This window comes from Thunnus thynnus, chromosome 10 (genome assembly GCF_963924715.1).
Source record: "Thunnus thynnus chromosome 10, fThuThy2.1, whole genome shotgun sequence".
NCBI lineage: Eukaryota > Metazoa > Chordata > Actinopteri > Scombriformes > Scombridae > Thunnus > Thunnus thynnus.
This window is the reverse complement of record NC_089526.1, coordinates 15,347,052-15,491,230: the sequence shown is the minus strand read 5'-3', so window position 1 is coordinate 15,491,230 and position 144,179 is coordinate 15,347,052. Positions and strand designations below refer to the sequence as shown.

Sequence of the window (144,179 nt, the reverse complement as noted above, 5' to 3'; positions counted from 1 at the left end):
CAGGTATTGTCAATCAAACAAGGGCAGCCTGTTCTGTGTTTGTGTTTGTGTGTGTGTGTGTGTGTGTGTGTGTATGTGTGTTGAGGAGAAGGGTCGGTGGGTTCATGTGTATGTTGTATGTATAGAGGGGGAAGGGCTTCCCCTTCATCCCTGAACCTTGCATGCAAGGCGCTTAGAGGCATGGACCACTCCTCACGCTTAAACCTGGTATTTCACATCTAAAAATACCAGTAAACCCAGCATAATGACTGACTTGTAATTAAAGTCTTATGAGGAGAGTAAATACCAATACATATGATGAGTATGGGACAGATGAGGTGTGTGTGTGTGTGTGTTCCATACATGTTGGTATACTGCACTACATGTTGCAAGAGAAGGTCATTGAGTTCATGCTATAGTAACCTATAGAAGAGGGGGAAGCTGCTACATGGTCATAAATCATGGAGCAGAAAAAAAGACTTGGGGCATTATCTTCCAATCCACGTCACTTAGCCTACATTTTGATGTATTGGTGATCTTAATTTAACGATACAGCAACATGACACAAAATGAGATAAATATCTCACTTTTTAAATGAAATAAAATATCTATTTTTAAACATTTTTGTCACTCATTAACTAGTATATTTAACCTTGTTTTCCAGTTGAGCAACCTGAACCACGATAAAAAGCCTAGGTGGTTTCTGTTGAACTTACAAGATAACTGAAAAAAATGACATCAAATTCAAACATTTTTAGTAACACTATAAGAGAAACAAAACTATACCCATATAACTAAGAAATGTTTTGAAGGACAGCTATATTAGACAAGATATCACCGACAGAAAGAAAGAATTGTGTTGGAATAAAAGGGTTGGACTATCTCTGGAAATGTTAGCATGATAGTCAAATTTCATAGGTTATGCATGATGGTTGTATTGTATCGTCAAGCAAAAGGCAAATGTCTTTTAATGACTGACTTTATCCTTGAAGAGCCTTAATAGAGAGGCTGGAAGAGGACGGGAGCCACGGAGGAGTATTTGGTGGTCAAAGTTGAATTGTGTCATTGAATCAAATAAGGGGTTATTGATGTTGCCTGGAGACTGACTATGTACTCTGTTCAAATTCACATAAGAGTGCTCCCTTCCATTATAATGTACCATGGTGATAATGACACGGTCTGTGTGATAAGGTGTGGTTGAACTATGCTGGTCAGTCATCAACTTAATGTTGGGTCTTTGCATGCTGGCCAATCGACATAATGAGCATCTTTGAATTATTATTTATTTCTCTGGACTCTGGTCACTGTCAAGTCTGTGATATCAATAGGTATGAACAGAACAGATGAGGAGTGATTTGTGCCTGGACTGATCTCACAAACGCACAATCAAGACTAATTTATTTCCCTCAAAATAAAATGCTTCTCTCCTCTGATTAGATATACAGAATTTTTCTGTTGACAGGTCGGAGTTAACAAGATGATCACCTACAAAAAAATCATGTATGCTTGTGATTGTGTTCGTTAGTTCTGCGCGAATATACTTCATTGCCTCCAATCAGTATGACCGGGGAGCGGGGTTGCATAAGGTTTCTTATTTGCGGGGCGTTCACGCGGTGCGCGTGAGATTTTATGTTTTGGGTGTGCGTGTGCTTGTGTGTGGGTGGGTGGGTTGGGCGGTGTGTATGTATGAGGGGGGGAGGGGGGGGTGCAACATTAAATACATAGATATATATTGTGCGCATCAGATACTCAGAACATATTGCATATATGTGCATCTCTAGGGGGTCGACGCCGTAATGCGTGCCTGTGTTTACACCCGCTCGCAGTAGTAGAGCAGTCCTGCCCGACACCATACACACGGGCGACACATGAGTGGGCAGGACCTTGAGTGCCCGGGCCGCCGTCCAATCAACGTCTAGTAAAGCAATCACTGGCTGGAAGGGTCAGCCAATGGCGTGAGCCGCCGCCGGGCCGGCAGCCAATAGAATGCGCGTAAAACGTGGGCACGTGGATCCGCGCACATGTTGACGCTCGTAAACTGCCGAGAGAAAGAGCCAGCAAAGACACAAACCGATGAACGGCCGGGCGGTGTGTGTGTGTGCGTGTGTGTGAGAGGACGAGAGAGAGAGCTGAGGCTGGGTGCCCCGATGCTGCTCCAGCTACGGAGTGTGTACTGACGGATCTGTCGTATCAAAGTAGGAGATAGAGACGTTAACGGCAGTTTGTGGCAGCTTCTGTTTTTATCACACAGCACTGACGGTGAGTATTTCCTCTAACGGTTTCTTTTTTTGTTTGTTTGGTGGGCTAAACGTTTCCCGAAGTTGGCAGGCTAGCCTGAAGGAATTTCCTGTCCCGCTACATCCTGTATGTGCCCCCGGCACAATTTATTATAACCAAAAGCTGATTTATTTCTAATATGGCTTAGTCCCAACTGATTTTATGTAGCTGATCCTTCCCATGTAATGGTGTGCTTTCATATCGCCAGACTAACTCGCTGCTAAATCATGTTTCCGCTTATATTTGCTCATGTTGTCATGCCACTCAGATAAATTTATGTTATTTTAAGTGCTTTGTTGTGAATGTACAATAGATTTTGTATGTATTATCGCTGTGTAATGTGTTGCTGTGGGCGTCGTGGTAGCGCAGAACGGCAGCCAACACCTGAGACGCAGCCGCATGGTCCTACCTGTGCAGACTATGCCAACACATGCACCTCTTCATCCCCATCCCCATCCCCATCCCATCTACTAAGGGGCTATGAACCAAATCAAAGAGGGCGTGGAAAAAAAATAGGAATAAGGACCAAATGGGATTATAGTGTTTTTCCACTATTTTAGTGGACTGAGGTGCCTGTAAAATTGGTATTATTTAGGTTTTAAGAGGAAATAACCAGACTGAAAGGAAGCCAGATACGAATGGCGAGAGATTTTGCTTGTTGTAAAAGCTGAACCGGTTTGTTGAAATCTTTATTCATTCCTGAAACTGAGGGTTTAATTCTTGCTTTTTGGCGTCTGTGTGGGCACAAATCTGTACCACTCTCCTTTTGTCTGTGTTGACTCTATTTGTGATATTGGTTAAAAAAAAAAATTTTTTAAAAGCTGTGTTTTTACAAGTTGTGTGTATTCCTGTGACCCTTCTTATTTCCCCCTCTGTGATAGTGGGATCAGAGAGCAGCAGCAACTCAGAGATTACACAGAGAGAAAGAGAAAGAAAGGGAAAGAGAGATGAGAGAAAGGCACATGGCCGGAGATACAAAATGTAAAATGTGAGTAAGAGAGGAAGAGGAGGAGGAGGAGGAGGAGGGTTGGTCTGTGGTAGAGGAAAGGAAGAGGAGCACCAGGCTTGTGTGCAGAACGAACAGGATGAGCTGAAGGGAGAGCAGAGAGAGATGAGAGGCATACAGAAATGCAGCCGGAGAGGAAAGAGAGAGGTTCGTGTGTGTGTGTGTGTGTGTGTGTGTGTGTGTGTCAAAGGGGGGGTGGTGTAGGGGGGCAAGCCAGAGACAGAGAGGAGGGGCTACAGAGAGCACCGGAGGCAGTGAAAGAGAGAGAGCGAGAGAGAGAGACTGCCTATTCTGATTCCACTACTCTACAAGCTCCCATCCCCCTCACATTTTACTCCTCTCCAGTCTCCAATCTCCTCAATGGGAGCCAGACATGCACTACCATTGTGTGCCTACTGCCTACCCCCAGTCCCACTCTGCACCATGTTAAACTAGGGCACTGGTATACCCACCATTTTGAGTAATTTGGGTTATTATTTTTGGGAGAGAGATAGGAAAAATTGCCAAATGGAAAAGCAGTTTTTTGCGATGAATCTGTCTCCGTTTGGCCCTGCCTCTCACTCGAGTAACAACTTAGATCACACTGCTTTTGAGTTGTCAGCCGAGCCTTTATTTTTTATGTCTAAAAATTGATCTAAGCGTCGGATAATTTAATATATTTCTGTTCTAATGCTGAATTTCTGCAACCCCCCCCCCCCCTCCCACAGCGATGCAGTCCCAGGGTAGCACTTCCTCCCAGCCCTCCTTCGACTCCCTGAGCTCCAGCGACAGCCTCCTGTTCAGCGACTCGGAGCAGGCGGAGGATGACACAGACGTCTTCTTGACAGACAGCTCCTCCTCCGTCAGCATCGGAGGAACGGGCGGGGTCGCGTCCAATGGGGACGGAGGATCGGAGAGCCCAGGGTCCCAGTGGGCATGCGACGGCTTCACTGACAAAGAGGAAGAGGAGTACAGTTCGAGGAGCGGCGGCAAGGCAGCTCACATCAGGTTGGACGAGACGGATCCCACCGGCCAGATCCCGAAGTCCCAGGGAGACCTGCTGTTTGCTCAAAAGGTAAGGGAAGTTTCGGATGGAGAGCGCAGAAAAAGAGTGATGAGAAAAGAGGTGACGGAGCGATTCTTAAGAAAAGTGGGTAGACGAAAACTCAGCAACTGATTCAGACAGGAAGGCCTAACTCAAACCCAATAGTAATCTATCTTCTCTCCCTCTTCCTCTTTCAGTGTGCTGAGCTACAGGGTTTTGTCCGGCCCCTGCTAGAGCTGCTGAATGGACTGAAGAGGGGCCGATTCGACCGTGGTAAGCATCCTTACATCACTGCCTACAGACGAGCATGTGTGCAGACTGGTGGCTAAAGTTGTAGATGCTGAACACTGGTTTATATGATCTGAGTGGCCTCAATCCTTTGGAAACAGAGAGTTTCCTTTGTGCCGCAGTCTGTATTGATGCAGCTCATTGATGTAGTCCAAAGTGCAGCATGTGTGAAGCGACAGTCTTGCAGCTGACTCATCAGCTCACCAGAGTTCATGGATACGTGTGAAAGTGAAAGTGGTGGGTGCACATGTGTGTCTGAGAGAGAGACTGTGTATGTCGACATGTGCATGCATCTACCGTGACTGGTGCAAATGCTGACTGGAGGATTATGTTCTTGATTGACAGGTTTGAGTAGTTTCCAGCAGAGCGTTGCCATGGACCGAATCCAGAGGATCGTGGGCATTTTACAGAGACCCAACAGCGGGTAAGATGTCATCTACGCTGCCCTTCTGTTATTCTCATCTTAACCCCTGCATTATTAGACACCACCTCCCTCTTTTTAAATTGTAGTTATAAGAAGACAGGACCAGGGAGATAGTTTTCCATTTCAAGCCTCATCTCCTGTTTCATGTTTTATTGAACAGGCCTTGGGCTAGGTAGAGTTACAGCATTCAGCGGTGCAGAGAAGCACTGAGCTTCAGGGGAAATTTTTTATCTACATCTACATGTAGGACCATAAACATCCAGATGTTTTCCTATGCTGTAGCATAATAGCATAGCCATATGCTCCTAACTTTAATGTGTCTCCCTATTTGCCCTTTTTATATTTTGTAGGGAGAAGTACTTGAACACTCTCCTCCAGGTGGAGATGATGCTGAAGCTTTGGTTTCCTCATATCCTGACTCAACCCGTCTCTGCAGCCTCCAGCGTCGCCACGTCCCCTGCACGCTCCCTCCAAGACAATACCAGCTCCACCCCGCCGCACAAGCACAGGGATCAGTTACATATTCCCGTCAAGGTGAGAATATACAAATTCCTGTGCGTGCAAGAGCTTACATGTGCGCACACAAACCCCCCCCCCCAACATCACCGGCACAGCAAATTGAGTTCTTTTATTCACTGGCAAATTACTCTCCTGCTCGTTTTCCAGAAACGCAGACTCAGCTGGACAGGTACGGACTCCCCTACACCTTCCCCTGTGCTTCTCAAGTGTCCTCGCATCAGTGCAGAAGAGAGGAGGGGTAAGCAAGATGATGATGAAAGGGACCACCCTCCTCCTCCGCCTCCTCCTCCTCCTCCATCACTGACATCTGATGCAAACCAAAATTCACCAGATGTGGCCGGTGACAGTCAGCGAAACGAGGACGCAAAGGGAAAGGACAGTGACGGCGAGGAACCGGGCAAGCTATCAAAGCCGTATAAAGCAGGTCAAAGCTCTGAGCCCAGCCTGACGTGGGTGCACGTCGCCCCCATCCTGTCCCCACGGAAGGCGTGCACCTCACACGAGGGCACAACAGCGGCAGGTACCAGCGAAAACCAGCTTGTCACCGCCGTCCTCCCACCCAGCAGGAGGGGCAGTCCGGCTACGCAAGACAGCTCCATCTCTTCTACCACACCTTACAAGCAACCCAGAAATCTAAAGAAGCCAATCCAGTGCCAAAGCCAGCCTGTTGCTGGACAACAGTGTGAGAGTGAGACCATCGTGACCTGCCAGGGTCAAAGCCAATCTCCTCATGTCACACTTAAGCCTTTGCCCAGGGTGTGCCCCACCCCCTTAGAGACCTGATGCATCCAAGAAGCAAAGAGCCGGCAGCCTCGCTTTGTTACACCACCAGGCTGAAAGCTGCAGTGAGAGCAAGAAGGGAAGAGGCTGATGATTATAAATGCATTAAAGAGAAGAAGGGAGGAAGGAATTATAGGTGCTTAGAGGCTGAAGACGAATGATAGATCGCACGCAACCACTCATCAAGAACACAGTTACAACAGTTATTTCAAACAGGATATAATGTGTTTGTATGAATTAAATATGTGTTGATAATCACAATTCTGTTATAATCTAAACGTGTATAAAAGTGGTAGTGGTTGAGGGAGTATATGAAAGAACACCTGAAACTTGAAGGCTATTTACAGGTTAATGACCAATAAGGAGAGATTTTCAAGAATGATAGGAGAAAATAATAATTTCTCCTCAGCATGAAAGCAATCAGAGATGTTTCAGCAGACATCTAACTTGAAGGTTGAATAGACGAATTCATGTCAATATTCAGAATGAAAGCTGTGATGAGGCAACTCTAGTTAGGGTTCAATCCAGAGTGCAGGGTGAGCTGAATTTGATTCTAGTCTTACAGCAGGAGACACGTTTGAGCTTACGTTCACTTGTAGATAGAATTGAAGCATCTGGCTTGAAGAGGAGAAGTGACAAAAAGTCATTGAAAATCTTGTAGCTAGTGATGTGTACAGAACGCAGCATTATACTGTACGTGTGGTGTGTTAGAGTCATTGGAGACTGTGGAAAAAGAAATGACGTCATCAACTCGCGAATGTAATCCAAGAACTGTTGGGGCACTTGGCTGGCAGATCTGTGGCAAAGCATTGAGAGGAGTGACATCACGGCGATCAGAGGTCACATAAGTTTTCTAGTCGCGCTGTTGGACACAGATGTTTCTGCCTGGTCCACACACGACAAACTGAAAAGGAATCATGAATAAATCCAAGAAAGACTTTTTTAAAGACCAGCCTGAGGAAAAACAAGGACCACTCAAAGACACATGACTCGAGTCCCACAGTTAATTTATTCATGTGTTGATCTGACACTGCATTTATTTATTGTTTGTATTTATTTATTGGGCAGCTGAGTATCGCCTGCTGTGCGCTTGCATAGTTTGGCCTACATTTTCTTTTTTGAGGCGATTGGGAAGATGCTATTGACATTTTGTTAGTGGTTTTTAATTGCTGTCATGAGGAGAGGAAAAAAAAAAACTGAAGGAAGTGAAATCTTATGATTGGACTAGTGGACTACTGTGCCTTTTTACCAAATAGGATGTGTTCAGAAAAGCATTTTGGTGCTTTCAGTGCATTCATACTGCGTTTTGATTGTTTTGCTCGCATCTCACAAAACCAGTACACTTTCAACCATGAAAGCCTACATGTAGTCATTTTCATCCTGAAGTTACACACAGCAACAACAACAACAACAACAACAACAGTATCACCAACTATCTACTGCTTAACAACCAGCATCCAACTCTACTATTCTGACACCTACAGTTAATCACATCTCTAACTTTTACACACACCAACAAGCAGCGGCTACTCTTTTGTGCTGAAGTATGAAAAGTGTAGCCCTCTCTGGAGGCTTTTCTCTTGGTTCTGATCAATAGAGGGACAGAATGAACTGCACTTATCGCTGGTGCTCTTGAAAAAACTTGAAAAAAATCAGAACATATAAATGTAAGGGAGGAAATCTTTATTTGCACCACCCTCTACTGCTGCTATTGTTATTCTGATTCTAATTTAGATGTTTTAATAGGAGGCTCTCTCTCTCTCTTTATTTGAAATCTGCTCACAATATTCTTATAAATGTAGGAGGGGTGTTAGCAATGTGATTGGATTTACCTATATTGCAAAAGTATTGTAAATATTTAGACTAAAATATTTTTAAATTGGTATGAGTAGATCATACATTATTTACATTAACAGAGAGGGGAGACACAGTATCTTCTGTTGAGTATATGTGTACCAGACTCCTCCAAAAAAAAAAAAGCACCACATGTGAACACAGAGCCGCTGGCAGCCTCCAGGTTACTGCCCATGTTTTTTGGAGCAGGGAGTGTACAAACCCTCGGTCACAGACGCTAGAGTCATGTCGTCCTGCCCCATCCCGTCTTCAAATGTGGCGGTACGATGTGCCAGACGCTGACTCTTCATCAGAGGCTGGGGGTGTCTTCCACATCACTCCTGTTTTTATACGGTTGTGGTATGACAGAGAAACCAATTGCACTTATTTTTCATTGTTTATGTCCTTTTTTTTTTTTTTCCATGTATGTTTTCTACTGCAGCGACCACTGCTGATTGGTCAGAGAGAATAATGTCTTGTTTATTTTAGCTGCCTTCTTTTTCTTCTTCTTCTTACATCGTAAAAGCTGACTGTAGTTCCCCCATGGACGTATCATAAGAGCTCTTATAATACAGCCATGAGTCCCCCCCCCCCCTACCCCCGCCCCCGCACCCGCACCCTTGCGTCCCCTCCCCCACTCCACTGCATTCGTCTGCCCTTGCCCTCTCTCTCCTTCATCTCCCTCAATCCCGTTAGTATGTTTTCTTTCTAAACTAAACTCTAAAGTCTTTCTCTCACATCCATCTTTACATGATATTACTCTTCTGGCTACTTTTTCAGTAATGATACAAAAAGGAAAAAAAAAAATCTTTTAATAAATGACACATTTTTGAAAGCTGAACTGTTGGCGTGTGTTTTGTCCTCATGTTTTTATTTTTTTTATTTTTTATTATTTGCATATTTTTGTTTTAGGTTTTCTTTTTAGTCGTAATGTGATGCGACCGATGTGTTTTTGGACAGAAGCTCTCACTAAACAGATGTGTGACTCGATGGGGTGCAGATTTAGAGACTGTACATTTTGAAGTGTGCGTGTGTGGGTGGTTGTCGGGGGGGGGTGGATGATGAAGGGAAGGAGGGGTGGCAGGCTGCGAGACTACAGCCACGATAATCTGACTGGCAGTAGTGGGGGGGCTGGCTGATCCTCCAACCAGCTGCTACTACAGAGTGCAAACACTTGTGTAGTCAGGGGCGGATTTACTTATTTTGGGGGCCCTAGGCAAACTCTGTCTTGCTGTATTTTCACTCTTTCTCTAACTGGGAGTGTTAGTATTTGCAGTGGTAGAAGAAGTAGTCAAAACCTATTTCTTTAAGTAAAACTATTAATACCGCACAGTAAAAATACTGTTAAAGTCCAATGTACTACAATATAATGCTAGAGAGTTTAATCAATATTAGAACATCATATTTTATTTTTTATATTTTGTGAGTAAAATCTGAATCTACAACGAAACCAGTGACATTTATCTGTCAGATAAATGTAGTGGTTCAATATTTTCCCCTAAATTAGAAGTAGTATACAGTTGCATATTTTTTAAGTGCATTGGGAGCCATTTGTTAGTTATTTTGGTGTACAATGAGTAAGAATAATGACGTAATTCAATATTTTCATATCTAAACATAATAATAAATCTATAGCTGTTTAGGGCCCTTTTAGTTGGGGGCTCCAGGCAGTTGCCTATCTTGCCTGATGGTAAAGTCCGCCCCTGCGTGACAGTCAAACAAGGGCTGGCAAGGTAATTTCAGTCCCTCTGAAAAAAAAAAAATCAGGGTGAAAATCAAAAGTTAATCTCGCACTGATCACTCACAACACCTTCTGTGAGAAAACTATTTTTTAAAAAAGGACTGTTGCCAGTGACATATTTTGTGTAGAAAATATAAAAAGTGACTTTATATCTTTGCAACATGATAAAAGAAAAACTAAAAATTGCTGATAACTTAAAACTCAAAAACACACTCTAGTTAATAATATTATGTAACTAATTAATGTTGTTTTTTACATCAAAATATGAATCATTTGTGAAACTCAGGTTGTGTAGTATTAGTAATAAAATATTTTCATATAGAGCTACAATTAAAAAGTTAAGAAAATCAGCAACTATTCTGATAATCAAAAATCTATTTTTTAAACAATAACTCCAAACATTTTCTGGTTCCAGCTTCTCCAATGTGAGGATTTGCTTTTCTTTGTTTTATATCATATAATATCAATCTGAATATCTTTGGATTTGGGAATGTTGCTCAGACAAAAGAGAATATTTGTAGACATTATCTTGAGTTTAGGTAAATTCACTAATTCTGACATTTTATAAACTAAACGATTAATCAATTAATCAAGAAAATAATTGTCAGACTAATCATTAAAATAATTTTTAGTTGCAGATGTAATTTCATATATTTACTCATAATTTAGCTCTTGTTCTTGACACAACAAGGCTGAAACCATTTTCTCTCCACTCCAGCATCACATCCATGGATAGATACTGCCTGCACATGGGCACGAGAGTGGCAAATTTTAAGAGGGTGTGGTTTGATTTCTCCCTGCTCAGACAGGATGAAATCAGCCATGGCGCACGTACACACACGGACACACACGCACACACACAAACACAAACTTACCCAGACTCATAAACAGAGATACACACACACACGTGTGCCACTCCCCCACCGCACGCTCTGACACACTGACTGGCTGATTTTGTGATGGGCCTGTCTCTGACACACTGACTGTGCTACATTACAACAACAGAGACCGCCCTCCCTCCCTCCTCCCCTTTGCCTCCCTGCCTCCCTCTTGGCCCCCCCTTGTATCCATGCAGTTTTTAGCAGAGAAGCCCTTGCCCTCCAACTCCCTCCCTCCTGCCACTACTCCCCCCTTTCTCCTCTGGAAGAAGGAAACTAGGGGCAAGAGGAAAAGGACGGGAAGAGGATGTATGGAGGGCACAGGGAGGAGACCTGACCTCACTTCAGACAATTTACAATTTGGTTTTAAAAAAGTTTAACCCCCACACTACAATACAGCCAATTTAGCATGCTGTATTTTGTAATAGTTTATATTATAACAAATACTCAGCAGATGGTTGAGGGAAAAACATCATTTATGTGTTCAGTTGTTTTCACTTCTCTCAGAATCCAAAAGCATGTGTTGGATTAATTGAGCATGTGTGTCCGTGCATCAATAGGATTGTACATAATGAACTTACTGCTCCTCTTATCCCTTGTTGTGTAGGTTTAAATTGTGGTCCCGCATCCCTTTATTGGTTTGAACAAGTTAATGATTTAAGGGTGTCTGTCCGCTTCTTCTGCATGTGAGACAGCGTAATGCGGAAGAATGGCACAATGAGGTGCTTATTCACTTATTCTAAAATCCCCTCCCCCATAATTCATCCGCTGCACTCCAGTAAAACTCACGTGAGGTGAAGCCACTCTTGTGACTTTACAACTGCACACACGGCCTCACATGCACACACAAACATAAAGAGATGGTAGGAGCACACTCACACACGCATACACATGCTCTTACTCACCCAAAGTCCTCAGGGGGTTTTAGTGCCGACTAGTCCCAAAACAGCCTTGATGCTCATTAAAATTGCACAGGGGCCAGCCCTGCAATGGAAATCAGAGCTACTTCGCAGTCATTTCTGCCTTGCTGGAGCTTACAGAGATGACGGGCCTTGGTGTGTGTGTGTGTGTGTGTGAGGTTGAAGAAGCTGCTATGCCAACCATCTGTGGTCCCCATCACCATGATGTCACCAATAGGGGACACAGTAAAGGCATAGATAGCAGGACTACATTTTCAAGGACGCACGTGTATCTCATGACATTGTGTGTGATATTTGGGGCACAGCCCAGCTACAGGCAAATAACATCCTCATCAGTTTCTTTGGCCTGGATGTGTTCTTGGGAGCCTTGCTCACGATGACGCAATCCTACACACCTTCTGAATTATTCAAGGTACATGTTAGGTTGGACTAATCAATCGCAAGTGCGCTAAGGGTCAGGGTTAGGGTTAGGGGTTAGGGTTAGGGGTTAGGGGTTAGGGTTATGGGCACACGAGGAAACACAAGACGTACAAATCTCACAAGAGTTTAACAAATCATCCCTCCAGCTAATCCAATCTAGCTCCAACCATTTTTCAAGTACAATGAGTGAAAGGGAAACACCGTGTAGATTATACTGAGGACAAAATAAAGAAAGGTGCGTAAAGAAGGCAGAGTTTGCAAACAAATAGGGGTTATGAATGAGAGAAAAAAAATTGAGCGATAAAAGCTTACACTCTCAGTAGACGACTTGGGATTTAGTACACGCACGTGCACCCGCGCTGAGGTCCGAGCAGCCCATGTGTGAAGTAAAGACAGCAGAGTCCCCTGAGATAGTGTCTTCCAAGATGATTTACGGCCCCTGTCAGATACAATGAAATAAAACTGGGTCAGCATGATGAAATATACCATAACCACACACTTGATGAATCAAAAAGCTGTGTGAAGGAACGTAAGGAAATATCTTTACTGAAGTAATAAATTATACACTTATGTAATATTTATAGCAAAGCAGTAATGCACATTAATAACAGCTGACATCATGTTATGTTTTATTATGTTAAGAAAATTGTGGGAAATGAAAGAAATACTTGTGAAAGTCTCAACAATGTGTGCATTGCCGATATTGGACGAGGATTAGCTGCAGACTAAATACTTGGCATTCCAGTAATATAATAGAATAATTCATACAGCTCTCTCTACACGACCCCATGATGCTGTATTACGCTTGTTTTATGCGCTGTGTTTGCCAGTGTGAGTAATAGCTTGTGTGTGTGTCCATGTGAGCGTGTGTGTGTGCGCGCGAGTGTCTGTTTGAGCTTGTGTGTGTGTTTTGTTTTGTTTTTCTGTGTGTAGCTGTATAGAAATATCTGTGGTATTGTCATATTATGTGCTGAGGTGTCATTACATAATAGAGTTGGCTAGTGAGTGAGGAGGGGTGGGAGGGGGGTGGGGGGAGCAGACAGCACATGTGAGGTGCCAACGAGGAATTCAGGTTGATCACGGGTGGTGGATGGGCAAATGTGAGTGAATGAGTGTGTGTGTGTGTGTTGTTTACTTGCACACTGATCATTTGATTAAAACCACATTAAAGAGGCACTCCTGTAAATGTTATATAGACATTTAACTAGGTTATTTGACCAAAATTGAGGTCAAAATCACAGTATGAATTAGCGGACAGACTAACCAGATTTATAGGTCAATCTTTTAATTACTGTTTCATATAGTGCTGAAGTGATTGGTCAATCAACTGAAAATGAATCTACACTAATTTCGATAATTGTTTTAATTTAAGACAGCAAAAATACCAAACACTCTGATTCAACCCTTGTAAATGTGAAAATTTGCTACTTTTTTTTCGTATCATTGTAAATTGTAAATATTTTTGTGCTCTGGACTGTCGATAGAACATACAAATCAATCTGAAGATATAACAAGGGCTGAGACTAACAATTATTTTCATTATTTATTAATCTATTGATTATTTTCTTGATTAAATGTTTAATTGTTTGCTCTATACAATTTCAGCAAATAGCAAAAAGATGCCCTTTACAAAAATGCCCATGGTGATGACTTAAAATGTCTCCAACCAACAGTCCAAATCCCAAATATATTCAGTTTACCATCATGTAGGACAAAGAGCAAAAGAAGAAAAAGAAATATTCCTATTTGAGAAGTTGGAACAAGTGATTGTTCTGTTTTTGCTTTAAAAAAATCACTTAAACAATAAATCAGTTATCAAAATCATTGCAAATTAATTTTCTGTCAATCAACAAATCAATTAAAGGACTAACTGCTTGTCACTATGACTGTCGTCTTGACTAATTGTCCCTTTGGGCTGTAGGAAACTGTGAAATTGTGAATTGACATTTTTCACTCTTTTCTCACATTATGAAAATAGATCATGTAGATGTGTACGTGTACAACTCTTAGTCTGTTTCCTTATGGTGTTTTGATTCTGCACTGCACCAGAAAGGTCACTGAGTGAACTTTATTCAAAGTACTGTTTCTACACACAAAGGGCCTTGTGGTGGTGGAAAAAGCTCACATTTCAGCATTGAAAAAACCCCAAAAACAAACATACAATGTAAGTCTCAAATTTCCTCCTATTATTTTGTGGTTTCAATGAGATGTTTTGTGTGAGCTTTCACACGTCTTTTTAGATACCAAACTCTCATCAAATAGTACTGATTGGGCTGTTGGGGGATATGTTTAGTACCACAAACGATGTAAAAGCTTTAATTGAGCTCTGATCTAATAGCACCCAGGATACCCTAATATCCTGTATACAGCATATACCAACACTGGATGATCATGGACAAAGTTAGCACTGTGAGTGAAACCATTGTAAAGAGAGGAGGAGATGTGGCAGACTGGTGTAGCCTCAGGCTCACTACTGCATTCATGCTCACACTACTACAAATGCACTCAGTTGACCCACATCATGCAAGGATAGAGAAAAAAATGAAGGGGTGGGACTACAGTGGAAGGAAATAGAGATCACCTGATAATGTATTTACCAGGGCAATGGGTTCATGACTAGTTTAAATGGTTAGTTGAGCAATAGTTAAGCAATGTTTGACTCTATACTGAGTACTGATAAAATGAGATAGGGGGTAAGTTGTAGTTTTAACATGTAAACCAAGACCTGAGCCATTACTTTTGGGGAGGCAACTGGAAAAAGAAAGTAATCAGACCTATCTTGTATCTTATCTTTCCATTTTCTATTTAATGGGCCATTGGGCTTTATAAACTGAACTGAAATTAATTCAATATATCATTATGTGATACAATCCAAACAAAGACTGTTTGCTGACAACTTTTAAAGAACACAAAAAGATTAGGGTGATTAATTTGACATTATCAATAATTAGAAGCAAATAAACAGAAATCATAATTATTGATTCACATCAGCTCCTTGTGCTGTACTATAGAGGCTTTGTAATGCCAAATTTAGTCATTCAGCATGAACAGCTTTGGCTGGCTGTGACAAAATTCAATGTCTTAATAAATTAATCAAAGCTGAGGAAAGAGTAGAAGGTCCAGGCCTCATGGCCATGAAAAATACAAAAAATGGAAATATGATGCATCAAATGTTTTCCTACTGAGATTTGATTATGGATAAATGTTGCCTCAGACCAACATGGTCATTTCTTTCAATTTCAATCAAAAACATATAAGACGTGCAATTTGAATCTTGCTTAAAAAGCATATTTTAACTGTATTTTTATTACATTTGAAATGACACAACTTATCTTTTAAGGAATATTATGTGTTATTGTTGTTTTTTTCACTCCCCTCCCTGTTTTTACACTTGAGCATGGAAGTTTATTCTTGACTTTGGACATTTCTGTATGTGTTTCAAGGACTTTTAATTATTTTCTTTAACTTTGTTGACATTTATAGCCCACTCCTCTGGTGCAGTTACAGTACAGTTGCTGTGTTAACACCTGCAGTGGCGGAAAGTAAACTTACTCAAGTGCTGTAATTAAATACAATTTAGAGGTACTTATACTTTATTTTAGTATTTTCTTTTTATGCTGCGTTATACTTTTATATTTCAGAAACGGAACAGTAAATTAGTTAGTTAGGTGGTGAAAGATCTGAATACTTAATGTGAATTCTTCCACCACTGGTTATCAAAGAGGGAAACAACTGATTGAGACTTGTTTTCTGGTTAGATTTAAGTTTTACAGTGTTTTAAAAAATACTCAATTAACTTTTTTGTCCCTCTTTTTTTACATGACAACATTTTGCACTAGCTTTATTTGGCGTTAGCATAAAAGGAAAGCACTGACTATTATACCCAATTCTACAATAAAGCTAAACAGTATACCACTGTAAAAACTATTTTTTAAATTATCAATGTTCTTATAATAATCTTTATTTGTATGGCACTTTCCAATTATTTACTTCACACACACCAAAAAAAGCACAAAGCAAAACAATACAAAGAAAATAGAGTAAATTTAAAGTTAATGCACAAAAGGAAAAATTAATTTTTAATAGTGATTTAAAGGAAGTCAGTGGGGTCACAAGAAGAATTTCAACAGGAAGACTGTTCCAGAGTTTTGGGGCCCTGACAGTAAAAGCATAGTCTCCTTTAGTTTTAAGTCTAGATCTTCGGGACTGTTAGCAGAGTTTTGTTGTAAGATCTGAGGTTGCATGCAAGTAAATAGGGGCACAAAAGGTCACAAATGTATGCTGGAGCCAGACCATGTAGTGCTTTAAAAGTAGTGAGGAAAACCTTAAAGTCAATTCTAAAATGAACTGGAAGCCAATGCAAAAAGGCTGAAACATGGGTTATGTGATCTATTTTGTTTGTTCCAGTTAACAGTCTGGCTGTAGCATTCTGTATAACTTGAGGGTGTGAGTGTGCTTTACCATTCAGGAAGGTTAAGAGTGAATTAAAGTAATCAATTATTGAGAAAACAAAAGCATGAATAACTTTTTCCACTTTCTTCGAAGTTGATAAAACTGGATTGAACTACCTTATTGACATGATCAAAAAATGTAACATCAAAATTTAAATTGGAATCTAAGATAATTCTTAAATTTCTGGCACTAGGCTTAACAGAGGGGGCAGGTTAACAACTGTATCATTAAAATCTGATGTGTTTAATGGCCTGAATAGGATTATTTCAGATTTTTCTTCATTGAGTTGGAGGAAGTTATTAGACATCCAACATTTGATATCCATTAGACAGTTCTTTAAGGAAGTCAGACTGCTGGTGGAACCTGGTTTTACAGACACATGAAGTTGTGTGTCATCTGCATAGCAATGAAAAGAAATCTTATGATTGTGTATTATTCTGCCAAGTGGAGGCATATAGATACAGAATAAAAGGGGACCTAGGACATAGCCTTGAGGTACTCCATAGTTCATAGGGGCAGAAGATGATGTGAAGAAGAGTAACTGTAAACTGTTTGAGATGTAAGAGATGAACCACTCAAGAGCAGTGTCTGCAACTCCTACAATGTCTCTTAGACGACAAATTAAGATACTATGATCTACTGTATAAAATGCAGAACTTAAGTCAAGTAAAATCAGGGAAGACCCTTCACCAGCCTTTCAAAAATATCATGCTCCAGGCAAAACAATACAAACTACTGGTAACAAATAATAAGAAATATACAGATGGGTGACAAATTAAATGAAAAAACGGTACAGGCCTGAATATTTGACCCCTACAGTGAGGGGATCCGGTGGCTCTGTTATGCTGTGGGGGGCACTTGCTGTTGTGTTTTGGGTCCACTTATCCCCTTTTTCCTATGATGAAACATTTCAACCCTGATGGGAATGGTCTCTTCCAGGATGACAATGCCCCAATTAACAGGGCACGAGGGGTCACTGAATGGTTTTATGAGTATGAAAATGATGCAAATTACATGCTATGGCCTTCGCAGTCACCAGATCTCAACTCAATTGAACTCCTATGTCCAACGTGTTGGCCAGCGCTCTCCACCACCATCATTGAAACACCAAAAGAGAGAATACCTTTTGTAACAATGGTGTTCTTCCCTCCAGTAGAGTTCAGAGACTTGTAGAATCAATGCCAAAGCATGTTGGAGCTGTTGTGGTGGCACATGGTGGCCCAAAACCTTACTAAGGTTACTAAGGACACTTGATGGGATGTATATATGGGATGAACAAATACTAACCTTAGTACAAATATTAACCTCTAAATATAGCTGACCTGTCTATAAACCTGACTTTTCATCATAGTTTTCAAAGACAAGCGTTACCTTGAGGGAGAGACAAACAGTGCAGTTCCTCTCATTGCAGCTAAGTGGAAACAAAGGGCAGAAACTGCGCAGTCTGACTGCAAAGAAGAAGCGAAGCGTTTACTTCCTCTTCCGGGTCTTGGTACAGAAACGTCGTGTGAACGGCGCGACTAAAACAGAAAAGTTTCACACAGGTAAGAGAAAACTAAGCGGTTAGAGTGTTTAACGCTTTTCTAACTTGGATTTTTTCGGTATGACTTCTGCACCGTAAGTGATCTGACATCGGATAAAAAGAGAATTTGCAGGTTTGTAAGTTTAACGACGCAGTTATTCGCTATTGTTGGTAGCTCGCTTACTAGATGTGTGCTAACGTTAGTTAGCATGCGACCCGGGAGTTTTGGCGGATGTGATTGGATTTTACCTCATACGTTACCTCTGGTTAGCAAATGTGTTAACCAGTGTAACAAAAAATCTGCCATTTTGACAAACACCGGCAGGTGTTGGACTGACTGTGTCTGTGTGACAGAGAGAGAGTAAGTAGCTGGTTTGTTTTTGTGCAGCTGAAGCTAACACGGCTTGAATGACTGACCGAGGCTGTTGTGATCATGAGCTATGTAGGTGATAGCAGTGATTCCTCTGTAATTTTAATACAGATGTGGTGCTCTGGGTAATAATTCTAGTTTTCTCCCATATCTGACTAAGTATTTGGGTCTAACTTATGTTTAAAGTTGTGGGTCTAGTGTTAAAAATGTTTTAAGCATTATATAATCACTACTTCTTTAGGATCTGAACTACACTTTAGTTTTAGATAACATTAAGGCTAAATTACAGTCTTATTGTTGATTTAACATTATCTCTTGCAGTGGTGGTAATGTTTTTGCTGTGATGGCACACCGCTGCTAAATGAATACAGAGGAAACACTGTGATAGTGATCATCTGGTTCAGTAGACAGACAGACAGATTTATTTGACAATAATGAAGGTACATACAAAACTGTAGTCACTCAACACAATAAAGATAAAATTTTATTGTGGTTCTCTAAGGGGAAAAGGGGTAAGATGGCAAGACTGGTTAAAACACATGCAATAACAGATCACACTCAATCAAACCAACAGACAAACAAGGACAAATAAAACCAGAATAATCATACAAAAAACAAATGTATGCATTGATGAATATGTAATAAATTGCTTGCTGTCCTGCAGATCAGAGGATGTCTCTTCCTAAGCGGGAGGTGGAGGAGTTGAGGCCATGGGTGGAGCGCACTGTGAAGAAGGTGCTGGGTTTCTCAGAGCCCACTGTGGTTACTGCAGCTTTGCACTGTGTTGGAAAAGGACTCGACAAAAGGAAGACCATAGGTAACTTTCCTTTGCACAGTTGAAACATAGTGTTTTGTATCATGATACATCAAGATTTAATATAAGACTGGATTGATTGTCTGACCTCCCTTGTAAGTTGCTTTGGATGAAAGCGTCTGTCAAATGAAAAAATGTAAATATAAGATTACATGGCTCATGTGGCCACTGGCAAATGTGTTCACTTCCTTCCCCATGTTTAATTTTATCAATAGGAACACTGCTAAACAGAAATTATACATGTTCTTCTCTTGGCTGTAGAGCCAAAGATAAAGATTGCAGTCACTATTTGGTATCTAAACTTTAGGTCCAACCTTTTAAAAGAAGTTGTTTAATTTGCTTGGGTAAATTATCACTTTTAGCAATGATTTTAATGCTGTAGGCACACCACAGACTTGATTAAATAGATCAGGGACACTTGTATGTGTTAACAAAATCTTTTATATGTGTTTTCACATTTACTTGATCCTCTTAACACAATTTTAGTTATTAGATCAGACATAATCGGGGGAAATAATGTCTGTGCACAAGAGCAAAGGGCTGTTCATGCTACATTTAATGCTGCAAGTAATAGAACTTGTTGACAGTGTGATTGCTTGTTGTCTATTGCACATCCCTCTGGACACAAACCCAAATGTCAGGCACTGACTTCCAAAATGACATTGCTCATGTTATTGCCAGAAGTCAGGTTGGTGTGAAACATGTAAATATCAGCTGAATCTGAATGACAGTGATCATATTATTTCTGTGCATGTAAAAGCACTCTGTAATGAGATTAAGAGATTATTTTATTGCGGCAATGATTAATGGAGTATTGGATTATTTGATGCTTGTTTCCCTTCAGACCAACTGCGTCCCTTCCTTGACGAGTCAGCTGGAGGTTTTGTGGAACGTCTTTTTGAAGCTCTGGAGGAGAGCCGCAGTGCTCGTGGCAACAAAGGAGCTGGAGAAAAGAATCGCAAGAGGGAACTGAAGGTAAACAGTTAGACAACTGGATCTTTGTTATTCATCATCATTTTAAAGCTTATCCATTTATTGACCATAGATTACAGTGACTAAATACACACACACACACACACACACACACACACAGCAATCAGCAGTCAGCAATACAATGTCTTTAATGCATGTATTTAATTAGTCAGATTACTACACAAAACTAGTGTGGAGATAATTGACAAATGCTGAAAATCATATTAGATAATCATTTAATTATATTATTATACTAAGTGCAAACACGCGTGTTTGGCATAGTAATGATGTGATATATTTTTTTCTGTTTTTGCTGGTTGGTCTCAGGATGTGTTCGGTGATGAGGCTGAAACAGTTGCAGTGCAAGAGAGTCTGGACTCAGGAGATGGGACAGCTGCAAAGCGGAAACGGGTCCCTCGTTTTGAGGAGGTGGAGGAGCCTGAGGTCATACCTGGACCTCCAGAGAGCCCTGGCATGCTCACCAAAATGCAGGTACAAGATAACTGCCTTCTCATGAGTGCAGTACATGTGTACTGTGTGCTTACTTTATCAATAAGAATTAAGGTTTTTATTATGCATTTACTAACCGGTTTTCTGTATTATTAGATCAAACAGATGATGGAAGCAGCCACAAGACAGATAGAAGAGAGGAAGAAACAGCTGAGCTTTGCCTCTTCAGTCCCTGCTGCACCAGTAATAAGATTATTTTTTTTTAATGTTTAGGATTGTTCATACTGAATACCAAATATCAATAATTTCAGACAGTCCATTCAAATGACACCGCTCTTATTTCTTCCTGACATTAGCGGTTACAACAGTCGCAGATGGACGCCCCTCCAGCGTCGCGGCTTCTTGGCACTCCCACTTCTGCAGCTGCAAGTGGTGGCTCATCTATCGCTCCCTCCCAGGCTGCTAGCTTCATGAATGATGCTATCGAGAAGGCTCGCAAGGCTGCTGAGCTACAGGCTCGCATCCAGTCCCAGTTGTCCATGAAACCTGGGATCCTCGGAGCCCTGGGGAACACTGGGCCTCACAACCTAGTGGCACTAGCTAACCTGCATGCCATGGGAATTGCTCCACCGTGAGTAATGTCTTTTTAAAATCTGAAGACATGAGATCAAAAATGAAATAATTGCGGCAGTGTGAAAATGTACTGCTTTTTATGTGTGTGCCTCTACAGGAAAGTGGAAGTCAAGGAGGTGAATAAGCCTACACCTCTTATTCTGGATGACAAAGGAAGAACTGTGGATGCCAGTGGCAAAGAGGTTGAACTCACACACCGCATGCCCACACTAAAAGGTAAATATTCAGTGATTTAATACGTGCACAGTACGTACACACACACAAACAATCTTATCTCCTTGTTTTTATGTTCACTGCTTTATTTTCCTCTCTCTCTGTGTAGCCAACATTCGAGCAGTAAAGAGAGAGCAGTTCCGACAGCAGCTGAAGGAGAAACCAGGGGAGGACTTGGAGTCCACTTCTTACTTTGACCAACGTCTGTCTTTAGCAGCATCTCAGCGCCCTCGCAAGAGCTTCAAATTCCACGAACAGGGGCGATTTGAGAAGATTGCTCAAAGAATTAGAACTAAGGTTGGATATAACTCATAAAAGTTTTGTGTCAGTGCTTGTCTCAACCTGGTTGTTGGATGATTCACAGCAAATTGTTTTTTTGTTCCTCCTGCATTGTTGTTTTTTTTTTTTTTTTTTTTGTCAATCAGGCCCAGTTGGATAGGTTACAGTGTGAGATTGCCCAGGCAGCTAAGAAGACAGGAATCCAGGCATCCACCAAACTGGCCCTGATTGCCCCTAAGAAGGAGATTGGAGAATTCGAGGTGCCCAGCATTGAGTGGTGGGATTCTTACATCCTGCCCACCAACGTAGAAATGTAAGAAACTACAGTTTTTCTGAATGGACTTTCATAAACTGATTGTAGTTATCTGACATGTTTTTTTTTTTTTTATCCTATGAAGAACCCCAGAAACAAAATTTGAAGATTTGGTGCTCTTTGGTGTGACCAACCTGGTAGAACATCCTGCTCAAATTAGCCCTCCAGGTAAGCGTATATAAGGTCTAACAAATTGTCTGCACGTTGTCAAAATTGCTTCAGAAGTAGGTTTGTTTTAAAAATATTTCTCTCCCAAAAGTATTTTCTTTAGGAGGTAGAAGTACGCTTACAAAAAGCTACCATCAGGCAGTGAAACAGTCTACAGAAATGAAATATAGCATTTACATATAGTGCACAGGTAGTCTCATTTCATGGCGTGTTGGATACCAGCTTTGCATGCTTAATAAATCAGAATCAGTTTTATTGGCAAAGTATATTAACGCACACAAGGAATTTGGTACCGGCCATTGCTGTCTCTCAAGCAAACCGAAAATATACAGTGAGTGTACATATTATTTACAGACAATACACAAGAAATATACAGATTATATAAAAAACAAACAATATACATACAGTGTTAGTGTATATGTGGTAGTGCAAATAACAATAATGTGCATCACATATAGGAATGAAATTGTGATTATGTATGAGTATTTGTACAATATGGTATTTGTAGATGTGAAGCAGGGTGTAATAACTGAAGAAATGGGTAGTTATGGCGTAGCAGATGATACTGGTCAGCTATTTATGAGGAAAGAAACTGCTCTTGTGTCTGGTAGTTATGGTATTCAGGGTTCTGTAGCGCCTGCTGGAGGGGAGGAGTTGAGAAACGTTGTGTCCAGGGTGTGAGGAATCTGTAATGATTTTCCCTGCCTGTTTCCTGAAGAGTACATGTCCTGGCGGGTGGACGCCAGTGATTTTTTTTTTTTCTGCTGTCCTTACTGTTCACTGCAGTCTGTTCCTGTCCTGTTTTTTGGCTGCTCTGAACCAGACTGTGATTGATGTGCACGTGTGTAGAGCCGGCTCAACAGCTCCTGCGGCAGTGCAATATATTTCCCCAGTTGCCGCAGAAAGTAGATTCTCTGCTGGGCCTTTTGGAGGATGGAGTTGATGTTGGTCTCCCACTTCTGGTCTTGGGAAATGGTAGTTCCCAGAAAAATGAAGGTCTCCACAGTTGACACAGGGCTGTTGGATATTGTGAGGGGGAGCAGTGCTGAGGGGTATCTCCTAAAGTCCACTGTCATCTCCACAGTCTTTAGCGTGTTCAGCTACAAGTTGTCCTGACTGCACCAGAGCACTAGCTGTTCAACCTCCAGCTGATATGCAGACTCGTCGCCATCTTTGATGAGTCCGATTACTGTAGTGTCGTCTGTAAACTGAAGGAGTTTAACAGCTGGAGAAGAGCAGTGGGGAGGGGACACATCCCTGGGGAGCACCAAAGCTGACTGTATACCAGAAGTGAATTCTCCCAGCCTCACCTGCCTGTCAGGAAGCTGGTGATCCACTGATCCACTGACAGATGGCATTAACACCCCCCCCCCCCCCAGTAGTTGTCGTTGTCTGTCTCTCCTTTGCTCCATTTTGTGTGTGTGTGTGTGTGGAGCCAGAGGGGCTAAGCCCTGCCCTCGAAGAAACACACACTCGAAGAGAAGAAACCTAGCTTGACCATAAATGACAGCAAAACGCAGTAGAGACTATGTTTATTTACCTAATTTATGTGCACTCATTTCATTTCAGCTCAGTTTGAGAGTCTCTACTGCACTGCAAAGTGAAATGAATGATGTACATGTTTATTTGCATATATAGTGAGAAAGTGAGGTCTGATCACAAGTGGTGACCCGAGATGAATGAGGGTACGCATTCTAATGTCAGGTGTGAACTGATGTACTTAGACTACGTTCACATTAAAACGTTTTCATTTTAAAACGAAAACGACCTCCGTTCAGAAATAATCTCGCATATCACATGACCATTCACGTACACTGGACATGCGTGTGCCGGTGTTAACAGGAAGCAGATTGTCTACTCTTTGGTTGGTTGCTTAGTTACAGAAAGTACTATGAGGAAGAACAGCACATGTAGCCTTAGAGGTGTCCACTTGTGATTGGATCACTGAAGATACATGTTAATGCGAGATGTGAATAGGGCCTAAGTCCTGAGCCAATTTGTTGACACAACAATCTCTAATCAGTAGCTTTTCCAGAGCTTTAAATTGTCTCACAGTCTTTCTTAGCAGATGGAGTTGTCCCTTTGTCATGGAATTGTAGATGTTCAAATTTCCATTGAAATCTGTTTTGGTCGTTCAAATCTGGTTATAATGTAACAATAATGGTATTTCTTTCATTACTACCATAATAATTTGCTGGAATGATTACCATATTTGTGTTTTTACCCCCTAGTTGACACAGATAAGCCAGTAACGCTGGGTGTATACCTGACAAAGAAAGAACAGAAGAAACTGAGAAGACAGACACGCCGGGAAGGCCAAAAAGAAATGCAAGAAAAGGTCCGTCTCGGACTGATGCCTCCACCAGAACCAAAAGGTAGCCATGCACACAAATAACTGTTATTCCAAATTACTGCAATGCAAGATCAAACAGAACATAGCTAATGTTTGCTTGAATTTTCTCAGTACGCATCTCCAACCTGATGAGAGTGTTGGGAACGGAGGCGGTTCAGGACCCTACAAAAGTAGAGGCCCACGTCAGAGCACAGATGGCCAAGAGACAGAAGTTAGTAACACATTTAACCTCTACACTGCTTGCACCATTCTGAATTTTCCCATAGAACATATTGAATGATTATCCATGGAAAACAAAAGCTTTCTTAACAGTCTTTCTAATTGTGTCCCCCTCCCTGCAGGGCTCATGAGGAGGCTAATGCAGCTCGCAAGCTCACAGCAGAGCAGAGGAAAGAGAAGAAGGTCAAGAAGTTAAAAGAAGACCTCACTAATGGTGTTTCTATCGCAGTGTACAGGTGTGTATTTGTAGGGAGAGAGCACATACTGTAGTTCAAATGTACTGTATTGTATGTGTGTGTAGCAACTTGGAATTGTGTCTAATTTAAGCACCGTACCATCCCCATACAGGATCCGTAACCTGCAAAATCCTGCTAAGAAGTTTAAAGTGGAGGCTAATGCCAACCAGCTGTACCTGACTGGCACAGTAGTTCTCCACAAAGATGTCAACCTCGTTGTGGTGGAGGGAGGTAAGGATAAAATGACATGTGTATAGGAAAATGATTCTCAAGCTTACTGTCGCATCCGCATTGTTGCTAATTCTAGCCTGTTAGTTCTTGCGATAAAATCAAATTTTAGCTTTCATATACCACAGTTGATACCTTTTTTTTTAATGACGTGAGTTGTAATAAACATTTGCTGTGAGGAGAAAAATATCTGTGGTCCAGGATATTGGAGAGCTAGCTTCTCTAACCTTTAAGCCACCACTGCCCCTTATATTTAAATATAGTAATGTAATTAATACTTAATATTTGCACCTTTACAAGTCTTTATATTAATTTTAAAGGACTAGTGTGTAAGATTTAACGGCATCTAGTGGTGAGGTTGCAGATCGCAACCAAAGGAATACACCTCCCCTCACACTTCCCTTCCAAGCATGTAGGAGAACCTACGGTGGTCATGAAACTGGCAAAAACCCTGAAAGGCCCTCTCTAGAGCCAGTGTTTGGTTTGTCAGTTCTGGGCTACTGTAGAAACATGGCTGTGCATCATGGCAGCCTCTGTGGAAGAGGACCCACTCCCTATGTAGATATAAAGGGCTCATTATAAAGTAACAAAAACACAAAGATTCTTATTTTTAGGTGATGATACACTAATTAAAACACACTTATGACTGTTATTTATTTCTGCCATGTCTGTTCCGCTAGATGCCACTAAATATTACACACTGGTCCTTTAAGGGAATTAAGTTCTACCATGTTTGGCTTCTTTATTAGCCCTTGATTAAAAAAAAAATGGTTGGACAATCAATGTCTTTCAAAAGTATGCTGTATCTGAATTTCTTCCTCTTATTTTAGGCCCCAAATCCCAGAAAAAGTTCAAGAGGCTGATGATGCACAGAGTCAAATGGGAGGAACATAACTCTAAAAGAGACGGTAAGAGTGACTTGACACTTGATTCTTTTTTGCTAGTTTATCTTGGTGCTTATTTCATGGATACTAAACTCCTTACTATTGATTTTCAATTAGATCCTGATGGTGATGATGATACAAAGAGGAACAACAAGTGTTGGTTGATTTGGGAGGTGAGTATCTGCAGTCATGTTGTTACTTAAATATATTAACATTTATTTGGATTATTTTTTTTTGTCTGTGACCTCATTCAAGTCTAATAATTCCTCTCGGTTCTCCAGGGCACAGCTAAAGAACGTAGTTTTGGAGAGATGAAGTTCAAGCAGTGCCCCACCGAGAGCATGGCCAGGGAACACTTCAAGAAACACGGCACAGAACACTACTGGGATCTTGCTCTCAGTCAGAGCGTGTTGGATAGCACAGATGACTGAAACCTGCCAGTTGAGCTCCTAGTTTCAGTCAGTCCCCTTCCCCACCCCACCCCTTCCTACAAGCCCCCAGACCCACAGCCTCACAGCCAGCCACACCTTCCTGCTGACTGGCTCGCTTCAGCTGGGGCTGAAACAGAGTTAATCAAGAGACTTGAACATAGAAAAAGAGGAACAATAAACCTGTGTGGACGTGTGTGTGCGTGAGAATGTGTGACAGATCAGAGTGTGTATGTGTTATGTGTAGGGCGGTATGTGTGTGTGTGCCTGCATCAGTGTTCATCTCTTTGGTGGAAGGGTATTCTGTCAGATATTTTGTTATCTATTATTGAATACAACCTGACAGATTGCACTGTGTGATGTAAATCACTTACCTGAGGCTTTATGTGATGATGAGAAATGGTGTCAGATTATGTTAGGATTGAAGTTTTGTGATGAAACCCCCCATGTACACTGATAATAACCCCTGTTTGAGTCAAGCAGATAATAAAAGCCCACCCCATCAGTGAAGAACGGCTGCACTTCTGTTGTGCTAACACATTTACAGTCAACCTGAAAAGATACCTGAGTAACGTTACAACATTATACGAGTTATTGTGTTCATATGGAGAGCTCCCAAATCCATATTTTTTGTTTTTGGAGGAAAGACAAATCTTTGACTCACTTGTAGCTATATTTCTCTGTAACATTTCAGTCACAGCCTTAAATAAAAAGAAGAAAATTTAACAGATTTGTGTCTGTCTTCTCTCTGTTGGGTTTAAAGTTCCTCTCCACCAAAAATCTGTTATATACAACTAAAGGTTTTCTTTATTGTCCTACAACATAGGTTTACAGAAATGAGCATGGTCTCCAAGTTAACACCAGTTTGTGGAAACTAAGAAGAATTATAAACATGTTTAGAGGGATTATTGTGTTGTAAGATGGTTGCTTTTAAAGCCTGGACTGAAGAATGGTTTAATAGATTTACAGATTTCATCAGGCTCTCAGCTGAGTGTGGGAGAACAGAGGAGAATCCCACATATTTTGTGCTTTGGTCATTTATGTTGGTGAGTGGAGGATTAAATGGTTGGTCTTGTGGTGCATAACATTTAAAAATACACACAATAATCAAGTAGTCATAAATAATATAAAAAATAAATTTACATTAAAAATATATAAAATATGTTATAGTATAGTTTATGTCTGGATTGATGGCCATGATCATGGCATGAATGAGTATCCTGCATATATTTGATGTAGAAGCCTGCAGTGCACAAACACTGAGAATCAAACTTTACCATGAAGTACATCTTGTGTCCAGCAGCTAAAACTTTTGAAATGAACAATATTTGCATATTTATAGATTCTGGATTTTTTTCTTTAAAGGAGGGAGAAACAGGAGATGACATTTAAATGATTTTAATGAGCTAAAACCGTATCAGACACACATTATTGTTCCAAATAGAGTATCTTTATACGTCTTAATACGAGTCTGGAGAGGATTTTTAACTTTCCCCTCAACCCCGTAGCTAAGTTCAGCTTCATACATGGGGGGCGTGTTTCCCTCCGGAGTCGTCCTCATTACGTTAGCTTCTTCATCTTCATCACCAGCCTGCGAAAAGACAACAGGGAAAGATGGCGGCCGGTTCTGGAGCCCGCAGCTCCAACGCTGCTCTGGAAGCGTCTTTGGACCGGCGGTTTCAAGGAATATCCAACACTATGGAGTCAATACAGGGACTTTCAGGCTGGTGCATTGAAAACAAAAAGCACCACGGCCTTATCGTTCGCTACTGGATGAAGTGGCTCAAGAAATGTGAGTAGCTTGCTAACTTACAGGAGCTAACGCGTAAGCTAGCTCACTTTTAGCTAATTCAAATGCAGTTGATCGCGATCGGCTTTCCGGTGAAGTGCACGGCAATGCAGTCCATTTTTAAACACTGTTGTTTTATTCCTAAACTGAATTTCAATCTTTAATCGGCTACATTTTTAAAAAAGTAATGCTGGCATTGCTGTCAGTAAGTTACTTAAAATTAGCCGCTAACGTCTTGCTGCTAGTGACTGTTTACACTCGGGCCTCCCTGTTACGTTACTCTTGATGGACTGATAGTGTTTTTTTTTAACGAAGAATTGCCATGCACGTCGCCATATATCTTAATCAATTAACTCCTTAAATCAAGGTGCTTCGCAACGTGTTTAGTTAGAGTTAGTTAAAGCTAAATTTAGGCTTTAGTCGCTTCTTTTTGTGTGCAAGTTCTGCTCTGCATATGGACTAGTCGCCTAACATGCATGGTTGTGTTTGTGATGCAGTGGTTAATATTTCTGTAGTGCACCTAGCTGAACAAGGTAAATGGAAAGTTTACCATAACAGAAATCATAGTTTATGTTATTTTAATTTATTCTTTAACTTTCAAGAGAGACCTGTGTGTAAGGATAAATATATATTTATACAGTTTAAGCATGGACAGATGCACAGATAATTCACATACACACACATTTTTAAGAAAAAAGCAGATTATAAAATGCATACGTACAGCCTTTTTAAAAATGTTTAAGTGAAATTAGATAGTGTAACTACACATTTTTTTGCAGCTCATCCCATTTATACACAGCACATTATTTGAACCCAATTTTTCCAAATTTAGTGTGAACAGGAGGTTCAACTAATGTTAAAACGTCCTGTGACCTGACATTAAGTATTGTATTTAAATGTAAGCAGAAAGCAGAGGGAATTAGGCAGTTTTTGCAGTACAGCCTTATAAATAAACAATCCTGCTCTCTTCTGTTTGTTATGGAGGACCGTCCCACCTTTTTGTATAAGACACAATAGTGAGTGAGGAATGTATCACTGGTGATGAAGAGCAGTGCACAGAAATACAGGTGGAGGGAGAAGCATGCATACTGTACATATATTATTATAATAATCAAACGTAGACAGAATTGTAGATTGTATGATGGTCTTTCAACTAGCAGAAGAGAAACATGATTTGTTTCTGTATAAAAATCCAATTTTGACCTTCAGTTTGCTTGACAGGTGTTTTTATTTTTTTTTCTATTCATCATGAGCATTAGTTCTTTCCGATTTAAGATTTATTTATGTATTTATTTGGACCACGTACAGTATTAAACATAAATGTTACCATTTTATGTACTGTACCAGAGTTAGCTTATAGCTAATTTTCATCTGCAGTTCCTTTAGCAGGTCACAATTAAAACATATAATACCACAATAACAAACAGTACAAAGCAAAAAAAAAAAAAACCCACACAGGACACATAATACAAAGCTACATATAGCACATCACTCACACCCACAATGTCAACTGGAAATTAATAATGTAAGCATGTCAAATTTAAAAGCAAGATTATTTGCGTTCATGAGAAGACTATGAGATGAAATTTAGAGTCAGTGGTTACAGAGCTGAGTAGTTTTTAGCAGATTTTTTAATTTGGTTAAAAAAAAAGTATTTGGAGAGATACTGAGGCGCAATTCAATGTCACAATGTAAATTATTGATGAACTTTACAGTAATGCTCTCAAAATATTTGCTTTTTGCTTCGCTAGTCAAATTGTCTTGAATTCACAAAGGTTTCTCCAAACTAGAGAGTATCAATATTTGTAAAATATCAAACTGGGTGCAGATAAACTTAAACTACGTAATTGTGATTTTAATGTTAGAATTGGATGTTTTGACCAAGCAGCTATGTACATTCAAATATTATGTCAAACCTTTTGAAGTCTCTTGTCAGTGAAGCATCACAAGCAGAGATAGTCACTAGTGTCACTTTAGTCTGACAGGTCTCAGGCTTGAATTTCTATTACAGAGCTTGTTTGAGAAATTTTTCAATTTTGAGTCAAACATATTCTCCTTTTTGTTGAAACTCATTGTTTTAGCAATTGAAATAAGACTTCTAGCATTTGGTAATATTAGTTATTTGTTGCAATGATAGTTGGCGATTAATTTAATAGTTGGCAACTAATCCATTAATTAACTAATCATTGAAGCTGTATTGCTGATAATCAAGGAACAAATTTGCAGTGGATGAAAAGTGTTCTTGTCTCAAAAAAACCCAACTCTTTATACTTTATGATGAGCATCTCTGAAAACTTGTTGTGCAACTACATTTGTACCAAGACATTTTAGATATTACAAAACTGCATATAGACCCAGCCAGTGTCAACAGAGTTCTTCCATATAGCTTTTTCTTATTTGAGAGGCCTGCATGAAATACTGCAAAATACTGCAAATGATGATTTAAAAGTCCACTGTTTGGACTAGACGTATCAGAGGTTGTAGTAATGTTGTCAATATTCGACAAAAGCCAAACTTGCTGGAGTCACTGTATAAATTATTGTAGTGGTGTATGATCATGATCTTAAAAAAGTGGCTTTGAATAGGTTTTGAACATTATTTTTGATATGTTCCCAACTATATACACATCTGTTCAGTTATCTAACCAATTAATTATTAATATGAAAGAACCCATTGTTGGGAGAGGTAATAAATTCAAGGTGGAAAAGTCACTGAACAGTACTTCCTCATGTAGTTCATGTAGTGTGAGCTCGTGCACGAAATGCAATATCATCAGTTTAGCGGACATACTTTATTTTCACTTGGTTGTTTTGTTAAGTCATAGTTCATCTCGTCTGTTGCTTCAGCGTCCATCCACTCCGAGAATACACCTTCTGACTCGTGAATAATATTTCTATGATGCTGCTGTTCTATTATATACAACTAAAGGATTCATTTAGAGTCCTACAACATAGGTTTATAGAAATGAGCATGGTCTCCAAGTTAACACCAGTTTGTGGAAACTAAGAAGAATTATTAACATGTTTAGAGGGATTATTGTGTTGTAAGATGGTTGCTTTTAAAGCCTGGACTGAAGAATGGTTCAATAGATTTACAGATCATCATCAGGCTCTCAGCTGAGTGTGGGAGAACGGAGGAGTATCCCACATATTTTGTGTTTTGGTCATTTATGTTGGCGAGTGGAGGATTAAATCAAATGGATGTTGATAGTGCTTGATGAAGACATAGTTTGTAATTTGAGCTTTTGTGTTGTTTTTGGTAAAGTGAGAAATTGGAAGCTTTCACAGACTAATAGTTGGAATATTTTTGTTTTTTGGTCGATGACTTTGTTCATCACTCCAGGAATTAGTTTTTTTATTAATCTGTGGAGAATAATTCTGTTTTCACTACTTAGTGGACTTGACTCATTTACATGGAAATATTTTTGTGTTTAGTTGTCACTGTGGCGGGTGTTGGAAAAGTTGAGTTTCTCATCGCTTTTTGGAAAGAAATTTGATTTCTTATCAGAAACAGAAACAGGTTTATTGCCAAGCGGCTTTACGCGTACAGGGAATTTCCCTCGGTGTTGTGGTGCATAACAATTAAAAATATATAAAATATATTATAGTTTAGTTTGTGTAAGGATTGATGGATTGATCATGAAGTAAATACTAGACTGATTGAAACTGCGTACATACCAGCTTAGATATGATATGAAGAAAGAATAGCCTGTTTATGATGAAGCTAATATAAATGCTAATAAATGGGGCGAAATATAGGAAAATATGAGTTAAATGTGTTTTGAAACAGGATTTCACAGATTTATTGGATTGTATTTGCTTGAATTTTTGTTAGAAGTTGCCAATTTGGATGTTAATATGTTTGTAAAACAATTTATGTACATTAATAAGATCAACTATTAGAACACTTTATAAGAAAATGTACATGAAAACTAAATAGTGACAATGATGCAAAGATTATCAGTTTAACAGCATTGATATGTTAATTCAGAAATCATTTACCAGTCTTACTCTAAGTTAAACAAAATGAGTAAAATATATTGAAAGCTGATGAAAAAAATCCACATTATGAAATCATCTCTGGAGGAAAATTGTAGTTTTCTTAAATGTGAAGTTTCCAGGACGGTGTCATGCAAATTTAGCAGCAGTGACAATAGTAGGAAAAACATGTATACCCTGAAAATTTCTGTCATGTAGATCTGCCAGATCTTTCAAAGGCATCACTGTTAAAATATGGCCGTTGTAATCAGGGATTCCCTACTTGACTCATCAGTGTCTCAGTCAGATCATCATGTAGGCATTTTTTTATCCCCACCGCATCACTGCCCAGTGCCCACAGATCAACGCACGATAATGCTTGTGCTGACAAAACACGACGGACTATAAAACTGCTGTGTGCTGGCTAAGCCGCTGTTGTCTGATAGCGAGCTGTGCCAACTAACCAAGAGGCAAGTCATCCATGCTGGTGGCTGTAGGCTGCAACACAGTTGGTCTTTTCTCCAAAACAATCTAAATGTCTAAAAAGGTCTAAAACATTTTGAGCATCTTAAAGATGATCCATACCAACCAGTTTTCAAAGAAGACAACAGTTTGTTTTGTTTTTCTTACTTTGCTTGTTTGTGTTCATTTCGGTACACGTCATCTTTTTATTTTAGTTCAAAGTTAGGCTTTGTTATTTGTGCACGATGGAGGAAAAAAAGCTCTTCAGGTGTGTGAGACGAGTGTCAGAAATGATCTATAAACTGCGGAGTGTCTCCGAACTTCACTGACAACACATCATTCCTGAGATATTTGTAGCAGAAGTTGTGTTTCTGTATTTTAGTCGCTCGGCAAGTGAGCTTGTCTAATCAATGCTTAAACAACGTACTGCGGTGACATCGGATAATAAACACGATCCAGTGTGAGTGTAAAAATATGACTCATGTGGAGACACTTTATTTTCAGTTAGGATGATACAAATGCAGCCTGATAGGATGCAGGATAGTTTTTTCTGTGTGTTTATGTTTTAGGAGGGGATGAACAGAAGTGACCTAAATATTAATTTACTACACATTTACTCACGTGTGAAAAAATGATCACTTGAATTAGTGCTCAAATTAATTCTTGGCATCAGAGAAGTGTTTACAATATTAGAGGATGCAAAACAGTTTTGTGGGGAAAATATTGTTCTTTGTTCATTTTACTGCTTCGATGATAAGTTTTGAATGTATGTTACACATTTGAAATTACATTGGACTGAATCATGTATCGATTAAGTATTATATATATTTTTATATTCAGAGAAATCACTTTTTTTTAAAAAAATATGCAACACAGAAAATGCACAATAAATGATTTTCAGTCATTAATATCTAAACCCCAAGAAGAACATAAATGTGTTATTTTTTTGTTACATCAATAGTGTAAACATACCTCAAAAATAATCTCACAATCTTTGTTATTTATATGTAATCTATATTAAACAAAGCGCTCCCTTGTTTTCATCTCAATGGCATTGCCCTGGTGTAACATTTTCAGTGACAAAACCAGATTTAAGAAAACATTTTCAAACTTGTATTTTTTCAGCAGAAGAAGCAATAAGTTTTATAATGTTAGAAAAAAAGGATCATATACAGACGTCACAAACCCGGTTGTAAACTTGATCTCAGTCTCAGCTAATGAGAGACAGAAGTTATGATTCTTTAAATATTTCATGTTTTTTTATGTATGTACATGTAAACATAGTTTCCTCAGCATATCTGTGGATATTTTCTAAACTAATTGGCTCATTCAAGTTACAAACATTTTTCATTCTTCCAGTGTTTTATATGCTTGTAATGTCATTTAGAAGTGAAGCTCTTTGCTTTTCAAGAGTCTTATTATTATTATTATTATTATTATTATTATTATTATTATTATTATTATTATTATTATTATTATTATTTAACTGTGTGTCAGTCTCGGAGGGTGAGATGAAATTATATTTAAGACGTAGTTTCTGTACAGATATATTGTTTTTCAGAAATCTTGAATTGCAGTTTGGGTATCATAACTGTATTTTTTTAGTGATTAATGCAGTTTGTTTTGTTTGTTTGTGCATGAGAGTCTCTGTGTTGACTTTGAATAGAGGACTGATAGTTGTTGTTGTTGTTATTTCTGGCTACTCAAGGTTGTATGCACAACTTGCGTCACACTCATTTTATTTCAAGCATGATTGTGAATCTCTTTTGTAAACAGTTTGGTAGAAGAAAACAACAGTCATCCAGGTACTACTGGATGCCGCTTATTGTAGGCTTAAATAAATGTTCAGAAACCTCCATGTTTTTTTTATGCTTGTTTACTTTAAAAGCCGGAATACTTACTTTAAGATGTTAATGCTAATACTGATATTTAAAGGTAAAAGAACTAAAGAAAAGAACAATTTTTAGCAAGGATCTGTTCATGTAAACAGTGGAGTGCCTGTTTGCATATTGTCAGTATATGCACAGATATACTGAATCTGTGATAACCGTGTGTTTGCCAATGATGTAAACTCCATTATCGGTAGGACTCTAGTTTTTACTTGACAAAATCTGAATATTTGCTTCACCTATTGCGTGTAATAGCACATCACCACAGATATAATTGTATTTTCACAGAGTTGCTTTTTTCCTTTTGTCTACTTCACCTTCTGGTAGTGGCTGGTAGATTTACTTCACTCACCAGCCAAAAAAAAAACCAATGGTAATCTATCGAATGGCTGGTAAAATACGAACCTTCACTAACCATTTGACCAGTGGACAAAAAAGTTAATTTTGCACCCTGCCGTCTTGCTTTTTGTCTCTTCTTTTTTTTTATCAGCTGAAACTAGAGGACATACATACAGTTCCTTTTACATAGACTATGGAAATGATTTGCTGTTGTTACTAAAGTATTAATCTGGTGTCTTTTAGACTAACTGAGATGGCAACACCTGCTGAAATCTAACAAAATGTGTCATAGTAGAGGGATTTAGATCTGAAAGTCACTGTAAGAAGAAACCATTCTGCTCGCTGGCTGTAATCGAACTGGTGAAATCAGGATACCGATTTAATCTATTTTAGGAAGCACTGCAGCAGAAATCATTGTGTTCTAGTCAATGTTGTATTAATTTTGGAAATGGATGCGTGACTATGGAAACAGACATCCGAATCTGTGAGTGAACTAAAGCCTGTCAGTAAAAGCTTCATCATTATCTGATATTTACCTATGACGGTTGTTTTTGTATCCATTTATATGATGACGCATAAACAAAACAAACACATTACATATTGCAAAGAGAAATGCAACTTGTAACTTAAAGGGCAACTATTTGAATATTAATGTTACTATTACATAGTTTCAGTAACATTACATATTGCCTGAGTTTGCAGAGCAGCATATTACAGCTGAGAGTGTTTATTGTAGTAAGTATGGAGGTGTGGCAGTCATTTGTCAGAATATATGCAGTATAATCCCCAAATATCTGCATTGCCGTCATGAATCCGGTTCTATTTAGACACATGTGTATTGTTTGTATGATCTTAAACAGCGTAACGTGAATTGTTTGTCTAGATTCTTGCATCCAAAACCGTTTCTTATCTTTGTGTACCTCGAGGAGTAATTTATACTCTTAATCTTATCTTTCCCTCTCCTTTTTTTTCCCCAGCTGACAACAATCATTGCTTGAATCTTTTCTACCTTGCCAATGATGTGATACAGAACTGCAAAAGAAAGAACGCCATTGCCTTTCGTTCATCCTTCGCAGAGGTCTTGCCGAACGCCGCTCAGCTCATCAAGTGAGTACAGAGTTTGTATACATCTGTAGTGTTGGTCTAACATCGCATCTGTATGTTGTTGTTTTTTTTTAATCTACATGGCTGAATTGAACCTTCTCTGTGTTGGTATTCAAATTTTAAAAAATGCTCTGTCATCCCTTTCTGCTGGTATTGAGATGTGTTGTTGTTATTTTGCATTGTCAGAGACGGAAAGGTCCGTAAGTCGGTAGAAAGGATCTTTACGATTTGGGAGGAGCGCAGTGTGTATCCCGAGGAGCTCATAGCCCAGTTTAAAACCAACCTGAACAAAAAGGAAAAAGAGCGAGAGAAGCAGAAGGAAAAGGAAAAGGAAAAAGAAAAGGAGAAAGAAAAAGACAAAGAGGCTCCACCTGCAAAAGGTCAGTTTGTTACTTCAGCGTTTTCCACTCTCCACCCTGAAGTAATCATGTGAATCTGAAAGTGCAGTCACTTCCTGAAGCTAATCATATACATCAGATTATTTTCAGATGCAGCTGTGAGTTTTTTGTTTTTTTTTAAAGTTCATGTTTCATTTGAAATCCGCAGCACCAGCCAACACGAAAGCTGCCCTCAAGTCCAAGATTGTAGCTGAGTTCACAGTAAGTCTTATTTAAAGATCTTGCCTTACATTGCATTTATGTTTAAAATGTGTCTAAAACATTACAATCTACTTACCTCTCTTCTTTGTTTCTAGCCCCACTCCCTCATTGAACAGTTGTCCAGATATAAGCGAGCAGTTGCAGAGGAAGAGTTGAGGGAGAAGCAGCTGGCAACTCTCAGAGTGGATGTCTGCAGCACAGAGGCCCTCAAGAGGCTCAAAGGTCAGACGTCATCACACACATTTATTATCCTATGATTTATGTTTTAAACTTAAACATAACAAGCACTTCAATATTTTTCTCCTTTTTTATATGATATCTTGAAACACAGGAAAGAACACATCATTAGTGGAGACGTCAGACTATTTCTTGGTCAGCTTTAGGGCTGAACGATTAGCCAATGAATATATTAGCTGATTGACAGAAAAATAATTGCAACTTTTTTGATTATTCAATAATTATTTCAGTAATTTTTCAAGCAAAAAATGCCAAACATTCCCAAGTTCCAGATATTTAATTGTGAGGATTTGCTGCTTTTCTTTGTCTAATGTGATCATGAAATGAATATCTTTAAGTTTCAGACTGTTGATCAGACAAAACAAGTAATTTGATGACTTCACCTTGTTGTTTTTCACTTTTCTGACATTTCATAGACCAAACAATTAATCGAGAAAGTAATTGGCAGTATAATTTATAATGGAAGTAATTGTTAGTTGCAGTCCTGTTCATCTTGCATGATATTTTATTTCTCCAACAGTTACTTTAGTTGAAAAATTTAGCTCCCCTTGTTTCTTTGTGGCTGAACTAAATTCTGATACATCAGCCAGACCCATCATGTGCACATTTTCACATTTGTGAATTTAGGTCTGTATTTCTTTCTGACATTGACGGTATTTAACTGCTGCCCTCTGTGTCCATCATCTCTTGTTCCAGACAAGGCAGGAGGGAACAAGTTTGCGAAGGACTTTGAAGATGGCAGTCTGAAGCTGCAGGAGTTCGTCAGCTTCCTGGAGAAAGAGTTAAAAACAGGGCCTCCTCTGCTGGAAGCGTTGGGAAACGCAGACATTTTCTACGAGATGCAGTACAAGGAGGTCAAGATCGTGGCCAATGTGAGTGTTGGATCAAACGATTTCATCATCTTCTTTCTGGGTCGTGCTTGGACGACGCTTTGGCAACATAAATATCAGTAGATTTAGTTTTGAGCAAAGAATTCGAAAAAGTTTTAGCAGTTATTTCTTAATTATGGATTCATGTAATTTTTTTGCTTCAATATTCAAAAATATTGTCTGTAAAATGATGATGCAGACATTTAAACCCATTGTTCCCATATTTCTTTGACAACTGGTAACAACATCATATTAACTTTTGTTTCTTCTGTTCTCTTTCTGCTTCTCAGGCGTACAACGCCTTCGCCAACCGTGTGGCCAGTCTTAAAAGAAAACTGGATTCCCTCAAGTCCACTCTACCTGGACCTGAAGATTCTCCTGTCCCCTCGCCCTCTGAAGACGCCCCCTCCCCCACAGGCTCTGACTCACCCTTTTTGGGACTAGGGGCCAGCAGAGCCCAGGTGGATCCAGAGCTGGATGGAAAGGCCATGGATGAAGGAGAAGTACCTTGTGACAACAGAGACATGGAAGACATGGACGTGTCTGATGAAGAAGACGCTGTCTCAGCAGGGGGTTAGTGGCTACAATAGTTGTGTTTAGTCTGATTTGAGGTCGCACTGTGGAGAAATGTACATATTCCAGCTTCAATATTGTGATTCATATCTGAAAATGTATGACCTCTTTGAATTGTCTTCACGAGCAGATGACAAGAAAGACAAGGCGTCCCTTGCTGTTGCCAAGACGACAAAGTTGGATGCCGTGTCGAAGCTTCCAACCACACCTACGAAAGCTTCTAAGACTAATGCTACTACTGCTGCTGCCACAAGCCCAGTGACTCCCACCTCGACCACTGCTCAGAATACTGCAGCCAACCCTCTGGGAGTCAATCTGGCGAAGGTGGACCTGGGAAAGATCAGCTCCATTCTCAGTTCACTCACTTCTGCCATGAAGAGTACAGGTGCGTTTGGAAATTGAGGGAACATGAAACAATGATCAGAACCTGTAGCTAAAAGTGGGGATTTAAAAATGTGTGTGGCATAGTTCAATTCCCAGTTCTGACTGAATGAATAAAATATCACAGATGATATTTTCACTTTGTGTGAGCCAGAATCAACTGTTGTTTTCTCATCAGTATAGCGTTAGCAAGTTTGGAAAGGCCCAAATGCACTGAAAGCGTTTTGAAGTACACCTCATCGTTTTAAATGGCTGAACACGTATCAAAAGCGTTAAGAGGCGCCCACCTCGTTTCAATTTTGGAGCGTCAAATGAGCACCCAGAAACCAAAGCTGTTTTTTCTGCAGCCGATAAAGAGACATGGTGAAAGCGAGAGAGAGACAGCGTGGCAGTGGCTGAGGAGAGCGAGCGGTGAATGAGAGAAATAAAGTGGTATTTTCTGATTATTTCACAGCGGGTACGTTCTAAAGCACAAATAAATAACCATAAAGCGCTCCACAGATGATTTACTGTGGAAACAGAAGCTCTTAGTATCGTTTTCCTCTTCTGCATTTCTCTTTTTCATTCATTCATTGCGTCCAACTAACGCAGCAGTAAACACAAAGAACAACAGGACGAATGTGTGTCGGTTCTGTGGTGTTGGCATTTCAAATCTGATGCCCGCAGTGCGCCACAGGAACATTAAATGACGCGCGTCAAATGAGGCGTCGGTTATCGCTCTCAGTGCGTTTTGGCCTAATTATGTGAAATTATAACTATTACTACTGGAATGACTCATCATAAACCAAACATGGAAGGCCTATCTTTTAATTATTCGACTCATTTTAGCTGTAAATTACTTATTAAAGAATTAATGTCATTATTTCCATCTATATTTATAACCTGGGCGACGTACAGTTTTGAGTGTTTTCTAATTGCCAATTCAGTGTGTTAAACATGAAACAAAAACTTGTAAAAGCCTGTTTTTATTCTTGTTATGAGAGGCAATTCTTACCATTTGGAGTTTTATAACCTGATTTTTTTTTTTTTTCTTCCTACCATTTTATACCGTTTATATGTCATTTTATACCATGTATCAATGTCTTGCTCTTAAAATGGCTGACATGGGTTATTTGGACAAAATCAAATGGATCAAAAGATACATTTCTGATTTGGGGTATTTCAAAAGTATTTGAGTTATTTTAGATCAGTTGGTCTTATAAAAATCAGATCTGTGACCTGCATGATGTCTACAGAACATAAAAAACGTAGCTTTGACTTTTAGATAAATTTTATGCATTTTAGTAATTTCTGGAATTTGTGCTATAGCTTTGATGCATCCCTTTATGTTCTTGTCTGCATCCCAGCAGCTAGTTCGTCACCTCGACCGTCTCCGGGAACACCCACCACCCCGTCTGGCCAATCAGCAGCCTCCAAAGCGACTCCTCCGAGCCCCGCCCTGGCCAGCATCCTGTCACGTGTTGACATCACACCTGAAGGCATACTCAATGCTTTGTCTAAAACAAACACACCAGGTAAGACATGAGCACACTTTTCTTGTATTTCACATGAAAAAATGATTACTAATCACCTTATTTAATCATCTCGTATGTTGTCATTTCTTCTTCTCTGCCCCCGTCTATTTCTGTCTCGTTGCAGGTTTGTCCTCTCTCCTGCAAAGTGTGACAAACACCACCCCCACTCCTCCCACCCGCACCTCCCCAGAATCATCAACAGTCAAAACCCCACTCACCCCAACCACCCCAAAAACAAAACCCGCACTGGGGAACAGCCTCAAACGAGACACACCTGAGAGAACCAGAGACTGGGAGAAAGAGAGACAGCTGTCCCCTCCTCCTCCCCCTCCTCGTCCCTCAGCTCTGTCTGCCTCTCCCCCCAGCCTAGAATCCAAAATCAACAGTTTCTTGCAGGGAAATCCAGGTTTTAGTCTGGCTCTAGGTGATGTCAGTCCAGACGGCGTGGATGGGACCCCAGTGAGAGATGAGGCTGCTGGCACCCCCACCCAGGATGAGATCATGGACACACCCGGGAGTGTGCCAGAGTCTCTAGGGTCATCCGGAGGTCATAATCTCTCACCCACGGCGTACCGCAGCGAACCCTGGGATGCTGTGATCACCCCGTCAGGAAGCAACAACGACGGAGACTTTGCGGGTTCCTCCTTCTCCCGGTACGGAGCTGGGAAAAGGAGCGGCACAAAGTTAAAGGACGATGAAGCGATGAGGAAGCAGGCTGCTGTCGCCTCTTCCCCTAGTAATGAGATGATGAAGGGTAAGAAAGATGGACAACACAGCCAGCTGAAGATGATGGGAAACACCAGAGTGATGGGAGAAAGGAGACCCTCCGCAGGCTCTCGTAAGGCGAGCACTGGCTCAGATGATGGCGGTCTGAGCGGAAAAAGAGAGGACAAGGGGAAAAGTCATGAGTCGCCAGGTGGGGATGGGAAGGACGGCCAGTATCATCGTATTGAGACACTAGTGTCGCCCTGCACCGAAGGGGCACCCATCCAAACTCTGGGCTACTCAAACCGGCCGCTTGCAGGAGAGCGCATCAAGACAGTAGAGAGCATCCGCGTGATTGGCCGAGGCTCTCGGCGAGGGGGAGGGGGCGGCAGTCGGCCAGGGGGCGCGATGTGGTATGAAGAGGAGGAATACATGGAACCTCAACCTCCCTCACCGCATTCTGTCCCCCCTCCTCTTAACACTGAGGACATGACCCCCTCCATGCCTCCACCTCCCCCCCATCTCCTCCTTCCACATCTTCACCCTCCTCCGTCCCATCCTCACTCGCATCCGCCTCCCCCCCAAGCGCCGTTCCAAATGCCTTACCACACAGAGAACATGCAGACTCCTCCTCCATCACACCTCCACCAGCATCCTCCTCCTACATCCCCTTTCTTCAGCACCCCTCCGCCAATCCCTCGACCCCCTCCGCCTCCCGTATCGCAGCGCCCTTCCCCTCCACCCACACTCTCCGCTGTGCCCTCAGCAGTCATGGTTGGGGGAGTATTGGTCCCCGTTGACCGTCCCCTATCTCTTCCTCCCCCAGTCAGACCTGAAGGTGCAGAGCGAGGGGGAATGGGGCCTAGAGGAAACAAAGTGACCCCTCCTCCCCTCATGTCGTCGTTGTTAGGCGAGCCTCCTAAGCTTCCCCGTCCCGGCACAGTTAAAGAGCCTTTTGTCCCCCGCCACGCACCCCCACTCCACCGCCCAGGCACCCCCGGTGTTCCTCCACCCTTACTGGGCAGAGTGAAGGAGCCTCTGAATCTACCTCTTCCATCCCCGTCTCCCACATCCTCCACACCCTCCCCCTCCACTCCCAACTCCCCCGCAGCCGACACCATGCCTGCTCGCCCTCTCGCTCAGTCCGGTGCCCCTTCTCTCCAGAAACCCCCCGCCAGTCCTCCAGCTCAGCCCCGCAACCAAACCTCTAACCCCGTTCCCCTCCTGAACCTACCTAGCCCTCGCCCCCCTATCCTCTCAGTCCCCATCCCGCAGAGACCTCTGCTGCGAGGCCGAACCCCCTCTCAGCAGTTTAACAAAGATCTCCCCGTAGGGGGGTTTCGCGGCGGCAAGCGACCCGGTCCTCCATTCACAGGCGGTCCCTTCCATGCGCAGAAGAGACCCTTCCTACCCCCGCGCTACTGAAGTGGTCATCTACGACATGCTGAATGAGAAGCGCAAGCCACACATCTAGCTAAACCCAGCGCAGTGTGTGTGTTAGCCCTGCTGGTATGAGCCTAGATATCTTTTACTCTGTTAATTAGCTTGAATTAAAACTACCTTCAGTTGTGTGTAAATAGCTGATTAAATCATGCTTCAAGCCAGCCAGTCATCTTACACTGTACAGTACAGTAAGAAGTTATCAGTTACATAGTGCAGAGTGTCATGTAACCCTAAATCTACCCTTATTTTTCCCCATCCTTCCATACACAGGAGATAAGTTTCATTAGGAGTCACATAACCATTGGTAGAAAACACAGATAGTAAACACAGAATAGAAACTACACATCTGGTCATCTTGTTTTAATCCCTTACAGTTTTCCTACTTGTGTGAATTCTTGGGTTACATTTCCTGAGAGAGAGAGAGAGAGAGAGAGAGAGCAAAAGAGAAGGTATGGGTCTCATGGGGGGTACAGAGGAAAGAAAATGGATGTGTGTGCTGTGTGTCTTAAAAAAAAAGGTATTTCTCATTTTGAAGTGATGAGATTTGTGTTGCAGCTGAGTTTAACACTTGTTCTTCTTTCCAGAGTACCTGTTGTAAATAATATTCCTCTCTTGCTAAGACCTTTTCTCTCACCCATCTGTCCCTCCCACTGTATATTTCTAAGCTTGTAAATATAAAGACTTGACTGACAGCTTTTTTCTTCTTCAAACTCTTCTTTCTGTAAAAAAAAAAAAAAAAAAAAAAAAAAAAAGAGGACAATGAAGGTCACTCACGCACCCCCCCGTCTTTACTGTGATTGAGGCCTTGGATAAGCTTTTTAGCTCCAGAAGAATATTCGCTACAGTATCTATTGCAACCTTTCTGTCCTCCTTTTCGAAAAACCACCAGACAGAAGAGGAGAGTGAAGATTAATTATGTATTTTTATTTCAAACATAAATGTCTGCCTGTGCGCGCTTCAAGTTAGACTGAGTCATGAAGACCCTCAGTAGTGGATAGCGGGCGGCGGTGTGAAGGGAGGGGGGGGAGTTTGAACCACACTCATGCTAGGCTTCAACATGTACTGACTTGAATAAAATCCAGAGTTTCAATTCAACTGGGGCGGGGGGGGTATTTTATTTGGTCAATATTTACCACTTGAATTGCGCTGTTTAGTTTATGTGCGCTAAACCACAGCTAAACCTTTTTCTTGCCATGTTTTCAGAGAAATTGTTGTCATTTACCTGCACAGCTGCTGCCATTTTCCATAATGCATTAACACCTCTTATGTTTTTTGCGCTGTATTTTTCTACTAGACAGAATTGGCGTATTTTTTTCCATTTGCAGCAGCACCCACAGATGGCATCAGAGGGTGAAAGGATTTGAGCTAATTAGGATTGTTTTTGAAAATGGTTCATTTAAAATACTCCAGTTGTTTTGGCCCCTTCCTCTCCTTTTGTTTCTTTTGCTAATTTTCATGCTTTTGCCCTCAAGCCCCTGTGCTTACCTTGTACTCACATGGTTTTGTCCGAAAACACTTCTGCACCTCTCAACAATCGTGGGGGTTACAAAAAGGTCAGCTCATCGGCAATAATCCTCCCTCCTCTGCAGGAATTGCAGAGGTCTTATACTCAGATGACGTGTACCCGCGTAGCGAGAGATGCATGTCAAGTGTTGCCGCTCAAAGCCTCGTGTGTCTCCTGTGTTTATCTGATCATGGAGTGTGTGTCGTCTTCTGTGTTCATTTACAAGTTGACTTGGGGGGGGGGAGAAAAAAAGCAGTTAAAAGACACAATGAGCACTTGCAAACGTTCCTGCATAACGTTAGTGAATAGATACTTACATTGTCAAAATGTAACAACAAATATCACATTTCTCACTTTCATCAGAGTCATGATGTGTTACTGAATGTTATACAAGCCTGTTACTGTCTGTAAATGGTGTCTGTCATCTCGGCAATCACTCACTGGATCACATTTGTTTGAAAGAGAAGAGCGAGAAAGCTAGAATCAATTGTTATAGACAGCTTTACTCATCACCTGCCGAGTTTAACATTAGAGTTGTTTTTATATATTGACCTCACGACAAGTTTGTTTGACAAATTGAGTTTGAAAATGACTGAAGATGTGACAAAGCTGATGGTCTGTGTGTATCTGACAAGTTTAACTGCTATTGCTGTTCTCATCAATGATGCTATATCACTGGTGTTTGAGTGTCCAATCCTTTCTGGTGTGATGAACATGCACACATTCTGCAGCAAGTATTTGTCACAGTGAATATATGCATACGTTAAGGGGTGGATACTTTTTTCTTTTCTTTTTTTCCCCCCACACAGAGTATATCACAGTAATGTGAGGAAGACTTTGCTTTTTCTTTCTTTCTTCTTTTTTTTTTTTAAAGACATCACTTGAGTCTCAGTGCTTTCATGGAAATACTTGTATCCAGTTTTCACACACATCCATTTGTGGTTGCACTGTTGACTGTAAGCAGCAGGTGCTCTGTCTTAGATTAACATCAGAGGTTATTTGCTGTTTTCTCTTAACATTTTTTCTATAACTTAACCTCCTCGAGAAGACAGATTTTTGTTTCTTTTTCTTTCTTTAAACACCTGAACACTACAATGCACACTGTTGTTGCAGAGCCACATACTAGACATGTCATGTAACACCAGTGATGTCAGCTTTAACACCTCGTGCACATTGTGACGTAGCGACTGGTTGATAACCCAGTTTAGCCATAATTCAGAACTTTTTACTGGAATACCACTTTTTGAAATTATCACAATAAGGATGCAAGAACTTGTTGCATTCATGTTGCGGCACAATCTTTCAGGGATAGTGAACATTCAAAGGGAAATGTTTAATTTTGGCCTGTATGCCATCATTCTGCCGGTAAATAATTAATATTTGATATTAGACAAACTGTTAATTCTTAATGCTGAGTTCATATCCCAGCTCTCCTTGTTCGGTAGTTATCTGAGAGACATCTTGCTAGTTAAACATGTAACTTGTTTACATATCAAACTTCTATCCACTAAATCCCACATTCAGTCTGTTCTTTTTAATCATTTTCACATGTGATGATATGTGACGACATACTGGACTCAGACACATGTTTTAAACCCCATAAAGGGTGCAGTAAATGCAGATAACCCAACTACAGTGAAATGGTCCTGATGTTGGAAGTTTGGAGTGATGTCACTAACTCAGTGAGATGAAAACTTCTCTATTTGAATGCACAAGTATTTATGTAGAAGTGCTGTGGCGCCCCCATGTGGTCAATCCGTGGTACTTCATCTTTTTTTATTTTTTTATTTTTTATTTTTCAGGCGTCACACATACCAGGCCAGTCCCTTTGAAAATGGTGAAAACCAAAACATCACGTCCCCTATTCCGTATTCACTGAGTTGTTCATTAACTTCAGAAGGCGTCCTGATGTTACAGTAGTCGACCTGAGAGTTAGTACTTGCTTAAAATATCCTGCAATGATCAATGCGCTCAGTTTTTAAGTTTTAACATTTTATAACTTTTTTCATTGCGTCTTTGTTGCAGTAGTTTCCACAAGGTAATATTTTCAATTTGAACAGTAGCTACAGTTAAACTAGTTTTTGTCGAGAGTGAGATATAACTTGCATTCATTTAGTTATTGATCTATTGATCTTGTGCTTCGGGCAGCAGACTTTAAATACAGATATAAATACAGTGGATGTCTCGTAAATATAAGTGCGCAGTTTTCCCGACATGGAGCTCATGATGCATCAGGTCGGTGGCGCTCAGTGTGACAAATACTCAGAGGATCGCAGTTTAGCTGATCTGCTATGAGTATGGATGGTTTGTGTTGTGCTTCACCTGTCGCTAACTTCCAAAGTGAAAACGAGTTGTACGTGAACGTTTCGGCATATTTTTAATCCAGTGAAATACCCGACTGTGCATGCCTTCAGGTGTTAAATCGGGTTATTATTCATCAGCCTTTTTTTCTTAAAGAAAAATTGCAGATGTCTCATCCTTTTATCCATGTGTGCAGCTGCTCTGCGGACGCGCGCTCCGGTGTATCCGCTCTGGAGCGCGCACGCAGCGTCGCAGGTTTCCGCTAACTACTACGTCACCGCCGCTGTCCTTAATCCGTGCTTCCGGCGTTATGGCCGCTTGCAGAGAAGGGTGGCAGTGAATGTGAGTGGTTGTGTTTTTTGAAATGAGCGCATGTGTGTTTAGGCAGGTGTGTTTGGGATGGCGGTGACACAGCTGCTCCGGCTGGTTGTCTGTCGGTCGACGGCTCGCGCGACAATCCGCGTGCACAGGAGGTACAGCAAGGTGCGAGGGTGTTATTACTGTGACACACTGTCTTGAGCTAACTAACATTAGCCTCAACTGCAGGATGTGTTGTGAGCTGCAGCTGCTGGTCAGCTTCTCCTGTCAAAGGCTGAAGTGAGAATACAGATGTGTTTTTGTCTGCTGGGTTAAACTTTTCTACTTTTATGTATAATTTCTGTCATTCTCAGGTTGTTAGTAAAGGCCTGACACTTGTGTTTTGCACAGACAGCTGTAATTTATGGGATGAATAGTATAAAGAGTGTATTAGAGAGTGTATTACAGTATATACAGTGTTTGATATGAGTGAGATGGACCCGACCATACCCTCCTCTTCCTCTCTCTGCTCTCTCATTTGTTTATGAGGTTCTCTAAAAAGTAGAAGTAATCAAACTAATTTTAATTTGTAATTTTCTGGCTATGACTTTTTTATATAGGCTATATATATATGACTCTAGAGCTGCAACAATTAGTTGATCAGAAAATTAATCTCCAACTATTTTGATAATTGATTAATCGCTTTGAGTAATTTATTTTACCAAAAATGTCAAAATTCTCTGGTTCCAGCTACTTAAATGTGATTATTTCTGCATGAATATTTGAATATTTTCTCCTCTATAGCAGTAAACTGAATGTCTTTGGGTTGTGGAATATTTGTTGAGACAACAAGACATTTAAGTTAGCATCTTGGGCTTTGTGAAACAGTGATCGACATTTTTCACCATTTTCTGACATTTCATAGACAAAACAACTAATCAAGGAAATAATCGAAAGATTAATCGATAATGAATATAATTGTTAGTTGCATCCCTCCTACTTTATGTAAACTACGTTAAGTGGGTGATATAGTTAGAAGAAAATCATAAGGCTAATATGGAGGAATTTGAGTTGTTTACTCATTAGTTAGTTCACACATTTAAGTAGAATAGTGGATTATCTTTAGGCATCATTTTGCTAGAAAGCAGCCATTAAGCTGAGTAATAGACAACGTTGAAGCTTTATTACATTGCTGATAACCAGATTAGATAGTTTCATCACAGTATTTGATTTTGATGTATCAATACACACCAGTTTATTAGGTACACCTAGTTTAAATTAATGCACAGTTTTTCTTTGAAACTGCTTTAAACAGGTGTTCACTCAACTTTATGGTCATTTTGAGGTCATAGTTTGTTGTGCTGTTGATTTGTTTTGTGTTGCACTGAGAGGTGTTTCTAATATTTTGTCTACCATTACTGATATAAGTGGGAAGGACAAATTATTATAAACGCTGCCTTTTATAACACAGTATAATTCAAGACCATTACAAATTGAAGCCTCCAAAATGACCATAAAGTTAAATCCACAATTTAAACAAAAACTGAAGATTATCATGTTCATGAAAGTCAGATTTTTAGTTCAAACTTGGTGCAACATTTATATATACTGAGAGATGATCTTCTAATATTTGGTCCACCCTATTTATATCAATAAGGTTATTATTCATTTTAAAGTAAGTGTGGGGATACAGTTACTGTACTTAGAAAAGATGTTAAAACTGGCCGAAACATTTATTTGTGAAGTCACTCAGCAAGAACAGAGAAATAAATAATAATATGGTGTGTTGGAGCCACAATTCAGAGTTTAAGCTGAGAAAAAGATTTAAATTTAAATTCTTTATGACATTGTTGTAACAAAAATTACAACCTGACAATAGGTAGTTTTTATTAGAGTATCTAGAATATAGTGTATACAGCTACAGTATCACAGTATATATCCCAGCTCTACTGTACAAAGTAGTTTTGTGAGCGACATCTTCCTCACATGTATTTTAAACTGCTTTTATGCTTCTTATATTCCCTCTCTCTCTCTTCTCTCTGCATCTACCTCCTAATTCACCTGCTCATCTTTTCATTACCTACGTTTTTTCCTGTCCGGCTGCAGGTGTCCTCTGCTTTATCAGAGCAACTGCGAGTCTTTGAGTCTCTCAGGGAGAAACAAAGCAACCAGAAGAGATTTGAAGCTACAGAGAAGAAGCCTCTCAGTATCCGACTGGCTGATGGCCGAACAGTAAAGGGAACAGCTGGTGTCACCACACCTGTTTCTGTCGCTCAGAGTGTCCGGTAAATACATGACACATACAGATATATATTCTACAGTTGTTTTTGTTCTGGCTCCAGTGATATAACAGTGTTATTGCGTGTGTTGTTGCAGTGTGAAGGGAGCGTTGGTTGGTAAGGTGAACGGGGAGCTGTGGGAGCTCGGACGGCCTCTAGAGGCAGACTGTGAACTGCAACTTCTTGGGTTTGATACACTTGAGGGAAGACAGGTAATCGCACTCCTTTAATGTTCCCTTTAGCTTGTTTTCACACATTACCTTTTAAGGTGGATCTTAATATTCTAAAATATTCTAAAAGTGTTTTTTTTTTCCCCATCACTCTTTCATGACTTGAGTGGAAAACATCTTAACAGTGAAGGAAGGATAACTGGGATGAAACATTAGAAGGCAATAAAAGATAACTAAAGTCACATCATTACATAGCTAAGAGTGGATGTTGTTCATTCTGTTTCAAATATAATAAGTAATTGTGGGATTATAGAGTCTTAAAACCTTCTGTAAAGGATGCTTGCTGTGTTTCAGAAGCCAGAGGAGGTAGTTAAAGAGGCACTGGAGAAACATTTTCTCTGCATTTAGAGACCAGCTGTCATTGATCTTTCCAGACCAGTTATCCCACATAGAAACCTTTCTAATTCAAAAAGACAACACAACATCTACTAGATTTCTGTATCTAAACGTCTCTGTACCACCCGCTTTCCTTTTTCCACAGGCAGCATGGAGGACAGGAGCGTGTGTCCTGGGCGGGGTATTGGAAGGCGTATTTGGTGCCGAGGTGTGCAGAGAAGGAGCGTCAGAGCTCGGGCTTTACTGTGACCATCTGCTGGAGAACAGGTGAGACGTCCATGTAATCACACTGATAAAGGAACACAGGTCGCTTTCAGGTCATCACTGAGTTCAGTGTCAGCTCTCGCATTGAATTTCAAGTCGATGATGATTTCAAGACACTCGAGCGAGTCAGAAATTTCTGTGTGGTTGCACTTGCGGAATTGAAATTTGCTTTCATCCCTGAAAATTGTTTCCAGTCATTCGGCCTCAGCTAAATGTCAAAATACTTAAACTTTAACATTTTAATAAGCAATGAGATGCCTCTTTTTATTAACACTAAACTAAATCGCCTTTTTGCTGTGGATTTGAAGGCTGTGAACAGTTTCCCATCTTTTCCTTCTTTATCTTTTAGGCTTTAGAGTTAACAACAGTTACTTGAGTCAAGAAAATATGATGTTATACTTATAGATGAGCCTTAATGTTTAGCAACTGAGAACTTCAACTGAAAAATGAATGGTAACGCTTAAACTTCAAGTCCCCCTATATAGTGTTTATACACATTTTACATACAGTAAATAAATTGTTTATAACACATTATAATGTAGTTGTAAGCAGACATAAGTGTTAATTAATGTGTTTGTCAACAGCTGTAACTCCTCCTGTGGGCACCCAATGTAGTAAAATACAGTTTATTATAAAATATGTCTTTTATAGGAGACGTTATATAATATGTCCATATATCTGCGTAAAACTTCATTATAGTTTGTTAAAAACAATTAATTAACTGCTTGATTACTGCTTATAAAAGCTAAATATAGGGACTTAAAGTTAAGTGTTACAAAAGTGATAATTTCATGATATTTGGTTCAGTTTCTAAGTTTCTGTTCTCTAAACTGGTGCTTCTACCACACAACCCCCCCCTCAAGCTCTGTCACAGATTTTTCAGCTCTTGATGTTTTTTTATTTGTCCTCACCCACAGCGGCCTGTCTCTGAGCGATGTGGAGGAGAGATGTAAAGCAGCTGCAGCCCTCAAACTTCCTCTGTCCAGACTGGATCTCAATGCAGAAGAGATCCAAGAGCTCTTCCAGGTCAGAAACACACTCTATGTCTGAGTTGAAACAGGGACGACAAATAGATCATTTTTTCCACTTTGACTTGTCATAGCAAGTAAAGCACAGGCGTAACTACTAACATTAAGAAATGCTCCTTTTCTTTTATAGTGTCCCAGCGTGAGCCAGCATGCACAATACCACATAAATGAGCTGCAGTCGTTACTGATGTCATTAATTACACCTTTGCTTCTCCGGCAGTGACGTGTCAAAATGTGTGACGCCTTGAAAAGGGTCTGTTTTAAGGATATAGTTTGTTGACTTAGTAGTGTTTTTTCTTTTCCCCTTAAATTTTTATTGACAACATATTTTCAGCATTACACAATGGAAATAACAAAAACATAACAAAACAAAAACACACACACAGAAAAAACAAACAAAAAAAACAACAGAAAAACATCTGTTTTGGATGTTAATTCACATTTTCCCATCATTCATTCAGTTGATCAGTGTTTTATGTTTTCACTTTGCTAATGCTGCCCTTCTGGTGTTTATTTGTTGCTGAACATATCTTCATGTAGGCCTGGTGAATGTCTTCTGCCCAAACATAATAGACCACAAAGCACATTAAGACAAAGAATTCATAGAACAATATAATAATGTTGGTAGTATATCAATGACCTGCTGTCATTCTGCCATATTGACTTACACTGTACCTGTTGCAGCTTGTGTAACTGAGCGTTTATATATGTTGCCTTTTGCTACTGTGCGAGTAGCAGTGATATTACTCACTGTGTAGGCGTGGCTCATGTTTATAAGTACAAATGATACTGTCTGCTGTCCCCGTGTTTGCTTATAAAGGTCAGACTCCTTCTTATTGTCCTGTTGTCCATATTGAACTGCAAATAAATATGAATTATCTGTGTGTTTTGTGTGTTTTGTTGTTACAGAACAGTAAGCTGAGACTGCAGCTTTTGGAAGAACAGATGAATGGCCCCACCGTCTCAGTATACAGGCATGTACAAATACGCACACCTGATGTTGACTCAGTGTCTCGTAAACGCTCACTAAAAGGCTCGTTTCATCCTTTCTGTGTGACGCAGGTGTGGAGACAGCATAGCAGTTTGTAATGGTCCCCTCCTCCCACACACAGGCCTCCTCAAGGTCTTCAAGATGCTCCAGGTGTGTGTGTGTGTGTGTCTGTGTAATCATCTGTCCTCTGCATGCATCTGTGCGGTTTTGTGTTCTGTTTCTGTTTTTTGTCCTTGAATTTTCATGCCACATCTGCTTCCTAAATGTCATTATTTCCTTTAGCTTTGTGCATTAGCAGTTTTATTAAATTGCAGCTTGCAGATTGATGGCCAGTCCCTTGAAAGCCAAACACTGTTTTATCTATTATAATTCTATTATTTTATTATAATTCGATACTTGAAACCTATTTTATAATAAAAGCAGCAAACAAACAATAACGTTTAGAATTTATGTGGCAGATGATGGTCGAAGATGCAGGATTAATCTCGTCCAATCGTTAAAAATATGTTTATTTTGGACCCGTTTGACCATCTGTCTTGTGGGACGCATGCTAGGTAAATGGAATTTTCCTCGTATTTATTGATCCAGGGAGAGTTTTCCATACTGGGCTGTCACTGGGTAGACTGGGATTCTATGGCAGCCATGCTGGAAATATCAGCAGCAGGATGTTGTGTTTGTCAGAGGCCAGTTTCCTGTTCTCGGCTGTAACAAACACACTGCCATCCATCACACATACTGTCACTGTCATCGGTTCAGCCTTCCGTCTTTTGGCTGACCCTCACTCTCCCTTTCTCTTTCCGTTATTTACTCATTATTTCCTCTCTGTGTTCTTACTTCCACCGCTCCACACTCTGCCTCCGTCTGCCCTCTCGCATCCCAGCTGTCCACCGTGACCCTGGTCAATCACACAGAGTCCGCAAGTTTGATGCGTCTGTTAGGTGTGGCCTTTCCAGGAGAGAAGGATAAGGAGGAATGGGAGAAGGAGCAAGAGGAGGCACGGCGGAGGGACCACAGACGCATCGGGACGGTAAAATCAAATTCATATTAGTAGAGATGAATAGATTGAAATCAACTAATGAGTAAAACTGAATGGTGAAAAAAGGGATTTGTGGTCATAAATGTCATGTATCTGTGTTTTTTGCAGGACCAGGAGCTGTTCTTCTTCAATGACGTCAGTCCAGGCAGTTGCTTCTTCCTCCCTAAAGGAGCCCACATCTACAACACCCTCACTGACTTTATTAAGGTGAACATACAGTTAGTAGCAGTTAGTAGCTGCTAGTAGCAGCTAATGTAGCCTCGAGCTGCAAACCTGAAGCAGAGATGAGGAGCGGGCTGCCGAGGTCTGGTGACCTCACTGACCTTTCTAACTTCACACTCCCAGATTTTTTTTTCATTTTCAAACTTGTAATTTTCAGCTCCAGCTGAGGCAGTTTATGAGGTTTTGTGCAGCTCCATCTGGAGCCACGAAAGGCTCTATACAACTTTTCTCACATACGCAGGTGTACTCCCTAAATATCAGGGTTTTTCCTGGTTTATGGAACTCTAATTCTAACTCTAAATATTCATATTCCTGTTTACATGCTACAGATTATAGCCTGATTAATGACCAAAACCTTCCCCTCCTCATTTCATTTCCCTATCTTACTATCATATTGCTGCTATTGTAAACCCCTTATGACTTTGTGTACAAATTTAGCGATTTTTACCAACGAAGGTGATTCAGGACATTTACCTTTACAGCTTTACAAAGTAGAAAATGATTGTAGAGCTAAAATATATATATCTATATGAAAACTGCTACAAAAACAACACTCAGTTGACCACACAGACACAAGCTTGTTTTCTAAACTGAACCCTTAGAAGAGATTATTTGTAAATGATGACACAGTGATAGAAATATGAAACCAAAGATACCCTAACCCCTGTAGTCTATATTTGGCTGTTTCAGACATAAATTCTACTCTTTTTTTGGTAGCAAAGATAGTAAAAGTTTTCATAAAATGATTAAAAATAAATGAATCCTACAGGGTTGCAACACTTCACCTCTGCCCTCTGCTATGTGTTGTACTGCTGCAACCACCTTAAATGAACTGAAACTTGATAACCGTGTTGAGTTTATGCCACTAAAAGTGAAAAACCCCACACGTCTTAATCGATTATGCAAACTTCAACTGTGACCATAATTCTGTCTGTGTAATCACAAAATGCAGCTGATTCAGTCTTTCCTTCATTTGGTTAATATTGGATGATTGTCCATGTAAACATTATGAGTCTCTCATACACACGTAGACACACACAAACATACAGGGTTTCCACCAGTGTATTGCAAGCCTGGCAGCCCGCCAGACCTAAGTTGACTCCCTGTCAGTCCTAAGCAACAGGCAATTTTTTAAAAAATTCATTTTTAAGATGTTTTTTAAACATGGAATAGCTCAGCGTGTAGGTTGTATGTATGGTCGAGAGAGAACGTGTGTGTGAAGGCGAGTATGAAGTCAGCAGTAATGTCATAGCTGCAAATGTATCAGTGCAGTGTGTGTGTACAGTTTAGGCTGTTTGCTGGTAGAAAAAAACGCTTCAACTCCTCAAGACCCGAGCCGTGTTCCCGTGTCTTGCTCGCCACCCGGATAAAGTGAAGGAGGTCAGCACCGACGTTTGCGACAACTTCAGCCCAGGCTCACTTAAAGTGGACTGACGTTTAAGGTGGACTGTTCTTCATTTTAGTGACAAGCCGCTCCGCCAAGTTTTGTTCAGCACCCAACCCCCCCAAACACACACACAGACACAAAAAGACATTCGGCTGCAACTTTTCTGGTGGAAACCCTGAACGCATATGTCTATACATTAACACAACAATAAATGAACTGCGCTGATTGCACCCTCGGGATATACGTCTTCATATTAGCTGTCAGGATATTGCTCTTGTTAGCCTTCAATTATTACAGTGTTGTGACAGTCTGACCGTGTCCTGCACTCATTGTCACACACATCCTTCCTTCCTGACCTCTTGCAGAGTGAATACCGAAGGCGAGGCTTCACCGAGGTTGTGACCCCGACTCTGTACAGCACTGCATTATGGGAGCGTTCGGGCCACTGGGAACACTACAGCGAGAACATGTTTACAGTGACATCAGAGGGCTCTCAGACCTACGCACTCAAACCCATGAACTGCCCCGCACACTGGTGAGAGCACACACACACACACACACACACACACACACACACACACATATATTCCTATACTCCAGCGCTCTGTTAGACACCTCCTGTCCTGTGTTCAGCCTTATGTTTGAGCAGCGTGTACGCTCATGGCGGGAGCTTCCTCTGCGATGGGCCGACTTCGGAGCGCTGCATCGTAATGAACTCTCTGGAGCTCTGGGAGGTCTCACTCGTGTTCGCAGGTTCTGCCAAGATGATGCTCACATCTTCTGCACACCTGAACAGGTACATCAAACACAAATAAATATTCAGATATTTATTTATTTTTTTGGCAAGTTCTCTTTTCTAGACCACAGCATACTTCTTAAAGGAGTTCACAATTTTCCAAGTCTCGTCAGGTGCCCATATGAACATTGAAACAGGTTTTGCTCGTTGTAATTTTTCCTCCTGTTCATACTGACCATTAGAAGATCCCTTCTAAAAGTGCTTACGATGTAAGTGATGAGGGACAAAATCCACAGTTGTTGTTTTAAAGGTGCAGTGTGTAGGATTTATTGGTGTTCAGCAGTGAGTTTGCAGATTGCAACTAGGTGAAACCCCCCTCCCCTCATCCTCTTCCAAGCGTGTAAGAGAACCTATGGTGACCGCAAAAAACACGAAAGGCCCTCTCTAGAGACAGTGTTTGGTTTGTCTGGCGGACATGGCAGGCTCTGTGGAAGAGGACCCGCTCCCTATGTAGATATAAAGGGCTCATTCTAAGGTAACAAAAACACAAAGATTCTTATTTTCAGTTGATTATACACTAATTAAAATAATGAATATTATATTCCGATGCCACTAAATTCTGTGCACTGCACCTTTAAGCAAAAGATTATTTGAAGATCATATGAGGCTTCAGCTGTCTTGAGTTAGCCTCTTTTTGAGTGAAGCTTCATATTATCTTCAAATACGCTTTTAAATACACATTTGCATGGAGTGAGGGTTGTGGATTTTGTCCGCCATCACTTACATTAAATGTGCATTATGAAGGAATCTCTTAACGGTCGGTATAAACAGGAGGAATGATTACAGCAAGAAAAAAGGGGCCAATGTTCGTTTGAGCACCTGAATATCGTTTTAGGACCGACTTGGAAAAATGATGAGCCTATTCTTTAAGTTGCTGTACCTGCTATAGAAACTGAAAATGGGACACATGTGGAACCATATTACAGTGATTAGATGGGTTGTACAAATAACTCCTGAGACATTCCAGGAGGCCGCAGCCTGGATGAATGAAGGTCTTTGTCCTCTTCAAACATTACACCTCCATATGTGCATCTCTGCGGCTGTACAGTCTGTGTAATCCCGATCCCCTATATAGTTCCCTGGAATGTTCCCATGATACTGATTGTGCTCCTCCAGCCTCTCTGTTGACATCCTGTCAAGTCACAGAGATCATAGTCATATGATAAGCATTGCTACGTTAGCCTCTGAAATACTAATTTAATCTCTGGAGCACTCAGGGCTTTACAGTAAATACACTGGAAGATTTTCTTTCTTTTTCCCACCTTGATTTGAATTTAACCCTTTAAACTTCATGCTAAACTGTTTGCATTGTTATGTCCTCTTGTTGCCCTTGTCTAATACTTGTTTCCTGATTTCTCTCCAGCTGGAAGAAGAGATTGTTGCTTGTTTGGACTTTGTGAGGAGTGTTTATCAAGTGTTTGGATTTTCCTTCCACTGCCTCCTGTCTACACGTCCTACTCCGTGCCTCGGAGAGCCTGAACAGTGGGACAATGCTGAACAGGTACACAAACATTTTGATAACGATGATAATGAAATATTTTGACTGATAAAGTAAAGAGCCACAAGCATACATAGTCGTCAACAGGGCCAGCTGTTCAAATACATATGACCTGTAAATCACAGCTCCAGAAAAAAATCTTTAAACAAAATGACACGGTGTAATGATATCCACTTAAGCAATCAGTTATGCGAGTGGTACTTTCCAGTCGAGGGCTGCTCCGTGGCGAGCTGCTGGTTAGATGTATATCTCTAAATCTCCCCATGGACGCCTTTTTAAATAGGCACAGCAGCAATTTAAGCTGATTCACTTGAGTGTAATTGAACATTATGGTTCCAAGGTCCCACAGCTCCTTTATACACACACACACATACACACAAATCATAATGCGCATTAATGTGCTCTTTACTATGCCTACTTACTCTGTGTGTGTGTGTGTGTGTGTGTGTGTGTGTGTGTTTGTGTGTGTGTGTGTGTGTGAGCAGCGGTTGGAGAGGAGTCTGCAGCAGTTTGGTGAGCGGTGGGAGTTGAACCCAGGAGACGGAGCCTTCTACGGACCAAAGGTCAGTGGGAAGGGCAACATGCAGTTTAGGAAACTGATTTCCACACACAAGTGCAAATATTGTTTGTCTTGGATTCTGCTGCAATTAGCAAAAAACACTTTGGGTCACTGGCAGAGTTCTCCTTCATGCTAAAGACTACTGCAAAAAGCTGCAACAATTAGTTGATTAATCGAACTTGATCTTGGGAATCAGCGTTTTCCCCAAAATGTTGCACCTTTCCTTGAAAAGTAACGTGTAGATAGCACACATCATAGTCTCACTTTCATGTCTAACTCAATCTTTTAGGATCTGTAATTGATGTTTCAAAGATTACAGAGTAACACAGATGTGTTTGTTTTCCTTCTGGCTCCGCAGAGAGAGGCATTTTGAGCCCCAAATTATACCAATCACACCATCCAAAGCCACAGAAACACAAATAAAAACAGAGAGATTTGATGTGTTGTTCAGTGTATTTATAGTTGCCCGTGTTTTTGCTTTGAAAATAGGAAAAAAGGCGTAACATGAGAATGACATTGGTTTTCTTTGAGGCGATTTCATATTTACAATACTTGTGCAAGAAGTCGGTAAACATCAAGAGGAAGTTGGCGACAGGCAGACGTTACATGATCGAGCTCATGTGGAGACACAGAGAGTTGAGGTAGGTCGAGTCAGGGTGGGGTTAGACACATGAACACACTCAATGAAACAAACAAACATTCCTCGTAGCCATCAAGCTAGGGTGTGTTAGCCACAATTAGCTAGTTAAGCTTATCTTGGCAAATCGTCGGTAATAATCGCTGTCCACAAAAATGCAGTTTGTCCCCAGCAGCGTCTCTGAGTTCAGAGCTCTGAATACAGATGTGTTGGTTTTGGCTTGAATAGAGCAGTGAAACCTGATAACAACACGCCTACATGTTTCATCATAGGTCGACATCCAGATCAAAGATGCCATTGGCAGACAACACCAGTGTGCCACAATCCAGTTGGACTTCCAGCTGCCAATCAGATTTGATCTCCAGTATGTCGGGTGAGTCCGTCACAGTGATTTGACCTTCTGTCCTTTTACATCTGTAGTGCACACTGGCACTTGTCTAGCATGTGTTTGTGTGCTTGATAAACCTACATGCTTGCTATATATGATGTCTAGTAATTGTCCTAAGAATTGCACAGATCTAACTTCATTGGGGCCTAATTTGATTATGAAAGGTTGCTCCTTTTATTGAATTTATCAGTTCAGGCGAGCACGCTCCCCGTTTCTGCCTTAAACCTCGTTATGCGTGTTATACGTCTGCCCTACTTCCTTCATGGTCTCTTTGTATCAAAGAGTTCTTCAACACTCCATGTACAGTAGGAGTGAACAAAAAGGATGAAATCCTTTATCACTGTATATGTGACTATATGTTGTGACATTGATTCGTCATGATACAGCACATTTTCTGTAAATGCAATTGAAACACATTTTGCTCGCTGTAATCATTCTTCCTGTTCTTACTGACCATTAGAGGATGCCCTCCAGATGAACTTACAATGTCAGTGAGGGGGGACAAAATCCACAGTCCTCGTTCTGAGAAAAAATGTATTTCAAGTAAATCTGAAGATAAGATGAGGCTTCAGCAATCTGAGTTAGTCAGATAAAGTGGATATCTTCCACAGTTACAGTCTTTTTAGTAATAATGTCCCTCTTTGTGTCTCTACGGACAGTGTTTTTCCTGTTCATTCATTTTCAATGTTCATTTGGACATTGACTATTAATTTAGGATAAATTGAAAAATGTTGAACCTATCCCTTAATGCATAAAATAACCAGACAGTGTTTGGTCAATCTAACTGATCAAATACTTTGCAGATCAAGTTACTTATTCAAATTGATCCAAAACAGTCCTGCTGATCAATTTGCAGCTTTGCACACAATGTCCTTAAAAACCCAGAGATATTATGGGGGAAAATGCTGCGGTATAAACATTCAAAAATCTCGGATTGTAGACAAATTAATATCTCCTGATGGTTTATATCGTCATATCACTCAACCCTCACTCTATTTATAACCCTCCTTTCCTTTCTCTCAGACAAGATGGGCAGTTACACAGACCGGTGATGATCCACAGAGCAGTGCTGGGATCACTGGAGAGAATGATCGCTATACTGGCTGAAAATTTTGGAGGGAAATGGTGAGAAGACAATAATACAAATGTGGAGTCAGATGGATTTTATTAGGATGTTATGACACTGTAGCTATACCCTCACTTCTCTGTCTTTTTTCTCTCAACAAGGCCACTGTGGTTGTCTCCGGCGCAGGTCATGGTTATTCCTGTGGGTGGCAACAGTGAGTCATACGCCAAGCAGGTCAGTCTATGATGAAGATTTCCTAGTGGTACAGCAGCAGACGACTTTCTCTCTGGCTGTCGTTATTAATTTGTTAATGTAAGAGGCACATGACAGATACAGTCTTAAGTGACGTACTTCTCTGTTCTCATAAGGTGGTCCGGCAGTTCCGTGAAGCTGGCTTCATGGTTGATTTGAATGAAGATCAGGGAGCGACCTTAAATAAGAAGATTCGTTCTGCTCAGCTGGCCCAGTACAACTACATATTTGGTAAAGATGAATAATAGGATGAAAACTGTAGCTACTTAAAATACCAAAGTCTGTCACTGATGTTCTTTTTTTTTTTTTTTTTGGCGTTTTTGCCTTTATTGGGTGGTGGGCAGTGAGGAGGCAGACAGGAAACAAGGGGAGAGAGATGGATATGACATGCAACAGGGGGTCCCTGGCTGGGAATGAGCTAGGGACGTTGCTGTTATGAGGCATGGGCAGTAACCATTTGGCTACTGGGGCGCTCCGACGTTCTTAAAGTCTACTACACTAAATCAGTCTCCTTGTTCATTGCAATTAACGTTTCTATACTTGAAATAATCAGGCGTTTTCTTAGTGTTTCTTTGTGTTTTTCTCCAGTTGTAGGAGATAAGGAGAGTGAGAGTGGAACGGTGAATGTGCGGAGCAGAGGGGGGAAACAGCTGGGGAGGAGGCCGACGGAGGAGGTGCTGACGTCTCTCACACAGCTACGAGACACCAGGAGCAACCAAGACGAGTTTTGACAAAAAGTCGTGGAAATAATGAGTCACTGATGTAAAAGTTGTTTGTTTTATGTTTCAAGCAGTACTTTAGGTCTGTCTGAAGAGGTGGCTGCTAAAATTTTTAATAAAAGTACATATAAAAAAAAAAATAGTTGTCCATGTTCTTCACTCTGTGTTGATTTGTCCATTAATGGCATTCACTGATAAATATGCGTGCTAAAAATCAGAGTAGAGATTAAATGTTATTTTAAGATAACTATCAGTCTCATATCAGCATTACTCAGCTACAGTTGCAATTTTGTTCACTAAAGGCCATTAAATATGCAAACCTCCTGCGTGCGTAAGCTTGTGTCATGATATCAGAATAGAAAAGTAGGCATACCTTTAAAAGACTGGAAGAAAGGGAGGATACGGAGGGGGATTTGACTAAAATAGGAGAGGGAGCAGCAGTGTCAGGGCTGTGTGTTTTCATGTGTGTTTAGTGGAAACACCCAAGTCAAGGTAAAGGTCAAAAGGATTGGAAGTTTTTCCTTTTTAATTGAGAGAGGGCAGCAGGATGGAAAAGACATCAGTCACAACAGTGACACAGAAGGCGAGGGAGAGAGGGAGGTGTTGGCTACGAGAGAATAAACTGAGTCAACCGGACAAAAGCAACTGCTTCAGCCGGTTGTGAAAAAGGTGGAGCGGATTGTGTGTTTTAGTTCTTCCGTAGCTTTTTTCGGTGGGATAGAGAGGAAAGGTGTGTCAGGTTCATGACAAAGCTGGTGCTGTTAGCTGGACACATCAGCAGATTTGACTACAAGTTAATCAGAGTCCCAGTTGAATACATACAAAATTTAAGTGTGTTTTGAGTACATATGAGTATTTTCACACGGGAAAAGTGTTAAAATGAAGTACCTGTGATAATCATATACTATGTTCCCACAATAGAAGGAAGTGGAGGGGTGTCACACGACTGCGAAATGATGAAGCAGCTTGTGGATGGACAGGAAAACAAAGATTGAATCAGTGGAAAAACATTTTGAAATCCATTTGTCAAGTTTAATTTTCGATGACAGTTTGATTGACACGTATCAGTGTATTGTATCATTTCCTGTTTTGTTAAACTTTTTTTGTACTCTAACTGCAAAAACAGGACACTAAGACGATTAGTATATACTGACGTATGGAGTTGTGACACACTAAGTCAGTTTCATCCATGTAGTTGAGCAGATATTAGCTGCCAATAAAGGTAAGAGGGGAATCAAAGCGTCAACAGACGATTAAAGGGTTGGTTCACTCAAATTAAACATTTTTTCTCATGTAGCTTCTATTTTATGTTGATATTTTTGTGTAGTCATAACCTTTTTTTCCACCTATGTTCATTTTAGTGTTTTTCTCCTATGTTCATTTCCATATTTTATATATGTTTTATTTATATATATATATGTTTTATTTACATATTTATTTATTTGTTTCATGATTTGTCTTTGATACTGTTGTTTAAAAGAGTGCTATACAAATAAGGTTATTATTTTTGGTATTATGTGTCATGGTTTTCAGATTTACATCTAAGATTTCTGCTTAAAAAATTCAATAGCAGCATCTATTTCCATGCTAGTCTGGAAAATCCAGACCTCACCGTGAACTGTTTTCAGTGAATAAGAAATAGTCCCTATGAAAACTGTTCACAGTGAAGTCTGTGTATTGCCCAGAGTGACATGGACAAGAAAGCATTTTTAAATTTCCCAATGCTATAAACACCGCAAACAAAATTCAAGTGTGTTTTGGCGGTGGCAGAAATCTGAGACTGATGACTAAAAACATGAACAAATAAAACCACAAGAGGCGAATGAAGGGATATGTTTTCTTGTTATTTGGGTAAACTGACCCTTTAATAAGTTTAGTCTGTTTTCAACTTGTTTTGTTCTTGATATCATACATGTTTGTATTAATAGTTCTCCTTGTTTTACGCCTGTGAACTCAGTCTGCTAAAGGCTTTGTGCAAAATGTGGAGGTGAAATAGGGCTCAGACATGAGAAGCCAGTATTGCGTAGTAGTGATGACATAGACCATTAGCTCCAGTAAACACTCCTGAAATCTTTACTTAAAAGATAACAATATCAGGTTCCCTTCACCCTACTCACTTCCCCACTGCTACCACCCTCAGTCCCTACTATCTTTTCACTGCGTACACACACACACATACAAATAGCACAAAGCAATCCTTCATCCAACTAGCAGAGTCGCACAGAGTTCATAGGAAATTATTTTTAGCTAAAGGGGTTTACCAAAAAAGATAAAGAGAATTAATTTAGGGAGGGATAGATGGATATCTACGACAGTGTAATATAAGGACAAAGCTCTCATGGGAAAACCATTAAGAACTGTCCATTTATTTAAAGTTAATCGTGTTCTCCAGTGACAAACAGAACAAACACGACAGCGGCAGCAGAATATTAGTTAAGGAAAGTATTTACTAATGAAGAAGCTCAACAGTTGTTGTTAAGTGACAGATTTTAGGATCACTGTTGTCCTGGAAGTCCTGTTTTCCTGGAGGGAGGCAGAGTGACTGTGACCCAGGCGGCGAGGCAGAGGAGGAGGAAGATAAACAGGCTGCGCTGTATTGTTCTCCTGGTATCACTGAGAACCTGTCAGCCTGACTGATTGAAGGCTCAACCTCCCAAAATAGACCTTGTGAAGCCAGGCTGCCTTTCCCTTCCATCCTGTTATAAATAACCCCTGTGTGTGTGTGTGTGTGTGTGTGTGTGTGTGTGTGTGTGTGTGCCCGCCCTGTGTTCATGCAACTGTTTGTGTGTGTGTTTTATAGTAGGGGCATAAAGAGATTGTGAGCAGAGGCAGAGAGAGAGAGAGAAATGTGATCATTGCCAAGGCAGTCTTAGAAAGAGAAACAATAACAGGAGGTCTGTGAGAGTCAGAGCCAAACAGTGACAGGGACCCAGTGGTCAAGACCCCCCAGTGACCTCTTCTAAACTCCCCCCGCACACACACACACACACACAAACCCACAGATTTAGAGTCTTTAACATGCTTGCAGTAATAGAACACTCCCTCTCCCTTCAGTATCCAAGGCTTAATTATTCCAAGTCATCTGTTCATGCCGCCTTGCCTTTGCTTTTGTGTTTGCGTGTGTGTTTAAGCGGTGATGTTTGGATAAGGGCTCATAAATTACCACCTTAGGGAATATCACTTGATTATTTTGGACTGTTTACTTTATTCAACAGGTGTGCCTGGTGTTAATGTTTTTCTTGCAAATATGCAAAAGCACTAGCACGCAGATAGAAACATATAACAAGAGTCTGTGTAGACGGGTGGGGACTCTTTTTGATTGTGTGCTGTTCCGAGCAACAATCGAACACATTCCTTCTTGTAAATGGAAGACAGCGGAATAAAGTTGTCAGAAAGCTTTCTACTTTGACTGGATACCCCAAAACCTCAGCCCACCCGCGCTGCCTGGCCTAACAGTCTCGGCCCCGTTCCCTCTCGCCAACTCCCTCTCTGTCTCTCCTTCCTTCTCACTCTTCTGGGTCCAGTAACTCTCAGCTCAGTCCCGACTTTTAGTTTATACAAGGAGAGTTTCTGCATATGTTGTTCCTTATTTGATCTGGCTGCTCTCTCAACCCGTCAGACGGACTCCACTCTAATCCACCGGTGCGAAGCTCGCGCCTTTGATTTAGACTTGTGCTTGCACTTTGGCTTGAGATTCGTTTAAAGCTAATGGATGCTCCCGCATGCACAGACTCACACTGAGCTGGTGACTGCGCCAGGCCAGCGAAGACACACAGATAACTCATAACTCAGCACAGTAGTGTACAGTCTCAATCTGGCCTCAGTCTGCTCCCAAATATGTCTGCTATGCTCAATACGCTGCTGACCTGATTTCCTATCCTGCTCTCATCAGAGCGGGATACCTAGAGAGAGAGCAGACAGGGGCCAGAGAGAGAAGGTCTCTCTACAATCAAGCGCCTCTGTGTGGAAGAGGCACTCGGTTTATTGTTCTAGCCAACCTGTTGAATCGTTCTCAGGAAGGAGGAGTTTATGGGTTCAGTGGAAGGTCAGAGGTCATGTTGACTCTCAGGCCAGTTTAGTAAGCAAAGCGAATAAACCAGCCCCTAATATTTGCAGTTGCCCTTCTCCTCTCACAGCAGCTCACTGTAAATTTTTACATTTTTTATGAGGAGGGGTGAAAAGGAGCAAGAAAGAAAAGCTCGAGAGGCGAGCATCAGTTTCGAATTTGCCTGCATGAGTTTTTGCCAACCCATGTGGAAGACGCCCTCGCTCTGATATCCTGTACTGCCTGTGTTGTTCACATCTTACATGACGTAAAAGAACAAGGCAGACATATGAAATCAGACGGAAAACATTTAGGGTTGGATGCAAATCTACACTGAAAGACTTCTAAGATGCGAGTTAACTATTCCCAACTGGCAACAGATAGTTGCGAGAGTTGATTCATTTTTGCGTGTGTAACAAAAATGCAACATTTTGGATGTGAGAAACATCAACAAGATATTTATTTATTTTCATCCGCAAAAATCAGCAGATATACAGCCTTGCCAAACATTTTCAAACACTTTTTGTTTAAATAATGTGATATTTAGTAGTTGCAGACATGGTCATCTATCACTGCACGAACTTGGAATGAATATTAGATTAGTTACCAGAAGTTATTGAACATACCGTTCACGGTAGAGATATGATTCAAGAAAATATTTGTGATAAAATTCTACAACAGATGAAATAATTGTTAAATATTTAACATATTCTAACCATGCTGCAGATGTTTTAAAACCACAGTCTAAAACTAGTTTGTACCAGAATGTTTTCATTCAGAAATTCAGTCCAGTATAGCCAGTTGATTGATTGTGTATGTAGTTATTTGTAGTGCATGTTGAATAAACGTTCACTCCCTCTCCTCGTCTCAGTATTCTCTGCAGATACTAGTGAAGCCTTGGGGAGTAAGACGAGTAGAGGCTGACCTCCGAGTTTGACCTCAGGTTGTTTTCAAGATTCCAGCTTTCGGAGGGTAACTTAAACCAGGCTGAGAGGAGAGACGGACCAGTCAGTTCATACGAGGCTAAAGGAGGGGAGGGTGCTGGAGTGCATGTCCAAAACCTTGGCGTAGATACGGCCCAAGACATGTTTTATACGGTTCAGTGTTTTTGGGGGGGGAAACTAAGATTTCATAACTGTTTCTGTGTATGATGGACGTATAACTTATTTTCAATATCTATTTGTAGTTACATAACTAGAGGCCTGAAAACCAACTGTTTGTGTGTGTTTGTGCATGTACATGAGATTTGTGAGAGTGATCGCATGTATTGCAACAGCAGTAACAGGCATAAAATATGAAAATATGAAATCTGTATCCCACCACCTAAAATATATCGTGTTGTAAGTTATTGCATTTCCTGTTCATGGCTGTTTACAGCACGCAAGTTCTTCTCGTGGCGAAGTCAGCTGAGAGTGTATCTCTGGTAAAAGGAAGTGAAGAGAAAAATACTGATTATATAACTGATTATGATCCAGAATGCAAACAATAAATGGTTGAACGCAAACAACAAAACAAAAAAATATATCGTGTTTGCCTTACACATACGTTACAGGTAAATAAATAAGAAGAATAACTTATCTAAAATGCTGTGTATGCATATATTAAGTATTTTTCTGAAAATTCAAGTTTTTTTTTTTTTTATTACCAAATGTCTGAGCCAGTTTCACAGAGTTGCCAGACCTCAGATTATGTTTAAGCAGAGTTGTTTCTGTTGGATTTGGATTACAATCCAGGCGAGGTAGACCACTGCCCCGGAGCCCCAAATACCCAGGGGCCCTGTATTCTCCTAAATCACCTTATATCAATTGTTTTGTGGTAATTTGATTAAATGCAAATTTGTGTGGGACCATTCATGCACAGTATTAACGGAAGTGATAGGGGCCTCTCGCGGAGCTCTGCGTTTTTATACGGTCTTGCGTCTCTCTTGTGTGGAGATCTGGGCCTCCGCTACACATCAGTTGGTTGGGGCTCATGGTACATTTCCGTCCCATGTTCGCCCCAGTGGACTAATCTGGTCAGAGTCTATATACATACTATAGGTAAATAGAAAGAAAGGCTTTTGATTTACCTTTGAGACTAATGAATATCTACTAAATAATGACATTTTAATATGTTTTTCTCATGATAAGAACAGATCAGCGTAGTTTTCCAGCCTTCTCCTAGTTCAAATTATCCCTATTCACTATTATTAATGTAGCAGTAGTTTTAGTATCTAAAAATAGTTGCCTAAACCAGAAGTAGTATGTTTTTGCAGCACGTCTTTACAGAACAGCAGTAAAATTCCTTTAAATCATGCTGCGTTCTGTGGACCTGCCAAAAGAAATAATACCATACTTGTGATAAAAAAGCTGTCTGATCTCTTTTGTTGAGATAAATTAAGTCAGTTTGGCCATTTTTGGGAGTTTTACTGAACTTTTATGCCCCGAATAAGGCGCAGGAATCCCAAAGTAACCGCAATGCATTACTGATGATGACTGATGTGACCAAGATCTGTCATCTCTGACCAAGATCTCTGTGAATGAGCAGAACAGGAATTCAACATCATCAGCAGCAGTTAATTGAAACGCCGACTGCGACACAACACACAGTAGTCTATAACCAATCAACCATAAACATACCAAAGCACTTATTATCCACCTGCGTCGTTCCGCTCTATCTCTCGCTGGGCCAGTGTGTCTGGCTGAGCTGTGCCAAGCCATACCACACATACCCGTTCACACAGACATAAATCCTGTTGTTTGTTGTTGTCATGTGTACATATGTGGCCCAGTGGCTTCTCTGAATGGGCAACAATTGCTCTTTGTGCGAATAATTGGAACAAGGTTATTTCAGCATTTTCGTCAGCCAATTAGGGTCCGACTGAGCTGACCTCTCTCTCTCCCTCTCATGTCCTTGTCTCGCCATTCCTCATTAGGGCGCTCTACCCATCGATCCCCTTTTTCTGCTTCTTCTACCCGTTTTGAACAAGTTTAGTTTCACTTCATCAGTTCAGTTCATCAGTGGCTTCGATTCATCTTACAACCTGTGCTTACGACTTCTCAGAGTTTGAGCTGAAATGTTGTTAGTGAAAAAGAATCACTGTTAGTGCTGTAAGCCGCATCCAGACTAGACTGTAAAGATGTCAGCCGTTTTCTCCACTGGCTCTCTGCGCCCTTTTCAGAGCACACACGCCCTGCTTTGATCCGGACCCTGGCACAGGATTGGTGGAATGGAGCAAATATTGACTCCATCTGAGCCAGACAAATCACTCCCCCTTCCTGCGTTCTTTCTCTTTCACTCTCCTTTACACTTGCTCAGTTCCCGTCTAATCGGCCATTACCTCTTTCTCTCACATTCCCTTTCATCCTCTTTTCTGGTGCTGCCTTTCTTTTCGCTCCCTTTGTGTCCCTGTCCGTCATTCTCTCTCCCTCTCTTCAGCCGCTCCAGGCTTCTCAGGCTGTCAGTACTGTTAGGTCAGGCCTCTCCTCCTCTTCTCAGCTGAGTTAAGGTGCCTTCACAGAGATCAATCGATGGCTCGATGTGCCGCTAGTTTTAATTTCACACTGCTCAAATGAATCTCTGTTACTTGCGTGTGCTGTATGTTGGACTACATGCTACTGCCTTAAGCCTGGAGCATACTTTTGAATTTGCGAGGCTGCGAGCATGCACAGGCAAGGTGTGAATACATTCATGAAGGCGTGTGCCAACATACTCTCATGTGATGTTCATATGTGCTGCAGCTGGTACATTCACAAACTATAGGAACAGAAAAAAACAATCCACTTTCACCTTTTGGTTCTTTGATTTGGTTTCATGTTGATGTGGGTTTGATGCACTGGACTGTAGATATGGATTATATGTAATTGGGATTATACTTCTGCAAAGATACATGTAAAGGTCTCTGCAAACCTACACAGAGGAGGGTGTTAAGGGTATCTGTAGGTCGCAGGGGAACCAAGCTCCCAAGTCTCAACAACTCGGACCTGTGCATCAAAGTTGATTGGTTAATCTAAATCCAAAGGTCTTGAAACGGAGAAGAAAAAATGTAAACATTACACAAGTTGTCTTCCCTCAACCTGACTCATTCGAGTACAATAGAAACAGCCAACCTACGTCAGGCTCTGAGGGGCTGTAACGTTCTTTTTAAAGAAAAACAAACTTTTAGTACTTTTACCAAAGTATTGCACAAGTTGAGGTTTTGACCAGATGATGTCACTAGATGAGAAGTCAGGGAGCCGTGAATGACAGCGCAAAATGTGTGCCAATCCCTCGAGTAGATGTTGAGATATTTCTCTGGATAAGTGAGAACTTTGACGTGCTGGTGACGCTAGATGAAAAGTCCGTGGACCACCAAAGTGAGTAGGAGTCGTCCTCTGGGGACCATGATTGTCTGTACAAAATTTCATTGCAATTCACCCGATATCTGCCTAAGTATTTCAGTCTAGACCAAATATTGCCATCTTCTAATGGCACTAACAGCTTCTCCTCCCTCCTACACAATGACAGGAACCTCTTTGCTGAAGCATGTTTCAGCCTTGACTCCTCTCTCTGAGTTTGAACATAACTGGAAGCTACATGAACAGGGATTACCGGGGTCTGTGGTCTGAAAATGGTTAACGATAACCGTCAGACAGATCTTCATACTAGTCCCCTCAGTTTGACCTATTTAAGCCACTCTGTCTCGCTGCCGACTTCACGGGAAGCAGCCTGCAGTGGTCTAACCCCGAGTCCCCGACCCTCTGCTGATCTGAGGAAGCCTGGAGGCCTCATTAACTTCTACAGTAAAAGGGTCGAGGGCCTACTGTGTTGGCCTGGGGCTTGGGTGTGTGTGTGTGTGTTTTCTGGAGGCAGGGTGTGTGTACATGCAAAAGAAGTTTTTTGGAGTGATTTATCACCCCCACAGGGCCCCACTACTCTAATCTGCAGTGCTATTACTCAGATCAGCCGTCCGAGACAAATAACAGATCCGCTGCTACATACGGACCTCCCCGAACACAAACACACACACACACACACATCAACACACCACGTTTCTATGTTGTGGTGACTAGTTGATACAGACATGTTGCTAATCAGGGCTCTGTGGTTGGTGGTGCATGTCTACACATAACTTATTGCTTCTCAGGGATCAGGAGAAAGAGAGATAGGGAAGGAAGGAGAAGAAAGACGGATAGGGAGGGAGCAGGGGGCTATAAGTGGTCACGGACCACTGGTGGCCATGGCAATGACCTCTGGCTAATTGTAGTTACTGATAGACATGCTGCTTAGAAGTACAGAGATATCCATTTCACTAATCACACAGACACACACCCTCGGCTACTACATATGTGTCTATGCATGCGCGTTGACCTCTGGAATCTACCCTCATCATTCCTCCTACGCCTTCACCATTAGCGTTTTTATTTTGACAGATCAAATCTTGAGCCCGCTCTGTAATGTGGTTACGTCTTCGGTTTGTTGGCTCACAGCGGGCTTTTGAAGTCGCTAATCTCCGTCACCATCGCTACGTCCATGTTGTAGGATGCCTGTCCAAGAAAAGCAGCAGCCTGGCCCTGGGACATCTCAAGCCCTGGGTGTGTTAATATGCGTTAGTCCATAACTCACTGCGTACCCACCCTCCCTTCCACCCATCGGCCTCTCTCACATTTCCACCCTCTCGCCTGCCTCGCCTCTGGCAGCGGCGGCAGCAGGGTGTTGAATTTGAATACGTAGACATGACCTCCACATTCGAGAGCAGGATCAGAAATGTACTTGGAGGAGATACCGATTTTTCTGCCAGCTCTTGTTTTTAGACGATGGCAAGTAAACAAGGAGATGTATTTAGTATCAGTTTCACGATCTCTGCTCTTTCCATCTTTTTCTCTTGTCTCTTCTCATAACATCACGTCATCTCAGTTCTCAACTTGCCTTTTTTTTTCCCATAATGATGATGATGTTTTTTATTATTTTGTCATGCATGTAGCTATGTCCAAACCTCACGGGCTTAAAAGACACCACAAATCAACATAAACCAGATCCAGAATGCAGTGCATACATTTTAAGTCATATTACAAAGAGTCCAAAAATAAAGGAAATCAATTCATACAGTTTTTAAAACTCACATTTTCAGCCCTTTGTGTCTACTACAAAATTCACAAATTACTTACTTATTCTACTTATTATTCTTGCCTTCTTTTTTTCTTTTTCTGTTCTTCTGTGCACCAGAATATTTTCAGTGTTTAAAAGAACAGACATTCTTGAACCGTCAATACTGAAGAAAATAGGACACTCTTTCCATTTCTTCCAAATCAGACAGTCAACATAGTTTTTAGGTTTTTTTTCTTCAGATTATTACATAAATTTGTCGAGGAACATGCACAAAAAAAATAATTCTTCTGACATAAAGAGAAAAGATGCATTGTACCAGAGATAATTTCCATCTGCAGTCACTGAGCATGTAAAAATCTATTTTCCTCCCAAATTTTTGTGTAATTGTCCAACCTCAGTAGATAGAGGAATGCTTGTTTGAGCAACTACAGAGCTTCTTAGTAAGTGAGATAAGCTTTTTGTTAACATGCATACTTTTATGTCTTTAATTTTGCTATTGGCAAAACACAAAAAAATGTTTTTTTCTTCAGTCTTGGATAAAAACTTCTAAAAGTGTTAACATCCCTTCAGAAGTCATATCAGCCTCCTTAAAAACTGAATAAAGCTCTTCATTATATGTTTACCCCCCGCTGTCCCCCGTGGGTTGTTTGACCAGCGTGTTCTGTTTTCGAAAGCTGCTCCGACTGACTGGGAAGGTCGGTGGATTACAAGCAAATAAATATTGTGTAAACAGGTTGGAATCAGGCACTTTGCACATCTGCTTCAGACCACAACCGAGAGGAATTCACAGCCAACACACACACAAACACACACACAGAATCTCATTCCTGCTTAGAAGTCTATTGGGTGTACTTATCTGAGCTCCAAAACTGATGGAGCATGTCTGGTTTCTGGTGCTTAAAATGTGATTAAGCAGTTATGAGAAAACACAGTTATGTTTATGTCGCTCAAAAATCCGCAGCCGCATTTTATTCATGAAAGAATCATTTTCCACTTTGATTTTCCACTTTGTTATAGAACCAACAGTGTTTGCGTTGGCACAATTGTGAGCCCATAATGCTTTGTACATCCCCAACAAAGTGTCCCTGCTGCAGATGCTGCCAGCTCAGGGGGAGTAGATCATTACTACTGATCAGTGTGACCTAGTACAATGGAGCATTCTTATGTTGGATTGTGCAACTAAGAAAGCGGCTCTGAGAGTTATTACAGCTTAGTCAGGGCCCACAGTGATGTGTGTATGTGTGTGTGTGTGTGTGTGTGTGTGTGTGTGTGTGAGAGAGAGAGAGAGAGAGAGAGAAAGAGAGAGAGAGAGAGAGGGAGTGTATGGTTTATGCGTGTGAAAGAGAGAGGGTGAGAGTGAGAGAGAGAGAGTTGTGTAATCTGTCCATTTTGTGTCTCCTGTCTCCCCTCTCTCTGCCCTGGCCCCCTGGCTGCCAGGCGTCACACCAGTTTATAATAAGGACCCCCCCCCCCCCTCAAAAAAAAAAAAAAGTTGTCGAGTGAACGGATTGAAAGAGGGGAAAAAAACGGAACCCTTCCCACTTTCCAAAAATCACGGGGAGTGACTGTGACAGGAGGAAGGGGACAGGGAGAGTAAGAGAGAGAAGAAGAAGAAGAAGAAGGAGGAGAAGAAGAAGCCCTCGCAGGACTTCATCACATTTCTTTTAGAACTACGAGAACTGGAACCGATCACTAAACTGGACTGATCAATCGATATCGGTGATCAACAGTGGAGTGAGAAAGCGTAGCGGGAGACTCTTTGGAGGAGCATGCGGCTCGGTTTACTATTCAGGTAAAACTTTTGACTTGCTTACACAGCTACAACCTGCTGCTTCTCTCAGTCCCGCTTGTACACAACACCACATGGGGTGTGTTTTTTTGCATCCTCATTTGAGTGGGCAGGGTGTTTATGTTGAGTGTTTGTGGAGAGATCTGTATTTTAAAGTTGTTTTTTTTTGTGGCGAAGTTTCTGCTTTTACGCACGACGCCTTCTCGTTGCGCACTGGGCGCCGTGCAGGATATATGATGAGGAATTTACCCGAAGGCACATATAAGGTTTAAGTTAAGAGTTCCCTCTTTCTCCTCAGGGTAGATTTTTTTGAGTTTTCTCCCCTGTTGCACATCTCTCTCCCTCTCTCTTCGCCTTCTCTCCCTCTCTCTCTGCCTGTCCCTGCGGCTCTGAGTTTATTCTACAATGTGCCACTGTAGCGGCCAGGGAAACGTGGACCCGGGTAGGGGGTCGTTACTTCGGCCTGAGCGGCTCTGTTGTGTCGGACTGTGCGGGACCTTTGTCTGTGTTTTTCGGGGGTAATTGTGTAGTCTGGTGTGGGGAAGCTTCCAGAGACCACGGCGGTGCACCACACTGGGAAGAAGGGACCAATTACTCTGACTACATGTGGCTTGTGGACTGGTGATTGCGGTGATGGTTTGGTTCTCATAGTCAGCGCTGAAATGTCCATCTTAGCAAAGGCGTTTAGTCTCATGTTCAGGCTATTTTCTTGGCAGATGGAGGGATGGTATTCCACTTGTTTCCAATACACTTGTCTTGTTCTGCGGAGATGGCTGTAATAAACCACAAGTATAGACAGAACAACCGATTTAAGTAAATGATTTTTCTTCTGAAACAATGCATTTATCAGACATGTTTTCACATTCTCAAAGAAAAAAAAACATTTCAAAGAACCAATATTAGATTAAATTACTTTTACAGATGTACAGCTTTTGCTCTGCAGGCTCCCTAGTGGATCGGCATGCTTCCTAAAGCAGTTTCGTGTCAACTTTAAGTACAGAAACCCATAATTAAAGGAGACATTCAACACCATCCTAAACCATAAACTACTCCTTTGAACAGCAAACCTCAAATAAAAAGTACACTACACTACAAGATGATTTTGGATGTTGTGACTGACTGACTGTGTGTGTGTGTGTGCGCGCGCGTGTGCGTGTGTAGGGGTGTGTGTGTGTGTGTGTGTGTGTATGTGCATGTGTGTGTGTGGTCTGTCGTAGGCTACTTTTGGGGACAAATTTCAGACTTAGGACCAGTTAATTGGGGACGGCTTGTCCAGTTGGGGACAAAAGCCGTGTCCTCAATTGGGAAAAAGCTGGTTTTTGGGTCAGTGGTTATGAGTTAGGGTTAGGGTAAGTCTCCAGGAAATGAATGTAAGTCTATGTAATGTCCCCAAAAGTGATCATGATCTGATATGCGTATGTGTGTGTATGTGTGTGTGTGTGTGTTAAAACCACATCCACAGGGTGTGTACAGCCCCAGAGAGAGGCATGCGGAGGGAAAACATGCTTGCTGTTTAAACCCATTAGTTTGTTAGCGCCTCCTGGGCTTTCCCAGATTGATTGAGATGTTTGCCTGTGAACCTTGAAGGGAAAAAGAAACTTTTGTTCACCCCCCCACCCTCCCCTTCAAGCCCTCATGCCACCTGTAGTGGGAAAGAAAGTGGCATAATTGGTTGCTAAAGTATAGTTAGGTCACTGGAACATTTGATAGGGTGTTCACTCAACACGTTGAACTTTTTTTTTCATAAAATGTACATTAGCGAAACAAGTTAAAGAAAGTTAATGTCCAGAGAATAATAAGAGTCTGTGTTAGTTTGCACAGCGTATACCAATTTCACATGTAGGTCATGGAGCAATTATGTCATTTATAAAAGACCTTATTAATCGTGCTCATGTTTGAAATCATTTATATATCTGCCTGTCCTCTCACTCTTTTGTTCTTCATCCCTCCAGGCTCTATGTGCTGTGGGGCTTTGTGGTGGTCACGACCTCCGTGACCAAGGCTGCTAAGAGGAAGGTGAGTCATTAGCTCATCATAAGTGGGATTCACAGACGACTGCATCACCATAGGGAGGTGAAAGGGGATAATATTTAAAGGACAGGCTCACATTTTTTTTTCAAATCTGTCTTAAGGCCGTGCTCTTGCACTCATATACATATTGGGAAATGATCGGCTGCAAAAAGTTCCCACCTAACATGATTCAAACGTGAGAGATGAGGGACAAAATTACAATTCCTCGGTTTGTCTTTTTAATATGGAATTCCTTCTGTGTATCCGTCCACTGCATCTCAGCAAGGGAATACTTTCAAAGGAGAAAATTTTGTACTAAAATGACTGTAACTTTGGAAGATATCCACATGATTTATCTAACTGATACTGCCGAAGCCTCATTTTAGCTTTGGCTAAAAAGGACTGTGGATTTTGTCCCCCATATTTTCCATTGGAAGCAGGTTAGAGGAATAAGATATATCAGGCTTTGGATACACACACGACACTTGTAAGTATGATGAGTTCAATATTGGTTTGGCTCTGCACATGAGATTTGTTATGTAAAAATATAGAAAATCACCAGTCATATCCTTTAAGATTGACTTGAAAAATTGTGAAGCTATCCTTAAAAGGGGCACATAGTAATACCAGTATGATCATTTGTTTATAGAATGGAAAAACAAAGGACCCAGAATTCACAGCCACACCTGAGTCTGGTCCGGGTCTGGTAGTACAGTGTCGCAGGAGTTTAACCAGTAGCTCCAGAGGTCAGCGGCGGCTGCTGCAGGGTCACTGCACGGAGCTCATTAATGGTCCCAATTATGTGGCAGCTGTGTGTTTGATGTCACTCATTACGACAGACCACACCTCCCCTCCAGAAACACACACACACAGTCATTAGGCCTGTCCACCTTGCTCCCCCTCGTCTCTCTCACCCCTTTCTCTTTCCTTTTTCTCCCACCCGCTTGCCATTTTACCTCAGACGGAGACAGGAACTCTTTTAATCTGGTGTTGAACTGGACAATACAGTATCAGAAAACACAGGCGCACGCATAGAAACACACACACACAAATGTACACACGCTTACACCTGTCCTCTCTCTCACATAAACAAACAGTGTGTTCAGTATGTTTACTTGCACATTTTAACCCATGTGCTCACATATTTACACACCCAACACATTTAGAGAGAGACAGGAGAGAAGTGGAGCACAGATTTATGTTTGAGTTCTTTCTGAATGGAAACTTTTGTTCCGCTCTCATGTTTTCTGGTCTGCCAACCAGGCCAACGCTTCAGTTATGAAATGAGAGGAGAAACATTTATCTACAGCCACAGAGGAAGACATCAAAGCCCAGCCTGGCACCCGCATACAAACACAAACACACACACACACACACACACGCACATGCACACACACACATGCACATGCACACACACACACAGGCACATACACATACATATACAAACACAATTGCACAGAACCGCAGCCAGATCAGCCCTGATCTTGTCGTGTCTATGACACCAACTCCAATGAATTTATCCATCTGCTCATAAACTGCTGGCAGGTGACCGAGTCTCTTCTAAGCCTGAGTGAACTATGAAGAGTTCAGGATTTATATTTTGGCCTCAGAGGAAGGAAACTCACGAGACTGCAGCTCATCAGTGGACTCACTTACTGTGAAGAAATAAGTCCTTCCAGAGATTTTTGATTTTGCAATGGCAACGTTTTTGCAAAGTTAAGTACTTTTTTAAAACATTGCCAAGGCTTGCAGTTTCAACTTTATTACAACAGGGTTAATGTTACAGTCAGGAGTAGTGTACTTGAACATTCAGTCAAACTACTTTTGAAACAGCGAGTTTTTATTAAATTTAACTTTATGATTGTTCTAAAATACAAAAGAACTAAAAACTGACTTTTGAGTCAAAATGCAACACAGAGTCAAGAAGTTTTTCATCCGTTTTTCTCTGGAATCCTGGAGGGAATAAAAAGAGACATATAGCAAATTTATTACAGTAGTGGCTGAATGATTACGTTTTGATTAAGTAAATTAAGTTTCAAAACTGAAACATAATTTTATTTGTGCGTATTTCATTGCATTTAGAAGACATCTTTGCAACATTAATGTAATCACACGGATTACCTCACGAACAGAAGACTTTTTGTTTAAACGAATGTATTTTGTTGGGGGGGGGTTGACATAGTGATGAGTAAAATACAGCACAGATAAACTCTGCCAAGTTCAAGTAATTACCCTGAAATAGCCTTTAATATGTTATGAGTTCAAATGATTAGATGATTAATTGATCAATAGGAAATTCATCTGCAACTACTTTGATGATTGATTGTTGTGGTTGTGGTCATTTTTCAAGCAAAAATCGGAAAAAATTCACTGGTTCCAGCTTGTGAAATGTAATTATTTTCTGTTTTTCTTGGTCAAATATAATCGCAAACTGAGAATCTTTTGGCTTTTGGAAGGTTGGTTGGAAAAAACAAGAAATTTTATGATGTAACTGCAGGCAATTTGCTGACATTCTGAAGACTAAGTGATTAATATCAGAAAATAACCTTTAGGTTAATCAATAGTGAAAATAACTGATGGTTGCAGTCCTAAAAATTATATAATTATTTCTCAGCTTTTTTTGCCACATCATATGATTTACTCGTGGCCTGGATGTAAGCGTTCTGAAGCCCGGTGCTGGCTGGCAGCCCAGCAGTTGGATTATAGAAACAGTAAAGTTGTAATAAATATGTAATAAGTGTAATTCTCCTCTTTACTGTATGTTTGTGTGTGTGTGTGTGTGTGTGTGCGTGCGTGTGTGTGTGTGTGTGTGTGTGTGTGTGTGCGCCAGGTGGCAGGCCGGAGGTCCAGACAGGTGTTTGAGGCGGAGCCTGTGGAGGGGGTGTGGTCTGTTTGGGGGGAGTGGTCAGAATGCTCTCAGACCTGCGGCGTGGGCGTCTCACAGAGAAGCAGGAAGTGTTTATCCCCTCCACCTCCCCAAGCCCCTCCTCTCTCCCACTCTCCACCTAACTGGGCAGGGTATCTGCCCGGAGGCATCGGAGGTCCTGTCATCTCACCCATCCGCCCCTACTACCCTCCTCGTTACCCCGGGCAACACCCACCTTATCACTCCCCACCAATTTCCGCCAATCACAACCAAGGATTGCCTCTGTATCGGAATACCCCCGCCGGAGGAGGAGGGGCTCCTGTACCAGGACAGACCAATCAGTCTCCTCCTTTTTACCAACCAGAATTCTCCCCAACGAATCAGGACCGTGTGTCTGTTTACCGCACGCCCCACCACGCTTCTCCACATGGCTACAACCAGCCGGGACGGATCATGAGGAGGCCGACCAATCCGGGAGCAGTGAGGAACGGAGGGGGAGGGAGTAGAAGGTCTGTCTCAGGCAATCGGGAGGGTTTGCCTGCAAGGAGGTGAGTGAAGCTGGACCATTAATAAGAAACAAACGGCATATATGTTGGCTGATGGATAATCGAATAATCAGAAATGCAAAGACAATTTTAAGGTTATTCAGAAAAAGTAATTGACCAAAACATTCTCACCACATGGTCCACTCAGCAGTAGTACTCAGTAGCTGTTCTGGAGCTTTCAATCATATCACACAATCTTCCTTAGCTGATGGAGTTTGCTCAGTTCAAATTTCCATTATTTTCTGAGCTCTTTTATATCTTTTAAGTCAACAAGGATGAGAAGTCCTTAAACAAAATCTAAATTTCCATGATAAGTGGGCAATTACATTTACTGAGAAAAAATGGTGGAATTTGATTGAAAGCCCCAGAATAAGTACTGATTGGACTTTATGGTGAGATTGTTTTTGTTATTTTCTATCTCAGAGAGCACTGAAAAGTTTAATTTGACAGTGAAAAAATGCATATCTCAGTATCCTCAGATTTGTGTTTGTATCACAAATCTCGGCCAATATATTGTTATCAAATGTTTGTTGTTTCCTAACGGACAAAATTAAAACACTATTTCAAGCAATATCAGATTAATAGAAGATATTAACTTTGCTTTGCTGATGACCCGAAAATGGCCTTTTCCAGGAAAATGACTCAGAAAGTGAGTTAGTCATCACTGGCAGTAGCAACAGTGGTTTGTTTAGAATAAACAGGAGAACTGGATTGCTGTTGTGAGCAGCAACAGTCACCATAGGATCCTCAGAAACTCAAACTTTAGAAAACCCAAAGTGACAAGATTTTATTTCGAAATCTCCACCTTACGTCCATGGTAAGGTTACGTTCCGGTACCATTAGTTTAAGTGTTGACGTTGTTTAGACATTAGAGAATACTTGTTATGATGTTTTCGCTCATAAAAGTACTGGGAGTTGGAGTTATGCCCATCTCGGCCTCTGGTATCTGCTGTGTTATTACATCAGTACTTCTGGTTTTTGTCATACCAACAGGCACTACATCACACTGCTGCCTCACAACAGTCTGCTGGCTCTATTTCGGTTATATTAATGTTGGACAGCTAACATGAGCTGCATCTGAAATGTGTCCTGTCTTTCTTGTTCCTGTATCTCTGTGACTGCCTCTGGCTCTTTCTGACCATCTGTAAATCTTTCTCTCTAAATACTCCCTGATCTGTTTCTTTTTTTTGCTTCGCAGGTCTTCCAACATCCGTCCCGGTCAGTTCGGGTATGGCAGGGTTCCTTTCTCTCTGCCTCTGCACCGGCCCAACCGGCAGGCTCGCCACACCGCTAACAGCACCGAATCTGCGGAGCCCACACCGGCACCTGGACTAGATAGTGAAGTTGACACAGAGAACACCAGGAAAGATGAAGATGAGACGGGGAGTGATGGAGACTCCGGGGAGGCAGGGAGGAGAGAGGAAGAGGAGGGCCCAGAGTCACATGCTGCTGAGGAGTTGCCCACAACCACAACCACAACCAGCAGCCCGCACCGCAACGTGGAAAGACCATCGCACACCAATACAGAACATGGCAGGGCGAGAGAGCGAGTGCCCCCCTCTCACTCTTTCTCACGCTCCTCCTCTTCATCTGTCCTATCCAACCGCCGCGCCTTTGACTGGCACTCCGTCACCGCGCCGCCTCCTCCCATCTCCCCTCTCTCTATCCCCAACTCACCTGCCGTCACTTCACCCTTTTCCTCCCCTCTCCACCGCTCCAGCGGCGTGCACAGAGACAGGGAGCTCCACCCAGGCTTCAGCCCTCACGCCCCGCCCTCAGGCAACGTCTACCCACTACAGCATCCCCACATCCCGCACCTGGGGGTGGAGGCGGGCAGGGATGGAGGGAGAGGAGCTCCTCAGATCTACAGATGCTCTGGGCCGGAGAAAGAGTACCGCAGGTGCTTCTCGCAGGTAAGATCCAGGTTGAAATCTTTACCTATAAATCTCAGGGTTTCATATCCCTTAATAATCTCAATAATTCACTCCAGGACCAGCTACTCAGTCCCCATGTCCCCTGTTCACCTCTGCTTTATGCATCATGCATCTGTATATAGCCTGCAGTCATGCTTGATTTATATGCATGCCATGTGTTGAAGGGAGCGGTTAGGTGGCCGTAAACTGAGGAGCTGAAGGTCAGCAGAGTATTTGATAGGTTGATCATTCCCCAACTCCAACACTAGCTGCTTGTCTATGAGCACTCGGATGGAAACTTCCTGCTGGAGCCTCCGCTACTCTAAGGCGTGCGTATATGCTATTCTGGAACACACATCTCTGTTGTGAAGCTTTACACGTGATCGTACGCATGTGTCTGCGTTCGGTGTCTCTATGAGTGATTGCACACATGTGTGAGTGTGAATATGTGCCAGGGCGATGAGTGTTTGTGTGAGCGCACACGACTGTGCCTTTGGAGTGTGTGTTGATGTAATGTCTTGTCTGGCACGGGGCCTGCAGTGATGATTGGGGTCTCGACCTGCTCCATACCTCTCGGTGCAGCACAGTGCCAGCATTATCGGTAGCAAGTGTGCGTACGTGCTGCCAAGAGGAGGCAGCCAGAGACACGGACGAGCTGGTCATGTCAGGCGAGCCAACTCGACTCCCAGTGCACAGGTGAGAAACTGAGGTTGACCTCGCAGTAACTCAGGTTTCACCGAGACAGGAATGCCACGCTTGATTTCACTCAATTAAAGGTGAGATTGAGAGTGAATATTGTGGATAAGGACTTTTCCAACGACACAGTGAGTCTCAAGTGATCATATCTACAATGTGTTTTAATTAAATGTTGTTAATGTACTGTATGTATCGGTATTGTGCAACATTTTAAAACATTTTAAAACACCACTTTAACTGTTTTTGGAGACACTGGGCTGCACCTGTCCTGGCAAACACGTCTGACATATATTACAGCTCTTTATATTTTCAAGAACCAAAACACAACTGCATCGTAGTATCACAACTGGCTCGCTTGCACATTTTCCACCTTTTGCAACGTCTGCATCAAATTAACAGCGGGCTTCAATACAACCATCCACCATCTCTTCTGTGTTTTCGAACATTAATCAATCAAACATCATCCCTTGAGAGACTGACAACATGTGGAAAGACACAGATTTCAGCTTGAATGTATTTCTGTTTTTGCCACAAAAATGAATTACACGTAATCATTGCAATTGTAGCTCTAAAATTGATTTGTACTGTCACAGCATGGACCAGCAAACCAGCTTAGACATAATTTTGCATTACCCATGGGCTTGTCAAAGTGATATTTATAGCAATAAAATGCCAAAAAGCAGTGGTGAGCAGCATCATTCCTCCTCGAGTTTCATGAAAATCGATCATTTGTGTGTAAGATATCGCATGTGATGGATGGAGGAACCAACAAATGAAATAAACAGACGGAAACTGATCCATAAGATTTGATCATGGGGACAGAAATACCCAGAGTGACATGTGACTGGGTTATGTACACCAGTAGACCGCTTGTAGCAGGTCTCTCTTAAGTGAGAGCGTGGGGGGAAACGATAAGATTGGGTTTAACGTATACCACACGCACACTTGCGCATTTTCACTCTCACACTTTCCATCTACGACTGGCTCTCATCAAGTGGAAGTAGACACTTGAGTTTGGGGCCAGGTTGGCACTCATCGGCCCTTGACATTTCTCTATGCTGATCATTTGCCAGCGCTGCTCCCTCTCTTGTTCTCCTTCGCCCCCCTCTATTTCTTTCTTTCTGTCTCTGCCGGACTGTGTGATAGTCCCCAAGTTAAAACAGATTTAGTAGCTGGCAGAATACACGGCCTCTGTGTGCCAGCAGCGCTAATAGCAGTCCTGTGATGGCTGATCCTGACTCATTGGGTTACATGTTTACCCAACATTAGCCTCTAAAAGTCTTCATTAGCTCTGTTTGTTCCTGCAGTGGACTGTTGGGCCACATTTCAGTTTTTATATGTTGTATCACTGCTTTAAAAATAGGTTTAAAGCACTGATGAATGCAGGACTTTGCCCAGGCTTGTATATGGTGTATATATATATATATGTGTGTGTGTGTGTGTGATTGAGGCAGTGAGCCAGACTGAGTATGACACATCCTATTATCTATTAGGTGTGTTTGTCATAACACAGTGCGCCTGAGGCCCATCACAAGTGTGATTGGCTGTGTGTATGTGTGTGTTTTTACTGTTGCGTAGAAGCAAGTGGGGAACCAAGAGAGGGACAGAGGAAATGAGAAGGGCAAAAGGGGAAGAGTGTGTGTGTGTGTGTGTGTGTAAGTGTTAGTGAGGGTTTAAGGGTAGGGTGGTGAAGGAAGTGACGTAGTTAAGTAGTAGTGAAAGAGAGTACTGTTTTTAGAAAATCTGCACACAGTAGTGGGAGGGTGAGCTAAAGGGCGAGCGGAGAAGAAAGGTGGGGAGGGAGAGAGGCAGAGAAGAAATTGAGATGAATGCCGGTGAGAAGGAATGTTTAGGTTGTGTGTGGAGAGATATAAAGAGTCCCATCAGTGGAGGAGACAGAGGACTAAAGGGAGGGATGGTTGGGATGGAGAGAAAAAAGATTGAGCAGGAAGTTTGTGTCAGAGGAAGAGAGGGATTCATGGAAAAGTGTGTGTGTGTGTTTGTGTGTGAGGGATAGAGAGAGAGAGAGAGAGAGTTTGTGTATGTGTGAGCGAGCGCAGAGTGTAACAAGAGGAGAAGTTATTCCGTCAGAGGGAGAGGGGAGGAAAAGGTGGAATTTGAGAAGAAGCTGCTGGAAAAAAAGACGAGACACTAGTTTGAAGCAGACATTTCCTCTCAAACTTTGACGTCTTTTACCCTGAATTTTGCAGATTCTATAAGCAATCCCTCTTTGTTTACATCCTCCTCTTAAGAGTAAATATTTACCCAGAATATACAGAATACGTATACAACAGTAAATGAGGCATGTGGATTTGAGATGCATGTGGGTAGCAGTTCACCACATCGCCACGTAAGATGGATACCAGCAAGATAATACCATTAAAAAAAAACCCTCACCAAAGGGCAGAAGTAATGCTTTGTCATTGTTTCTGATCTGGCTCTGATCTGAGTTTATGTTGTAACAACCAGACACACAAACGTGGCTTCAGGCTGCTGCAGTGAGAGTCAGATGATCTAATCACACTCTATCATTACTCAGGCGTTTTTACACAGGATATTTTTATATTTTATTTTATATGACTATCACTGCGGAGCCACACTCCTCAGCTCTAATGAGCTTGTGCAGACCCTGCCACGATTGCTGTTGTTCTCATGAAGTGACAAACAGGCCCAGATGTGTCGGGCTGCAGCACACACAGGAACAAACACTCGGCCACATGGAGTCATTCAGATTGATCTTTGTTGTGTTTGACTTTAACAAGCACAGGTACCTGCTTTTCTACAAAGAACAGGTACGTCTGCTTGTTAAAGTCTGTTTATATCAGCTCCTGTGCGCTCCAAGTTCCCCTCAAACCTTTTTTTCCTGTTTCTTTTCATCCCTCTCTGCCTTTCCTCTCCTTTACTCCGCTCCCCTTCTGTCATCTTTTATTGTTTCTTGCTGAGTTTTTTTTTTTTTTTAAGTTTGTTTACACGAGTCAGTTGTTCGCCTCCGGCTCATCCAAAATGCTGCAGTGAGGCTTTTAACAAACCCAAGGAAATCAGATTACATCTTTACATTGGCTCCAGGTGAGTTTTAGACTTAATTTTAAGATTTTACTTACAAACTTTAAGGACAGGCACCTAGTTACTCTGCTGATATGTTCATTCCCTATGAGCCATAGAGCAGCCTGAGATCCTCAGGCTAGCCACCTTAAATCATGTGTCAAAACTCACTTTTATCAGATAGTCTTTTCTTAAATTGTACTATTATTTCTATGTACCTCATTACTTCATTCTGTGTTGTGCTGCTATCTTGTGTTTTTAATATTTTTACCTTTTACTGTTAACTGATGTTGTCTTTTTGTTGTTACTGTTAAGCACTTTGTAACTTTGTTTGGAAGAGTGCTATATAAATAAAGTTATTTTTATTATTATTATTAGAAAGACATTTCTCCATACCGTTACTAGTTTTCAAAAACTCCACAGGGTGCCTTTAACCAGGAAAGCCTCAATTCCTGCCTAAGATGGGCAGCAATAACAATGAGTTACTGATAAACAACATAAGACAAATAACATAAGATAAGATATGACACAAAATCACCACAAAACTAAACAAGACCAATCTGAAACAAAACCTTAATGAGGCCAACAATTCAAGATTCTTAAAAGCCCCAGAAGATAGAGTACACAGCTTCTGCAGTAGTGATTTAAATTCACAGAGACAGAGACAGATTTTGCAATTTTAGATGAAATTGCAGAAGGACAGAGGAAGCAGCGTACATAGCTTAACTAATTTGGGGAACTGTCAATAAAAATGAGTCCTGGGAACGAAGAGTGTAGCTGTTTACACTTCCGAATTCTCTCTCTCTCACACCAGTGTCTTATTATGAAAATATGTCTTAAATTAAGAGTTATCACTGTGCATGAAAACACTCTGGTTAGTAGAAATATGGTCTGGGTTTGTAGAGCTCCTACATGGAAAGTGGAACATGGAAAGATTGTTATTTCCAACGCCTTCCAGCGAAGTTCTGGATTCATTTATTGATCTTGTGGTTACAGTGTTTATCTGGGATCCCTCTTTTCTTTTCTTTCCTATTCTATTGTATTCTTTTGTCTTCTTCTAACAAGCATGTCCTCGAACAGATAAGCTGTTCTGAGGCTCAGACTCTCCCTCGGCCCCTGAGACAGACAGCGTATCTCGCCCTCTTTCTGCGCAGCACTGGGCCTCATCCTCCAGTCGTTGCCTGTTGTTGATAGATGAGCAGTGTTTCCTCTGGAGGACTCCTGACTCCCCCCGCCCCCCTGTGGGGTCAAGGCTGAGGGCTGGGTGGTGCTCTGCAAAGCACCGACACACGGCCCCGGTCACAAGATTATCCAGGAGAATGTTAATCACTGAGGACAAACACATACATGAGCATACACACACATATTAACCTATGTCATGGATTTGTGTGCATGTGTACAGTGATTAGTTCTGCCTTGTGTGGAGTGTGTTGATTTATGGTTGCTGAGGCCAGCGGTCAGTTGTTTTGTCTGTGTAACGTTGCTGTAATGCTTGAGGAATGAGCGGCCAGTCTTGACCTGTATTGAGGCAATATGGCCAGCTGTGCAGGCGTAGACTTGCACAGGGAATGACTGAGCAACAAGTAGGATGGCGACGATGTGTCACCTGGGCTTTCCCTATGGAAACACACACATGTGGTGAAAGGTTCCCGCTTGCCACATAATCTGTTCCTTCTCAAAACTCATTAGTCTTGTCTGGGTTGGTCTGAGTGTTTGTATTTCACGTTAGAGTGTTATGTGTGATCAGGGCCTTGGCTCATGTGTGTTTATATGTGTGTGTGTGTGTGTGGCATTTTTGTGTGTGTGTGCACACAAAATAAAGCCTTTAGGCCTCAGGCAGTAATCCCCCCTTCCCTCTTCACATGCTCCTATATTGCACACGGATCTTCTCTCTCTTTCCCCCTCCCTGGTAGTAAAACACATCCATAACTTTCACAGCTCCTGTACAAAAACACCGTCTCTCTCTCTGTCTTTCACCAGCTGTATTCACTTTTCTCTCACCTGCTCTCTGCTGCTATTCATCTTTTACTCTTTTGCTCTGTCAGTCAGCCACTCAGTAATAGCCAGTTTTTCCATCCTTCACTTCATTTCTCTTCTTTTTTCTTATTTACTGGCTGTTTAACAACCCTCTATGTGGATTTAAGTTACTCTTTTTCACGTATATTGATAGTATTTAAGGAATAAGTTGTGATAGCAGTGAGTGAGTAGTGATTACAGTTAAGGGGGAATCCTGATTTCATACAGCTTGGGTCTTAGTTTACTAGTTTTAGTCATCATTCTTGTTGGTAATTATATGATAGATCTGGGAACCCTTGGTGACATCACTAAAAGGTCAGATTGGGCAAGAAACACGAGCATTCAGGCAATCATACAAGTTTTAAACAAACTTATTTGGATGGGAAAACAAAGATGAACTGTAAATTTACTACCCAAAATGTCTGTTGTTTACAACCATCACATCTTACAGACATTCAACTTGGAGCTACCATCTGCAGTGAGGCATTATTACTACCATTTCAAATTTGTTGATCACTTGTGGTTTCACTTCTAAAGTGGTTTAGATAATCCAACTAACCTTGTTTACATTGTCTGATTGTCTGACCGCTGCTTCTTGCCCCATTGGACTTTGTTGTAATGATGCGGTCGCAGTGTTCACAGACTTGAGCAATTACTTCAGTAAGTACAACGTTATCGTATCTGACTGATTGTCATGTGGAGTGTAAATGATTGCCACAACTACAAAAATAAGACCTGAGATGTAAGAAACCATAGTTTCTCTATAAGTGCTAAAAGACAGAATAAATACAAGTGTCAAACACAACCATAAGGACAACTAGTAATCATTTTTGTGGACTGTATGAAAGGGAAAGGGTACCACCATCATCATTTTTTAGATACTTGTCAATATAATACCTGAGTTTTGGTATTGTTACCAAAGCAATACTTTTTTACAAAGCCGCCGGCCACATCTACGAAACCAGTGAAATGATTTACAGACTATTGACATAGAATGGGATTCTGTGCCAGTAGTCCACAGGCTGTTGGTTTGGACTGGTACTGGACATTTTTTACCGTCATGTTGGGCATTTTAGTGCCGTTAAATGGGACATTTTACTGCATTTTACTGTTTGAACTCAAACCATGATCTTTCCCTAACCCTAACCAAGTGGTTTTTGTGCCTAAACCTAACCATTTTAACCCAAACCATGGGTATCACCTTCCAGCAAAAACGTTCCCCCATTCTGAAACAATTTGAATTTGATCAGGTGATCTTGCACAACCAATACCAATGCACATGTGTAATAATTCCATACCAACAATTAATGGGCTATTGACACGGAGAAATCCGTACCAATAGCCACTTCCTTTTACAAAGCCCTCTTTGTCATTCAACAAAAGAGACAAAAACTTCTGAAATGTTAAATGTCTGGGGGTGCCCTAATAGCCTACTGGCTAAGATGCATAACTTTGTTGCGTGTCATACCCCTGTTTTCCGTCTCTAAAGGTAAAAATGCCTAAAAAGTAAACATAAGAAACAAAGTTAAATGTATAAACACAAGCATTCGTACAAGAACTTTGCCTAAAATTGGTAAACATTTAGATTTATATCAGGAATTATCAAAGAATAAGTAAACACGATTATAAATGTGACCAGACATCCGATGCTAGATTTTGGTACTTGATAGATTTCATTACTCGGTGATACCCGGATAGCATACGGAAGTGGGCCACTTCAGGCAATGATGCGGCACTGCTGGCCTTCTTCTGGCCTGAAATGGCCCACATGTAAAATAGCAAATACGGCCCAAATATCCCAAGTCAAATGTGGGTCTTTTTAAAGATGCGGTGCTCTCGGGCATGTGTAGTCTGGATGTGGGCCAGTTCTGGTTTATCTGGTTTGTTCGTGGTTGACATACGGCATTGTTTTGGGTTGCTTGTGGCCCAGATCTGGGAAACTGGAGCGGACCGCCAAAGTGCCATCATTCCACGTGGTATGTGGGCCAAATAAAAGTGCCATGAGTGTTGTGTGTGGGCCACAGCAACTTTGCTATCTGGGATATGGACAAAGTCAAAAATTATTACACAAGCTCATCACGATGAACCAGAGCCCAAAGAAATCCTAAAATCTTCGACATTTGTTAGCCAGAAACAACTACCAACTGCTTTTCCCAGTGTCATGTAGGCCTACTTATGGAACATTTTAATAGCTGATACAAAGGTTAATTAACTGGCAAGACACCAGGAACATTTTGTTTTTGAATGCTGCTAAATGATTGAATGGTTTTGACTGTGTTGTGAGTGCACTTGTGGTTTTTGAGTGTTTTGATTTTATCCACAGGCCCAAACCCATCCTCGCTGCCTTTTCTTTCACCACAATCCACCTTCATCTCCTTCTATCAGCTCCTCTTTTAAGTATTTTGTTTCCTGTAAAAGCCGTCGCTCTCCTTCCTCTCTGTCTTCAGCCCATTCAGTAACTGCCACTCTCCCTTTTCTTCCCCCTCAGTCTGTCACTCCACCCTTTCCTTCTTCTACTTCTTCTTGTGTTCATGCTCTCCTTGGCGGTCATGGGGAGACCCCCTGCCCCTGCTCTCACAGTAAATGAGGGAACACCGTAGTGTACCAGTCCTTACAATAACACACATATCCTCCACACAACCGTGAAACACCAGTGAACAGTTTGGTCTCTCTTCTGTTTTCGCTCCCACTTCACCTTCCCTCCCTCCTTCCTCCATTCAGTCCATTAGCTTCCCTCTGTTTTTACACACCCTAAACTCTTTCGGGACTCCACTCGCCCTGTAGCGCTCACACAATCACCAACGCATGAATGCACACACTTAACTTTTTCTTGCATTCTTTCTTTTCATTTTACATTCCCCTTTTTGTCTTTTATGGAAGCTCTTTCTGCCTTTTTTTTTTACTGCACTGTAGCATCAGTCCTTGTATGTGTGTGTTTGGGGATGTTGCCCACTCATTATTTATGGTCTTCCGTACACACACACACACACATATGCACTGATACACAGAAACTATTCAGTTTTAAAAGGAGCTGAACATGTTTATGTCAAGCAGAAATATTTACAACCATTACCAACCACATTTCACATACACGTCCAGACAGATTTACACGGTTACTTGAAAACATTAGGTCACATACGTACGCTGACCTTCAGCTGCCCCCGTGTACACTCACATATTCAGTTCATTAGTTCAAACATACTCTTATATAAGAGGTTTTAGACCTCAATATGGCATGTCACCCATAAATAACCCAAAAATAAGTCTTCAGTGCTGTGAAACTGTGGCGGCCCGTACCACGTAAAGTTTCACGAGCTGGTTTCACACTTCGCCAAATCAGAAACAACAGATGATCAGTATGAGTGCCTTGTGACATGACGGCCGCATTACATTCCTTCACACTCACACAATGCAGTGAAAGTGTGAAATCCAGCAAGGCCAGTTTCAATGAACGCATGCTTTGATGCTTTATCCATGAGAGTCTTTTAGTTACACTTTGTCACAGAGGTTGGTTCACATGGGAACTGGCGTTCTGTGCGTGCATGTAAGTGTGTGTGCGCGTGTGTGTGTGTGTGTGTGTGTGAGTGTGTGTGTGTGTGTGTGTGTGTGTGTGTGTGTGTGTGTGTGTGTGTGTGTAAACCTGACTACTCCCTCGCTCTTGTCTCCCCAGATGAGCGACTAGGAACTTTCCAGCTGTTTGTGACAGCTGTGCGACTGGAAAGATGTCCAGAAAGAAAGAAAAGAAAAGAAAAAACAAAAGGAAAAGAGGAACGAATCAAAGAAAGAGAGGGAGTGAAAGACAAGAAAATTGAGGAGTTGACAGAGATTAGAGCTGCGAGGAAATCTGAGAGCTTTGTGTGCGGCATGCAAGAGTGTGTGGGTGTGTTTAGTGCCAGTTGTATATCAGGAGGCTGTAAACTTAGTGGTTTTCTGACCAGGGGTCTTGTCGGAGGAATGATACCCAATGAAGCTGAATGTGTGTATAGTGGTGGAAGAAGTATTCAGATCCATAACTAAAATACCAATACAACAACGTAATACTCGATCATACAGTAGGAAAAAGCCCTGCATTCAAAATGTTACTCAAGTAAAAGTACATAAGTATTATTAGCTAAATGTATTTAAAGTATCAAGATAAAAGTACTCTTAATGCAGAAAAATTGCCCCTGTGACCAATTTATTGTTACATATGATATTATTAGATTGTTGGTACTGATGCAAGAATACATTAGCAGCATATAGCTGTTGGAGGTGGAGCTAGTTTTTACTACTTTATATACAGTTAGGTAGTTTTGTCCACTGGTCCCCAACCTTTGGGAACTCTGCCAATGAGTCACAAGATACATCTGAGCGGTCGTGAGATGATTAGTGTGGTAGAAAAGAAGGAAAAACAAAGTTCTGTTCCACAAATTTGAGTTCATTCTCTGGATTTTTCTGTAGTTTTCTTGTTTTTTCATGAAATACTGGATCATTTTAAGTCTTTAAACTCTCTGAGAAGTTTAGAGGGGAGATCTCTCTTAGGTGGGACTTCTGACCACTCATACAGATGTCTGAAACATTGACAAGGGGCCCCAACTAGGTGCAGCTTTTTAGTAACAACCCAAACAGGTTGGGATCCACTGCAGTAATCTCTAATAAAGGTTGTATTTTATAATCTTACTGTGCTTTTTTATGTAAAATTATAACCGATAACTGTCTATAACTATAACTATAGCTGTCAGATAAATGTAATGGAGTAAAATATACAATATTTCCCTCTGAAATGCACTGAAGTTGATGTCCAAAGTAGCATAAAATTGAGATAATCAAGTTTAAGTACCTTAAAAATGCACTTAAATATAGAACTTGAGTAAACGCGCATAGTTTGTCCACCACTGTGTGTGTGTGTGTGTGTCTATGTGTGTGTGTGTGTGTGTATGTATGTGTGTGTGCGTGTGTCCCACGTGCCTGGGGTTAAGCCCAATGAGTTATAGTCAGTCCGGTGAAAACCAGCAGAGTTGTGTCTGCCCGATGTTTCAGCTGTCGTTTAAGTGCAGGTATGCTAAAACTCTTTCCACTGTACGGCTCCATGAGGACCACGCTTGAACGAGCACAAGCTGGACATGTGCTCATACACACACGCACACACGCGCGCTCACACAGTCACTGGCATTCTGCGGTTGTGCACTGAAAGCCACGGTGGATTTATGTGTGCAGCCGCTTCCAAAAAATCTATTCTTCCCATATGTTTCTAATACGCTCGCTGACTGCCAAAGGCAGCACTGAGACTACGTGTATTTGAGTGTGTGTTGAGTGTGTTTGTGTTTGGCCTGTTTGTGCTTACCTCAAGTAAGCTCTAAAGTTAATTATCCCTTTCTTTATTAGCTGTTTTTTTTCTCTCCTTTTACTCACAACGGTTCTCTCCACCCTTACTTCTCCTTGGACTGGGAGAGAAATCGGTTTAATAGCTGAGTGATTTCATATTAGTTCAATGTGTGGCACTCAATATTTGACTCTCTGTGTTTCTGTCCTCCAGGTGTGCGGAGGAGGTACGTTGGACTCCAGAGCAGAGCAGTGTGCAGCCTTTAACACCCAGGAGTTTATGGGTCGCCTTTATAACTGGGAGCCTTTTACCGAGGGTGAGTTGTGAGTTAACACACACACACACACACAGTTTAGGGTTCAGCTGCACAGTGCTTCAATGTGATAATAGGCTTATAGCGAGAATTAAATGCTAGGAAGCAGAGGGGGGTTACAAAAGTAAAATGTGTGTTTAAGTGAGTTAAATGTTGCTCTGTTATTAGTGTGTGTGTGTGTGTGTGTGTAAGGTCTTTTGGCAGACCTCCACGGCCTGCCCAACCCATCACAATCCCTCCTCTCATTGGAGCAGGCCTACAGTGTACATGTAGCGTCATGGGTGGTGAGAGTCAAGAGGAAGAAAGAAAAGAGAATGACTGGAACTCAATCTGCTTTCATTCTTTGCACAAAACACTCTCCCTACTTACTTTTTCCTCCAATTTGTCCAACATCTCCCTTTCTTTCTTCCTATCCTGCCAAGCTTCTCTTCTCAGCTCTGACTAAGCACAGATTCCTACCGAGTGAGATAAAGACAGAGAAAGAGAAAGGCAGAGAGAGGGAGGTGAGAGGTGATGGGATGCAAGTGTTTTGTCATGTGAACACTGGGAGCAAAGGGAGACAACGTGGCTTGTGTGTGTGTGTCTTTGTTTCTGCGTGCGTTGGCTGTGTGTATTTGTTTACTTTCTTGTTAAGTGTACAATAGTTCAGCGCTGCGGAGATTGTGTCTATTTATCTTTGTTTTCCAATGCTGGAGGGGAAGAAAGAGAAGGAAAGTGAAAACACTAAACAGATATTTGAGGAATTTGAGAGAAAGAGGAAGAGTGGATAGAGACGTGGGGGTTTTGGGAGTGAAAGAATAGAGTAAAAGAGACACAGCTGTGAGATGATATCAGCAGAATTTGTCATTGGACTTTGAAATATATGTACAAGCTGCTGTGTATCTACAGTGTGACTTTATTGGCAAGTGTACATGGACTGCAGATGACTGTCCTAATGGATCCTGAGATAATATGTGGAAAAATGTTTGCACATGTATGTTTGCGTGTGCGTCTGTCTACCCTCTTGTGATTACTGTATCAGCTGGCCGAAGTTCCCCAACACTCGCGCTGTGAGAATGTAGAGCCAGAAACAGCAGATCTGCAACGCTGCTCACCCACATCACTTTGGTTTTATTCTGTCATAAAACAATATACACATAACACTTGTCCAAATATACATCATTCTTGGAAAAAAACTAAAAAAAACAGGTAATGAAGGTAAAAAACACAGAATCAGTAGAGCACGTAACACAAACAAGGCTTTATAGATAAAACTGAAGCATGATGGGGAATAAAAATATACAGTAGTTTTTGTTACAACACTACAACTAAAAACTTGGAAATAAGTTCCATCAAAGCATGCATGAGTGTTGCAATGTCGGCCTATAAGTTCACCACTTTGATCCAAACTGAATCAATCTCAACTACTGGGTGGTTTGCCATTAAATTTGCTACAGATATTCATGGTCCCCAGTGGATGAAGCCTAATAATTTTGGATGTCTACTGACTTTACCTCTATTTCCACTAGTGGGTCAAAATTTTAACCTGTTACATATCTCAACATCTACTCAATGGATTGCCATGAAATTTTGCACAGATATTCGTGGTTACCAGAGGATGAATCCTAATGATTCTGGATGTCCACTGACTTTACCTCTTGTGCAACCATCAGGTCAAAATTTTAATTTGTCCAAGGTTTAGGTTTATGATCAGATACCTGCTAACATTTCCATCAGCTTCAGCTATGCTTTGTGTTTATTGCTATTTAGCAAATGTTAGCATGCTAACACACTAAACTAATATGGTAAACATTATGCTTGCGTGTTAGCATTAGCCTGCTTATATTAGCATTTAGATGAAAGCACTGCTGTGCATAAGTACAGCCTCACAGAGCCGCTAGTGTGGCTGTGGACTCTTAGTCTTGTTACGGTCTGTCATGCTTCAATTTGCAGTTTCCAGTTTTACGGTATAACATAATTTAGTGCAGCACAGTGGTGCAGGGGTCCTACTTTCCACTGGCCGGCCAGAGCTTTTCTATGAGGAGTTTGCATGTTTCCCCTGTGTTTTCCCTCAAGGTATTTTGTATAATCACGGGCACATGATTGATAACAAGATCAACCTGGTCTTCCCAGAATGTTTTTGACCCTGAGGAAGATCATTGTGTGGTCAATATGTGTCAATATTTACCACAGATTTTTACCTCCAACGCAATAATGTACCTTGATTTTTGGGGGGAATCCATTCCCTTTCTTTTGGACAGTGTTCTTTGTTCTCTTTCTTATTATTTTTATTCCGTCGGTGGCAGTGCTTAACTAGTTCCACACACTTACAGCCAGAAACACAGTTGTGTTGTGTTCACTTGTTATTAATAATAACAATAATAAGAAGTTTTATCTCCTCTCAGCTGTTACAGTGTTCACTTATTATTAATAATCAAAGGCAAACTGTCTCCTTAAACCACTGTGGAGACATCAATGCTGCTACACTGTGATACTCCAAAACTATTCCAACCTTCCCCAGACTGTGTCTGTCATCTACAGTCCTGCAAAGGAAAGCATTCATAGATAATGGCTGGATAACACAACTTGTTTCCATTACTTGTGTTAGAGGTCATAGTCAAGAAGGTTACACAACACTGAGGGAGTATATCTTACAGACTGTTTTGATGTTCTTTGGTCTTGTCATTAAGAGCAGACTAAGGTCAGTTTTCAGGAATGTTGGCAGATCTAGATCATGTATGCTGTACCAGGAGTCATCGCCGGGGTATCAGCTGGAGTCAGTCTGCATAAACACAAAGGGGCTTTCCTTTTTCCTCCTGTGTGCAGTTGTGAAGAAAAGAGTGACATTACTACATATATCCTGAATCAAGCAAGTCTTAAATTTTCTTTATCTGCTGTGTGTCCTTGCCCTCTGAACCAATTATTTTAAACCATTGTGTCCTTGAGGTCCACTGAGAGGAGGAGAGGCCTGGGCAGCGAGAGGGGAGGAGAAGAAAAACAGACACAACCTAATAGGGAGCTTCATGGGTAAATCATGGCGAAACCGCGCATACCGAGAAACAGCTCAGTTATATTACTGTGAGGTTTTTCGGTTAAAAGAACTCACCAAATGAAAGTCGTCACATGTATTGGTCACTGTAGAACGATACTCTGATGGGGGGTCGATACTGTAAGTGGCAAAAGTATTCGCAGATCACGCCAGCTGGGTCAGACATACCCGATCTGTGCTGGAGATGATCCTTCTCCACTCTGCTAAGTAAACTTTATTGAACTGTTTACTTCAGTCCGGTCCCATTGGCTACAACCCAACCCTTCATATCTAGCTTCCCATCAACACACTGCAGCCTGCGAGGAGTGTGTGTTTCAACATTGAATGGTGCATTAGTCATTTCTCTCCAGCTGCAGTCATCTGTTTGTGACTTTGTACAGTGCTGCAGACATTTCCCCATTTGTATTTATGTTGTTGAACTGTGCAGGCAGCTCTTGCTGCTTAGCAGTGTGTCCATTTTTTTGCATCTAAGTTGACGGGCCTGTTATGTATGTACTGTGAAGTGTTTTGGCCTAAGGTTTGGAACTGAAAGATCAAGCAGTAAAGCTGCCGCTGCAGTTATAAACCACAGAAGTAATTTATGTGAGCTGAAATGCCCCCCACCACCTCAGAAAATCAGTACCTCTGTAGTTTTGTAAGCGCTGCACGTGCAGGTGTTGTTTTACTTGAATATTCCCTTTTTTTCAGGCCTTATCCCCTCTCTGCACACCCATCCTCCCCTCTTCCTGTCACACTGCCTCTCTCTTTCTCTCTCTCTGTTGGAGTTTGTTTAGATGGAGAGATAGTGGGGAAGTATATTTAGACAACATATATTCCACTGTCTGAACACTAAGCTCAGAGAGGGAGAGAGGGAGAGAGAGACGGTAGAAGAGAAGCCATAGATAGAGTCAAAGAGGGAAAAAAAATAAAAGAGAGAGACATGTTGAAGGTGATTAGGATTCGGAGTTGGAGAATGCTTGAGCATGACCTCAGGGCAGGAAATGAAGAAAAGGAGATGCAGAATTAGGGAGATGAGCAGGAAGAATACAGATTGAGAGAGAGGGAGTGAGTATATGAACGGCACATCTCCCACTTTTAGCTCCCCCTCTCTTTTTTGTCACTGTCTCCAGTCTAATCTCTCAAAGATAACTATGACAGACAGAAAGAGGGTGGAGAGAAAGAGAGACAGAGTGGGAACATAGCCTCCCCTTCTTTCTCTGTCTTTCTAAATATGTACTGTACATCTGTCTCTCTGCAATTATCAGGCAGGGGCAAAAGACTGGCAGCAAACACATGGAGATAGCACAGGGGGAAAATATGCTCAGATGACTCATTTGAATGATAGTCATGGACAGTATCTCATGCTTTCTTACATATAACCAGAGCTCCAGCTAACAATTATTTTCATTATCAATTAATCTGCAGATTATTTTCCAGATTCATTGATTATTCGTTTAAAATGTCATAAAATAGTTAGAAAACAGTCCAGAACTAGAAGATATTCTGTTTATTCTCATGTACAAACAATGAAAAGCATCTAATACTCACATTCGATGGCCCAGAACCAGCAAATGTTTGGTATTTTCATTCCAAAAATAACTAAAACAATTATTTCATTATGACAATAGTTGCCGATGACCAACTAATAAGATATAGTAATTATTCACTATAACTAACAAGACTGACATTCATGTGTTAATCGAAATCAATTCAGTTAATTAAATCAGTTTGTAAAATCAACAAGAATAGTAACTATGCATAGTAACAAAATATGACTCGAAAAGGACATGAAAAGAACAGAACAGAGCAGAGGCAGATTTTAGAGGTAGCTACTGAAATTCAGACTAATCTCAAAATTTTACAAAAACTGTGATGTGATTTGCATGTTGAGTTTTTTTGGTTTTGAAATACTAACTGAGGGCTAAATCAAAGCAATTTTGCTTTGACATTGTTTTTATCCATTTTGTCTTTGTGCCAATTGATGCAAAAATGAAATACAGCAGCCCTTTACTCTTCCCATTGCTTTCAGTGGCACTAAACATTGTCCATTTATGCTGATGACAGATTGTTATATGTTGATGGAGTGGTTACTTATCTAATCTGTCATATGAGCTTTTTTCTCATCTTATTTAAGAAACACAGACTTCAGTTAATTTTTTTAACAATAAAATAAATTCTGGTAAATCCACTGTGCCATTTAATCTGTCACTGATCCCTGGACCCCTGCCAAACAATTAAAAATCACAGAGGGGATGTTTACCTGTACTGAAGCACCACTATGAAATTTTATGAGCACACTGATGTATATATGCATTACCTTCACTTCCCTACAAACTTGTGCTTAGATAAACATCCAGTCTAGGTCAATTGCCTTACTTGTATGACTTGCTTACCACTTCCCACCACTTAGTGGGATAAATACACTCCTTAGTGAGCTTAATGTATTTGGTGAGGCGAACAGCCATGAATCAGGATGTTTAACTTGCAAAAGCACAAACCTGTAGGTGGTATCTTTTGATGAGATTCATGCCTCAAAACCTGATGCTGATGTATTTTATTAAGCTGCTGAAGAAAGCCTACAGCTGGCCTTTTTTTACAGGAAGTTGATACTTGGTTCATTCCAAACTTCCACTCAAATATTCCAAGCCTCTTTTGCAGCCTATCCTTCTGTTTGGGCGTTGTCCTGCTGAAATGGAAACCAACAAAACAATGAAATGGCATCTTAAAAGTCCAGTTTTCCTTTTATTCTTCTCTTCTGTCTAGAGGTTTGCTCTCTTAATTTGCAATGACCACATGTATTATACCTGGCCAGGTGTTTGTACTTTCTCTTGGACACACAAGTATTTGACCTTTAGCCTTTGTTCTCTGCTATCTCCTGTGAACATCTTAACTTTGAAGGTGGTAGGGCTTTGGGTTACTTGCTGCTGATGGCCTACTGAGCCATGGGGCCGGGGGTAGAGGGGGAATCTTTCCATTAAGAAACAATGTGCAGTGTTATCATATGGAAATTAAGTGGCATTCATGTAATATTAGAGCCATACTTTTATCACTCTAAAATGTCAGAAATGTTTCACATAAGACAGAACTGGAAAGAAATGCCTATTTTTCAAATTGCCTCAAGGCCAGAATAATATAGCTGGACTATACTTTTTGACCACTCTTGGCAAGGTGTCACGCTGTTCATATTTATATAGAATTCCATCCTGGGTGCATCTCTGTTGTAATTTGGGTGAGGAACATTATACCACACTGAGAAGTCGTAATTTCAGAAGCACTGAATTTGTCCTTTTAACCCCTTAACTCCCAGTAACAGAAACTCCTCTCTCCCATCTGCATTCTAACGCTATGATCCCTTATTCATACTATGAGCTCATGTCTATAGCGCTGTTGCATACAGACACACACATACAAGCCCTCTCTGCCTGAGGACTTTAACCTCTGTAACATCCCCAATCTTACTTCAAAGAGAAGAACAGTCGAGCCACTCAGTGCCTCCTTCCTGCCTTTATCACTTATTCTTTTATCTCTTTCTTTCTTCTTTAAAGGAGTAGTTTAGTATTTTGGGAAATACACTAAGTCACTTTCTTTCCAACAATGAAGATAAGAAGATCAAATATCCATCTCATGTTTGTGTGTTAAGTAGGGAGCAAGAGTCGTGACATTGTTAGCCCAGCTTAGCATAAAGTCTGCAAGCAGAGGAAAACAGCCACCTGACTCTGTCCAAAGTTCAAAATTACACTTACCAACACCTCTAAAGCTCATTAACTAACTCATATTTCATTTGTTTAAAGGGACATAACATACATGTGGTCATTTATATATTGTTATGATGTTGGATGTCTATGTTAAACATGGTCAAAGTTCCAAAGTATGAGGTGAAAATGTTCCCTAAAAGTCAAAAGCCCAGACTTCAGCCTGCTCTGAACACTCCGTTTACAAATTAACCTCTACTTCCCCATCGAACTGACATCAGATTGTTCACGTATGCCCTCAATGGGCTGTTACTTCCGTAGTCTTTGTTGCTAGTTGTTACTAAGGTTGTTCCACGGGTTATTTGCATTGTCTACTCGCATATTTCAGATCAGTTAGGTTCAGATGTATTTGAGAAGTTCACATTTTGAGTAAAAAAAATGAGAAAAAGAAGTAAAATCCCTCTTCTACTGTTTGTGTACGGAGTTAAAGTTAAATAAATAAACATGCAAAGATATGCAAGTAGAGGCCCAGAAAAAAATACAGACCTGGAAATGTGCATGATACGTCCCCTTTCATTTGTAAATAAACAGAAAACAACAATTTGTGGCTTTAGAGGGCTTTACATGTTGTACGAGAGATTGATACAGATCTTCACATACAACAAGCATATTTAGGTTGAAAATGTCTTTTGTGTATTGTACTTATGTATTATTGTGTATTGTACTTTTGTATTATTGTGTATTGTACTTATAGTATTCATTGTGCCAGTGTTGTTGTGATGTGGTGTGTTTGTACGTTTTGTTTATTGAGCAAAGACAATTTTAAAGCTTTGGATGATAAAGCTGTATTATATTCTGCTTTAAACCTGCTTATTGTATTTCTTGTGGACACACTCTCTTTATGTTTTCCACTTTTTCTTGTTCTTGCTTGTATCCCACTATCACTCCCCTGTGAGATCCTCTGTATTCTCCACTCATCTATTCATCTGCCTATCCTCCGAGCACTGAGGGACCTTCATTTCCTCTTTTACCTTGAAGCAGCCTTCTCTTTTAATGGTACTTCCCTTCTGCTCTCTCATTCACCTTTCATATCTGCATGCACTATGTGTTCACTATTGGGTTCCTCTCATAAATCTAACCTTCCCCCTAGCTTATGTTTACACCTCTCTCCTGGGCATGTGTGCAGTCGTACAAGCGCACAGCAGGGGAAATAGCTAATGCTGTCTGACAGTCAGGGGTTAGATGGTTTGGCTTCGGTTTCCTGACCACATGGAAAGACGTTCATCGCCGCAGCTGTATCTTCTCAACGCCAGGCAGATGCAGAAAGAGATGTCACAGTCACACACGCATAAGACATATAAAAATTGCAAAAATCCACTTACCCTGTTCATCTGTGTTGCAGTTGGTGCGGATAAGCAGTGCGAGCTGACCTGCAGGCCAGCCGGCTATCGCTTCTATGTTCGTCAGGCCGAGCGTGTAAGAGATGGGACCCCCTGCTTCAACGTCAGCTCCAACGACGTGTGTGTAGAAGGGCAATGTCTGGTGAGCGGATTTACTGTAAATGCATTCCTGTGTACATGTGTGAGATTTCCCCTTCAGGTTTCTGAGCCCAAGTTCCTCTCATCTAGCAGGGGTTGACAAAGTCCAGGACCTGGCTCTCTCAGTCTCACGTCTGGAAGCTCATTTAAGCCTGGCATTCAGATTCAGAGTGTCTCCAATCTCTTTTATGACCCTAGTCTGGGCCTCTTTTCTCTGTATCTTTCCTTTTTTTCCTCATTTGCACTCTGCTTCACCCTCATTCCACTCTTCTGTTTCTGGCAGGAATCTGACCAGTAACAATTATCAATTTACACAAACAACGGTGAAATAAACGCTGGCAATGGATGTGTCAAGAAAGTGAAAGTGAAAATGTCAAGAGGATTGAAATATTCTCCACTTTGCCCCTTCCCCTCCTCCCACATCTCCCTTGTTTCACTACCCCCCCTTTAGTTTCCATCTGACCCATCACTCACATCTTTCTTTTCGCCTTCTTCTCCTGCCAGACGGAGGGTTGTGATGGGGTTCTGGGCTCTGGCTCTGTGATTGACAAGTGTGGAGTGTGTGGCGGGAGGGACACTTCCTGTCGAAAGGTGGCAGGAAGCTTCCAAAATGTCACGGTTCCCCTTGGTTACCACAAGATCCTGGACATCCCACCCGGAGCAACATTCATTAACATCACAGAGAGACGAGCCAGCCCAAACTACCTGGGTAAGATGTATTAAACATGCACACACACACACACACACACACACGCAGTGTATTAATTCTTGAATAATACTTGCTGCAGCTCCAGTAAAAGTGAGACGCTGGCAAGGGAATTGCAAATTTGGAAATGAGATTTGGCCCATGAACGTGTGTGTGTGTTGGCTTGCACTAAGACTGTAAATTTTCGGAGTCAGAGCAGATAAAGCGTGTATTGTTAGAGCCAATAGAGAACCAGTGAAGTGTGTACATGTACAATACCAGTCAAAAGTTTGGACACACTTTCCCAGAATGAGAAAATGTGTCCAAACTTTTTACTGGTACTGGGTGCATGTGTGTGTGTGTGTGTGTGCATGTATGTGTGTGTGTGTGTGTTTGCCTCGCCAGGCTTCTATTTGGTAAGGAGGCTGCGCTCCAAAGTTTGTGTTTGTCTGTCTGAGTGTGTATTTGAGCTTATGGGTGTTTCCTTAGAATTCACCACTTTGTAGACTAAACAAGGTCAAAATAAGAAAAGGAAACTCAAATCTTGCTCCATTCCTCTTGTCCGTCCTTCTGACACTCCACTCCCTCCCTTTTTCTCCAGCCATGAGAAGTGGCACAGGGGCTTCTGTGGTGAACGGGCGTTGGGCTGTGGACCCTCCAGGGGAGTACCAGGCAGGGGGGACTACCTTCACCTACACCCGACCTAGAGCACAGGCAGAGGGAGAGGAAGACAGAGGAGAGTCCCTCAGGGCCCCTGGACCCACCACCACACAGCTACAGCTATATGTAAGTAGTGGAACACAGGAAAGCATTTATTTTAACCCTGTAAGCAAACATGAACCCGGGCATGACAAAATTAAGTTAATGATAAGAATCATACATAACATTGTCGTAAGCCCGAAGCTATGCTCCCCTGCTCTGTGTCAAGATCTTCCAGATAGGCAGCATTTATGGTGGGAGAAAGACAGATATACTTAAGCTTAGCCTGAACCACATCAGAGTATCAAGGGCTAAATAATAACAACTCTAACCTCAGACTAAGATCTTATTAAAGAACAGGAGTCATCTGCAGCTTCTCATCCACTAACTTCAGGGCAGGAGGGGGTAGAAATAGCAAGCACCCACAAAAGCCAGAAGAGTTTGATCTCTGCTGGAATCACCTGCATTTTTAAGGCTTAAAGGGATTTTGATGTAAGACATAAAAAATCTATAACCATGCCAGTGGCACTGTGAGGCTGTAACGCTCATTACACACTGAAAACAAAATTGCTGTATGGGTGAAAAATGCATGAATGAAAGCGCTGCTATCCATAGATCCTTGCCAAGTTTGGTCTGTGGGCGGTGCAACAAGAAAAGACATGTCGCTCCTGAAATCAGAAGCGTTAATTGACCGTACATTGACCGTAGGACATCTCAGACTCTGCTTGTCAGGCTCAGCTTGTGACCAGCATTCAATTACTTTATCTTCTCATCAAATCAGGTCAGTGCAGAGGAAAGATGGCAGGCAAAGACAAACAGTCATTGTGAGGTAGTGAAAACTGATGAGGGCTTTTAATTCCTACATTGTCATTGCCATGGATTAAGGTTGTAAAGTGGGGATCACCAAAGTTATTAGGGTTTATCCTGTGGGGACCATGAATGCCTCTAGTCAATTTCATGTCAATCCATTCAATTGTGATTGAGATTTCTCTTTGGAGCCAAGTCTTGCACAGACAGACTGAGTGACTGACCGAAAAACTTTGTCACCTCTGGCAAAAATACCAGATCAAATTATGTTTAGATGATTGACTGTATTAAGTCTTGTGAGATAGATAGTATGAGGCAGTGGAAACATACTGCCATGTACACACAATCTGCTGAAGATCCATGGTAGCTGTGCTGTAGGTCACCCTGACCTCTGACCTTCCTGTGAAGACAGAAAAAGTAAATCTTTCTGTGGGTATCAATGAACTATCACCTTACATTTTAGCTGCATTAATCAATTTATTGGTAACTTGCAGCAGCGCAAAAAGCTTTAAACACAACGTTGACATATTTTCATGTTATAAAGTTGTTATGGTGAGCAGATTAGTTAGTAGTTGCTGGTTTACATATCCAACAGACACTAAACAACATTTGTATTCATTTGGGTTCGAATATGAGACAAATATCCTTTTTTTTTAGCTCTGTTTTGGTGTCCTCCATCTCCAGACAGAGATATTTGGTCACCTAAAACAACTGCTGTCTGCTGCTTTGTGTTGGGTAACATTGATCAGAGCAGTGAGAGTGGACCAAAACAGTAAAGTTGTGGGCCGTAAAAACCAAAACAACAAGCTTAAAAATGTTGAAAAGAGTTGAGGAAAACTTCAGAGTCGGGTGATAATTCTCTGTTGGATTTTCACTACAGTACAAGCGTCCCCTTGCACATTACAAAGAGTAATTTGTTCCATTGTTAAAATAAAAAATATTTATTAGAGCAGCTTTAATGTTTTGTGTTGTCCTGTCACTGACTTCATCTCCAGTACTTACTGTTTTCTCACCCTGTTTTGCTCCGCAGATCATTTTCCACCAGCAGAACCCAGGCATCGACTATGAGTTTTACATCCCTGTGGAGAAGAAGGAGGGAGAGAGGGAGAGGCTGTCAGAGAGAGACAGGGAGACACCCAGAGAGGCACCCAGAGAGAGGCAGAGGGAGCGAGAGGCAGGCAGGGCACCCCTTCGCAGTGAGTCCGACGCACCTCGGCCTTCTGATTTTCCCTCTTCTGTTTCGAATATTTGACAGCTGTGTTTTCTGCATGCTCCATACAGTAGCAGGAAGCATAAGTCATACACAGCACATACTTGAATCTTTTCAGTGGCAGTCTTGAACCTTAAATCTCGAGATTCATTCTTTCCAAATTACTCAGACAACCCTACCGTAGCCCATGTCCTTGGAGAATGATTGACGTGTTTATGGATCTGAAGGGTGTGGTTATGGGCCAAGTGGGAGGAATTGTTTTAAGTGTTTGTGTGTGTTTGTGTATGACCTACATGGGAGGGTATCTGGTCCACATGTTCGTTGTCATGGGACCCTGACCTCATCATGACATCATTAGCCTCTGACTCACTACCTTCCTCCTATTCTCAATACTTCATCATTTGTGTTTTTCCTTGTTTCCTCACCCTTTATCGCTATTTTATCGTCCACCTCTTATCTGTTTCCCAATCTTCGCCTCTCTCCTGTACCTTTCCTGTTCTGTCTCATTTCTCTTTGTGTCCCTCTGTTTGTTCTTCTCCCACAGGTCCTCTCACTGTGTCCGTGGAAGACCTTCCTCCTGCTCCTCCCCCTGTTTCAGTCCCCTCTTTTCCCTCTTCCTCCTCCTCCTCCTCTGTGTTTTCTCCCCCCTCCTCCGACCGTTGGACACCTGAGAGGTCACGTCCACGAGGCTCAGCGCCCAATAGGAATGCTCGGATCCCCCCTCGCACTGACCTGCCACTGGACACTCAGCCACCATTTGTGTGGAGGAGAGGCGGACTCACAGAGTGTACTGCTACCTGTGGCAAAGGTAAATCTCCAGTAAGCCTTGTACACCTTCATAAATGCCTCATTTTAAATTAAATAGTTCTAGACACAAATCTTGTTACTAACATATGTATTTTTTTGGATGATGTGATGTCTCCCTCCTCTGGTTGCAGGGTGCAAGTACAAGAACATGGAAATGATGTCTTTCTCAATCTATACATCTGTCCATCTCTCTTTCTCTCTCTGTAGGTTCTCAGTATCGAGTGATTCTTTGTATTGACCGCCACACGGATGATGAAGTCCCAGCGAGGAAGTGTGACTCTGCAGCCAAACCTGTTCCTGAGGAGGAACCTTGTAACACACACCCCTGCCCACCATTGTGAGAATATAGATAGCTACCTTGAAGAAATATACCCTAAATAGACACATTTTTCTATTTTTAATTCTAGATTTGTTGGAACTGAATTTAATTTTTAGGGGAAGAATTGAATTTTCCCCAAATTATGATTTTTGCTGATATCTCACCGCACAAAAAACAGTTTTTCTCATGTAAAAAGAATGAATAATATACGAATTGCAGCCAACTTGTTTAGATTCGCTTTAGTTTATGCTATGTTAAAGCTGAGACTGATGCTGAAAAGACTGCTAATTGAATGTCACACCATATTATGAAACCAGTGGCCAGTAGAAAGATACCAAAAATATGAGTACAAAAATCTTAAAAACCAAAGCAACATTTGGATAACAGCTGATGCTGACATTTGTCATTTGTATGTGAGCGGGCTGAAATATCCCAAAACACCAAAATAGTCCTTAAAGGATAGGTTCACATTTTTTGAATTCTCTCAAATCCTCTCTGAAACAATCCTCAAATGCCCATATGTACACTGAAACATATTTTGGTCATTGTTATTGCACCTCCTGTCCATACTGGCTCTGATTCCAATGTAAGAGATAGGAATCTCATTCTGTGCAAACATTTCCACCTTCAAAAATGCATTCTTAAGCTTAACCAAAGCTAAAATGAGGCTTAGTCGCAGATTGTCAAATCAAGAAGGTAACTTCCAAAGTTACAGTCTGTTGTGTACAAAAGTTAGTCTTTTTGTTACTGTGCCTCCCCTGTGGCTCAGCAAGTAAACACAGTCCAGAGACACAAAGAGGGAATTTCGTAATTTCGAAACCCACTTGATTTGTGTAATTCATACTGCTGAAGTCTCATATTACTCTAGCATCAGCTAAACTTACACAAAGCGAGGACTGTGGATTTTGTTCCCTCTTTCATACAACTAAAGAGGACACACAGTTGCCATGCATTATAAGCATCACAACATAAATGAGTGCAGTAATTTCTTTGCATAGACATACTTGAACACCTGTGAATGCTAAAATGTTAGATGTTATGTAGATAGTAGAGCCATGTGACTTATGTGTGATTTTCCGTCCACTCTCTGTCCGTTAGCTGGGAGGCCAGTGCTTGGTCAGAGTGCAGTGTGTCCTGCGGGGCTGGGGTGCAGCAGAGGCAGCTCCAGTGCAGGCAGAGCTTTGGGAACCGCTCCACCATGGTCCACCCTCAGCGCTGTGCCAACCTCGATCCGCCAGAGTCCACACAGGCATGCCAGCTCCGCCTCTGCTCCCACTGGGAGGTCAGCTCCGACTGGAGCACGGTAAGTCAACAACACCAGTATGTGACCGCATCTGCTTGTGTGTGTGTGTGTGTGTGTGTGTGTGTGTGTTTGTTTGTGTGTGTGTGTATACATGGAAACGAGAGACCAAGCAGTGTATCTCAGCATCTGCAAACATAACACAGACACAGAGAGAGAATGAGGGTGGGGTTAAAATAAGCATGCATGCTTGTGTGCATGGAGTTCATTTTAATTTTGGCTTGTTACTTTGAATAAAAACTCTTAAAAAGGGAAAACTATGGCACTATGTCTACATCGTAAATTTTAAAATGCTTTAATTATGTCAGCATAAAACTATTTCAGTACTTTCAAGACCGCTGCAGACACAGTGTTTGTTGGCAACAAATAATCATTTTTAATCATGGTTAATGTATAAAGTTTTTTTTTCATTTAATCAGTCACACATTTTGGATAAGCTGCAAAAATTATAATAGATGTCAATCATAGAAAAAGCAAACAATTCTGTGAATTTTTAAAACTAACAAACAGCTGTTTATAGTTTTATAATTTACCTTATTTGTGTACTCTGTTTTTACCCATTTATATTTGTTTGTACATCATGTGCCATTTTTGTGCTGAATGTTTACCTTGCGTTTCTGGTTTACTGCTGCACATGAATAACCATTTCCACACAAATAAAGTGATTAATTGATTGATGATCAACCGGCAACTTTTTTTGTCCACTAGTTAGTTTAATTGGCTAATTATTTTGGTGAAGGTGGGAATGTTACTTTCTGTGGATCTTTTATATGATGTCCTTTCTGTCATCTATTTCTTCTCTTGTTTTTCCTCTTTCCTGTCTCTCTCTCTCTCTGTCACAGTGCTCAGTGGACTGCGGAGTAGGAAGGAGGACAAGGAGTGTGCGTTGCGTCAGCGATCAAGGCAGCGTGGTGAACGACAAAGAGTGCAACTCCAGGTCTCGCCCGCAGGGAAGTGAGGAGTGCAACATGGGGCCCTGTGTTACTAACTGGTACTTCACTGACTGGTCCAACACTGTGAGTAGCACACACACACACACACATACACACACAGATGCAAAAAGGAACAAATATGCACTTCACAGTAATCCTCAACATGCTCTTCCACTTTGCATCTGTCCCTCAGTGTTCGGCGCAGTGTGGCCCCGGGGTGCAGAGGAGGGAGGTGGTGTGTCTGACCCGAGGAGGCGTCAGAGAGGGCGGAGGAGGAGGGGACTGTGTTGGGGATAAACCGGCAGAGATGAAGGCCTGCAACGGGGGTCCCTGTGTGCCAACAACCATGTGGTACGGCAGCCCCTGGACACAGGTAAGAAGGAGGGAATGAAGAAGGCTGAGAGGAGGAATGAATGAACTAAAGAGAAGAATGACAGAAAATTAGTTTTGAAGTATTGTATATGGCCATTTTTTGACAGAGGCAGCTTTGAATTATATCAGCTGATACCAATATTGATATTTAACAGCTTAAAGAATCCAGTAACTATATTGGTTTATATTTATTTTTGCTATTCATTTGCATATACTGATAAATTGACTGACAGCTTATATCGGCAGCTCCTATTACACTGTCAAGTAATGGTAATTCTGATGCATATGACTGACTCCTTGTTGTTTGCAGTGCAATGTCCCGTGTGGGAATGGAACTCAGCGACGAGACATCATTTGTGTCCAGAAGATGGGGAATGATTTTACTGTCGTACCAGCCAGCGAGTGTTCTCATCTGGACAAGCCCGCTGCGGTCCAAGAGTGTGAGATGGGAGAATGTCAGCCACAGTGGTTCACAACGGAGTGGAGCGCGGTGAGAGACGAGGGAAACGGAAGGGCTTAAGGACTTTCAAATATATACAAATCAGCCTTATATCTGTTCCTGAGTAGCGGCAGATCAGTGATAGGCTTTCTGAGTGGTATTCATGAAGCTTGTATCTGTAAAAGCATAATTAAAAAAAAGCAGAAAATGGACAAGACAGAACAAACAAAATTAGCTTGAACAACTCAGCGTATTGTGTATTTCTCATGCCATATTAAATAATATTTAATGTATAACCATATTATTTACACTATGTCTCTGCTTTTGTTCTCAGTGCTCACGTTCTTGTGGAAAAGGCCTACAGATGAGGGAGGTACGGTGTCTAACATCAGACAAAAAGCACAACCACGAATGTGATTTTGATACCAAACCTGAACAGGAACAGATCTGCAACACAATACCCTGCAGTCCACAAGTCTCAGGTTGGTGTGTGTGTTCAATGTGATTTATTTGTGTGTATTTTCAATCACTGTCTTGTTCTCCACCAACCTCTCTCTCGTCCTCTCTAATCATAGATGAAAACTGCCGGGACAGACGGCATAACTGCGTGATGGTGGTGCAGGCCAGGCTGTGCGTCTACTCCTACTATAAGACCGCCTGCTGTGCCTCATGTACCCAGAGTGCCCAGCGCACCAAGAGGCATTGACCGGCCAATCATAGACAGCCCAAGTGTGCAAGACGTCAAGGATTAGGTCAAAGGGGCTGATCACCCCCCTGAAATGACAAGTCTGTAGAAATGGACAACCCAGAGTAGACGTTAACACCTGTGATGGCATGTTGTTCACAAAACATTTAGCTATTTTCTCCTGATTCTTCAGGTCAAAACACTGTGAAATCAGACGGTTGGTTCTTTTTTTCCAGTTCTCTGTATACAGTTACATTTTATATTGCGTCTTAGAACCACATATTCCACTGAGCTTGCTTCTGTTTACTTCCTGCGTTAGCTTTAACAGGTTCATAATGTGTCACACAGGGCTGAGTGATACATTTGCTGTGATTTCCACTCTTGGAGGCCCATTTCTATGGCTGAGTGATTGTAACGGAAGGTGCTCACTTTGGAAACAGCTGTGTTTCAACAGCACAACTAGTTGTTTTTTTTAAAGATCCCTCCTAATCTGCAGGATCTTACAACAGACATAGTCAGACATGCATACTGTACCACTAATTATAAAAAGAAATGTGCTGAATAAGTAATTACCATGCGTGCCAGATAAACTGTGTAGTACTATGTGTGCTAAAGATCTACTGGAATAGATCTACTGTGTTTCTGTACACTGCAGATGTCCCCCACTGTGCTACAGTGGCTACCCCCAACTAAGCTAGAAGGATTTCATTTACATATTGTCTGTCTTTTATGTTTGCCAAAAATATTTCCTCAAGTGTCCTCTTATTGTTCAGCTCAGTATTTGAACAGATAAACCAAAGGGGTGGCAGTAAGTGACCAAATATATCTGAGCGGGACGACAGAGGTGAGATTCTTCCCAAACTACAAGGATATTAGATGCGGGATGTTAAACAGGCGGCACCGACTCTGTTCAGTCCCTCAACGTATTCGTGTCAGTTAGACTGAAGACAACTGTGGGAGTTGTGTTAAAATCTGCAGCTAAGGTGTGAAAACTGACACTGCTGCTCACTTTAAGACATGAGACATAACAGACATGATTTTAATTTACCAAGTGAAGTTCAAGGATAAAACTGGTGCTGTTATAAACTTATTGTCACCAAGTCACATGAACAGACAAAACCAACAATGCATTTGTCTGTCTTTCTCAGCTTCAAACACACTGATTCCTATTGAAGATGTAAATCTTGAGAATTGAGCTGCAAATGTATCATTTTATTTTTGAAAAAAGCTTAAAAATGTCTGCAGTTTTTGGCAAATGTTACTATAACGTGAGTAAATAGTGCAATTGTTAGGGAGTATTTACAGTAGCAGTTACAGTGTACTGTATGTGAGATTGACTCAAAATAAACCACAGTGTCCGTGTTCATTGTAATGAAGAAACATGTCACATAACACAGATAATGGAGCTCTATGGCACAGAGGAATAAGCTATATCAGCCTTTGGCTACACAGACAATATTTGTTAGTATCGATTCGTTATTGGTTTTCGTCTTTTGTTGGATTTTTTAACAATAAGAACAGAATATCGATTTTAATCATCAACTAAATGACGCACAAGTTTGAATATATGTAAAGTGATTCACTCCTGACTGACCTGATTTTCCATCTCGGTGATAATGACACCATAACAGTTGTGCGCTCCCCATTTCCTCAACTCTTCTCAGAATCTCCTGTGTTTGCTTCCCTTTTCGCTGGCCTGGGAGGAGATTAATTAATCTGTCCTGTGAGAATAGATGAAGCCACAATAAGTGAAGCTGACGGAACAAACTGCTCAGTTTATGTTAAGTCAGTCTGCATCCATTAGCACCTACTTTACTATAATCTCAGATGGAGGCTGAGAAAGCTGCTTTCTTTCAAAATTGATTATGATATGGATCAAATACATTCTACTTTGACCTGAAAGTAAATATTTTGCATATTGACGTGATAACCTCTGTATATGTGTGTAAGTGCTCTCTCTTTTTCCTCTTTTTTTCTCGTATATTGACTGTTTTTACTTTGCTGTCTCCCACACCTCCCACCACAAACTCACACACACACCCTGCCCACTCAAAGGTGAGGAGTCTGTATATTTGTCAGATATGTTTTAATGTCTATAATTTCTTTTGAACATAGTCGGCGCTTATGTTTTATAACTGAGTAGAGTTGAGTTATCAGAAGTGTTGTTGTAGACTGCATTTATTCACATCTAACTGTCATATAACTATTGTAATTTGCATTTCGACAAGAAAATCAGTGATTTTAATGTACTCTTGAATTTTCAATGTTTGTCATTTTGTGTGTGTGTTTGTGTGCGTGCGTGCATGTGTTGTGTGTTTTGTGATCATGGCTTTGAATGTGTCATCCTTGTCTTTAATCCCTTGTAGTAAAAAATTACATTTTATATTAAAAAAAAAATAAAAAAGGATAGTAATTTATCTATTATCTAAAGAACATGTAATTTATTTTTGTGTTAAGCTGTAGCAAATTTCCTTTGTTACCACCAGAGTTTATGAGATTGTTATCACTGATATATGGAGTTTTTTTTTATTACGCAAAAACAAAACAAACAAAAAAAAACAGTGTGGAAAAATTACAATCTCAATGCTTCATTTTAAATAAAACTGAAACAACAGATGAATTAAGTGGTGTGTCATATTTGATTTTGTCCAGTGAATAAGGGTGTCATGGACATTTCCTCCAAATGATGGCGCCATTGAGTCTCAGACATACATGACAAGGCCTCTGAAATGAGTCACCTACATGGTAAATGTCTGCATTGGGATTAGTTGTTTGCTTGCTTGTCTAATAAAAAAAATGTTCTTGTTTTTGTCAGAACATTGAGTAGTAAGCTTTGTTGTACAAGCTTGACTTGGTCATCCAAATATTTTACCAGGAAGTCTCTTGAGATACACTGTCTTTTACATGAGAGAACTGACCATAACATCACCATAAAATCAGTCAGATCACAGTCGTTTGACAACATTTACTTCAAGCACCACATGAAATAAAGTGCTTCATTGTTTTGATGTGGTCTGTGGTTCTGAGATCCAAAGACAGTGTTTCCAAATGAAGTTTATCATGCAGATTATTCTGAGCCTACGGTGCATGATAAGAAAAAATAAATTTCTGCCAATTTCAGAGAGGTCATATATGTCTTAGCGCCTGAGGTGTAGATGTAGGAGAGGCTGGAAGTATTTCTGAGTAGAAGGCCAACAGTTAAAGTGAAAGCTGGGAAGAAAACACTGAAAGTTTAAAAAGGGCAGTTGCAAAAGTGCTGTGGTTGGATGTTGGTGCAATACTGAGGTTCCCCCCAAATGGGAATCAGCCTATAAACTGGAAACTGGAAAGTAAACCCCACAAATTCCCAGGAAATGACAGAGAACAAGGCGTTTCTAGGAAATTACAAGGATGCTGCACTTGTTTGCCAAGGTATTACTTTTTCATAACATTTGACTTGTTTGCTGTTTCTTTTTCTAGTTCACCCCTCCTTTAAGAAAGCCTCAACTTATCAGCTTTTGCTTCGCTTACAAAAAAAGCTGTATAACACAGAGTTAAAGGTTTTTCCCTCCTCAGCATCCTTGTTCTTGCACTTCGCGTGCATTGTAACCGTTTATTCTCCATCGTGCAGGGAGGCTTAACAGCTCCGGTGGCGTGCTGCCCTCCCGCCCGTTGCCTGCGCACCGTTCACATCCTCGGGGCGCTGCGTGCGGCCGTTGCGTGCCTCTCCTGCCGGTGCATTGGGTTTGTAAGAAGCCCCCATAGGACGGTGATAAACATGCAAGTGTGCATGTGTGCTGTGTGTGCTGTATGGGTGGGGTGTAGCCTATATATGTTGGATGAATGTGGCGGGTGAAGCTGCTCTCACAGAGGGCACGAGGCAAGGCAGGCAGATGGTGACCTTTTGGAGTAAATTACCATGAACCCTCTGACTCTCTCTTTTCACTCAATGCTCTCTGCTTCCAAGAATCTCGACACGCACCCACTCCTCAAAGACAAGAGAGATTATGATCTGGCACTTAGTTTTTTGTGTGGAATAACGTTGATGCTGCCATTTCTTTCCTTTACACATCTCAGTGAATTATTATTAGATCAATTTCAACCGGTTTTCCAAAGTGCACGCTGTAAAGTAAAGTAGGCCAACTCCAACCCCGAGCTATGTCTCCTTTTCCCTGTCACACATTTTACTCTATGTGGGTGTGTGAGCGTGAATTTCGGGCCCGGGCGTGAACAGCTGTAGTAGTCGTGACTGCGTGCGCGTCATCGGCCGCGCGCTTCGGCTTCACGTCAAGAAGCATCGTTTCAGCACCAAGGCCAGGGCTCGCGGCTAGAACAATAGGCGGCTCCGCGCATGGTGCCGCCTAGGCAACGTCTAAAAAGTTTCCCCCGCAAACCGTCAATTTGGCATGATGTTTATTTTTTTTTTACTTCTGAAAAAACATAATGTGGGTATAAATGTTGTAATATACACTGAGTTTAAGTGTAAAGGTGAGAGAGTGAGTGGGAGACATTATTTGTGTTTTTTTTCTTCGCGAGCACGGCGAACAAATTTGTTGACGCTTCCTAGAAGTTACGTCACAGGCTAGCAACCGCTTTGCTTAGAGGAGGGGGAGGGAGAGAAAGAGCAGGGGAGATACCGGTATATAGGATGTGAAAAGCCATCCAGCCGTTGGACGGGGAGGACGCAACAAGAAAAAGAAGATAGCAAAAATAAAGTGAGAGTGGAGCCATTTGTAACGGTTGGAGCAACAACGGCAAGTCTGAGAGAGAAAGAGAGAGCTTGTTGTAAGAGACCAAGCAAGTTTGAACAGCTGGATGTTAGCTACCAGAAATTAAGCAGTTGGTTCGCCCGTTATCACTTTGTAATCAAATAGGAGTCAACAGTGGGCTTTCGCGGAAGTGATAACTAGCTAGCTTGATACACTCTGGACTTTGGGAAAAAGCTGAGAGGTTTGGTTGGTTGAATATCAGTTGGACGAGTTGGTGACAAGCTGTGATTTGGACTCACCTGCTAGGACTTCTACTCCGCCACCTCCAAACCCGGGAACACGGGGTTTGTAAAAAAAAAAAAAAGAAAAGAAAAAAAAAACACAACTTATAGTATCTGTGCAGCGAGCAGGAGGAGCAGGAGGAGGAGGAGAGGGAGAGTACGACAGGCACAAAGAGCGGAGAGCATCCAGAGAGGGGAGGAAGGAGGACGGACAACAACAGAGCATCCCTCTTTAATGTGTGATTTGTGCAGACAGCATTCAGCCCATTAACATCATCTGGAAACGGTAAGAACTGTAATATATGTAGCCTGTGTATTTCCCAAATGTTCTGGTGTGTGCGCGCGTGTGTGTATGTGTGCGCGCGCGCGTGTGTATATTTATATGTATATATGTACGTGTGTGTGTGTGTGTGTGTGTGTACATTGAGGGGGGGTGGGGGGGTGGGGGGGATCGGACAAAGAGCAAGGGAGCCCCATGACATCCGTGTGTATGCTGTAACCTACAGCTGGCTAAACAAAGAAACCGCTCTATTGCAATGATTTACCCCCAGTCACGCTGTTTCTTCTCCTTTTTTATGTGCAGGGATCCTGAACGCTGTTTATCCACCAAAAAGGTAATGCACGCTTACGGATATTTTCGAATGAATATGTGTTTAATTGGAGGAAATAGTGCCATTATTGTTTTTTGATTGGCTAATTAACATTTGCATAATTGTTTTTACCAGAAGCTACTGAAGCTCTTTGTCATCAGACTGGCCAATAAATACTCAAAATAATCTCGCATATAATATCTATATCTATGTACATTTTTGGGCACAAATTCTAGCTTGTTCAAACAAGATATTTAATTAAGAATTGCCATTTTTAAATATGATTTTTAATTCCTCATATTTCTAATCTTACAACTAGAAATATGCTAATATTATAATACATGTAAAGAAAATAAGCATCATATTAAAAATATAAGCCCTCCAGGGAATACTACAAATATTATTGTGATGCCATAGGAGTTCAAAAAATCTTTTAAGTGTAATAATTATGATTTCATTTATATACACCACAGATATACTATAAGCCACTATAGTAACATTTTTGGGATTATTGCTGTGATTTTTAATTAAAACCTTCTACTGTTTTCTTTTTCTCTCGATCATTCCGGCTGTGACCCCAAAGACTCGTCCAGCATCGGTTGCACCTCTCCAGGGATACCTGCTCCTGATTAGTTTGGCCCTCAGCCCCTGCAGTACCCAGTCGTCCTCTCCACTCTGTCCCGATGAAGGAGGCCGACGCCATCAAGCTTTTTGTGGGGCAGATTCCCCGGAATCTGGAGGAGAAGGACCTCAAGCCTATCTTCGAGCAGTTTGGCAAGATCTATGAGCTAACTGTGATAAAGGACAAATACACTGGCATGCACAAAGGTAGGTCTCGCCATCAGAACACACCTTAAACACTGACAGACAGACAGACAGACAGACAGATAGAAAGATAGACAGACAGACGTGACAGTAAGGCAGATAGATGGGTGGATTTTCCTGAGTGTCACATGTCTCCATGGAAACTGTCACACCTCCTCTCGTTGCCATCTCCTGTTAACACTGCAACGTGAGATCATGAAGACAGGCAAACAAATGCAGTTACTACACGTACACTCTACATAGTCAGACTCAGGAGAATACTATATAAAGGTGTGATGAATAGGTTTATAATATATGGTTTATAGACTCACGATCCCTAATTACATTAACAATTAGGAGGCTTTAAACGGCTGCTTCTAACAGATCGGGAGAAAACACACATGCCCTCTCTCTCTCTCACACACACACACACACTGACCTGGGGTCCTGTGTGTTATGAACCAGATTAGGCTGTATGCTCCAATCAGTGTAATGGGCCTGTAAGCCTGGGTGACACAGGGGAAAGAATCTGTTGTTTTGAGAATCCCCACGGCCACAGTAAGCCGCTCTTAAAAGCAATGAGATGGACCATAAGATGCATGTGTGTCTGTGTGCCGTGTACTTTGCTGTGTGTGTGTGTTATGTGTGTCTTCTTTCTATATTTTTTCCATCTTATAGCATTATGTCGAGTCATTCTCTGCTCCTCACATGTCAACTCTGTGTGAATGTTTCCCTCCTAATCATCCAATCTTCTCTTCTTCACTCTGCATCTACATTAGTCTGTCTAAGATGTCAACGGGATGCTAACCTGCTGCTAATCTTGTTGTCTTAGTGCTGGTGACAGGTGTAGTAAACAGCTCTGGCCAGCCAGCTCTACTACCTACCCCTCCCTCACACACACAGACACAGGTACAGCACATAGAAAAACAAGAGGGAGTATATTTGGAGTGATCGTGAGGCATGCATAGTGGTTGGTATAGGCAGGTACCTGACTGTGCCAAGCCTGTGAGGCCTTGTTAGCCCTGCGCACACGTCTGTGGTGCTGTCATGTGTGCTGACTCGTGCCGTGCCGTTCTGAAATGTGCCGTGACGTGGAGTGTCCTTCTCTGCTCTAAAGTGCATCATCATGGTGTTGTCAAGTATACTTACAATGCATGAATATATATATATATATATATTTAACCCCTTGCACAATAAACTCAGTAATAATTCAGAGTAGGTGACTAGTAATCAGGGAGGGCAAATCGAGCAGGAGAGATTTAAATGATTTAAATGGTTTGTGACTATATGTGTGTGTGTGTTTGTAGGAGGGTGATACAGAGACAGAGATAGAGAATGACAAATATTAGAGCATCTCACTAACGCTTTCTACCTTTACTCCTCTCCCCTCTCTTTTTCTGTCTCTCTCTATCTGACAGGATGTGCGTTTCTGACGTACTGTGCAAGAGAGTCGGCCCTGAAAGCCCAGAGCGCCCTACACGAGCAGAAAACACTACCAGGGGTAAGTGCACATCACGAACAGACATACACACAAACATCCCCAGACAGTACACACTTGACACTTATGCAACAGTATACACCACGCTTGCACATACATTTGTATCACAGGAGCGCCGTCCCCTCCCGCCCCCACCTACATGCACAGACGCTGCCATCCACCTTGTATGCATGCTCGCAACTGCCCTCACATCAGTGTGTGTCTGTGCTATTGGTGGTTTGGCTCCCATTAGTAACACTGTGACATAACTCAGCAGCCGGCAGGCGTCTTGCTGCTAAGGACAAACACTCCTTCTCCCTCCCTCTCTTCCTCTACTATGTGAGCATCATCATCTCCATTTCTCTATCTTTCCCTGTCTCTCCATCTCTCTGTCGGCCCCCTCCATCTCTCTGTCGGCCCCTCTGTTAGCCTCCGGTGATAGCTCCCGCCTAGAGAGTGTGTGTAATTAATGTGGCCATTCCCCTTTGTCTCATCCCAGTCTCCCTCAGTCTCAGTCTCTCTAGTGAGGGATTGTGTGCTGCGGCTGAGCTGGGGTAGGACACTGTTCATTATGGATGGGGCATTGTGCGAGATCTGTGTCTGTCTCATAGGCTGTACCTCTCTGTCACTCCCTCTCTCTCTCTCTTTTTTTTTTTTTCTCTCTGACCTGATTTCCACTGCAGTTTAAAACGGATTTTGCAGTAACTTTTTGGAATATTTTGAATTTTACACCGAAACTCGTGTGCAAAACTACCCAGCAGCTCTCTCCAATAAAGCCAGAGCTGTGAAAGTATGGGACGTGTCATAGAAATTACATTTTCCTCACCTTAGCTCCGATTTGCGTCAGTTCTAACAGAATGGCGAATGCACCTTTACCGTCTCGGAGCTGTTCTCTATCTCATTCTCTCTGTGTTGCCCTGCCACTGATCAGAGTTTCAGTTCCTGCACCTTCTCCGCAGGCTGAGGTTGTTGATAAGATCTCTGTGAGAAAATGGTTGGTGGAGAGCCAGAAAAAAAAGGGCTTTGGGGGAGGGGAAATGTTCTGACACACACAAGCACAAATCCCTGCATACATACATACATATTGCAATCATTCCTTTCCTTGCAGCAGGGAACATCTCTGAATGCTAACACACACACACACACTGCACTCGCACGTACAAACACAGCATGTTAATAATGACATTAATCCAATTAGGGCCTACTAAGGAGTCTGACCTTTCCGCAAAAATCACCTCTCCTCTGTCTGCTGCGTCTGGTTCCTCTCTCTCTAGTGCTGCCCTTTGTCCTTTGACTCATCCTCTAACCTCCACTGGGTTTTACTTTATCCTCCCCTGCTGACGGCACCAACAACTGGCTTGTTCCAGCGAAGGGAAATCGCCCATAAGTCTGCTTTACAAGTAGATAGCTGCTGTGAATTTCCAGATAAATTGTGATAAATATTCCAGACACACAGAGGAAACATTCGCAGGGAGGATGCTCATTAGCAGCACAGATTTACTAAAGAGCCAGCACACAACAATCAGAAGCACCAGTCCCCTGTGGAAGACCAGTGCTGAAATGAGGATGTGGCTGTGGTGTGGTGGGTTTTCAATAAGCCTTGACTGTTAATGAGCAATATTACTGTTTCCGCGTGTGGCTTTCCTCGATTTGAAGTATCTTGCCTTTCCCTTTGAGATGTACAGCACCAGTCAAAAGTTTGGACACACCATCCCATTCACTTGAATGAGAAAGTGTGTCCAAACTTTTGACTGGTACTATATATAAAAGAGAAATCATCCTTTATTCTGGCTAAATACTCACTTAAAGAAAAGTACTCCCACACAAGACTTTACATATTTGTCTGATTTAAATGAACTGATTGGTGAATAGAGCCCCAGCAATAGATGGATTTCCTGTACACACACAAATGGTTCTGAACCATTCCCATTAACAACACTGTTTATCATTCCCCTATGTTTGCTTTTACTTGAATTTGAAGGTCTGATTTTTTTTTTTCAGTGATAAATCAACATTTCATATCTCTAAATAATCCCGAGGCATTATCTGCTATCACTTCCTGCTACCTGTCTATATATCCTGTCTCTATCCTCTATGTCTTCCTTCTTCTTTCTCGCCCTCCCTGCCTATTGCCTTCTTTGACAGGATTTAGAAATGACTTCAGACGATTTCTCCCTCTCTTTCACACAACCTCCCCATTGTCACATTCTTTTCTCTCCCTAAGAATTGCTTTTTCATCTCTTCCTTATTCCTCCTCTTATTTCACCCCCAACCCTCCATGCTTTCCCTTATTCCATTTTATCTCTTTTTTTTCCCCCCTCAAATCCCTTCTGTCCTCTGTTCATCTCCTCCCGTCACGTCCCCCAGTTTCTCTGCACCAGTAGAATATTATAGAATGTTCTCTTCTCTACCCCCCCTAACCCTTTCATCGCTCGCTCCTTTCCTCTCAAAAATCTCTTCATGGTATCCCTTTCTCATCCCTCTTTTCCCATCCTGCTGTCTTTTACTCATTTTTCTTTCCCCCCACTGCACACTCACGCTTCCTCCTCGGATTCTCATTTCACAGTCATTTATGGTAACCCTTCTCCTAAGTCCTCCTCTCAACGTCACCCCCCCCCCCTCCCGCCCTGCAGTTGCTCTACCCCTCGTCTCATTTCCCCTCCTCTTGATTAGTTGACCCTTTTGACCGTTTCACACCCCCATCTCCTCCCTCTCCTCCCCCATCTCCCCTTCTTCCCCAGCTCCACTTGTTAAGCTGCATGATTAGTTTCTCACAAACTCATTTTCATAGTCAGATCCTGGGCTCACCGTGGGGCAAAGGGGGCTGAGGTGTGTGTGTGTGCCTGTGTGTGTGCCGTGTAGTCTTGAATCTTGGGATCGCTCTTAATTGCGGGTGCTGGTGGAGCGTCAGGCATGGTATTCAGCTTTAATAAAGTTGAATGAAAACTGTGGCGTCACACACTCATGCAGATGGGTTTCTGTCTGTCACTCACTGATGGGATTTAACGCTGATTTAACAGTTCCAGCCTGCCAGTAGAGGTATGAAAGTACGGAGGCAAACACACGGAGGGTTGCAGAGAAACTATACCTCAAATGCACCCTGCTAGTTTCAGCAGGAGCAGTAGACTGTAAGATTGGAAAATGAGGAAAAAGGACAGAGGGATTGAGAGAGAGCGAGAGATGAACAGATGGCCTTATCAGAGTGTCCTGCGCCTTGTGTTTAATTTGAACACAGAGAGGGAAAGAGAAGCACAGAGGGAGCATGAGATGAGGAGAGAGAGTGAGAGTGAGATGCATTTTATTAGTCACAGTGGCAGAAATTTAACAGTGGAACCACAAGCAAGTCCCACTGTAGCGCACAGATGTTTTGGTGTATTAGATGCGGTGCAGAGATTCCCTCTGGGATGCATCCACATGAAAGAGCTCATGTTTAGCTGTCGCGTATCAGCGCTTATTTGCACTTGAAAATTGAATTCCTCATTCACATTTGCATGCCGGGGTGGCACCAAATGGGAATAACGAGGTGGATATGCAGCGAGGTAAAAATCTGCTCCAATAAATGTAATTTCTGCTCTTACCTTGTTGATGCTTAATTAAAATCATGTCCAACATCGCTTACTGAGTGAGTGGGACAGGACAAATAAATTATACAAATAAGCATCTTCACCAAGCAGCCATTAAGCATAGACACATACAGTATTAATATATGCTGTTCGAGGGGGAAGAGGTACACCGCTGACTGGATTTGTGAGTAGTGTGTGTGTGTGCCTCGTTAGTCCAGCGGGATGGTGGCAGTAGGCTGACAGCGTGTGTCTAAGGTCAGAGGTCAGGGCTCAGCCTCTAGTCGACAAATTCAGGGGGGCAGGTCTCAGGGCTGTAAAACTTTCCATCCAGGAGAAACATTAGAAGGACATGACGTCCCCTGTGAGTCTTTGTACCACCAGAATAATGCACAATAGTGCCGGTGGGATGGTTAAATGAAAGTTTGGATACAGAATGTTTTTGATTTATGTCTCATTTTTATTATGCTTTTGGATGAAATATTCTTACAGTAGACATGCTGTTTTTTAAATAACTTGTATTTAGTACTTGAATTGAGTATCTTTGAATTTCCAGTTTTTAGTGTAATGTGAGTTTGTATTATCATGTAAACCAATGTAACGCTTTTTAAAAAGTTTGTTTATATTTAAATTAAAAAAAACAGCTAAAATTTGCACAATATGACAAAAAAATCAGAATGGTAACTTAAACCATCTACTTCCAAATTTGATTTACTTTGTCATATCCTTCCATTAGTTCTTAGTTTTCTTCACCTCAGTTACACTCAGACATTAAAAACTTTGCTCCCATGTTCACTTAGACAAAGTAAAACATACAAACGTACATTCACACTTCCATCGTCATCCCCTCGTTCCCTTCCTCTCCCCTCTCTTTCTTTTATTTCATGCCACACTCACGGCCTGGTTAGATTTTAACCTCATATCTCCCTCCACCATCTCTATCTCTCCATCTTTTCCAAGCCTACTGCTGCTGTATTTCCTCTGTTATCTTTCCCCTTATCTTTATTTCTTTTGTTCTTTCCCGTTGATATCTCTCTCTCCATTTAATCTACGCTCTCTTCTCTGTGCGTTTATCACTCCCTTCATCTTCGTCCCACTTCAGACACGCACGTCGAGCGTACGTACACACACGCGCGCACATACATGTGCACAAACGCACAAACACACTTACACATCCGTTTGGTCACGCTGCCATCCGCAGATCTCAGTGTAGGTGAAATTAAAGTGTGATAAGCAGCTTACCAGGTGTGTGTTGTCATGCTTCACTGCTCTCCAGGCAGCACTCTGCTCCCTGTTCTTTGATTAGAGCCAAACCATAGCCTACACACACAAACACACACACACACACACAAATACACACATTGTACCTCCCATGACACACTGGATGCCTGCTGAATTAATAAAAAGGCAGAAGAAGCAACACAGGACAAGTAGTTAACGGCAGAGGATCGATGCACTTATGAAAAATATAACAAAAGTTTGTTGTGGTGATATTGATTAAATGCATATGGTATGACAGCGTTCTTAAGCGGATAAATTGGAATATTTCCAGGCTTACTGCCGGATCATGGAAACATGTCAGGAGCTGTTGCGTAGTTTATTGAGCCTGGATCGAAGAGAGAAAGAGTTAATTTGTCATTTATGTCCAGAGCAGAAAAAACTGTACTTTATATGTATGCACAGTACGGGCTCACATGGACCCAGCTGAATACAACTACAGCGGCTCACTTGTGATGCAACTGCTCATTCTTTAGAGTTAACGTTGCATCACTTAATTCTTAAAGGGCATCCAAATACGTAGAAATAAACACTGATAACATCACATGGAACATGAAATTATGGATCACTGACCAACCGAAATTAGTTGTTCCTTTATGTCCATGTAGTATGTTGCTTTTTTTTTCCCTTTTTTTTTAAAGCTAGACACAATATTTGCATGTGTCCATCATCTAGTACTTGTAGTTGATGTTTATCAGATCGACTCAGGACGTCTAATGTGTGTATGTTGTGTATGTTCTGTGTTTCCATGTGGAATCTAAGATGCCTGGCAGGCTGCCTCCCTATGGGGCAAAACTATGATGAGCAATTATCCACTAGGGCGACTTTGTAGGCTAATTTAGCATATTTATGTGGTCAGCAGCACTGTTTACTATTCCCCTCCACTGCTTACTGCTGCACTTTCAATTTAGAACAGACCCCAGCTCCCTCTCTCACTCTCTCGCTCTTTCATTTTCTCTCTGTCTCTTCCTCCTTTGCCATCCCTCTGCCTCTATCTCTCCCCGCCTGATGGGGTTTGTGATGTGTATCGCTCCCCCCCCCCCCTCCCTCAGTCTGTTTCTCTATTTTTATCCTCACTGTGTGTGGGATGGGAAGGGAGTAGAGGGACAGGTGTAGAATCAAATGTGTGTGTGTGTGTGTGTGTGTGTGTGTGTGTGTGTGTGTGTGTGTGTGCGATCAAGTAGTAGAGAGAAAGAGGAGGAGCCAGAGAGAGTGATAAAGAGGGGGGGTATGCAGAGTAAAGGGGTGTTTGTGGTTTGTGTGGGGTTGTGTATAGCTAAGGGGGATTTAGCCTGTTTGTTTTAAACAAAAGTCTTTGGGGTATGTGTGTGTGCTTGTATGTGTGTATGTGTGTGCATGTGAGTGCATTTGTACATGCAACATGGAGAGAGAAAGAGTGCCTGCCTCATATTTCACCACAAAATTGAGGCAGAATCTAATCTTAGCCTCATAAAAGTCTGACCCTGGAGACCACCTGCCTCTTTAAGGCCTCACACACAGACACACACACAGACACACACACACAGAAACATTTGTGTCTGGGCCAGTTTGAAAATAATGTTTGCGTGGACATGGGCACATGATTATGAGGGTATGTGATTGTTCACTGCCAAATCTTTGTCTCTCAGATGCTGAGCTCTAAAGTAGCCCAAAGTTGAGTTGAGTCCATATCACACACCATCTGTTTTGTGTATCCAGCCAGCTACAAAAATCTGCAGGGCCTAGTTTACACATTCATAGAAATGAAAAGGACGGTTTAGTTGCAGTTATCAGTCATCATTAATGCATCTGATGCCGGACCGAGTCTTTGTTCTAGCAATTTAAAGCTCACTTGAAACCCTGAGTGAAAATGCAGCTTGTGCAACTTTAGTGTGACCATTTAAATCCTGGATTCAAACATTGGCACATGTGGCCAAGCTGAACACTTACAGTGATGAGTTTCAAAATCAAACCATGCCCACCTTTATGTAATGACTATCTAAATAAATAAATAAGTCATTTCCATATTAATAAATAAACAGTAATAAAAAATAAGTATTTCTTTTTTTTTGCCGGAAAACTGGCTGCTGACTTTGACTGATTATTGTAAGCGTACATAGGGGAAAGTCTCTCATTTATGTATTTGGGTTTTTAAGGAATTATCAAGGAAGAAAAGAACTGCCAGAAAGCAGAGTGTGCCAAAAAATCACTTAAATGCAGGGACCTCAACAGATGCCCGATCTCAGCATTTGCACTTGAGTAGGCTTTGATCATTGAGCAGTGTCACTGAGTTTCAGAGCCAGATCACATAGCAAACATCCCTCCCTTTTAACTTCAGTTACTGTAACACTCACCCATTTCCATGTCCAAAAACAGATATTATCGGATGCTTTTAACACATTTTGGGAGCCTCTGCATGTATGTATTTCAACTCTCAGAGTCTATTTTGACAAGGAAACATGACATTTTAGAAACACGTATCTGAAAGGTGTCGCTAATGTGTCCACGTTGTTTCTAAACCTTCGATTTGCTCAATATCATGGGCTGATTTTATTGACAGAAAAATTACATTTCAGTCAGAATTGGACCTTTGATGTTGAATTGAGGAATGGATAGAGGATGAGGAATTCAGAAAAAGTATTTTATCACAAAAACACGACTACTGCATCAAATACTTTCAGGTTAAATTTAACATTTTTAGATGAAATTATACCTTTTGAACATTTACAAATATTTTCTGCCTAAATAAGCTTTTGCCCAGAACACATAAGATAAATCATACTTGAATTTGAAGTAAAACTAAAAAAAATTCTCTTCACTGGACATTACGTCAAGTCAGGGATGACGTTGACATGTTTCATTCTGTCCATATTAAACCCACAGCCTTCAATCTAGACACCTTGTTTCAGCATGTAATATTTATGTGTCTGCACTGAGATGGATGTATAGAGCGGGGCCCATACGAGAAGGGGTGAATGAGTATGTGAATTCGTCTGAATGAAAAGGGGGGTTAAGAGCAGTGGAGGAGGGCCATGAAGAGATTTGGCATGAATAGGGGTCTATAGACAGGGAGGGGGTAGGGTGAGACAGGGGAGGAGCAGAGGAGGTCGGGTTAGAGAGAAGGAGGAAACAAGACAAAAGTTTGCCATAATGAGCGTGGAGGAAGGGGCAGGCGGGTGGTGTGTGTAAGAAAGGGGTTTTTCTGGGTGGTGGAGGAGTGGGAGGGAGTCAGGGCGCACTTCTGTCAGTTTAAACAGAGACATCTGTCAGAGGGGGCCACTGGTGTGTGTCTGCATATGTGAGTGTGTGTGTGTGTGTGTTTTTGTGTGTGTGTGATTAGGCGAGCAAGGGGATGACAGGACTTTAGTTGCACCTGGGGTGTGACCTCTGCTCTGAAGTCTCCTCTTCAACCACACTTCAACCCTCTGTCTAGCTAATGGCCTTTTCACACTGACCACAGGGCAAAGCCGGAGCTTTATGCCACCATATACACTGACGTAGATCAGCACACTTCACGATGCTTTGTCTAACAGGAGGAGACAGGAGAATGGGCTTGTACAGTTCAGTGTGACCGGAGACCGGAGACGGTTCAGCCTCGTTTTAATGATGTACTTGTGAGCAGTGAATGTGGGTCTGTGCAGAGTAAACTGAGATGTTTAAGGTTTTGTTTAAACAATCTTAGGTTTTAGTTTAGTTCATATAGATTTGTAGGAATGAATTTAGGATTGTGCATGTCATGTACTTTGTGTGAATGGTAGATTACATTTTTAAGGGTTACCAAATTTCATTTGAGGACTCTCTATGTATATTTAAGTTTTAAGTTTGGATATAACTTAACTGATATGCTAGAAATGTAATCTTTAGGCATATACACTCATAAGCCAGTATACTGAGTATATGAGTGTGTGTGATTCTGTCTTCACAATGTTTCCTCTGAATTCTCAAAAAAGAAAAATCTCCATTTCAAGTCATTTTCCTCATCCTTTATAAAATATATCATAAGGTTAAGCAAAGATGTGAAATTATGAAGAGTTAGGAGAAGGCGACAGCAAGAGAATTTAACAAAATTTACATTGTTTGGATAGATGAAGGCATTAGAGTGATCTTAAAATATTTTCTTGGAAACTGATCAGACAAATATTTATCATGCAAGTAAAGTGAGTACAGCCTAACACAGCACATTTTTGAAAACATACATATGCCTTAATAACCTGCCCCAATGATATAGAAGCATGTATTCTAAAATGAAATAAAAACACATAATTATAAATATATTTGTATTTCTATGACATGCACAAAAACAAACTGCTGAGGGCAAAAAATATGATATCTTTCTACTCAGTTAAGTCTTTATAAGAACATACAAGTTATTTGCATATTTGGCTTGCTTTAATTTTATGGGATTCTGCCTAATGCTGTAACTATCTGAGCATCCAAAAATGTGTCACTGGCGCCGTATTGAATGTAATCTCAGTGAATATGAGATTTTTGCAATCATGAATTTGTATGGCTTTGAGCGGCCTTTTTAATTCACCAGCTCATTTCCCAAAGGACTTACATTCCCTAAAATAGAAACAAGGTCCAAGTGCATAGGTCTAACAGTTATCCGCTATAGTGCTGTTGGATTATGTTGGACTAAATCCAGAGGATCAAATTTCAGTGAGTGCTCCACTGCTGCATGCACAATGTTCTCAGTGGGGTTTGACAAAAACAGCATAATATTATACAAATCAACAGGGTAGTTAGTTCTGCTTTATGCACGGTTTGACACCATTACTATGGCGGCTGATAAAAAGAAAAGCAGAGAGGAGAATATGCTGGTAATCCATGCTCCAGTAGAGAGGCTGATAAAGGGTTAACTGACAGATAAAGTATTGAGTGCAGGAGAAGGAGGGCAGACTTCTCAGGTGTGAAGAATGGAATGAGAAAGACAGAGAAAGGAGGGATGAGAGCAGGGGGATGGGCCGTTCAGGAGGTTGTATTATGGTTGCGAGCCTCCGTTGCCAGGCGACGGAGCTGAGTGAGATGCCAGGTTGCTAGGTAACCTGGGGGATGCAAAGCCTAACGTGGCGAGATGGAGAGACAGGAGAGAGAGGAGGGGTTGGAAGCTGAGCTGCTCCACCTTCCCGCTCACTCTCTCTGTTTCTCACAGCTCAATGTCTTCATCCAGCTGTGAATGAGAGGCGCAAACTGGATCGGTAAACACAGAGAGATTCAACATGGAGCCAGCGTTTAGCATGCTACAACTGTGACTCTGCAGTTTTACTGAAATGGTAACACTCTCACACACAAGAGATTGAAAATTCAGAATTTATCTTATCATTCTAGCTCAGTTAAATTAAAAATGTCCCTATGCATTAGATCATCATATTATGGCTGCAACTATTTTCATAATAGATTCATCTGCAGATTGTTTTCTCAATAAATTGTGTCAGAAAATGGTGAAAAATGTCCATTATTATTTCCAGAACCCAATGTGATATATTCAAATTGGGGTTTTTCTTTTGTTTTTATCTGACTAAGAGTCCAAAATCCTAAGATGTTCAGTTTAATATCATATGAGACAAAAGAAAAGCACCCTGTGACCCTGCAGAGGATAAGCGGGTTAAGATAACTGATGGATGTATGGATGTATGGACAAAGAAAAGCTGGAAATCCTACATTTGACAAGCTTAAACCAGAGGACGTTTGGCATTTTTGCATGAAAAATGATTGAAATCTTTATCAATCATCAAAATAGCTGCCAAATCCTTTATATTAATTGTTTCAGCTATAATCCATAATACAAACTACATCTTTTGTGTGAATATCTTTTGAAAGCACCCGTCGTCCCGGAAGTATGGCTCGACATCAATATTAAGATATTCAGTTAGAAAAAACTGTGATATTTCATTTTGTCAGCATTACCAAGCTCTAATATGAACTGTTAAAGTCAGAGAGACATTCTGCTTATGCAACATAGACTTTGTAATCTTGTTATGGATACAATATCTTTTACACAAGATTTTGCAATTACATCAGCACAGAAACAGTATTTTAATGTGCCAAAGTAGGTACTTTTTTTATTTGATTAAGAAAGGTAGAATTACTGTAAATTCAATAACCAATTTTTTGTTTTTTGTCAGATCGACATAAGGGCTTCCTACACTGATGATAATGAGTTTGTAGGGCTGCAAGGCACACTATAGCAATGATGGAGGGAAAAAAAAATTGAGGGTGGGGGGGGGGAGAAATAATGCAAGATCGTGGAGAAGGGATAAAAATAGTTTTCCTTTCTTGCGCACTCTGGAAAATGGACATCTGAAATTGTGTGGATGGAGTGTTCCAGAGGGAGATTGAAGGGGGGGAAGGGTGTGTGCATTTGTGTATGTCAAGAAGAGAGATATGAAGAGAGAGAGAGAGTGAGTGTTTGTGTGTCAGCATACACACACACACACACACACACACACACACACAAACCATTGTCTGTTGTCATGCTGTGCACTGTAATCAGTTTTATATTTCAGTTTGCAGGAAGTTTTTATTATCGTTGTAGAATATTGCCCTCCAGTGTTTTGATGGCAAAAAAAAAGAATCAAAAGACCAAAATGATAACATTGATTCAACACTGTTGTTTAATCCATGTTCCAAAGTGTGCATGTACACACACATTTACATATACACACACACCCTCACCCTCATGATGTGGGGCAATGGTTTGTTCCAATGATTTTGCGTAGGTGGGGGAGGGGGTAGAATACGATTTGATTGGATAATCCAAGGATTTAATATCCCCTAATCCTGGCACAATCCTCTCTGCATTACTGCAGGGAGTAAGATTAACTGTATGTGTGTAGTATGTGTTTGTTTCTGCGTGCGCAAAAAGGGCGGGTGCTCTAAGTGTGGTGGTTGGGGTGGGGGGGTGGGGGGACGGACGTTGGGGACGTGTACTGTAGTGTGTAGTGTTTGTGTGTGTGTGCATATGTGAGTGACATGTACTGTGTGTGTGTGTGTGTATTTGTGTTGGCACCACAGCATGCAAATGGAGCCGTGTTTGCATGCAGGGTTTGGTCATGCGTGTGTGAAAGGACGTGCCTCCTCCGAGTGGTCATGCAAGCTCACACACCATCATCATATATCACATATCTCGCCCTCATGCATGGCCGCGCCGCCGCCGCTCACATACGAATTCACTTTCCTCAGAGAGATACAGAAACTCTGTTTTTTAGTATGCCGCAGGAACGGATCAAACCACTGCTACAGTATGAAGCCAGCTCCCTGTACGTGCGCACGTTTGCAGATGGTTACTGTTAATTAAGTCTTAATTGGAACGTGAGTAATTAGAGGATAATTTGACTTGAAAGGAGTGTGCGGGCTGTTCATGTGTGTTGGCGTGAAGGAGAGAGAGAAAGACGAAGTGGAGTACAGTGTGACTGACTAGCAGGGACTGTACTTTATTTGCATTTTTCTCTCAGGCTCAAGGGAATTTTAATTACTCTACTACAATATAGATTCAGTTCCCTCACTTTCTCCCTCTCTTTCTCTCTGCTCTGAGCCAACTCACACTTACTTACTCCTCTACATATGGCCCACATCTCTCCACTACTCTCATAAATTTCCTGTCCTATTCATTTCCTTGTTCTCGTTCATTTTTTACTAACGCTCAGTGTTCATTTCTCCCCGCTGTCGCATGATTTTACAAGGGAGGATAGCGTAAAGCCAGCAAAGCACTCTCCGGCACAAATTCTTTGTTTACCAGAAGATCACAGCAGTCACCCTTGGCAACCAGCATCCTTGTTTACCTACCCAGTGTGCCGTCATACGATTGCCATGACAACGAGCTGGTTGCCATGCCAATTTTCCGATGCCATTGTGTTGTCTTTGTAGAAGCAGCGTGCACCTCTCACCTGCTGCTTTTCTCAGTCTCCTCTCCTTTTTTCCCCCTCCCATCTCTCTTTACCTATGAGACTAAATTAATATTATGTGGTTACTTTAAGATGTCGAAAGGTCGCAACAGACACACACACACACACACACAGATTGATAAGCCTTGATTGATAAGTCATAGTTTGGAATCGTTAAAGGTTAGTCTGTTCGGTCTGTTTTACGGTCACAAGGATGAGCTTGAATAGACCTAATGAAGGAAGAAATGGAAGAGGTGATGGATGGATAGAAGGATAGAGAAAGGGTTAGTGGACACAAATCTTGCTACAATCAGCCTGCTCTACAACACAGTCTGAAATCAATGAACAAGACGGGACTGATCGATGAGTTGATAGCGCAAGATGGATGGCAGCGTGGATGGACAGCAATAATACCAAGACTGGTATATGATGGATAGATGGATGGATGGATGGATGGACGGATGGACGGACAGATGGATGGACAGACAATGTGAAACCAAGGTCACAGAAAACTGTTAGGCGGTGTGTGTGTGTGTGTTTTCTGTGAGTTTATGTTTAAACTGACAGCTCGAGTCAATAAAGGTGTGAGGTTAAAAATGTACATCATCCCTTCCTCTGCAGACCTTGTGTGTGTGTGTGTGTGTGTGTGTGCGAGTGAGTGCATGTGTTTTATGTGAACAGTGTGTTTGCATCTGTGTAGGGTTTGTGTCTCTGAGTGTGTGATGGCCTTGCCTTAGATCAATAGCTCTGTGGTGACAGCTAAGAGCTGATTAATCAAACGTATGGATCAGTCTCTCTCTGCTCTGCCCTCTCCTCAATTACCAGCTTCATTACATTGCCTTAACACCCCACTGGGACCTTTCTCCGTTCTTCCTTCTCATCCCCTCCCTTTCCCTTCCTCCTCCACCCTCCTCCTCCTCATCCTCCTCCTCCTCCTCTCTGTCCCTTCCCGTACCTTCCCTCTGAGTTTTTCCTGTCATTGTATAACTCTTCATAGATTTGGGAGTACAGCTAATTAAATCACTACTGCCACAAAACACTTTTCGACTGGCAGTGTGACGAGGCGTTAATTAGCGGCGTGTACACTTTGTTGCAGCCGAGTGAGGAACTTTAAATCTGAGCATCGCTGATTATGATGTGAAACCATCACTTGGTTGTTTTGCTTTGGTTTAGCGACATTTCAAAGCATCATCGTAGCGTGGATTGGAAAATGGGAGTGTCAGCCACACAAGCATGTTGTTGTTTTTCCTCTCTTGCTTTTACTTTGTCAGTCGATGTCTCTCCCTTTTTTTTTTTTAATACACCCTTCTCGTATCTTTTACCTTCGTCTTTTTGCTCTGAGACTCCCTCCATCCCTCCTCTGGATTTTTCTTCTCTCGCTTCCTTCTACTTCTTCCTTCTTTTTCATCGCCATCATTCTGCAGCCCTTCTCCTCCCCCACCCCATCCCTCTGGCATTAACACTCTGTCTCATTGCCTCAGTGCTATGACTAAGCAATGTGTGTGTGTGTGTGTGTGTTAGCGTGTAGTGTTTTTTTTTTGTTGCTGTGTGTGCCTCCGTGTGTGACGAACCTGTGTGTCTGTATGCAATGAAGCGCCATTCAGAGTATGTGTGTGCATGCATGCATTAGCTCTCTAGGCAATGGATCTCTGTAGTCGTGACATTTTTTAGACAGAGCAAGTCACGACTGAATCACGCCCCGCTCCTCCCTCTTCCCCCACGTTCCTCTTTCTATTCTTTTTAAATCACCCTCTCAGGGGCAGCTTTGCTTTCATCCTCCCACTCTCCATCTCACTCGTCATGTAATGCTTCTTTTCTAGCGTTTCCATTCACTCCCTGGGTTCCTCTTGGCCTTCCACCTGCCCTTTCAGCGGGTCGAAGTCAACCGGGGTCCCCCAGGCCTCCCTCCCTCTCTCTGTCTGTCTCTCGTTCTCCGTCCTTTTTCATTTTTAGCTGACTGCGCCTGTTCCCTTCACACACTTTGTCATCTCATCCCACTACAATCTCTCTCTCTCTCTCTCTTTTCTCCTCTGCTCCCTTCCCTCTCTCCCCCCTCTCTCTTCTCTCCATCTCAACCTACTCTTGTCCCTCATCTAATCCGTAGTTCCTCTGTAATCCAGATCAGCTGGCCTGCATTCTTAATCTTGTCACTTCTCAATCCCCCCCAGTACTCCATTCTCAATGTGTGTGTGTGTGTGCGTGTGAGTAGGTGAGAGAGACAGAGATCAGAGATAGTAAGGTTGTAAGGTAGAAAGAGAGCAGCCTAGGTTCAGGTGCACCTGTTACCTGCTAACCTCAATTTGTCAGTGATTTAAAACACACAGACGCACCCACACACTCAAATACATCTCTACTTTTTGTTCAAAAGCTTAGATATTTACTTGGGAACACAAATTTATGAATACAAATTACCTCTCATGAAAAATGTCACTATTTTATTTGTTTTTACTGTAATGGAGGTCATTTGGTCAAAATTTCTTTAAACGTTTTATCAACTGATATTTTATTTCTGCTATTTTTCCACATAAAAATAATAATGGAACACACACACCTGACTATAAAATATAGATGTCCAAATGGAGTAAAAACTTGTTTATGTTGACCATCTGTGTGGATGTTCCTTCTTGTTTGTCTCTCAGATGAATCGGCCAATCCAGGTGAAACCAGCTGACAGCGAGGGCAGAGGAGGTGAGACACGTACTTAGACATACACCCCCCTTCCTCCCCGCCTTCCCCCTCCCGCTCCCCGCCCCACACACACACACACACACACACAAATACACTACAGTGTGACAGAGAGAAGGCTAGGTGTCAAGACGGATCAGACTGAGACGGAAAGTAGTCAACAGGGTGCTTGGCAGGTTTCTTGGACTCTTGGTACACAGAGACACATTAAAACCACACTCTTCCCACTCCCTTCTTCACACCTCTCCCTGTAGTGAATACTGCTCCCTGCTGGAGGAAAGTGGCAGCACCCTACAAAAATACAATAGATTGAATTACTATCATTTTATCAAGAGGTGTGACTGGTTTAAGGGAAATAAAGCAATTTTTTTTGTTCTTTCCTTTCTTCAACATTTCATCGGTTTCTCAGAGGACAGGAAGTTGTTTGTGGGCATGCTGGGAAAGCAACAGAGCGATGAAGACGTCAGAAGGCTGTTTGAGCCCTTTGGCAGCATAGACGAGTGTACTGTGTTGAGAGGACCCGACGGCACCAGCAAAGGTAACACGCATGTGGCGCACACACTCATGCACACACACACACACACACACACACACACACACACACACACACACACACATAAACACACACACACACACACAAAAAACAAACTTATTTTCTTTTCTTCTGGCAATACTTGGTGATTTAATGCTGCTGCTTTTGTTGCAGGGTGCGCATTTGTAAAATTCCAGGGACACGCTGAAGCCCAGGCTGCAATCAACAGCTTGCACGGGAGCCGCACAATGCCTGTAAGTTAAATGCATAGACTTGATTATAATTGATTAAAAACAGAGCCGTACAATACACTCACACACAAGGGAAGCACAAATTACATCATGTTTGTATTGGCTTCCCTTTAGTACTTAAGTTTCCTCCTACGTTGCAAATACATGTGTACAAGTCAGGTTGAATGGAAGGTTTAAATTTCCCCTAGGTAGTAATGTAAGTAATGTAAGCATCTGTCAGCTTCGGTCCTGTCAGATCCAGCATCCTCTTTATGCTGGGCTGGGCTCGAGCCATGTGTGACTCGTAAAAGGATTAAATGGATAGAGAGAATGAATGAATTCATAAACATGGAGCCTAGTCCCATTAACACATAAAGAAGGTCACGCATAACATTAGCTGTAATTGCAGTTTAAACTTACATCTGACTCCATCTCTCTCTCTCTGCGCAGGGAGCGTCATCCAGTCTGGTGGTGAAGTTCGCCGACACAGAGAAGGAGCGGGGGCTGAGGAGGATGCAGCAGGTGGCCTCCCAGCTCGGCATCTTCAGCCCCATGACCCTCAACTTCCCCGCCTACAATGCCTACACGCAGGCGGTCAACGCACAGGCAAGTGGTGCACGTATGCACGGATGCACAGACACTCACTGCACTGACACGCACATCTACACACCAAGTTTATAAGGGGAGTGCTGTGCTTATGAAAGGATGTAATAAGTTTGAAGAGGCTATCAGTGGTCTAATTGGGGCTAATGTTATTACCCAGACAACAGAACATACGTCATCTGGCATTAGCTTTCCCGCAACACACAACCATTAACCCACTGACTCAGGACATAATGGCCTTGTAATTAGATCTCTATTCATCTGTTCTTCCATCACTCTCTCTCCCTGTCTCCCTCTCTCTCTTTTTCCCATATGCATTTAACTGTCTCTTTGTCTTCTCTCTCTCTCTCCCTCACTTTTTTGCCTCTTTCTCTCTCTCCCCCCCTCTTTTTCTCCATCCCCTTCCTCTCTCTGTTTCCTTCCCTGTCTACAGCTTGTCCAACAGCAGGCCCTGGTTGCCCAGTCAGCGTACTTGTCTCCTGTGGCAACAGTTGCCGCTGTACAGATGCAGCAGATGGCGGCACTCAATGCCAACGGAATCATTGCCACACCCATTACACCCATCACGCCGTCCTCGGGTAGGCTCTCACAGACACACACACACACACGCTATGCATACTCATAAAAACACACATGGATTTGTGCATGCTCAGACATGTGAAGTGGCACTGTATTGTGTAGAATAGAGTGTATAGTAGTTTTAATTATCAGTTGTGTATTATAAAAAAAAAATTACAGTATTTTTATTATCAGCAGTATTTCCATTAGTTGCTTCGACTCATCAAATTAAAACTAATGTTTGTTTTGCATAAATATAGAAACATAATTGCATAAATGAAGCATAACTTGAATGGCTAGAAGCAGGTGTAGCCATATGTGAGGTATAATTATTGTCTGATATTTTTATTTAAATAAGATTTGTGATGGGGGAGACTCATTAGTCTGGGTCCATGTCTCTAGGTACAAACACTCCACCAACTATCGCAGCAACGCCTGTGCCAGCTCTCCCTCCGCCAATAGGAGTGAACGGTTACAGCAGTGTGCCAGCCCCAACCAATGGACAACAAGCAACAGAAACACTATACACCAATGGTGTTCACCCATATCAAGGTATTTTAATAATAGAACACAATATAGACATATAGACATTTGTAAATTAGACATCAAACTAATGTATTCATCCTGTATTTTTTCATCCTCACTGTTTTTTTTTTCTTTTTCCCACACTCCAGCTCAGAGTCCAGTAGCAGCACTGGACCCACTACAGCAGGCCTATGCAGGCATGCAACACTACACAGGTTGGTGTATGAACAGATTGGAGTGTTGAGCAGTTGTCATTTCGGTCTAAGTTCTTTAAAGGTGCAGTGTGTAAAATTGAGCGGCATCTAGCGGAATGGACTTGGTAGAAATGGAATAAAATATTCATAAGTATGTTTTAATTAGTGTATAATCCCATAAAAATAAAAATCGTTGTTGTAGTTTTCGTTGCCTTAAAAATGAGCCCTTTCCCAGATAGCAAATTTGCTTGGGCCCAGATCCGGCCCACACCCAACACTTTCGGCACTTTCATCTGGCACACATACTGCGTGGAATGATGGCACTTGGGCGGTCCGCTCCTGTTTCCCAGATCTGGGCCACAAACAAGCTGTATGTCACCCAAGAACAAACCAGATAAACCAGAACTGGCCCACATCCAGAATACACATAACTGAGAGCACTGCATCTTTACCAAAAAAGGCCCACATTTGATTTGGGATATTTGGGCCATATTTGCTATTTTACATGTGGGCCATTTCAGGCTCACATCCATTTTTTCCGGGCCAGAAGAAGGCCAGCAGTGCCGCATCATTGCCTGAAGTGGCCCACTTCCATATGCTATCTGAGTTATATCTACATAGAGAGCAGGTCCTCTTCCATGGAGTCCGCCATGTTGCACCACCATATTTCTACAGTAGCCCAGAATGGACAAACCAAACGTTGGCTCTAGAGACGGCCTTTCACATTTTTCACAAGTCACAGCCACCGTAGGTTCTCCTACACACTTAAAAGGGGAGGGTGAGGGGAGGTGTATTCAGTTGGTTGCAATCTGCAACCTCACCGATAGATGCCACTAAATCTTACACACTGGTCCTTTAAAGTTATTTATCTCTAGCTAACAGCACACTGGTGAAAATTGGGTTAAACCGAATAATACCTGGTTAAGAGGCAGATAATAGTTCAAAATTTAGTCTATTTCAAAATTGGCAGACATATATAATATTAGCAACAGAAAGCCAGGTTAAAGGAAACAGCCCAAATGCTAAGGCAACTCAGACAATCTGCCAAATCCTCACTATTAAGTGCTACTTTATAGTCTAGTGGGCAAATGAGCAAATAGGAAACAGGTGTAATGACAGGTCACAAGGATGGTCAGGTGAAGCCCACTGAGTGAGGGACTACTGGACTTCAGGCAGTAGGTTGAATCCGAATATTCATTATTCTTTTGAATGGGGAACAAGGAAGGCCGGGTGTCTGCTTTTAGTTTGGCTGCCATCCATTCAAGGATGGAAGTGCTTCAAGGGCAATTGATTAAAAAACCTTGTACTGATTTATATGATTTCATTGTTATGCAAGAGACACATTACTGGCTTGTAATACAGATAATCATACCTTAACACCATCTGTGTACAGGACTCATAGTCACTGAGTAAAAGGGGACTGTAATGTGTGAATACCAGTCTCCGTTCAACAATGTCACTGTTTAGCAGACTCCATTCAGTTAATAGTTTTCACCTTCAGCAGCCAGGAGACATTTCAGTTCAAACGAACTGACTCTATTGGACACTGCCATGTTGCCACCTGTTGGTTTCACCCAATCAGATTATGTTACTGTCTGTCTCTCCCAATAGCGGCGTACCCTGCTGCCTACGGATTGGTTGGGCAGCCGTTCCCCCAGCAGCCAACACTGGTTGCCCAGCAACACCAGCAGCCCCAGCAACAGCAGCAGAGAGAAGGTGATGAGACTTCCTGTCTGGTTGGGGCCACACCCCTCTCTGCAATGATCTTATTTAAAGTTGTTTATCACAAGGATTTCACAGCCTGAGATCATTTATCACACTCTGCCTAATGCCTGTGTGTGTGTGTGTTTGTGTGTGTGTGTGTGTGTCTGTCCCAGGTCCAGAGGGCTGTAACATCTTCATCTACCACCTGCCTCAGGAATTCAGTGACTCTGAGATGCTGCAGATGTTCCTGCCCTTTGGCAATGTCATCTCGGCTAAGGTGTTTGTTGACCGTGCCACCAACCAGAGCAAATGCTTCGGTGAGACACACAGACAGGGGAGAAAGGGGGAGGGAAGGAAGACAGCCGATGTATAAAGGAGAGCAAAGGACAAGTGAAAAAGAAAGGGGTGGCTTTGTGGAGGATGAAATAATGTGTCAGTTTACATTTTAAACCACAGTGCCCCATGCTGTATCTAAGTTAAAGTGAGATGAAGTGAATAGGAGGTGTGAGAGAAAGGTTCTATTAAAAACTCTGTTTCTTTGTTCCTCACACTCTCTTTCTTTTTCTCTCTTTTTTCCAGGATTTGTGAGTTTTGACAACCCAGCCAGCGCTCAGGCCGCCATCCAGGCGATGAATGGCTTCCAGATCGGCATGAAAAGACTGAAAGTGCAACTCAAAAGGCCCAAAGATGCCAACCGCCCATACTGAGTGACAACTGAGAGGAGGAAGAAGAATTAAAGAGAGGTGAGGTGGTGGTGGTGAAAAGGTGACGAGTGACAACGACATGAAGAGGTGTTATATGCTGGGGGAGCAGGAAACAGGCAAGAAGAGGCATGGGGAAAATGGGGGAGCAGGAGGATGAAATTAGATTAGTTTAAATAGCTTCAGCTTTGACACTACAATGCTAATTGATGGTACAAAGTTAAGAAAAAAACCTTAATATGACATAGTGAATATGCAATGGGTTACTCATATGAAAACAACTTAATCAACTCAGGAAAAGTGAAAATACTAAAATATTGTTTTCCTTTTTATTTTCTTTCACAATCTTATTTATTTTCTTTCCTGCTGTTTTGATCTTTTCCTGAAACGGCAACTTACCTCACCCAAGATCCTTCCGTCCAATCATAATTCACGAGGACCCCATCGCTATGGCAATGGTTGCCTAGTGACCGATAAAGCCCTGACCCCCCCTTCCTCTCGCATTGTTGTAAGTTGATTGGTTGGCCTGTGTTTGGGTTGCTGTGGCGATTGATTGCCTGTGTTGGTTGCCCTTGGCAATTTTTGTTCTGTCACCTCGAGCAACCAGCCATGCGTTGACCTGCATGTCCTGTTGCTGTAGTGACCACAGACTGTGTTTGGTGCATTGTGACTTTATTTTGTATTGACCTGTGCACATACTGATCAATAACTGTTAAGAGCCAGGACTGTACTCAGAATAAATTTGATTGGATATTTGATATACTTAATCATTGTATAGTAATTTGATAAAATCTGTAGCAACGCTTGTTATTTTTTTGCAGCTTTGTTTTTGATCAGTTTCTGTAGTGTTCTGTTTGGTGTCATTATTATTTGAACAAACTGTTTGGGTAAAGTAGTGAGCGTGGGCATCTATGTGTACATATGTGTCTGTGTTACACTGTTAGTGTGTAATACAGGAGTGCATAATCCCTGATGTACTGGTGTGTGTATAGAGAAGCGTCCAGAGGTTTCCATAGTGGAATGGTGGAGAAAGGTAGAGCAGCACTACAGTTTACTGCAAAATATCATGAAATTATTTGATGGAAAAATATTAAATATTTTACTATTATAACAATGGTAGGTCATGTTATGGTTATGCAGCAGTTAAAACCTGAATATGGCTACAAAATGGTCTAAAACATGGACCCTACAGGTTAGGAGAGCCAAGAACAGACAAGGCTATTCAAGTTTAATGACAAAAACACACAATTTTGGGCGAGCATGCATTTTGTTGAGCTGTACTCTGATAGGCTGAGTTTGTAATCCTAGATTCTGATTTGTTACACTATTTGATGTGGCACTTTAGTTTTTTGCTCCTTTCGTTTCTTTTTCTTGGTCTCTTTTACATCTTCTATCACTGCTTTTGTGGTGTTTCTCCCCTTCACTACCTCCCTCCTCCTCGTCCTCCTCCTCCTCCTCCAGTCCCCTTATCCTTTCCTACTTGTTCCCCCTTTTCTCTGTCAAATCCTCTCTTCACTTCTCTCCATCCCAACCTCCTCTTTCTATCCCTCTAGCTCTTTTTTTGAGGTGAAGGGTATGTGGTTGTCATGGTGGAAAAACAAGTGCCTCTTGCTTATTGGAGAACAGCCTTCAACTATAGGAATTCTGGGAGAAAATAACACACAGAGAATAGAGGATGTCCTCAGTTTTAGGTAAATTTAAATCCTCCACAAACCCCCAATCTTAACCAAAGAGGAGAAAATATGTTGCTGCCGTCAGGTCGGTGCGTGGAGGCACCGTCACATGGCAGCCCATATTATAAATAAAGGATTGTTTCTATTTCTAGACAAACTTTTACATAACAAATCCTTGTGGATAACAAGCCTAACGGATCTATCCAATAACTACCATCTGAACCCTTGAAACCTGCTGCCCCTGCATTAGTCAGATTTCAAACTGTCACCCAGAATTTCTATAACTGCAAATGCCAGAGAGTGATGCATGTCGGTAGTAGTGTTTGCTTGCCATGATCCAAGGCACATGAGTGCAGCACATGCTCATAAGGCCACACATATTCCCCAAATACTGTATCTCTACAAACATACACACATACTATACCCTGCAGACACACTTCCATAAGAACACAAGGACACAAATAACGGATTTTCACTGTATTGAGTTGCATGATCAAGACACTGTGTGTTTATGTGTTAAAGCACCATGATTTATTGCTGTTGAAAAGACAGAGCTTTACAACTGTGAATGATGCTTTCTTGTTTTAACTCACCGAGATGAAACTGAAAAAAAAAAAAAAAAAGAGACAAGCTAGGAGCATCTTAAGGTGCAGTTTGCTGCAAGATATTATGATAGCAGTTCGAGCGATGCCTACACAAGAGTTTTGTTTGATGGGAGGGGCATGTTTGACAAGATGTAAGGATCAGACAGTCTCATGGAGCTCGAGTGTATTTATAACTACGATCTCTAACATATCCTCCCCTCCTTCTCTGTCCCTCTCTCCTTGTTTATGTATCACTCCCTCTACCCTCCAACTCTCCCTCCTTTCACAGGTGAACTTTCAGAGTCCAGTCGAGGTGGAATCCCAGGGTGCATTGTGCTTTCAGACCGTCTGCTACCTTTGAGCGTGCGGAGAGTGCAGCCACATACAAACACACACACACACACACACATTCACACAGATACACATGCACTCTCAACACTGCAACTCGAACGGTACAAGGCTGATATACAAATGTACATAAAGTGCACAAACACACACACATACATACACACACACACACACACACACACACATACCTGCTGACACAAATACACACTGCTCACACGAGTCAGTAATCTTACCCATACAGCTGAGAGGTTGTCGGTTTGACCACGGTCTGTGTGGAGTTTGCCAACAGGGTGTTTAGTACAGTTAAGACAACTCAGACCAAGCGTGTGTGGAAGTTACTGATGAAAAATGCTGATATATCACTTCAATAGACTTTAATGTGTCTATACATGTCTATTACATGACAAATATAGAGGGACCGATGTTTCATAATAAAAAAAATGAAAGAAAATACAAAAAAGACGATTAAATGAGTAGGTTAGAGAGACTTTGGAGAAGATCCTAATGACCTGTAAATAATTTAGTTTACAAAGAGCAGCATTTAAAAAACGAGAAAAAATGCAAAAAGAATACTACTTTAGATAAACACAGAACAGGACACAGCGACATTATTATTATTATTATCATTATTATTATTATTATCATTATTATTATTATTATTATTATTATTACCACTAGTAACATCATCATCTTCATAAAGGGATATTACATTCCAAATTGTAAAATGGGAAATCACTAACCTATTTTAAATTTCTACTTAGATTTTAGGTGAAACACAGGGGAGGGGGGGATTGCACTTTTATTCGGGAGGTTTTAATATTTGAGCTATTTTTTATTTATTTACTAATTTATCAATTATTTTGTTTATTGGGAGATGGGGTTTGAGTGGGTTGCAATATTTTGATTTTAGAATTTTCTAGAGAAAACCTTTTGAGGGCCTGTTTCTGTCAGACTCTTGCAATCGAGTAATTATAATGTATGTATTAATTATTACAGCAATTATATTTATTTCTAATTTATTGAATCCTGTTTTTGATCCACTCTCTTTTTAAGTTAAAATAAAAGGTATCATACTAAATGTGCTAATGTGATTTTCTATGTGTGTGTGTGTGTGTGTGTGTGTGTGTGTGTGTGTGATAAAAAAAAGAGTGACAGACTTCTTTCATACTAAAATATTGGTTTGTATGATTTCACACACAAACGTACAACCAGGATGAGAGAGCACAAGCGTCATCTGACCAGAAGGGGGTGTACGTAGAGAGCATGTCGCTGCAGAGAGGCAGAGCGTGTTTTGACCCACATTATGCTGATGTGCCAGGCTTGTTATCTCCTGTATTCATTTATGGGAGTAGGCCACTTATCAGTTGGATTAAATGCTGTATTTTTTTTTATCTTTGAGTACACGGTTCCTGTAAACTCTGCTGCCCTTTTGAGAAATTATTCTCCTTGATGAGCTGATCTCAGTTAATGTTACCAAAGGAGAAAAGAAGGTAATCAACAACAAGTGTACGGCCAAATTATGAGAGGAGATAAATGAAAAATGATTCTTCACATCTCAACACTTGACTAGCCCTGTGGATTTCTTTCTTTCCTTTTTCAAATTCTTTCCTTTGATGACTGCTCTGGGAGTGAATTAAAAGGTGGAAAATATTATTCAAGTGCAGATATACAGTTCCTGAAAATGTTTTAAGCTGTTAAACGACACTGTCCCACTTATACTGGGATACTTTAGCTTTGGTGGCACTATTTTCAGAATCACTTATACTCATTCTGGCTTTTTGGTTGTAAAATTTAAAGAGTTGCCTTTTAAAAAAGACCAAGGTAATAAAAAATGGTTGAAGAACAGTAACCTTCCTATTTTGGGTACATTATTTTCAGGATTTTGCACAAAAATGCGTGTGTCTGGTAAGAGGTTAAGCTTAATTATAGGGCTGAAATAAGTATTTTCATTATCGATCAATGTATTAGTTGTTTGTTCTGTAAAATGCCAGAAAATGTTGAAAAGTGTCAGTCACTGTTTCCTAAAGCTCAACGAGACGTCCTCAGATGTCTTCGTCTGCTCTGACCAACAGCCCACAACCCAAAGATATTCAGTTTACTATCACAGAAACCAGAAAATATTCACATTTACGGAGCTAGAACCAGAGAATTTGGACATTTCTTTCTTAAAGAATGACTCACAGTAGTTGGCGGTTATTTTAATAGTTGGCAACTAATCAATTACTTGACTAATCATTGCAGCTCTACATGATAAAACTTTTCATAAGTTTTATTATGGTTTATCTGTACTACTGTGTTGAAGAATAAGAAACTTTTCTACTGCCTCGACAGCTAAATTTCTTTTACTGTTGACTACAGTGTCAAGAATTCATAGTAATCCCTCTTTAATTGTAACTAAATTTGAGGGCAGCTGGAAGCTATTTTAATGTCCAATAGTTCACTGTTGACATCAGTTTATTTTTTTAAAATATTGCAGACCTCCATGGTAACTCATTCGTAACCTTTCGTGACCCTGGTGTGTTCTTCATGTAGAACAGATGCACAAGAACACACAACGTTATTGACCTTGTCCATTTGAACTCATCTCACATGTGCAAAACTGTATCTAGGGCAAGGTCGTTAGTCAGACCTGCTTTACTGTTTGTCAGCCTGTAACCCCTCACATGCTTCTTTTATAGCTCACAGGTCACAGGGATAGTAAGATAACTTTCATCTATCCCCTGTGAAAAAAAAACCCTGCAAAAGCAAATATTTAGGTCTGCTTTTTGCATGTATAAAGGTCAAATCTCAACAGGTATACATACATACGTAACACCGAATGATAATTACACACTTACCTACAAAACTGTTCTCAGCACAGGACATAATGTACAGGAAGATGATGTAATGTCAGAGTTTTCTCACACATTAAGCTGATGGTTTTGTGGTTTTGTGGGGCAATTAATTGGCTAAAGAAAGCATGAATTTAAAATGTGATTCGGTTAAACAAGTTTTTATAGACACAGTGTGATCGATAAGGTTCATTTTACAACCAAATGAAAATTAACAGTAAATGGGCACAGCAGGAGGTTAAGTGTTTACAAATAACAAGGGGGTCAAAGGTCAAAACGGGATATACATAGCCAAGAGGAGGAGTAGTCTTATCACCCAGGAAAATTACAGAGAATGAATGTCTATGTGATTGAAGAAGAGTTTAACCAGTCTGCAGGAGTCACCAGGACAGACTGGGGACGGGGGTGGAGGGGGTGGATAGGGGGGTGGCGATTAAACTTCTCCCGGAGCGGAAACGAGGCGCGGATGTGTGTGTGTGTGTGTGTGTGTGCGCGTGAGTGAGTGTGTATGTGTCAGCCAAAATGCTCTCTCATGTGCTTGAACGTCATCTGCGTCCCTCCCTCTCCGTTATCCCCCCCCTCCCTCACTCCTCCCTCTTGTCTGCTGCTCCTCTCACTTCGTTTTCCTGCCGGCCCGACCTCTCCGCCTCGGCCCGGCCAGACACCCGGACAGACCCTGCCGCCTCCCGGGACACTCACTTGGGGGTGGGTGACCAAGCTGGGACACGACGAGAGAGAGAACGAGAGAGGGAAAAAAACTGTTAGCTTGAACATTTCTTTGGAGAAAAATTGCCGGGTCGCATTGCAGCATCTCACTGAATCTCCCATCTACAGATACGGCTACTTTTGTCTTTCAACGCCCCCTCCCATCAACGTTTTTTCTCTTAACGAAAACTAACTTTGAGTTCCACGGAAAGATGTAAAAAATCATTCCGGAGACTAAACTTGGACACAAGCAGCGGGCTGGACCGTTAGCAGGACCGTTAGGTTTTTTAACCAGCGGGAGGACCAGAGGACTTTGTGGGTGAAAAGACTTAAAAACCACACTTTTTTCTGTGAGCTAGCCGCATTTCACGCCTCACTGCGGGGAAAAAAAACAAAGTAAGTACCGTTTCACTTTCATGTCGACAAGTAGACGTTATTAGTTTGTGTGCGCGTGTGTGTTTGCGGCTCATCATTTGCGACGTCATCACGCATTCTTATAAAAGGCCTCCTTTCGGGGTTTTTAACGGCAAGAGCGCATAAATGGCGGTGCAGGGATGTCGTTGTGTGACAGTATTTTGTCCATAAATAACAAATTAACCTTTTGTCCCTGTTGTCTGACGCGGAGCCAGACGCGTGTCTTTCCAAAGTTTACTAACTAACTAGCGGCATATTTTGGCATATCACTAACTACACATACAAAGGTCACACATACATCATAACTAACAACCTTAGTTACAGCAGGGGACAATTTCACATGTTCACACGTTCACCTTTATAAATCATACATAGATTTCTTAACTACAGTGATTTGTTTCGGTTTGGGACCCCTCCTGGCACCACTGCCCTCTGGAGTACATTACAGCTTGTAGGATGAACTCAACACCAAATTAACTGGATTCCAGTTACATAGTGAAGGGAAGTTCATACCCATGCAGGCTTAATGAAGCAGAAGGACACCTCTTCTAACAAAATATAAAAGTTATTACCTTGTAGATTTTGTTTAAAACAGAAGCTTTTGTTTTTAAATCCAACTGGTTGTCAAATGCAAACATCTACATGTTGCTGCAAGACCTAACTAATGGTCTTTATGCCACATTTACAACACTGGAGAATCATAAACAGGTTTATTGCCAAGCAAGTTTGCATGTAAGAGGAATTTGCCTTGGTGTTGTGGTGCGTAACAGTATAAATATACACAAAATTAGATAATCTTAAATAATATAAAAAGAGAAAGAAATTTTACAGTAAAAAATAATGTAAAACATATTCTAAGTGTGAAGAGCTGCTACAGGTTTAAATTTTAAATGGAAGGGAATGAAATGTACAAATATTGACCAGGAATGTGCAAATGTATATGCAGTGTGCAATTAGTACAAGTTGTGTTAATGTAATGTAATGTGTCATGTTAGATCAAAAATCAGAGATGTGTAAGATTATAGATACACAGGTGTATTGTACATGATCAGGTTGTGAAATACTTAAATTGTAAACTCACAGTAACTGTTACATTCTTTCTCATATAGTGGTTTATCAATTAATGTATGAAGTCTTGTAAGAAAGAATGTATGTATAAAGTTATAGTGACTTGATGATTAATTAATGGTGAGCAATAGGAGTCTATGATACACCCTGCATGAATGCATGCATTAAATCACCATGAGTCATGAATTAAATAAGCACTACTTAAGCATATGGTTTGTACCCTTATGTAGAGGTTTATCTGCACCACCGCAACTGCTCATTCATACTTAATACAAAACAAAAATCAATGTCAAGATACAAGGCTCTAAACATACGCGTGTGTTGACTTTGTATGCAGGTAAAAGATCATGTTAATCATTGGGTGAAGTTTGACGAAAGCCTGACAGTAGTTTTGAAACTATTTGTAGATTAAACGATTAGTCGGTTGACAGAATATTAATTGATGATTGTGACAACTGATTCATCTTTTAAGTCAGTTATTAAGCAAAAATACCAATCATTCGCTTGTTCCAGCTTCCTAAATATGAGAATTAGCTGCTTTTCTTGGCTGTATATCACTGGAAATCGATTGGGGGTTTTGGTCTGTTTATCAGACAAAAGCAATTAGGCTCTAGGCTCTGAGAAATTGTGATGACCGATTATCAGTTTTTCTGACATTTCACTGACTAAAATATGAATTGACTGATTTAGAAGAAGACAATTCTTAGATGAATGAGAAATGAAATGGACCGTTATTGGCAGCCCTGCGTGACAGTCTTGTGAAAAACCTTTTATTCTTTAACCTGGACATAAAATATCTCCAACCATCATCTATCAATTATTACATCTTCTACCTCTTCAGCTCTGTTCATTCAGTAATCAGTAATTCAGTTGAAAACAGGAATGTTGCCTTGAC

The 144,179-nt window shown here is 41.5% G+C and overlaps 6 protein-coding genes across 14 annotated transcripts in view; all 6 read left to right on the top strand.

Moving 5' to 3' along the window:
• The first annotated feature begins 2,000 nt into the window (after positions 1-2,000).
• On the top strand, positions 2,001-8,253 carry LOC137191366 (uncharacterized). Of its 3 annotated transcripts, XM_067601402.1 has the most exons (7): positions 2,001-2,238; positions 3,138-3,244; positions 3,970-4,316; positions 4,484-4,559; positions 4,920-4,998; positions 5,349-5,532; positions 5,665-8,253. In XM_067601402.1, exons 3-7 carry the CDS (start codon positions 3,972-3,974, stop codon positions 6,298-6,300), a joined length of 1,320 nt encoding a protein of 439 aa, XP_067457503.1. In that variant the 5' UTR covers positions 2,001-2,238; positions 3,138-3,244; positions 3,970-3,971; the 3' UTR covers positions 6,301-8,253. The 3 variants fall into 3 exon arrangements, with proteins under 3 accessions (XP_067457503.1, XP_067457502.1, XP_067457501.1); XM_067601401.1 differs by lacking the exon at positions 3,138-3,244 and having other exon boundaries at positions 2,002-2,238; XM_067601400.1 differs by lacking the exons at positions 2,001-2,238; positions 3,138-3,244 and adding an exon at positions 3,256-3,409.
• A 9,749-nt stretch (positions 8,254-18,002) lies between these two features.
• Positions 18,003-27,349, top strand: prpf3 (PRP3 pre-mRNA processing factor 3 homolog (yeast)). Of its 2 annotated transcripts, none has more exons than XM_067601403.1 (17): positions 18,003-18,085; positions 19,098-19,250; positions 20,092-20,222; positions 20,547-20,711; positions 20,826-20,912; positions 21,026-21,300; positions 21,400-21,518; positions 21,625-21,812; positions 21,941-22,107; positions 22,193-22,275; positions 24,507-24,650; positions 24,740-24,839; positions 24,970-25,083; positions 25,196-25,314; positions 26,142-26,219; positions 26,313-26,368; positions 26,477-27,349. In XM_067601403.1, exons 2-17 carry the CDS (start codon positions 19,106-19,108, stop codon positions 26,624-26,626), a joined length of 2,121 nt encoding a protein of 706 aa, XP_067457504.1. In that variant the 5' UTR covers positions 18,003-18,085; positions 19,098-19,105; the 3' UTR covers positions 26,627-27,349. The 2 variants fall into 2 exon arrangements, with proteins under 2 accessions (XP_067457504.1, XP_067457505.1); XM_067601404.1 differs by having other exon boundaries at positions 18,068-18,196.
• Positions 27,350-28,081: 732 nt separating this feature from the next.
• Positions 28,082-60,437, top strand: LOC137191365 (threonine--tRNA ligase 1, cytoplasmic-like). 6 transcript variants are annotated; one of them, XM_067601398.1, is made up of 18 exons: positions 46,481-46,651; positions 48,713-48,891; positions 48,983-49,097; positions 49,597-49,718; positions 50,633-50,741; positions 51,653-51,717; positions 51,806-51,884; positions 52,615-52,761; positions 52,879-52,977; positions 54,745-54,914; positions 55,013-55,175; positions 56,539-56,676; positions 57,159-57,236; positions 58,142-58,242; positions 59,281-59,382; positions 59,485-59,557; positions 59,692-59,806; positions 60,164-60,437. In XM_067601398.1, the coding sequence occupies exons 1-18, from the start codon at positions 46,496-46,498 to the stop codon at positions 60,304-60,306; spliced, it is 2,154 nt and encodes a 717-aa protein (XP_067457499.1). In that variant the 5' UTR covers positions 46,481-46,495; the 3' UTR covers positions 60,307-60,437. The 6 variants fall into 6 exon arrangements, with proteins under 6 accessions (XP_067457495.1, XP_067457496.1, XP_067457498.1 ...); XM_067601399.1 differs by having other exon boundaries at positions 46,597-46,792; XM_067601394.1 differs by lacking the exons at positions 46,481-46,651; positions 48,983-49,097; positions 49,597-49,718; ... (12 more) ...; positions 59,692-59,806; positions 60,164-60,437 and adding exons at positions 28,082-28,415; positions 36,057-36,186; positions 36,370-36,563; ... (5 more) ...; positions 40,189-40,356; positions 40,481-42,570 and having other exon boundaries at positions 48,713-48,852.
• An 11,336-nt stretch (positions 60,438-71,773) lies between these two features.
• adamtsl4 (ADAMTS-like 4) lies at positions 71,774-110,013 on the top strand. The gene is made up of 17 exons (XM_067601393.1): positions 71,774-72,197; positions 74,147-74,210; positions 77,035-77,618; positions 78,814-79,528; positions 90,798-90,900; positions 98,999-99,138; positions 99,639-99,843; positions 100,421-100,605; positions 102,356-102,521; positions 103,080-103,343; positions 103,550-103,679; positions 104,760-104,964; positions 105,804-105,977; positions 106,087-106,266; positions 106,576-106,755; positions 107,039-107,186; positions 107,280-110,013. The coding sequence occupies exons 1-17, from the start codon at positions 72,175-72,177 to the stop codon at positions 107,408-107,410; spliced, it is 3,597 nt and encodes a 1,198-aa protein (XP_067457494.1). The 5' UTR covers positions 71,774-72,174; the 3' UTR covers positions 107,411-110,013.
• A 1,954-nt stretch (positions 110,014-111,967) lies between these two features.
• Positions 111,968-139,344, top strand: LOC137191363 (CUGBP Elav-like family member 3). Its single transcript, XM_067601391.1, has 15 exons — positions 111,968-112,644; positions 112,942-112,972; positions 113,532-113,776; positions 115,171-115,253; positions 130,569-130,617; positions 131,024-131,152; positions 131,321-131,400; positions 131,827-131,982; positions 132,413-132,557; positions 132,940-133,089; positions 133,212-133,277; positions 134,868-134,972; positions 135,134-135,277; positions 135,540-135,703; positions 138,208-139,344. Exons 3-14 carry the CDS (start codon positions 113,632-113,634, stop codon positions 135,665-135,667), a joined length of 1,380 nt encoding a protein of 459 aa, XP_067457492.1. The 5' UTR covers positions 111,968-112,644; positions 112,942-112,972; positions 113,532-113,631; the 3' UTR covers positions 135,668-135,703; positions 138,208-139,344.
• Positions 139,345-141,554: 2,210 nt separating this feature from the next.
• cers2b (ceramide synthase 2b) overlaps positions 141,555-144,179 on the top strand; it is a 17,979-nt gene continuing 15,354 nt past the window's right edge. Inside the window, exon 1 of the mRNA XM_067601390.1 lies at positions 141,555-142,198. The gene's annotated coding sequence lies outside the window, so the exon portion shown is untranslated. The remainder of the gene's footprint in view (positions 142,199-144,179) is intronic.

Excerpts from the sequence above, each read along its gene's own strand:
- LOC137191366 (XM_067601400.1), top strand. The coding sequence starts at position 3,385 with ATGCAGCCGGAGAGGAAAGAGAGAG. Across the intron at positions 3,410-3,969 it reads GCCGGAGAGGAAAGAGAGAG|CGATGCAGTCCCAGGGTAGC; the intron begins GTTCGTGTGTGT and ends CCCCTCCCACAG. Across the intron at positions 5,533-5,664 it reads AGTTACATATTCCCGTCAAG|AAACGCAGACTCAGCTGGAC; the intron begins GTGAGAATATAC and ends CTCGTTTTCCAG.
- prpf3 (XM_067601403.1), top strand. The coding sequence starts at position 19,106 with ATGTCTCTTCCTAAGCGGGAGGTGGAGGAGTTGAGGCCATGGGTGGAG. Across the intron at positions 20,913-21,025 it reads CTTCAGTCCCTGCTGCACCA|CGGTTACAACAGTCGCAGAT; the intron begins GTAATAAGATTA and ends TCCTGACATTAG. Across the intron at positions 25,084-25,195 it reads GTTTCTATCGCAGTGTACAG|GATCCGTAACCTGCAAAATC; the intron begins GTGTGTATTTGT and ends ATCCCCATACAG.
- LOC137191365 (XM_067601394.1), top strand. The coding sequence starts at position 28,238 with ATGGCGGCCGGTTCTGGAGCCCGCAGCTCCAACGCTGCTCTGGAAGCG. Across the intron at positions 36,783-36,877 it reads AGATTGTAGCTGAGTTCACA|CCCCACTCCCTCATTGAACA; the intron begins GTAAGTCTTATT and ends CTTTGTTTCTAG. Across the intron at positions 40,357-40,480 it reads GTCTAAAACAAACACACCAG|GTTTGTCCTCTCTCCTGCAA; the intron begins GTAAGACATGAG and ends GTCTCGTTGCAG.
- adamtsl4 (XM_067601393.1), top strand. The coding sequence starts at position 72,175 with ATGCGGCTCGGTTTACTATTCAG. Across the intron at positions 79,529-90,797 it reads ACCGCAGGTGCTTCTCGCAG|GTGTGCGGAGGAGGTACGTT; the intron begins GTAAGATCCAGG and ends TCTGTCCTCCAG. Across the intron at positions 102,522-103,079 it reads AGGCAGGGCACCCCTTCGCA|GTCCTCTCACTGTGTCCGTG; the intron begins GTGAGTCCGACG and ends CTTCTCCCACAG.
- LOC137191363 (XM_067601391.1), top strand. The coding sequence starts at position 113,632 with ATGAAGGAGGCCGACGCCATCAAGCTTTTTGTGGGGCAGATTCCCCGG. Across the intron at positions 113,777-115,170 it reads ATACACTGGCATGCACAAAG|GATGTGCGTTTCTGACGTAC; the intron begins GTAGGTCTCGCC and ends TCTATCTGACAG. Across the intron at positions 133,090-133,211 it reads TGGTGTTCACCCATATCAAG|CTCAGAGTCCAGTAGCAGCA; the intron begins GTATTTTAATAA and ends CCCACACTCCAG.